The sequence below is a fragment of the Patella vulgata genome, chromosome 7, assembly GCF_932274485.2.
Source record: "Patella vulgata chromosome 7, xgPatVulg1.2, whole genome shotgun sequence".
NCBI classification, from domain to species: Eukaryota; Metazoa; Mollusca; class Gastropoda; family Patellidae; genus Patella; species Patella vulgata.
The window spans coordinates 7870023-8014201 of NC_065885.2; the positions used below are offsets into that span (position 1 = coordinate 7870023).

General features: G+C 37.0%; 1 long non-coding RNA gene and 1 other non-coding gene across 2 annotated transcripts; both read right to left on the reverse strand.

Moving 5' to 3' along the window:
* Positions 1-39246: 39246 nt before the first annotated feature.
* Positions 39247-41502, reverse strand: LOC126828882 (uncharacterized). Its single transcript, XR_008788831.1, has 3 exons — positions 41335-41502; positions 40505-40664; positions 39247-39343 (listed from the first exon to the last, which is right to left on the reverse strand). It is a non-coding gene; the product is annotated as an uncharacterized LOC126828882 (transcript).
* Positions 41503-72489: 30987 nt separating this feature from the next.
* Positions 72490-120612, reverse strand: LOC126828898 (uncharacterized). The gene is made up of 3 exons (XR_007683279.2): positions 120422-120612; positions 81524-81701; positions 72490-72709 (listed from the first exon to the last, which is right to left on the reverse strand). It is a non-coding gene; the product is annotated as an uncharacterized LOC126828898 (long non-coding RNA).
* Positions 120613-144179: the final 23567 nt, after the last annotated feature.

The window sequence follows — 144179 nt, forward strand, 5'->3', positions numbered from 1 at the left end:
GGAACATAATAGTAAATGTGATACATTCTTTTCTAAGTTTTGGAGTGCGAAATGTAGCGGAGTTGATGCATTCACGGTTTCGTGGAATGGTCTGAATGGGTGGATTGTATACCCCCTGTTTATTTAGTAGTAAGAGTAATTAAGCATATGATGTTGTGTAAGGCTTTTGGAACACTAATAATACCAATGTGGCACTCCGCTAGCTTTTGGCCGTGTTTATGCCCTACAGGGAATAGTTTTATTGATATAGTTAAAGAATGGTCGGAGTTACCATCACTGAAAGAATTTTATAGTAAATCCAGGCACAGTAATAGCATTTTTGGTTCTCAAGACCTATCTTTTAAAATGATAGCACTTCGAATTGATTGTAGATATTGAGTTTGTTTGTTTTTTTATATTACAGTGTACACTGGCATCAGTGTGTATACTTATGTGACCAGTATTGGTTGTAATATAACCTGAATAGGTGTTTAAAGGTTACTGGTATCGGTGTTGGTAGTGATTATGTTTGTTGCCGTTATGGTTTATGTTTAAACTAAGTAAATGGTAAGCATTAATATTTTATGTTTATAAATAATTTTAGGATTGCTTACTCTGAGGATAATACAAATTTACCGAATAAACTACTACCATTACTGACGTTTCTTCCTGGTATTGCTATTCAAGCTAAAGTATCATCTACTACAGCTAAATATTACAGAGGATACTTAGCTTGGAAAGACTGGGTACTTCTTAATGATTTAAACGAAAGTGATGTTATCCATGCTAAACCTCTACATGTCTCTTTGTATTTGACTCAATTAATTCAAGATAAAGACACGATAAGTCCTTTATATCAAGCCTTTTACAGCATTAAATGGATACATTCAATTGCCAATCTCCCCTCCCCTACGGATTCATCATTTGTGAGAAATGTGCTGGAAGCGGGGAAACGGTTGTTATCTAAACCAAAAGTTAAGAAAAGTCCAATTACTTCAGAACATTTAAGTTCTTTATATGATAAAGTATTTGTGTCTGGTTGTGCGTATCGACAGCGTACACTTTGTGCGGAACTTTTACATATCAAATCATCAGATATAACTTTTTATGCCACTCATATGACGGTTTTCCTGGAAACGTGTAAAACTGATATTTACAGAGATGGCTCACGTGTTATTATTTCAAAAACTAATTCCAAATTATGTCCTGTTAAGAATTTACTTTTATATTTAGAGTGGGCCAAAATTAATGTGAACAGTGACGTGTATATATTTCAGGCATTGAGTAAATATCATAATGGTTATAGAATCAGATCTGAAAATGGAAAATGTCTTAGCTACAGTCGTATTTTAGAATTGTTTAAAGAAGAATTTTCTGCAATTGTGGAATGTTCTCAGTATGGGCTTCATAGTTTGAGGTCTGGGGGTGCTACTGCTAGTGCAAATATGGGAATACCGGATAGATTATTTAAAAGGCATGGTCGCTGGACATCCGATAAGGCCAAAGATGGCTACATAAGAGACGATCTTAATAAACGTTTATCAGTATCTTTAAATTTAGGATTGTAACGTAAGTATATACGCCAATAACCTTTCTTTATCCGTCAATCGGTTAGGTGGCTTTGTTTTATTTATCTGGGGTTATATATCGAACTGTCGATCTTAGATAAGATTATGATCGGTAAGGGTCTCTTGGTTGCATGTATTTAGTGACAAAGGGGAGAAACCCATTTTTACCATGGTATGTTTTCCCTCTTTCAACACATACTTTGATCTTATCTCTTTACATTTTTAACAAAACAACACGAATAATCCGGAAACAGTTCAGGTATACCATTGCAGTGGCTACAAGCTATATTGCAAGGCACACTATTTCCTAAAATTGAAATCTGACGTAGTGGAAATAATTCAGGTTATAAAAACACTCTGTATCTCTAAAATACTATATCCACCATTGACTATTCCAGATTATATCATTTCAGATTTTAATAAGATTATATATAACTACCTGTGGTCAGGCCCAGATAAAATAAAACGAAATGACTTTTCCCAGAACTTTGAAATTGGCGATTTTAATATGGTAAATTTTAATGAAATGTTGAAGAGGCAACGTGTCTTTTGGATAAAGAAATTATACATAGAACGAGAAAAACCATGGAAAGGTATTTATGAATATATTCTGTAAAATCATAATGGATATTTAATACCGTTATCTAATTTCAATATTAAGGACATTGTCTCGACGCCTTTTTACACAAATTTGTTTCAACATCAAGATTTCGTCTAATGGTTTGGATGCAGCTATGGCGGGTGTGGCGCAAGGCAGGGTAAGCTTTATCTTCCGGACACCTGTTACCACTGTTTGTCGTGTATTTTGTACAAGGTGAACAGTCCATTTGCTGATTACACTATTTTGCCTATACCGTTTTATTAGGACTTCGAATTTTGTCTAATGGTTTGAATTGTTCGTACTTGGTTGTATTTTATTGGTAGATTTGTTCCCGTCAAAAATCATAATCATAATTAAAGCAATACCATTAAGCCTTATATTAATTACCGACAATATTTTATTTGTTGGGGATATTGCGACATTAGACATACATTAAAATGGTGTCATTTCATTTTAGATATATTTAACATATAATTTACCTAAACAATAGCTTATATAAAATGAAATTTTCTTACTCACTACTGTGTGATTTTTCTAATTCTACAATTGTACAATTATACTATTCATTCAATGCGAGTATTCTCAAATAATACGGCAGACACTGTATGAAATATTAGTATAATTATATATACTTAAATCTCACAACTATAATTAAACACTTAGGTATAATTGCATATAAGAATTGAAAAAATGAAAAAAATCAATATTATTAATTTACTTATATTGTTATCAAAATATTATATTTATTCATGTAGAATTAAAGAATATATTCCAAATACCAGAAGCTGTTTTGTTATAAATAGAAACAAAACTTAACTAAATGAGAGACGTTCAAATTATTTTAAATGCATATTTATTAACAACAAATTATATAATATTATATGAATGAAGACCGGACGTTTATATCTATATGGGGCCAAGGGTTTTATTGAGAATCAAATTGCCAAGTATAAGATCAATAATAATAAACATAACAGAATGAAACATTTCAGGCAAAGAACGAATAGTAATAATAATAACAAAAGTCAAACATATAGATGTTATACATATTTGAAATTAAAGATACATACTAGATATTTTGACCATACAATTAATTATAAATGAATTAGAAATATATACATCATTTACATAAATCATTCAGTATATGGACATGAATATTGTTATTTACCCTTATAAAATCGAAGGCGAAACGACTGTTTTTTGGTTGGTTCGTAGACCTTATCTACAACCAAGGCCAGGGCAGATAATTTGAAATCGTGGAAACCCTATGGATTAACCCAGGGTATAGTGGAATGGGACTACTGGGGATACCGAGGATGGAATAGTGCATCATTAATCTGAGCATTTGCGTCTAGCCAATTTAGATAACTGATGAGATTTCAAAGTTCAGGCAAGCTAATTATGTTGTTCCACCTGACTATTCTTCAGATGATGATATGGACCATGCAAATGTTCTTGAACCTAAACTCTATTTCATGTTCTTAATAAAGGTCTTATCAATTATGCTGATCTTCTGTTATCTGTAGAGTTACATCAGAATGGGGTAATTTGAATGAAATTGTCAACATGTTTATTTTACATTATCTAGTTTTCAGCTATTATAGCGAGGACGGTCAGCTCTTTATCTAAATCTATCATTTAACAAATTTGGATGAATGCTAAAATATGTCTCGCACCGTCAAAATGTCCTAACACTACCCCACACCATCCCGTATATCGTGGGGGGAGTGTAGATAGCGAAAATGCATGCTAGCTGATAGACAATCGATAATAATAATAATGTATATTTATAAAGCGCATATATCCATCCATAAATGCATGCGCAAAGCGCTAACATATGTACACTGTCAATAATTCACTATTTAACTGTCTTGGTCATTAATGGTCATATTCACGTCATAAATACGTTTTTAATCTAATTTTAAACGATTCCATTGAAGAAGCAGATTTAACACTCAGTGGCAGGGGATTCCAGAGATTAGGAACACTGAGTTTTAATGATTTGTATCCGATTGTTTGAAGGTTATATTTAGGAACTACAAGCATTTTTTGGTTTTGGGATCGTAGGTTTCGTTGAGGATTGTGCACCTGGATTAGTACGGATAAATATTTTGGACTGGAACCGTGTAGACATTTATATACACAACATAGAATCTTGTAGTTGATTTGTAAGTGAATAGGCAGCCAATGCAGGTCTTTCAGAAGGGGTACAGTGTGCTATGAGGGAAATTTTGCCCGGGCAGTGGCACTATCGCCTACTCTTATATCGAATTCCAACTGCCAAGGGATCTTTTACGTGCATTCCAATGTATACGCGGGACCTCGGTTTTTCGTCTCATCCGAAGGACTAGACAGCTGTCCTTGTCAGGCCCTGACAAGGGGGGACCACGCCGGAAAATTTAGATGAACTCTCTCGGCCAATGCAGGAATCGAACACCCGACCTCCAGACTAGCAAGCCAGCGTCTTACGCACTTAGACACTGTGACCTCCAAAATCTTAATGATACACTGTTTATATAATCGCTTTTCCAAGGGCAAATGTCGCCCCCCCCCCCCCCTCCTACACCCTTAAAACATAATTAATGTTCCCTATAAAATATAACATGAGTTATCAGGGGTGGATCCAGGAAATTTTGCAGGAGGGGGTTTGCCAGGCTCCTGTTAAGGAAATATGACAGTTGCCAATGCATAGATGCCATCATCGTCTCTTAATTACGTAGACATACATACACATTGAGCTTTTTGAGGTAAATCCAACACCGCGTTTGATGCCAATTTTTATAATGAATTAATATGATCACACTACGATTCAATTTCATTGATGCAAAGCATTAATTGTGATATCCACATGTCTATATTATTAGTGTACGCTCTGGATGCCAATTCCATCCCACCATCTGATAATGATGGATAAATCACACGACCGTTATCCTTTTCTCATAAAGTTTGGACCCCCAAACCCCCTCTCTGGATCCGCCTCTGGTTATGTCTTTTCCTTCCCGCCATTTATCGAGCGAGCGTAAAGGTTCGATTTTAACCAAATGACATTTAGCACCCAGGAACGGTGTTGCGGGTTGATTTATTTGTGTCATCTTTATATGTCTTGAAGGATAGGTTTTGGTGGATTAGGGCAAATCGTGTCACTTTAAAACCCCTCCACGAGATGTTTTAAAGCTAAAATCTTAAAAAATGAACAGTTTAACTTTACTACTGTGGATAACACGGACGTCTAACAAACACAGCAATAAGGAGTAAACAAAATTAACAACAAAGAAAGAACAAACTGTTTGTTTTTCCGTCTGGGTTACATTTTAATATCTTGTACTTGTTGGTTTATCTGGTTTTTATAAAGAGGTACAGATGAATATATTGGAGTTGTTGGTTTAGATGAATATATTGTCAGCTTAGAATTATAATTTATAAATAAAAATCTAAATAGCATTCAATTATTTTAAAGAAGTGCTTAAATATTACAATATAGTTTATTATATTAAACTTTTTTTCAATTTCACAATTGTTTTTTTTTTATTATTATTAAATCCAACAATAGTGGTTCACGGTACAATGATTATAGCATAACATAAACTAGTTTAAATTTGACAAATTGATTCTCCACATTTCAAATCTGAAAAATATAAAACATGGTGTTTAAATTATCGATAAACAAGCCGCCATAAGCCTTCAGGAAACTGGTTCCATCGCAAAACCGTTTCAGAAAATGAATTTACGGAGAAAAAAAAAGAATTCGCTAGTATGACAGTATAATGTTTAACAAGTAAATTTTTTTTGTAATGGCTTGACAAATGGCAGAATAATCCCTGTGTTGACCAGCGAGTATATGTATGAGTCGACGCACAAACAAACGTAAGTCTTTCTGATTTGAGTTTACTAGATGTAAAAAAAAGCTAACAAGATTCTTAGATATCTTATATTAGAATCCTTGTTTAAAAGCTCTTTTCCAATTTTCAATATTTTTGTTATTATTTTAGGCATGCTGCATCGTATCCGCCTCTCTCCACCCCCTACTCTCCTCCCTATGATTTGTACTAAGTACATTAAAGTAATAAATATGTGTAAATAGAGATTAAACCTATAGTACACCAAGGTAGACGATTAATAAGATTATTGGGTGAATATACTCAATATAACTCGTTGTTATACGTCGAGTCTTTGTATTATTCAAATAAAGACGTAAAACATAATATATACAAATTGGGTCATATGGACAGGTGGTTATAAATAGAATAGTGAATATTTACCTGCACAGTATCCTTTGGTACATGGGTAATTGTTACAATCCTTGTTACTGTTACATTGTGCTATAAAATAGGTAATTAATATATCAATACACAAGACAATACAAAACTATCTATACCGACAAACAGGTGAGGTCTAGATGTGGAAGTGGGGGGTATAACTCATCACACGCCAACAGAAATGAGTTAGATTTACAGATTTCTACAAATAGCAGATATAAAAGATATAAATACATCGGGTTTGTATAAATTACTCGCTTTAATTACTCGAAAATCATATTTACCCATACAAACACCACCCAAACAATTGCCAGAACCAATCAAGTCGCAAACAGTACCATTATCCTTCCTTTCACAGCTTTAATAAATATATTTTAAAATACAGAATTGTGTTTTAGATTATCTTACATAAAACAAAAGTAAAATCATTCGGTTGACAAAGCACAAAATCTGACAAATCATTCATCATTTAATTTTTCGTGCAGGGCAAAATGATGAAAAAAAAATTTTTAATAGTTATAAAAGGAAAAATATGAAAATTGTTCCATTCGGCAAAATGAAATGCCCGAAATCAACTGACCATTGGGTGTGGTGATGCAATTCTCAACCCGAGTTTAGTGGATATAAAAGTGTCGTGATTATTTCGTTTTTCGTGTGTCACAATTATTACGTGTTAAATTTTACTTTACCATACGTTCGTTTTACGTGTTATGATTTGTACAACATTTTGCATCCAAGCCACGATGTATTGTATTATCCTTTTTTACCTCTGTAATTAAACCTTTTGATACGATAATCCTTGATTTTCTGTTGGCTTCCAACTCAAAGGGGCAGCGAGTAAACTGAAAGGAATCTTCTTAAACCCTCTACGGTACAAACAAGGAAGAATCCGGAACAGTAAAAAAGGGTCATTTAAACGTCGTGGTTAGACACAGACCACAATAAAAATCAAATAAAAGTAAATAAATGTCGTCTACCGACACAGCCGTTACAAAAATGGATTCTACATCCAAAACTGACGGAATTCAAACCAGAAGCATGGCCAAACAAACTGACAATGTAGGTCAACAAGTTGTCCCACTAAACAATGAGGGTCAAATTCGTAATTTGCCAGCAAAATCTACCAATAATGCAACACTACAATCAAGTGAGGGTCCAGTTATAGTGTCACCAAAAATTAACCAAGGTGTTGAGAATAATTCTAATCAGTCAAATAAAGCACAGGCTGCAGCAGTTAATTTAGATAAACAGTCTATAAGCTCCAGAAAGTCGAAGAATTCGTCAACCAAAGGTTTAGAAGCACTATCAAATCTTGCCAAAATTAAAGCAAAATACGAATTTGACAAAAAGATCAAAGAGCTGGAATTGAAGCGAAAATTAGAGGAAGCTGAATATAACAAACAGAAAATAATATGTGAATCACAACTGGAACTTTTAAGAGGTGAACAAGAACTGGCAATTGCTGAAGCGAGTGCAAGTGTTTACAGTGAGCATAATTCCATAATTGATAATGAATCCTTGATTCAAGTTCATGATGACGATAATAGACACTCAAATACTCAAAATTGGGTAGACAATCTCCCTGAGACTAATAATGATGGAATTGCTCAACCTCAAGTTACATCTGATGAACCCCCACAGCTATCACAAAACCTCACAGGAATAGACCCTATGTCCAAACCCTTTGTTCCTGTATTCAATTCTGCCAACTTAGTTCCTGTACAGCAATTGTCACAACAAGATATCAATGAGAGACTGGTGGCTTCACTATGCAAACAAGCGCTTCCAAAATGTGAGCCAGATGTTTTTAACGGTGACTCAGCATTATTTGTCCCATGGAAACAGTCTTTTAAGACCTTGATATCTGAAGCCAGTTGTACACCTGAACAGGAAATCAACTACATGCTAAAATATACTTCTGGCAAACCGAAAGATCTTGTAAACACTTTCCGCAAACGAGTTCATAATGATCCTGCTGTCAAACTTGAATCACTGTGGGAGTGTATGAAAGAGAGATTTGGTCACAATTCAAAGGTTGTTGGTACACTATTGGAAGGCTTGGTGAAGGCGTCACACTTTAGAACTGATGATCGAGATGCCCTGCAGAGATTTTACGACAAATGTGAAGATATTGCCTCTCAAATACCCTTTCTAAAAGGCTTAGAGGTACTCAACTCATCATATTTCATGAAGTCTATGGTTTCAAATATGCCAAAGCCTATAAGAACCAAATGGGAACATAAACTTATAAAATATCTTAACTGTAATCCCTTTGAAGATTACCCCCCTTTCACAAAGTTTGTTGAGGTCATGAAGGAAATATCATTATTACAGAACCACCCAGCGTTGGTTCCTAATGACACTTTAGCCAATAAATCGACCTCATTATTCCAAAATAGACCAAGCTCAAAATCTTTGAGGACAGACATCAAACCTTCACCCCAGAAACCTACACAGACACTTTCTAAACCAGCCAATAAATGCATCCTACACCCTGATTCTGAGAAAGAGCCTCATACTTTATCAGAATGTAGATACTTCAGGTCAAAATCACACGATGAAAAGTCAAACATTGTGAAGAAAGCAGGTTTATGTTTTCAATGCTTATCTGAGGGACATCAAACAAGTCAATGTTCTGCAGTAATTAAGTGTAGCAAATGCGGTGGCAGACATCGTGCAGTCATGCACAATTACAGAGAAGGACGAAAGGATGTTTCGGAAACCATACCTCCGAAGCAAAGTGGGGAGTCGGTTGGTGATACAAAGGAAGGTGGGGAGACGACTGCTGCAGTAGACACTTCAGTTTCCACTTCATGCACCCAGATATGTGGTGGCGAATCCTTTGGCAGATCATGTGGTAAAATAGTGCTGGCGGATATCTACCACAAAGATGACCCTTCGTTAGTGTTACGCACATATGTCACGTTAGATGATCAATCGAATCACACCCTTGGGACATCTGAATTATTTGACAGGCTGCAAGTTAGTGGTGAAAGTTACCAGTATACTTTAGAAACATGTCATGGTAAAGACACATGTTTTGGTAGACGAGCAAACGGTCTAGTCATCAAATCGTTAAATGGTGGTGTTTTCAATCTACCAACTGTCATTGAGACGGATAACATACCAGGAGACAAGAACGAAATACCAAGTCCTGCACTTATTGAGAAATTTCCTCATCTCAAAGAAATTACCAACAATGTTCCAGAAATAGATCCGTCAGCACCTATTTCACTCCTCATTGGAAGAGATGGAAATGACTTGTTAAAAGTTCGCAAATCTATTAATGGTCCGGTTGGTGCTCCCTGGGCACAGCTTCTAGATCTAGGATGGACCGTCTCTGGCAATGTATGTTTGGAGCGACAAGGTGGTAACATACATATAAAGACCTGCAAGACTGCAGTCGGTGTTCAACACGTCATTGAGCCCTGCGCCAACGAGTTAGTATTAAAGGACCAAATCACTCCAATGAATATGAAACATTCCAGCCCTGAAATTACAAAACATCTTTCAAGAGACGAATTCTTTATGACTGCTACAGATAACGAATTTGGTCTATCCCAAGAAGACTTAAAATTTTGGGATATTATGGAAAATGGATTCCATAAAAATGCCCTTGGCAATTGGGAAGCTCCCCTCCCCTTTAAATATAGTGACGTCATACTGCCTAACAACAGACAGCAGGCTGAGAAAAGACTCAATAGTCTCACAAGAAGGTTTGAGAGAGACAGACAAATGAAAGACGATTATCTACAATTTATGGAGAAAATATTACACAGGGGACATGCCTCACCTGTCCCAGAAGCCGAACTTCAAACAACTCGTGGTAAAGTCTTTTACTTGTCACACTTCGGAGTCTATCATCCGCGCAAGAAGTCACAAATCAGAGTAGTCTTTGACTCTGCTGCTGAATACGCTGGAACTTCCTTGAACACCCAGTTATATCAAGGTCCTAACCTGATAAACAATTTGCATGGTCGTTTGATAAGATTCCGACAGTATGAAGTTGGAATAATGTGTGATGTTGAACAAATGTTCCACAGTTTTCACGTAAATCCTGAACATCGTGATTTCATGAGATTTTTATGGTTTAAAGAAAACAATCCTGCCTTACCTGTCATTGAGTACCGAATGAATGTCCATATCTTCGGTAATACATCAAGTCCAACTGTAGCCAGTTATGGTTTAAAACTCTCAGCTAAATTGGGCAAAGAAAAGTATGGAGTTGAAGCCTTTAAGTTTGTCAATGAAGACTTTTATGTTGACGATGGTATCTATTCATCTACAACCCCTGAAAAGGCTATACAGTTAATTTCATCAGCACAGTCCATGTTAGCCGAGCACAAGTTAAGACTACATAAAGTGGTATCTAATGTCCATGAAGTTATTAAAGCCTTTCCCCAGGAAGATAGAGCCAGTAATGTCAAGGACCTCAATTTTACCAAAGATAAACTTCCTGCTCAAACCTCCTTAGGAGTATATTGGGATTTGGAGGAAGACGTCTTTTCCTTCCAAGTATTAGATGCTGACAGACCATATACAAAACGTGGTGTACTGTCCACGATTCATTCTATCTTCGATCCTCTTGGGTTCCTCGCCCCATACATCATAGTGGGGAGAAACTTCCTGCATAAACTCATCCACTCACATAAGGATAATGGTGTACGCCTGGATTGGGATGATCCGTTAACAGATGATTACTACAAGCAATGGTCAACTTGGACTAGTGACTTTAAAAATATGAACAAAATAGCTGTTTCACGATGCTTTACCCCACCAGACTTTGGTATCCCTGTTGATATCGAGTTACATGGTTTCGCTGACGCAAGTTGTGATGCCATTGGATCCGTGGTCTACCTACGCCTGAAAAACGCCAATGGTGATGTCCACCTGTCATTAGTTAAAGGGGCTGCTAAAGTACGACCACATCGTCAAATAACCATTCCCAGAATGGAGCTGTGTGCCTCTGTTATGTTAGTCAATATGGTTAAAGATATCAAGAAGCATCTAGAACTCGAAGTTTCAAGAACGACCTACTACAGCGATTCGAAGGTAGTCCTTGGCTACATTTCTAATGATGCTCGTAGATTCTACCAGTTTGTTGCTAACCGAGTCGAGATAATTAGGTCCTTAACAAATACCTCTGACTGGAAGTATGTCGAATCTAATGAGAACCCTGCAGACATAGCTACACGTGGAAGTACCATCGCAAACCTCCTGAAGTGTCAGTGGTTTAGTGGACCTAAGTCTTTAATCGAACCAGACCAGGCAAGTCACGAATTCCCTTTAATAGAGGAGGATGTAGAAATTCGACCAGAGGCTCGAGTTAGGAAAACAGACATTCAACATGGAGTTACTACTAAATGTCACTGGTGCAACTACTTCGATCATTTTGAGAGTTGGTACAAACTTCTGAGAGCCATAACACTACTGAGGCTTTCTGCTACATGGTTTCAACAACATCACAAATTTGAAGTTACACCACAGCTGATGAGAGAATCTGAAGTCTTTATTTTAAAACATGTACAGATTCATGAATACAATAAAGAAATAGCAACACTGAAAGAGAAACAGATTACCGGCAAACGCCAACTCAGAGGACTTTTCTTGCACCAGTTGGACCCCTTCATCCACACAAATGGTCTCCTTCGAGTAGGTGGTCGACTAAGAAATGCACCATTCGAATTTTCTGAAAAACACCCAGTCATAGTTCCAAAGAGATACCATGTGACAACTTTGATCATCCGTCATTATCATGAAATGGTTCAACACCAGGGTCGACTGATAACACACGGCAAAGTTAGACAAATGGGATTTTGGATAATTGCCGGTTCCCAACTGGTTCGTAACTACATACACAACTGTCTGAGGTGCAACTTTCTTCGACGTCCCACTGAGACTCCTAAAATGGCTGATCTTCCAACTGATAGACTCAGCAGCTCACCACCATTCACCAATGTTGGTTTGGATGCCTTTGGACCCTGGGAGGTGGTTACCAGAAAAACCAGAGGAGGAGCTGCAAGTTCTAAGAGGTGGTTAATCATCTTTACATGTATGTCATCCCGGGCGGTCCATATAGAGGTGGTCGATTCCATGAGCACATCCGCCTTCATTTGTGCTCTTAGACGTTTCCTCGCCATACGGGGTCCTGTTGCTGTCCTGAGATCTGATCAAGGCACCAATTTTGTGGGTGCTAAAGCTGAGTTAGCTGAATGTCTTAAGGAAATAAAAGATGGTGAAGTCAAGAAATTCTTTTCTGAAAACCAGATAGAGTGGAAGATGAATCCTCCCCATGCCTCTCACTTTGGGGGCTCGTGGGAAAGGCAGATTGGTAGCATACGTAGGGTGTTTGAAGGAATGCTAGCATGTCTCGGAAGAGTCCAATTAACCCACGATCTACTGGTCACACTTATGACCGAAGCAGCTGCTATCATTAACAGCAGACCTATCACTGGTATACCTAATGACCCCAGTGAACCACTACCTCTTTCTCCTTCATCAATACTAACGATGAAAACTCGTCCCTATTTGCCAGCTCCTGGCGAATTTGTAAAGCCTGATCTTTACTGTCAACGTGAATGGAGAAGGACGCAATACCTTCTTGACCAATTCTGGACAAGATGGAGAAGAGAATTTGTTCAAGAACAACAGTACCGTAGAAAATGGACCAAGGATATCCCGAATCTACAAGTGGACGACATCGTTCTAATAGCCGATAAAGCATGTGTTCGAGGACAGTGGCCGAGAGGTCGAATCGTCAGTGTCAACACGAGTACAGATGGAGTAGTTCGCGAAGCTATCATTCAAGTGTACGAGGACAAAAACCCTGTAAAGCCAACGCTGAATGGTGTTCGTAAACTTTTTACAAGACCAACAAGTGAATTAGTGTTCTTGTTTCGACCATAGACAAACTTACCAGTTTAAAGTGACAGTAGTAAAAGACACAAGACACGTCTTTTAAGTGAGGAGTGTCGTGATTATTTCGTTTTTCGTGTGTCACAATTATTACGTGTTAAATTTTACTTTACCATACGTTCGTTTTACGTGTTATGATTTGTACAACATTTTGCATCCAAGCCACGATGTATTGTATTATCCTTTTTTACCTCTGTAATTAAACCTTTTGATACGATAATCCTTGATTTTCTGTTGGCTTCCAACTCAAAGGGGCAGCGAGTAAACTGAAAGGAATCTTCTTAAACCCTCTACGGTACAAACAAGGAAGAATCCGGAACAAAAAGGAAAAATATGAAGGAAATATTCCTTCCCGCAAAATGAATTGCCCGATATCCGTGACGTTTACTGACCATTGGACTCTGGATGATGCAATTCCCAAACGGAGTTCAGAGTTTCAGAAAATAATACATTTCTGATTTTGATTCTGGGTGTCTAATTCTCAAACTCAAACTGTAGTTCCAGGCGCCACTGGCCGTTATTTTTCGAGATTTAACTACGGTTATTTTGTAATTTTAATCTCGCCGCCGTGCCTGCGACTTTTACCATCAGCCGAGTCATAGTTTTAACCGATCCGAAATTTGTGAACTGCATGCAATTCACATTTTGCTCTTATCTGGTCAAGTGTGATCCCCTCAACAAAAATCCCTCGTCACAGCCAGATTACGATTTTGTACATATATGTAACGATTTAAATTCAGATTGTTGTGGTATTACATGCTTTAAGTCACTAGAATGGTATATATATATATATACGATAATTGTTAATTAGGTGTGATGAACAATTATACAATATGAGATCTGTCAATGTAAACATTTTAGTTATTAGCGAATTTCACCTACTGCGGATCGGAATCTATCTGGTAAAGTTATGCAGATTCATTTTTCATGCAAAAGTAATACAGGGCCCCCAAGTAAAAGCGGCCTGTACGCCTATGGGGTTATAAGGTGTTCCTCTTGTTAATACATTAGGTATATCCTGTTAAACACATACACATGATCACGTAGAACAGGATTAATAATACATAAAGACGTGTTGTGAATAACACATATATATAGAGAGATTTTACTTACACCGACAGACGTCATTTACACATTTATTTCCACCACCACAGAATTGACCATTCCCACATTCTACATCTGAAACAATTGAACTCTTAAAGTAACAATATATTTCCGATTTAGTACATAGATATTAAATAAGCAATGTACATTAGCATTCATTTGATCATATAATTCCTTACATGCCAACTTGAACTGGTTATATTATTATTGTAGCTCAACTAGATATCGTCAAATTAAATAATGTTGTAAGTTAGTGAAATAAACCACATACCCGTAGGGACACAAGTCGTAATGACGTTGTCTTCAGTAGCACCACAATTGCTACCTGAAATATAACAATATAGGTTTTTGAATATTAAGTGGATATTAACTGTATTAATTATAAATGTAGCTGATAGAAGACTAGGTACCTTACCATCGGTCGTACATTTTACTTCTATACACACTTAACACTCAGTCTTGTTACATACTAACCCTGTAAATTATTTATAATATTGGTAACATAGTAAATAAACACTAAGCATGTGATATATTCCCGATGCAAGAAATCATTGCGCCATGGGAAATCTGAGAAAATTTTCATTCGTGTTCATCTCCACATCTGATCATGCAGTACATGTACATGAATATGGTATTTTCTAGCGTACATGGCCACGAATTATTTTTATATCAACATTCAGATGCTGAAGTAAACACTTTGTAAAATCAAAGCTAAAAAGTGGCAACCCCGCAACATGTGGTGCCCGTGATGGATATTTTTTGGTAATTCCTTTGATAGCTGATATCATTCCTTTACATTGACATTTACTTTACAACTATTAAGTTTTGTCATTGTATTACAGCCTAAAGGCAAGCCCCAATTTTTGTCAATTTCTGAAAACTGAGACCAGCCTAGTCATGTGTGTTGGTAGGCAAAAACAGGAACCTCCATAAATTTTATATCTTGGTTTAGATCCTAAGATCTATCATTAACAAAGCCTCCCCACTTACAAACTGTTTGATTTGATGATCTATTTGGACTAAAACTATATACAAACCAATTTATCATCTATAAAACGTTTGCTTCGGTTTCCCCTCAAACACCCATAATGCCCCCGTCAGACCGGGGTGGCATCCTTACTGCACTGCTGCGATCGTATAGCGACCAGAAAATGCACAAGGTCGCCGGCAAACGTGAACACAACGCGAGAAAATGTTTCAAAAAATTACAAACTTGAAAAAAGTCGAGTTCTTACAGCTTTCTCGGCCTGATCGCATAACCTTGGCGTTTGCTTTGAACTAACGCCGTGACTCGACGATCATTGGCGCCCATGGAGACCATAGCACAATAGCTGGTGTTTACACCACGTTTTTACCACGCATATGACGACGTTTACGCGCTCTGAGACCATTTTCCGTCGCCGTAGCAGCACAATAAGGACGCCATCCTGGATTGACGGGGGTATAAGGTACTCATGTGTACTCTAATAGGTTAACGGGGCAAAGGCCAAAGGCACGAACTTCAACTAGGGGTGGGGGGGGGGGGCTCCCCCAGACAATTTTGAAATTGGCGCCTGGGATTACTTCAGACACTGATCGTTGAGGTAAATTGTCAAACTAACGGACTTGCAAACCTCGACAAAGCCCAATCGCGAGCGCCAAAGTAAGGAGTTCTTGTGGGGGGTATTGGGGACCTCCCCCAAGACAATTATGAAAAATAGACTGTCGGAAATGCTGTCTGACAGTATTCAGTCACCGATTGTAGAGATAAATAGAGCTGATCAGATGTCGTCTGTCGCCTGATCACTAGTCTATCCGACCCCAGAGAGGAAAGTATCAAATGAACGGACTTACGAACCTCAACGAAACCCCCAAAAATTTGAAAAGAGGACTGTCCGAAATGCAGTCTGGCAGTATTTCAGGCATTACCAGATACCTCCTGGCGCCAAATCACTAGTTTATCCGACCAGAGAGGAAAGTGTCAAACGGCCGGAGTGAGTGACTCAAAGTGAATGAATATTTTCGCCACGATATTTTGTGAAATAGACTGTCGGAAATGCAGCCTGGCAGCATTTCAGACACTGGCCGTTGAGATAAATATAGCTGACCAGATACTGTTCGTCGCCAAATCGCTTATCCGGACGGAGAGGGTGGCCAAACGAACGGAGTGAGTGTATCAAGTGAATGCATATTCTCGCCGCGTTGACCTATACCCAAAAACTTTGAGGATCGTAAAAAGTACCTCTCAAGTGATTCACGTTTATAGTAGGTTTAAAGCAGCGTAGGCTTGGTAAGAAATCACTCAGGCTACAACATGCAAGTCTATGACTGAGTGGAGAATATGGAATTTAATCACCGTAGAAGGTATTGATTACCGAAACGTATCACAAATACTTTTTTTGGATTTTCTAAAATTATTGGGGGGGGGGGGCAAACAGAGGGCATACCAGATTGATGTGTGGTTACAATAAACTGTTTTTATGTATAATCTCAATTCTTAGGCAAGAAAAGAAGCTAAACAGAAGAACGCAAGAAAAAAATCCGTGGGGCAACTTTCCAGCAGAGTTTCTGACTTACAGGATACATTCCAAATGTTAACCGTACATGTAGAAACATCAACTGCTTCATACATGTACGGAAACATGGCCGACATTGCTATGAACAGTTTTTAAATTTCAATAAAAGCAGATAATGCATATTAATATTTTATACCCAAATGATTGTAATCCATTTGACGTCACAATTTTGATTTATGACGATTATTAACACGGTCCTATAGAAATCAAAGACACTCAATCCATTTAGCTATGAAATGGTAATACTTGCTTGCAGTACAGCTTGGCAACATGGACGCAACCCCAACGGCAACAGAAATCAACAACAAAGTACACATCGTGATGAATATTTAACCTGAAGTCAAACGCAAGTATTCCGTATTGTGAATGCGATCTGTTTTAAACCAAGCAGATGGCAACAGGTTTTGTAGGAGGAATTTGGTTTATTTTAGCCGAAGTAAATAGCGTTATGAGGATAAACAAGTTATTAAATATTATTTTTATTGTATAAATTCGACTTGTTCAACTACGACAAAAAGAATTATTAATGATTCACCACAAATATATGGACTAAGACTAGTAATTATTTCCCCTTATTTCATGATGGACGAATGTAGTGCGAGTTATAAATAGACAATTTTTCCCTTAATTTTTTTCTCCCCTCTTCCTGCATTTTTGGGTTGACTTTTTGGTCTAGAATTAGAGAAAAGGGATCAAATTTGCAATTTCATAGCAGTTTTGGGTAATACTGATGATATTACAGCGGAGGGATAGGGGGTGTAAAGTGTCTTTCTGCAGAGCAATCATTGTGTCGGAAGTGAGATTTTCACCCCTGTCAACTTCAAATCCGTGTAGCAAAAAATCTAAATGGTCAACCCCCTACAAAATTATGACGAGGAGATTGCCAAATGTTGTCCCCATTGTGCCTATAAAGATTGGAACAAACGGAATGTTGAGCAAAAAGCTACAGCCTGTGATGTTACAGTCATTTAACATTGAAGTCAATGGGCAAATAATTGCTAGTCTGAGTCCATATGATATACATGTATTACAATAACACTGTGAATAACTATCAACCAAAACTGACTAAACGACACCAATTTGGTTAAAGATATACATGTATTAGTTAAGCGTTTAATAAGGAGTTGGCCATTCTTGCTATAATAATTCAAAACCAACAGCTGCCAGACAGGATACACCCACAATTTGGAAGAGAACAAGCTGATGAAACAAATGATTTTTTTAGCAATCAGGGGCCAAATTCCAGAAAGTTATGGTCTGAAATGCGCAATTATCAAAAGGGACTGAGATTTTTGGAATATAAAGATGTGTTTAATTGTCATCAAAATTGGATAATAATTGTGACCTCTAGAGGGTCCATAACCTTTGTATTACATACTTATACACAATTTGCGTACAAAGAGCGGCCATTTTGTCGGGCAGTTTCATTTCGATTTTCCCGAAATTACAGTTGAATCTTCATTATGGTAGAAAGGTGATATATCTAAACGGTTTTTAAAATCGGAAAAAAATGTGACCTCTAGAGAATCCACAAGCTAAAAATTCGATTTATCGACCAATCAGAGGCCATAATCCAGGAAGTTACGTTCGGATATGTGTGATTATTAACGGGAACCAAGATCTTTATGATAAAAACATATATTTAAAGTTTCATCCAAATCAGATAAAACCTGTGGCCGGTCCACAACCCTGATATACCATATTTTTACACTATTTGCTTACAATTTTTGTACGATTTTCACGAAATTCGAACTCAACCATCATTAGTGTATAACTGTGATATATTCACGCGTTTATTTTAAATCGGATAAAAATAGGGACCACAAGATGCGCGAATATCGAAATGAACCAAGATCTTTGGTTTATAAACATGCATTTCAAGTTTCATCAAAATCGAATCAAAATTGTGACCTCTAGGAGATCCACAACCTTGATATACCAGATGTTCACACTAATTGCCCAAAAGGGGCGGCCATTTTGTCCGACAGTTTCGGTCCGATTTTCAGGAAATTCGAACTCAACCATCATTAGGGTGTAACGGTGATACATGAAAACGTTTTTTGTTTTTTTTAAATCGGATAAAAATTGTGACCTCTATATCGAATATCGAACGGAACCAAGATCTTTGGGATATAAACATGCATTCCAAGTTTCATCAATATCGGATGGAAATTGTGACCTCTAGAGCAGTGATTCTCAACCGTGTGCCGCCAGATCTTCCTAAGTGTGCCGCGAAATTTTGAATGGCACACTAAGAAAATGTGAAAAACCACGTGATCAAAAATTGAATATTTGCTGGTGTCTACTGATAAGTTCATAGCTGTGTTTTTTTCTTTATTTAGTTTGAGTCATTCTATGTGTCTATGACTATAGTCTCCGTGTCCGGTTGTATTCCGTCTGACTTAAAATGTTTTTATTTTGTAAAATTCAGATATTTTTCATATATATTCAGGTGTGCGGCTATTTTTTCATGTGTTCCAAGGTTTGCCGTTGGCAAAAAAAAGGTTGAGAACCACTGCTCTAGAGGGTCCACAGCCTTGATATACCATAATTTACACTATTTGCGTATAAGGGGTGGCCATTTTGTCTGACAGTTTTGGTCTGATTTTCACGAAATTCGAACTCAAGCATCGTTACAGTGTAATTGTGACCACAAGCTAAAAACGCGATTTTACGTACAATCAAGGACCATAATTCAGGAAGTTACGATCCGATATGTGCAAATATCGAAGGGAACCAAGATCTTTGGGTTATAAACATGAATGTCAAGTTTCATCAAAATCAGATGACAATTGTGACCTCTAGAGTGTCCACAAGCTAAACAAAGTGATTTTTTCGTACAATATGGGGCCATAATCCATGAAGTTCTGGTCCGATATATACCAATATTGAAAGGAACTGACGACAATATACGTCCACATGAAAATGTGGGCGTTTAATAAGATGATAAAAAGAAAATATTGAAAATTTCAGTAAAATTACTTAATTTATTGTGGACGGAGTTGTCACGGTTGGAAGGTTGGACTAGAAATAGGCATCAACTGTGTCCGCATCGTCTAAGAGATAACTCCACCTACATATTCTCGGTTATTAAGTAACATTCTCAATGACTCGTACCCTCGCTTGGTAGGTCTTTCATCACCAGTGACTAACGGTAAACGTTAGCTTGGTCGGACATTTCTTGATTTAATTTTAAATGGACGACTGTTTAAATCCAAGCTGTATACAAGCCATCCGAGGGTCTACAGAGTTGATTTGGAGCTTGTCTTGTAAATAAAGGTCTAATTAATAATTCTTATAACATCTGAAGCTTAAATAAAGACTTGCAATAGGCAGATTTAGCTCTTGCATAATGCAAGTTTAAAGAGACAACCACCCCCTTGAACAAAGTTATTGGGTCTTTAATTCGAGTATGTTATTATGTCCCTATCAAATTTGAACTTTAACCAGTGTATTCACCGATGCTCATACATACATATGAAGATACATACATATAATAAAGTCATCACGTTATGTATATTATATAAATCAACATATTAATAAACATCAATAAAACACACCGGCGTTGATATGAACACTTAAATGTTGTCCTAATTAGTTGTTTACAAAATCATTTAATTCATTGATAATTTAAACTAGTAATGATTATAAATCATACATTTTGAAACAATAAGGAACTATAAATTATATATAGAAAAATATGATAACGTGGTATTATTAAATCTGTTAGAAATGATCGGACTAATCATGGGGGTGGGGTTATTATTTATATACACACTGACATTTTATGCGAACGGTTATACTCATTAGAGTTTTATTCTGATATTATTAAGTCTGTATATTAACTAATTTGGAGAGCAATGTTGTATCCGTCTACTGTGTTGTATATTAATTTAGTTTGTGTTTCTATTTATAACAAAACAGCTTCTGGTATTTGGAATATATTCTTTAATTCTACATGATTAAAACATAGATATGACGTCACGTATCTGAAAAATGAACATGTATTTTGGGATAATTTATTCTCTGAACAAATTAAATTACCGAACATGAAATTACGTTAAAACCTCATAGTTACCGAAATGTCACATGGCCGAATGTTGATTTCACGTGTTTGTCTACATAAAGAATTCCATTAAATCCGTCCGTTATATGTCACTTATCCGTTTAATAGTACATTCGGCACTAGATCGGTGATACGTTTCTATACGCCCACATTTTCACACCTTCTTTGTGGACACTCTACAGGTCATAACTTGAAATATAGGTTTATATCCCAAACATCTCGTTTCCTTTCGATATTGGCTTGTATGGGACCGTAACTTCATGGATTACGGCCTCTGACTGTACACACTAGAGGTCACAATTATTAGCCCATTTTGATGAAACTGAACATGTGTATATATAACCCAAAGATCTCGATTCCCTGCAATATTGGCGCATATCGGACCGTAACTTCCTGGATTATGGCCCCAGATTGAACAAAAAAAAAAACGTGTTTTGAGCCTGTGGAACTATGGAGGTAACAATTTTTATCCGATTATAAAAAAACGTTCAAATATATCACCGTTACACTATAATGACAGTTGATTATGAATTTCGTGAATTGGTTTGTGCCTTTGATCCTGTGTCCTGTCACTTATATCAGAGAATATATTAAATTTTAAATCAAAATTGGGACGGCTAGTACCCTCCATATTAACCACAGTATTGAGAAAATTATCAATATCTAAATCATTCTCGTGAGCAGCCTTTCCATCACAACTTTGACGGCTATTATCCCCCATATCAAGAACATCACAATTTTTACGTCTATTCTCTTCCATATCGAGTACATTACCAATGTAATCAGTATCCAAATGCTTATCACATATATTCTCATTATTAATATTTGTTTTCGACTGTGTTGTAAACATGTCGACTCCATGTAGAATATTTTGGACTGTCTGTGGATGCTTGCATTGTATGACTGGAGTGTTTTGTCACATGCATTCATGAGCATGTGCATGTTGTTTTAAGAATATGTCCATTATTTTATGGCTTGTTGTTTTAGAAAACTATCCATTATTTATATCTCTATGGTGCTATGTTTTAAGTTTGATAATAGCCTCAGACTGTCCATTATGTAAATACAAAGAAAAACGTCGGGGCTAACGCCCCTCAGTTGTTCTTTCTATTTACATAATGGACAGTTTTCGGCCATTATCACATAAATATAATATTTTGATAACAATATAAGTAAATTAATAATATTGATTTTTTTTCATTTGTTCAATTCTTATATGTAGTTATACCTAAGTGTTTAATTAGAATTGTGAGATTTAAGTATGTATAATTATACTAATATTTCATACAGTGTCTGCCGTATTATTTGAGGATACTCGCATTGAATGAATAGTATAATTGTACAATTGTAGAATTACAAAAATCACACAGTAATGAGTTAGAAAATTCCATAACTATTGTTTAGGTAAATTATATGTTAAATATATCTTAAATGAAATGACACCATTTTAATCTATGTCTAATGTCGCAATATCCCCAACAAATAAAATATTGTCGGTAATTAATATATTCTTTAAGGCTTAATGGTATTTCTTTAATTATGGTTATGATTTTTGAAATGGACTGTTCACCGTGTACAAAATACACGACAAACAGTGGTAACAGGTGTCCGGAGGAGTAAGCCTAACCTGCCTGGCGCCACACCCGCCATAGTTGCATCCAAACCATTAGACGAAATCTCGATGTTGAAACAAATTTGTGTAAAAAGGCGTCGAGACAATGTCCTTAATATTGAAATTAGATAACGGTATTAAATATCCATTATGATTTTATAGAATATATTCATAAATACCTTTCCATGGTTTTTCTCGTTCTATGTATAATTTCTTTATCCAAAAGACACGTTGCCTCTTCAACATTTCATTAAAATCCTCAATTTCAAAGTTCTGGGGAAAGACATTTCGTTTTATTTTATCTGGGCCTGACCACAGGTAGTTATATATAATCTTGAATAGTCAATAATGTTTCAATTCTACTATTTAAGTCTGCTATCTCATTTTTGATAGCATTTATTTCAAGGCCGGATTTCTTTGAAATTTCGAAAAGTTGTCGTGCTGATTTGAAATCTTTTAGTAAACAAGTTATGTCATCAACAAAAGCGACCAGTTTTAATGATTTTTGTCCAAATTCTATGCCTTCAATACATTTACAGTTTCTGACATAATGTTTCTAGAACGGAAAACAGTTAATTATGATCGATATTGTTGTGGGCTTTCTGGAAGTCTAACGTTAATAATTTTCCCGTGATATTTTTCTGGGATGCTACCAGACGCTGAGCCTGTTTGGTTTGGATAAATCAGGTCGGTTAGAGACGGTTTTAATCTTATGGTTATCATGGATTTCATTAGGTTTTCACGTCTACATTAATTAAGCTAATTGGTCTCCAATTAGTCGGTTGAGTTTGATTTTTTACGGATTTTGGAATTAGTTTTATTACAAAGTGTCTCTGAAAAGTAGATAAGGTTTCATTTTTGAAGGCACAACTGAACGAATTTGGTACATTGATCCTTACAATTGACCAGTGCTTTCTGTAAAATTCAACATTAAGCCCGTTATTACCTGGTGTGTTTGAATGATTTGAGAGCAGTTTGACACTCATAATCACTAACAAAAATGTCACTATATATTATAAAACTATTTTTTTGTTTGTATTGATTTACTGGTTTGTGACTACGATTGTTCATAAATTTATAAATTTCAAACTGTATTTTATTAGAGTCGGAAATATTTCATTAATTTTATTCGTTAGTCGTTGAATAACAGTGTTTATTTTCTTCCTTTTTTCTATTCTGAGGAAAAATGTTTTTATAAGTTTCTACTCCCTCGTACCATTGAATTTGAGCACGTAGGATAGTCCATTTAGTTTCAATCTCATTGATATTGTTCAATTTAGTTTTCACCTCGTCAATATAATTCAAGAACTGGCATCTCAGGGTATTAAGAGTGTTTTCGATAATTGGCAAAGTCGTTTTTACTGGAGGTCTACTTTTACGACTTTGAATGAAGATAGCTGAATTAATTTCAACCAGATTGGCGTGAACTTGCCGTAGAGTGGATATAGTAACCACTTCACGTATTGAAAAGTTTTTTCATCCATCTTATGTGTACTTTAAAGTTTAGAAAACCTTTGAATACGGACCCAGGACTATAAGCACGTAGCGAGGTCTTCGTTATGGGTTAAGTTGACTTTATTTCGCAGAATGAACTGGGATCGTTTTATCCGACGTTCATGGCACAGCTGCTACATGACTCAAGTTAGGATTTACACTTATATTATTTAATTCATTTCATATCCTGTATCTCAAATTAATTCATATCATTCTAAATTAATGTTCTTATCAATTTCAATATGATACGGCATTTCATCTCGTTGCATTTTAAATTATTTTGTATCATTCTAAATTAGTTTTCTTTCCACTTTCAATATGGTACGGCATTTCATATCACTGCATTTTAAATGAAATTAATTTGTATACTTCTAAATTAATTTTCTTATCACTTTCAATTGAGTATTAAAATTTCTTCATTTAATTAATTTTCATATAATTGCATTTCAAATTAATTTCACACGGATATTAGAATTTATGTGCAGAGTGAGTTATTTACCGCTTGGGATGAAAAACGAAATTTTCTGTACACCTTGTGTTAAGAAGAATGTGTGTGTATGTGTGTGGGGGTGTATTTGGGCGGGTGGGGGGGATAGGCCCGTGATAGATTCCAGTGTTGGCTGATAATTTTCTGGCGTAGTTGTCCCTGGTCAGCGGTGCAGTAATCCCGTGACTTAAAGATACATTCCCGGTAAAAACTGGGTGATTTAATGGTATATATGGAATAAAAACATATTCAAACTAATTAATTTGTCATAATTTTGCTTCAAATCCTTCTCATACATTGTAATTGCGAAGGAATGTCCTGCTATAAAAATTCGATCAAACCAGGTCATGTTTACGTCACGTGACTTACCTCTCTTGGAAGTCAGAGGGAAATTCATTGTATACATAAGACGATGTTGTCTTTAATCGCTTACTATGTATTACAAATATCGAATCCTAATTAAATTCTCGGATTATCCACTACCCGCGTCTTTTTCCGTCATTTTTATCTCAGAAAGTGCTGTACGTCTAACTCTTCATAAAGTTTATCAACTTGTACATCAAGCGCTCAATGTTCGCGTGTGACCTTTGACATAACGCGTGCAGAAGTTCCTAATCGTCGGGCTGTCGATTAGGGGAACCCTGGCATTTTTGTCCTGTATACGCTCCATGAGTGTTTTTCGGGGAATCCAGTATTTTTCTAGTAAGATTGAATATCTCTACTTTCCATATATACTAAAATTGCCATACTTTTATTGGAAATAACCACCCGAAAAATACTTGTCTGTGAACCCATCTTTAAACCAATCTATAGAAAATCCTGCTCCTAGAACCAAGCTGAAAACTAATTCTGCTGTCATGGCTATTGCGACGTAAAATTCTGCTGTCCTGGCTATTGTTGCGAAAAATTCTGCTATGATGGCTATTGTGATGAAAATATTCTGCTGTGATGGATAATCTACCGATAATTCCTGCTCTGCTGAATAATCTAACCACAATTTCTGCTTTTGCGACCAATCTATAAAAAATCTGCTGTGAATTAGATCTTGTAATATCAAATAATATTTTTTCTTCAATAGGCTATATTATACACAATTCAAAGGAGTCGCAGTGGATACTAAAGTTGGCGCTACCTACGCCACTCTAACTTTTAGGTTATCTGGAAGAAATATGGTATGAGAGGGTGACAACAATGTTTGGCAACGATTTCGGAGACCAAATTGCGAGATATTGGAAACGTTTTCTGATGATTGTTCAGAAACAATCACTAAACTCCAAGAAATGTTGAATAATTTAAACGAAAATATTCAGTTTACAATAGAACAAAGTCAAACCACATTAAACTTTCAGGATGTGACCGTAAAGCTCCACCAGAACGGCACTATTGAAACTCATCTGTATTACAAATCAACAGATACACACCAATATCTAAATTTCTATTCTTGTCACCCATCTCATACGAAACGTAATATTCCATATAAGCTAGCTAGAAGAATCTGTACAATTGTATCATTCAAGATACCACAATTCAGAGACGTGAAGAAATGTTGTTTTAGTGTAGTTAATAGCAATAATAATGACCTTTTAGAGGTCAAAGAAAGCTGTTTTATTGCAAAATACCACCCAAAACTTAATTCCCATAAGGAATGATAAATGGGAATAAAATGGTTGTATTAAATGTTTGTAGTCTATAAGCTACTAAACAAACTCCCTTGTAGAATAATCTTAATGTAACCATGACGTTATAGCGTCATAATAGTTATTGTTTATAATTAATTTTATAATAAATACCCGAAGAGCAATTTCGGTTGTGAAAACGTTAGCACAAATTATGTAGTTTCATTTCGCCAACATAAATTTTCCTGAGATGGATTAAATGTAGTAACTAAAGCAACATTCCGTTTAATTGAGATCGTATGAACTTTAGGCTGTCTTAATACACTTTGATCCAGTGTTAATGCTCTTTGGTTTGCATTATCTATTAATTTATCTGGATATTTTTGTTTTAAGAGGAAACTTATTAAGTTCTTTGAGTCTCTGAATTTTGGTATCTTGATTTGATACAATTGTACAAGACAATACAATATATATATATATATATATATATATATATATATATATATATATACGTAACTATAGCCAATTAAAACCACAGTGTTACTATGTAAATATGTATAAATATACTATACTGTCCATCTTATACAATGACATTATTTATGAATAGGCCCAAGACGGACGAAAAGTACTTTAAAATGTTAAAATGTTATTAAACCAGTGTTGAATTCAGTTTTTGTCGTCATACCTTTTATCTTTTCATCGTTTACCGTGAAACAAAGTAGTGCAGCTTTACGGTTGTGCTAATATTTCTGGATATATATATATATATATATATATATATATATATATATATATAAATTGTATTGTACAATATATATATTGTATTGTCTTTTTTATATATTGAGAGAGAGAGAGTGAGAGAGAGGGGTGGGGTATTCAAATACAGATGGTAAAGAACTGGGTAGCTAACTAGTAGGTCACGTGTTCGATTCCGATGATTGCCGGGGGTGGAGGGGGTAGGGGTGTGGATGGCCGATTGATTAGCACGAGTGTGCTGTGTGTCTGCCATTGAGTCAACTGGCGTCCAATAATGTCGTATTGTCTGAATAAAATGTCGTGATGTCGGGAAATGTCGTAGTGTCTGGTGAAAATGTCGTAGTGTCGGGTTAAAAATATCGTGATGTCGTGATGTCGGGTTGTCGTGGCGTCGTGATGTCGGGTTGTCGTGATGTCGGGTTATCGGAGGGCCTGACAAGGACACCTGTCTAGTCGTTCGGATGGTATGAAAAACCGGGGTCCCGGGTATACGTTGGTGTGCATGTAAAAGATCCCTTGGCAATTGGAATTCGATATAAGAGTAGGCCGTAGCGCCGCTGTCAGGGCAAAATGTCCCTTACAACACACTGATTGGCGTAAGCCCGTCTTCATTAGGCCAGTCGGGGCAGAACAGTAGGACGTTAAACTCAATTTCATTTTATTTATTTCTGCTCCGACTGGGCTAATGAAGACGGACATACCCTATACAGTTTACTATGAGGGAAACTTTACCTGGATAGCGGCGTTACGGCCTACTCTTATATTGAATTCCAACTGTCAGGAGTTCTTTTACGTGCTCGCTTATATGTACACGGAACCTCGGGCTATTCGGACAAAGCTGCCCTCACAGTACACTGTATAGCGTATGCCCGTCTTCATTAGCCCAATCAGAGCAAAACAGTAGGACGTTAAACCCCATTTCATTTCATTCAATTTTTCTAATCGGGCTATTGAAGATAAGCATACGCTATGCAATTTTCAATGGACCGTGATATTTCTTCATCGAAATTTAACCGTGAAGGATTCTTTTATGTGCAAGCCAATGTGTACACAGGAGCTTGTTTTTGTCCCATCGACACAACTAGATATTAGGATTGTGCTTGATAACGACAAGAGAATCATTGTTGAAACGTAGCTTTATAGAAATATAGTAATTGTTATCCATAGAACTGTTGTATTTATTTTAATGTGTCCAATTCATGGGCGTGGATTATAATAATAATAATAATAAAAACTTTATTTAATGAGGCAACGTATTTAGTTTGCAAAAAAACAAACTAATCTTCCATAGGTCCCTCCTAAACTACAAAGACATATATACATGTAATATCAGGATAAATTTAAAATCATTAGAAATGCAATACCATTTTAAAGTGGGAAGTTTGATAAGTCACTCCCAAACATATACATTATACAAGTAGAATATAGGAAGAACACTATAATTACACACAAAATAAAATAGAATGCAGTTGCAAGTTAAAAATAATACGTATGTCATCAGTTGAATATTATGGTTCCTTCAGTGTGCAAAATAAATGAGTTTTCAGTTTAATCTTAAAATTTTCAACATTTTTACACATCTTTATATCAAAAGGCAGATTGTTCCATAAAAGACATGCAGAATAATGAAAAGTACGTTTCATGGATTCCGTTTTGCATTTTTGAAGAAAAAGAGATTTACTGGTCTGTGAACGGAGCAAGATATCCGTTTTGGAAACAAGAGATTTTTCAATAAAATGGAAATTTAGATAAAGTGGAGTATTAAATGTAATAATTTTGAATGATAAGACAATTTTATTGTAAAGAATCCTCTGTGTAAGGGTAAGCCAACCGAGTTTAGTAAATAAAGAGGTGGACGGAGTTTCAATCGGTGCATCAAGAATAGCTCTTGCTGCCCTCTTTTGTAATTTTAAAAGAATGTCTAATCTACTTTTGGTAGCATTTCCCCAAATAATAGAGCAATAATCAAATATTGGTAGTATGTAACTGTTATAAAACAAAATTCTTGTCTCGTAAGGTAAATGATCTTTTATCTTATTTAGGAGAAATATTTTTGATGTAAGTTTTTTAGACATATCTGCTATCTGTGCTTCCCAATTAAGGTCTTGGTCAATTTGAATTCCAAGTAATTTTGCGGTAGTAACCGTCTCAATTTTCTCACCATGGAGTGATAAAGTTAGGTTTTTCTGATTTCTTTTGTGTTTTGTTGAAATCAGCATTGATTTTGTTTTCGAAGGATTAATTACCATCCCATTGTTTTCACACCATTCAGCAACCAAATAGAGATCATTTTGGAGATTTTTGGCGATGGATAAAATATCTTTGTGTGAACAATGCAGGGTACTGTCATCAGCAAACAAATCTATCTGACTTGATTCAATATTGAGTGGGAGATCATTTATAAAAATTAGGAATAGGAGAGGACCCAGGATCGAACCTTGTGGAACCCCGCATTTGACTGTAGTAATTGAGGAGGTAATTGATCCTAAACATACTTTTTGCTTCCGTGAGTCAAGATATGATTCAATCAAAATTTGTGAATTATTATCAAATCGATAAAGATGTAGTTTTTCAATAATAAGCTTATGATCAATGAGATCAAATGCTTTGCTAAAATCAAGATACACTATACCACTCATCGCACCATTATCGATAGCATCAAGCCAATTATCTGTCATTCGGATCAGTGCAGTAGCACATGAATGATTTGATCTAAATCCAGATTGGTAAGCATAAAGAACATTGAAGGTTTCCAAATAAGTTTGAATTTGAGTGCTCAAGTGCCTTTCGAATATTTTTGAAATTGTGGGGAGAATTGAGATTGGCCTATAATTGTTCGGATCATCCTTAGCTCCCTTCTTATGTATAGGAATAATTTTAGCCAGTTTAAGGGCACTGGGGAACATGTTTTGAGAAATACAAAGATTAATGATATATGTCAAACTGCTACAAATTGTATACGCAGACAATTTTAAAATTTTGGGTCCAATACCATCACCCCCAATGGCTTTGTTACTATTTAAACTCAATAAATGTTTTAATACCTCTGTGGTAGTAATACAATTAATAGAAAAGTTGTTATTTGGGGGAATCTTATCATTTACGTAATCTGATATCTTTCGTTTGCACTCTTGAGAAAGTGGTGTATAGGGGGGCTTAATGTCATCAGTTAAATTAGTGAAGTAATCATTCATCACATTAGCAATAGCATTTAGATCATTAACTGTTGTTTTTCCATATTTAATACTATTGGGATAAGGGCAATTATTGGGTTTATTTTGTATGTCACTAAAATATCTCCATATGTTTTTAGATTGCTCTTCATTTTCGATAGAGTCCTTGATAAAGTTTTTTTTGGCTTTATTAATGAGATTTTTGGTTTTATTTCTCCATATTCTATAGTCGTCACACCTCTTGGAGGCTTTAAAGAAGTCCCTGAACTTTCGGGCTTTATTTATTTCCTCATTAAACCACTTCGGTTGATAGTATCTTTTTACTCTTTTTCGCTTTTGCGGAGCATGGCAGTCTAAAACACCTATAAAAAGGTTATACCAAGTATCAAGGGCAGAATTTGGGTCATCAATTGACTCGACTAGTTCAAATGGAATTTTAGCAAGATCATTAATAAAATTAGAATCATCAAAGTTTTTGTAATTTCTGTATAGAATTTCCAAGTGGTTGTGTTTTGTGATTTTTCTCTTGCAGTTTCCAATGATAAAAATAATCGGAAAATGGTCACTAATACCATATTGAGGAACTTTAATTTCAACAATATTATCCGGTGTGTTTGTATATAGATGGTCAATGACAGTAGAAGAATTTTTAAAACAGCGTGTAGGGGCAGTAATTAATTGATGTAATCCCTGCATATTGATTATGTTTTCCCATCGTTTTGGAACAGTAGTTGAATAATCTATATTAAAATCTCCTATTACATAAATAGATTGACCAGTATTTATGGAATTTAAACTAGTTTCAAAATCATCAAACCAACCTGTACACGAAGAAGGTGGTCTATATACAAGACATAATAAAAATGATTTTTCATATTCTGGATGGAGTTCAATCCAAATGGATTCGATATTTTGATGTTCATAATCAAGTTTTCTTGAATATTTTAGATCTGAATTTACATATAAGATAAGGCCTCCGCCACTTTTGCTCAGTCGATCTTTTCTGATCAGATCATAACCAAAGATATTAATAAATTTATCGTCAATTTCAGAATGTAAAAACGTTTCAGAAAAGCCCATGACATTAAAATTTTCATTATCTTGCAAAATTAAATCCCTTACTTCATCAATTTTACCGAAAAGTCTATTTATATTTAAATGACCTATTTTAAAACCTTTACGTTTGGTCGAAAATAAAGTGGAAACAGAGGGATAATTGATGGATTGTAATGAATCGAGGGTTACATCAGAGTCAATAAACTGACTGCTGAGGTCGCCTTTATGCATCGTTGGATCATTACTTTTATGATCTTCAAAAATCAGACTATTATTATCAGTACCAACAGGATTATCGAAGGAAGTTTCAGTATCATTAGTTCTGCTATTACTTGAAAGAGTTACATTAGTGAAACAGTGGAAGTTATCAATCAATGGTTCAATAGAATAATCAAAAATATTTGTGGCATGGGGGGGGGGGGCGAATAGGCCTCTGTCACCCCCCTCCCCCCATGATTTTGATCGCCAGGACAGATTTTCAGGTTTGTATCCACATGAATGTCCCGTTCTGAAGGCTATCTAACCACTGCCTTGGGTCTCGCCACAGTAATTCATCTTCACGATATCTTCCTCCTTAATTGTAGGGCCAATTTTACCATATCGTCATCATATTACCCCTAGTTACAGCTTTCATCGAAATAACACTGGTAAACTGTTCGTAATTATTATTTTGGTTTGGTAACGAAAGATTTCTGGGTTCGTCCGTCCCCCGCAAAAATTATGACAAATCCACGCCCTTGGTCCAATTACTAAATGCCATTCAAACAGTATACACAACTAGACACTGTACTTTGCTAGACCCGATATAATCGGGGCCCTTATTCACGAAAACTTAAACTAAGATACAATCGAAATTTTAAGAAATACTGCAATTCGATTGGCTGACCAGTAAAATCAATTTGCATATATCCAATGAAGTTGCAGTATTTCTTAAAATTTCGGTTGTAACTTAGTTTAAGTTTTCGTGAATAAAGGCCCTGATGATTGTTATTTTAACGCCGTGTGTTCGTCTTAGTCTCTTTCTACAAGACACAAAAATACATACTTTTGTAAGCACTACTGTTGAATTACGTCATATCAGCAGCCCGGTACAATGAGATAATAGGAAAATCTTCATTAATTATTTGTTTTCTTAAAATAATGAAACATTTTGAGTTCAAGAGTGAATTATATTTGGTATTATTCAAGTAATCTAAAATTAAACTAGCAGGACAAAAGTTAGTTAGCTATGTTAATTTCACAATTAAGAAGTGGTACCAGGAATTCTCAAACCAGTTAGCATACCCAGGCACGTTTACGGTCTCTTGCCAATACTTATAGATAACTGGAGCGATATTTTAGACCGGACTTTCAAAAGATTTCACATTTGTTGGATTTAAGGCTCAAATCGGAAAACAGCTTTCAAATCAGTCTGCCGCTGTCTGGGTAAATTGTTCCTTATGGCACACTGTATTAGGCCAGTCGTAGCAGAATAGTGGGTCATCGAACTCCAATTCATGGCTATAAAATAAAGCTTTAGATTCTTTTTAAATTGGAAATCAAATCAGTCAAGGCATGCTGTTAACACATTTTATTGGAAATACCCAAGGACTTCTGTTATCTTCATCATTTTAACATTTAGGAGTCGGTGCAGGAGGTAGTTCATCAGTAATACACAAATGAGCCAAACCTGGAAACAAAAATCGATATAGTCAATTTTATTTTTGTCAAAGTCCAACCGACATTATGCACACCGCTTCGACATAGTTCCAAAGGTAGTTTCCAGCCCAATTCCCCCCCCCCTCATCAGTGGTGCTAGAGGAAGGGTCTGGAAAAGGACAGTGTCTAGTCGTTGGGAGGGACCAACACCGTGCACGTGAAAGACCCATTCAATTCCAGCTTGCGCAAAATTCGCTCATACCACACTGTATGCCCGTCTTAATCATCCCAGTTTTTGTAGAAAAGTAGGACGTTAAACCCTATTTCATTCATATTTAAACGACAAGATTTCACTGAATTAACATTAAGGTCAATGGGATGGGAAAATTAAAGGTGGTGTATATCCAAGTGAAGTAATAAGAGTTATCCCTCTTTGTATAGAAGCGTACACAAATATAATTTAATAATATTATAATGTTTGGTGAACTCGGCTATAACAGTAAGTGATACAGTTCCGGATTTACCTGTAGGCTTGGGTCTAAATATTGCACCTGTAGGCTTGGATCTCAACATTTACCTGCAGGCTTGGATCTCAACATTTACCTGTAGGACCTCGAGATCTAGGATTTACCTCATGTGTATAATTTTATTAAGAGTTCAACCAGTCCAGCCAAGGTGTATTATATTTGAAACACAATTTCACCTTCCTCAAGTAGTGAGGGTGTGGGATTGGGTGAGATAAGTGGAATATCCTCGGGTCACTCTTTATTTTAATCCGGCACTGGATAATAGTAACAAAAGATATTACAATCTTAAAATAGTCTGTCTTGCGACAAATAGACTTCCTGCTAGTCTACAGCTTCAATTGGAACTTATAGGAATTATTTTCATTTATGTTTTATTTAATCAGTATAGTCTTGTTCACAACAGTTGAACATTCTTTTCGACATTCGTTCTTTTAACTGCGTTGTGTTCATTACCCGTTTTGTGGCGGTTTATAGGCCGATTTTGTCCCAATCTTCTCCTGGATGTCTCTACTGTCAATTATTATTCAATGTCCTACCTGCACAAGCGGATTGTAGACCTGAATTATAATCAAGAGCTACTTCATTTCTAACATAATCACTCCGATCATCAATCCATTCATCCTTCAGATTTGGTCCACCAACCAAACCTCCTATTAATAGATGGGGATTGGGAGCCGTGCTGATGTTGTAGGCGTTCCAGCCACAGAAGATGTTCAAATCTGGACAAGAACTGAAAATCAAAAGATGAAGAGAAATAAAACAAAAGATCGTATATTTGTATATATGATGTGACGTCATGGTGCTACTTATTACAGAGGTTAACGTCGGATCCACCTCGGGTGATATAGCTAACACACATTTCCTAAGAAACTTTCCATAAGAGCCAAGTCATGCATGGTTGGGAGACATATGGCTCTATTCTTTTGAACCTTAAAATTGGGTCTAGCTCCTTTATAAAGGTAGATGTTTTAACGCCTTGCTTATTTTTCTGTCGTTTTTATCCGTAGCAATTTTACTTAAAGATACATTATGGGAGATAAGATAAAGAGATGGCAGTTCTCGCTATAATAGTTAAAAACTAGATAGTGTAAAGGTAATTTGCTGAAAATTTCAGTCAAATTGATCCACTATGAGCCGAGAAAGAAGCGGGTGATATTTTTGCATAGTTTCGGTCAATATTACTAAAATCATTAATATAAACAGCATAGTCTCGATTATTCACTTTTATTGATTTAATTATCAATAGCCGTTAGCGGCATATAGGAATCAAATCCAACCAACATCGAAGGCTAGCCTTGACATCGAGAGTTTATTATGGTCTGGATAAGTTAATTAATGTCTAATTGGTAATTTAGATAACATTTCAGGCCTAAAGAAAGACTTGTAATAAGCAGATTTTGCTCTTGCATAATGCATGTTTAACATCTAACATGTTTTTTTTATAAAGTTCTTACGTGTGAATAGTAGACAGCGCCTAAAATTGATGCAGTTTCATTCATCTTGCGGCATCTTTCATTGATCTAATTAAAACCCGACAAAATCTCGTGTATAACACAGCTGACTAAACGTTAACCGCTTTGTATATATGTTAGATCTTCTATAATGCAGAGACAACAAACCATAAGGACGAACATAAATTAAAGACATTCTCTTTACCTGGGTCTGTGATGAGGGTGAACGGGGTATTTGGAACCAAAACCAATGACGTAACTCATTTTATAATTATTATCTCCCAGGATATAGTTGATTTGACTCAAAGCCCATTGACGATTTTCTGTAGCATCAATACCCAGGTCTGCTGCCCATATGGCAGCATATGCTGCATTGGCTGTAAACAAACAGTTAATGGCTGAAGATAAAATCTGTAGTTGATAAAAACTTTTTACAAAATAAAAATTACTGAGTAACCGACAAGGGCCATGTTTCTCGAAATCTTAACTAAAGATAATATCCAAATTTTAGTTGATACTTCAATTTTGATTGGCTAAGCACTAAAATCAATCTAATATTATCCAATCAAATTACTAAAATCTGGATTTTATCTTAGTTAAAATTTCGTTAAACAGGCCCCAGGCCTATATTACCTCTCTCCTACTTGACAAATTTACCAGCGGCAGCCAGGCAAGATACGCCCACATTTTGCAAAAGATGGATAGAGAACACGCTAAACAAAACGCGATTTTTCGTACATTCAAGGGCTATAATTCAGGAAGCTACGATCCGATATGCGTGGGTTACAAACATGTATTTAAAGTTTCATTAAAATCGGATCAAAATTGTGACTTCCAGAGGGTCAACAACCTTGATATACCATATATTTACACTATTTGCGTACGAGGGGCGGCCATTTTGTCCGGCCGTTTTGGTCCAATTTTCACGAAATTCGAACTCAGCCGTCACTGGGGTGTAACAGTGATATTTAAACGTTGTTTTTTTTTCAATTGGATAATAATTGTGACCTCTAGAGGGACCACAAACTAAAAACGAGATTTTTTGAACAATCAATTAGGGTCATAATTCAGGAAGTTACGATCCTATATGCGCGAATATCGAAAGGAACTAAGATCGTTGGGTTAAAATTATCTATTTCAAGTTTCATCAAAATCGGATCAACATTATGACCTTAGGGGTTCCACAACATTGATATACCATATTTTTACACTATTTGCGTACGAGGGGCGGTCATTTTGTCCGGCAGTTTAGGCCCGATTTTCACGGAATTCGAACTCACGCGCCGTTACAGTGTAACGGTGATATTTAAACGTTGTTTTTTTTTTCAATTGGATAATAATTGTGACCTCTAGAGGGACCACAAACTAAAAACGAGATTTTTTGAACAATCAAGGGTCATAATTCAGGAAGTTACGATCCTATATGCGCGAATATCGAAAGGAACTAAGATCGTTGGGTTAAAAATATATATTTCAAGTTTCATCAAAATCGGATCAACATTATCACCTTAGGGGGTCCACAACCTTGATATACCATATTTTTACACTATTTGCGTACGAGGGACGGCCATTTTGTCCGGCAGTTTTGGCCCGATTTTCACGAAATTCGAACTCACGCGCCGTTACAGTGTAACGGTGATATATTCGAACGTTTTTTTTATAAATCGGATAATAATGGTGACCTCTAGAGGGACCACAAGCTAAAAACGCGACTTTACGTACAATCAAGGGCCATCATCTAGGAATTTACTTTCTGATGTGCGCGATTATCGAAAGGAACCGAGATCTTTGTGATGTAAACATAAATTTAAAGTTTCATCAAAACTGGATCAAAATTGTAACCTCTAGAGTGTAACCTCTAGAAGTTATGGTCCGATATATGCCGATATCGAAAGGAAATGAAATGAAATGGGGTTTAACGTTCTACTGTTCTTCTCCTAACTTGGGCCAATGAAGACGGATATCGAAAGGAACCGAGATCTGTGGGAAATAGACCTATATTGTAAGTTTTGTCAAAATAGAATAAAAATTGTGACTTTTAGGTGGACGGACAGTCAGACGGATGGGCGTATAAAAATGAACAGCGTTGAACAATATTGAGGGGTCTTTCAAATTGGGTTAAAATACCCGATAAAACAGTTTAAGGAACAAGCTCTTACCGGCAAGCCGGCAACTCCCCCATCTATCAAAATATGCCAAACCACATGGCGAGTACGGCGTGGAACTACCAGGCTTCCATTTCATTAGGAAATTCTGTATTTCAACTTTATAACTATCGTCACGGGTTAATTCATACAACATTAACTGGAATAAAACAATCGTCATGAGTTGTTAATTCATACATCAGCTAGCATATAACAATCGTCATGAGTTAATTCATACATTAACTAAAATATAACAATCATCATGAGTTAATTCATACATCAACTAGAATATAACAATCGTCATGAGTTAATTCATACATCAACTAGAATATAACAATCGTTGTGAGTTAATGCATACAACATCAACTAGAATATAATAATCGTCATGAGTTAATTCATAAAATTAACAGCATTTAACAATTGTCATGAGTTAATTCATAAAATTAACAGCATTTAACAATTGTCATGAGTTAATTCAAATAACACCAACTAGAACATGCAATCGCCATATTAGTTCCAAGATCATAAATAAGTTAGACGCCATTTAATCCAACGGAAATAAATGACCTATAGAGGAAAATAGAGATACTGGCTGGTCATCTATCTTTTTGGTTTTCATAAACACATCATATCTGTTCATGTTTCATATTGATTGTGATTGCACTTTAAATGGTAATTTAAACGTCATTATTCATATAGCATATTCATCTAAAGTTATTATTTATATAGTATATTCACCTAACGTTATTATTCATATAGCATATATTCACCTAACGTTATTATTCATATAGTACATTCACCTAACGTTATTATTCATATAGTATATTCACCTAACGTTATTATTCATATAGAATATTCACCCAACGTTATTATTCATATAGTATATTCACCTAACGTTATTATTCATATAGCATATATTCACCTAACGTTATTATTCATATAGTACATGGGGGGGGGGGGATGGCTGAATGGTTAGCGTGCGCGCGCTGTATCATAAAGTCTGCCATTGAGTCGACTGGCGTGGTTTCGAATCCTCGGTTTTCTATGGCAATGTGTAGGGTCGCCTGTCCAACCTCGTGGGTTTTCTCCGGGTCCTCCGGTTTCCTCCCACTGCTAAAGACCCCTAAGCGCAAGCGAATTATTGAAATAAAATTAAACCATATGTTAGTCCCGAAATGACCTAGTTTGTGTCGAGTGGACGTTAAACCCCATTTCTCTCTTTCTCTCTCTCTCTCATATCGTACATTCACCTAACGTTATTATTCACCTAACGTTATTATTCAAATATGACATATTCGCCTAAGGTTATTTTTCATATAGCATATTCACCTAACGTTATTATTCATATAGTATATTCACCTAACGTTATTATTCAAATAGCATAAAACAATTATATTACAGAAGAACAGATATTTGGCAAAAAGTAGTCCCGGCATCATGTTACCAGGAGAGTCACCGGTCAAGTTACTGATAATCTGAAGGTCAGTGCCGCCCAGTTCTTACCTGACATGCTGCCAAACCATTATTCCAGTCTAAACTGTGAGGAGCTTTGGTTTTATGATACAATTTGGCATCGTTCAAATACGTCTGATTACCAGTAGCCTTGAACATCCAGGCACCAGCTAAACATAGTTCATCAGTATAATCATCCGAACTAAAATTAAGATTTTTATTATCAAACAAAAAGACGATTTTATTGATAATAATAACATAAAGGGCTGGTAATGTTATTTTTCTTCACAAACATAACAAACTATATGTTTTTCTTATATAAACAAATACGATATAAAAATAAAGAAATAACAAAATATACGATTTTATTAATAAAAATAACATAAAACGATATGTAATAAAAAAAAATAAGAAATAAAATATATTTTTTATATGAAAAAATAACAAAAAATTTTTTTTGTATGAAAAAGGATCCCAATAAATCTTTACGTAGAGAAATAGCAATATTTTTTTTATATAAAAACAATAACAATAACTTTACTACACACAGAAACAACAATAAAGGTTTTATATAAAACAGAAACAAAAACAAAGGTTTATATAAAACAAATAAAAATAAGTTTTTGTATGTAATAAGATAACTATAAATACTATATTTAATAAAATACGACTTATATGGAGAAAAAGAAGAAAATGATAAAAAAAAAATAACATTTCTATTAACAAAAATAAAATTTGTTTAACAATATGTCCAACGGGTATTTTATGATTTTAAAAAAAGAAGTAAGTTTATTACTTATAAAATTTAGAAGAAGGCATAATTCCTTTATAGTTGACCGCAAATTTGTACAGTGATTTAGCAGCTTCAAGAAGTTGCGCAGAATAAGCTGGATCTGGAAAACAATGAAAATGGATAAATAGCGGAAGTGCGTATGAAAAGTCATTAGTGTCAAACAAATATGACGTCAAAAATATAGTAAGTATGTATGAAGGCCCATTAGTGCCAAACAAAATTCCTCTGGAATTAAGACTTTTAAAATCAAAGCAAACCTTCAAATCCCATCTCAAAATATTTATGATCCGATATCATATGTAAAAGAAATAATAAGTGATAACTCTGGAACTAGCAACGCATTAGAAACTTTGGAATTACTTTATTCCTTTTATCATTAAAAAAAATCTTAAACATGTTCTAACAATTAATTATCTCGCTTCATTCAACGGATTACTGCCATGTTTATTTTCAACGATTTGATTATAGATTTGTTGCTGTTTATTACACAATAAACGTCCAATAGATTATATATGATATTATTGACAGGTTGATTTGTTGTTTATAACATAATTAACGTCCATTACATTATATATGATATTATGGACAGGTTTATTAAATTAAGATTATATAAAACATAGGGTAAAACATGTTTTTTCTTTTGTATATAGAAATGTCATATGCTAAAATTCGCTGTCGTGAAAAGAGAGGGTGTGTCATCTTCTCCATTCGTCATAATAAAACGTTAAAACGGTAATGGGAAAACCTTGTGTTACCTCTATAGAAGATAGCTATATAACCGTTTACCTCTAAGATAGCTATATAACCGTTTACCTCTATAGAAGATAGCTATCATTTTACCTCTATAGAAGATAGCTATGTAACTGTTTACCGCTATAGAAGTGATGGTTGACCTTGTATCTCTATAGCAGATGGCTGCATTTTACCTCTATAGAATATGGCTGACCTTGTACCTCTGTAGAAGATGGCTGACCTTTATGTTCACGTGCATTAAAAGATCTACGAGCGGTGTCTTCATTTTCGTTATGATTTAAAACGTTGTTTTAGAATTTAATTTTCAGAAGACAAAAGGTTGATGTTGAGAGTTAATTAACTCGCCCCGACCGTTCCTGGAGTTTTACGTCCATTTCCAACGGGGGTCATATCGTAGACATGTCGCCCCGATGTCATCCATATTAGTAATTGTAGCAGCCATGCGAATATTTACTACTGGTCAGTTTGGAGGTACAGCTGATTGATGTGAATTTTAGAATTGTTTTACCTGTTTTCTTAAAGGCGATGGAACCCGCAGCAAAATCTGCCGCCGTTTGCCCAGCTACGTCACTTCCTGGATTAGATGAAGATAGAGAGAAAGCTGGTCGAGCCATCGTCATATCTTCAGGTCTACCCCAGAATTTATGATCTATATCACCATCGCCAACCTAATGTCAAAGTTTAATTTCATGAATTTATATTCGATCGGGCAACACTAACCTATTGTCAAAGTTTAATTTCATGAAATTATATTCGATCGGGGGTCACGGTGGCTCGGTGAGTAAGAAGTTGGCTCGATAACCTGATAAAGTTCATCAGGATTTTCCGGTGTGGTTCCACCTTGTCAGTGGTGCAATGGATAACGTATAGTCATTCGGATGGGACGAAAACCCGAGATACCGTGTACACATTGGCGTGCACGTCATAGATCCCTTGGCAGATGGAATTCGATTTAGGAGTCGGACGTAGAGCCACTGTCCGGGCAAAATGTCTCTCAGTGCTGAACACTAGGGCGTTAAACCCCATTTCATTTCACTTCATTATATATTAGATCGGTTTCAGGGCTGTTGGGTAGGCTGTTCACATTTAAACAAAACTTCGTCACTATAAATAGTATTATTCCCAATAAAAATGAAAAATCCGATGCTGAACAACAACTGGTTCCCATCCCCACTATACATACATGTATGTATAAAACAAATACTAGCTAACAGCATAGACACGGTCAACTAGACAGCCCTTACGTACGAATAGGAAATAGGGTTTTCTATATACCATAAAACGCGCCTGGTGTTCAGGTCTGCCTAGTGTTGTAACAATTGAATAAAGGTATTTTACCTGATAATAGTAAATTTGTTTTGACGGAATCCAACATTTAAGGAAATAATCTAATTCCCATTTAACCGAATCTAAGGCCATGTTGATTTGTCCTAGAGCTGTATAAGTATCGTACCATCTCACTATACCATTTAATAAAACACGCACAGCTGATGAACCGGGAAGATTAAACTTGACCAAATCACCAGCTACAATTAAAACATATCAATCTGTATTTAATAATCAAACAACAGAGACTCTCTCTCTCTCTATCCCCCTCCCTCTCTCTTTCCCTCCCTCTGTCTCTCTCTCTCTCTCTCTCATCTATATAATTACTTACCATCATACCAGCCACCAGATAAATCCTCTCCATGATCCCCCTGATCGTTGACGGCTGAATTCCCCCGCCAGGGTATGGGGTTATTAGCAGGTAGTTTACCAGATCGTTGAGCATCGTAAAATAAGATGGATTTAGTTACAACTTCACCATAATCATACTTGGCTTTAGAACAAACACTCGCTGTAATTATATCATTTTGTTTAAATGACATTGAATATTAAAGCTGGGAATACACAACTGTATGGAATATAAACACTGTTCATTAGTAGGGGTCTCTCGATTTTATCATCACTATTATAGGGTAACGTCGCGCATTAATAAATAGTAGTTGTATTCCGTATAGAATCGTGTCCTGAAAAAAATCCGCCACTAGGTAAACCAGCAGTTGTCAGGCACGATACGCCCACATTTTGCAAGACATGCATAGAGAACAGGTGATTTTTCATACAATCAGGGGTCATAATCTAGAAAGTTATGGTCTGAAGTTTCATCAAAATCGGATAAAAATTGTGACCTCTAGAGGGTCCCCAACCCTCGTATTACATACTTTAACACAATTTGCGTACAAATAGCGGCCATTTTTTCTGGCAGTTTTATTTGGATTTTCCCGAAATTCGAATTCAACCTTCATTATGATTTTTCGTACAATCAGGAGCCATAGTCCATGAAGTTATGATCCCATGCATGCCAATATCGAAAGGGACTAAAATTGTGGCCTGTAGAGTGTCCACATACAAATGTGAACGGACACACGAACGGACGGGCGGGGACGTCGAAAATATACGTCCACATGAAAATGTTGGCGTATAGAAATAAGAAACGGTAGTTGCCTTCCATATAGATTTATTTATATCCTGTTAAATTCCGTCACTTGGTAACAATTATATAATTAGATAATTGCTTTAAACTTATCAACACAATGATATCTTTTTCAAATGACATGAAATGAAATTGAGTTTAACCAGACTAATCCTGACCTCGATACACGCCAATCGGTGTGATATATCGAAACTTTTGCCCAGGCAGTGCCGTTTAGACAACTTCTTCATTGAATACAATGATCAGCTTTCATAAGGAGAATATGGTTATAGAGTTTTATGATTTTCAAATATTTTAAAAGGACGAAATATTATTTAAGATAATTGAATTCTTACCTGTAGCCACCATATAGAACATGGACGTTAAGGCCACCAGAACTTTCATCCTGCCTGAACTGTCCAAGAAAGTAAAATGTATGTCAATGGTCGCTGATTACTCAAATAAGCTCGGAACTTTTAGAATTTAATTTTGACCATTGATATTGTGGACACAATCAATAATTATTCCAGAAGAGCAATGATCCTGTTTTAAGTATACGTGTATGTTAAGAAACGTCTACAAATGGGCCTGTATTTGATATATGTAAATATAAATATACCTTCATTTGCAGGTAAAGACCCCCTAGATTATATATTAGACTTACCTGTGGGCGTGGATCTGTGTGTTTAAAAATTCACAACAATCTACAGATGGCGATCTACTGCCTTATCTGTTCTTGTCTTTATCTATGTCTGATATATATAGAGAGATTCATTTGACCTCGTATTATTTTAGAATGTCTATGATCGTCTCTACAGGCACTTCTTTATTCTTGCACCTGTTATCTCACGTCTCGTCCTGTTATCTATTGTCTTCTGTACATATATATAAAAACCTAATTATCCCTTTTTTGCCACTGTAAATATTTCATTATGTACATATGAGATGTAATTGTCTGCAATATCACCTCGGTGGAAGCGGACGTTAAATAAAGCTATTTCACACACACACACACACACACCCACACACATACATTGTTTTTAATTCATAGCGCCTTCGGTATAAAACTGTTCTACTTTTTATTCTTAACCGTCAACCACACCGTGTGAAAGAACACCCTCCTACAAGCCGCAACGTGACAACTTAAAGAACAGCCTGCTACAAGCCGTACCGTGTCAACTTAAAGAACAACCTCCTACAAGCCGCACCGTGTCAACTTAAAGAACAACCCAATACAAGCCTTGCCATGTCAACTTAAAGAACAACATCCTTCAAGCCGCATCGTGTCAACTTAAAGAACAACCCAATACAAGCCGCGCCATGTCAACTTAAAGAACAACCCAATACAAGCCGCGTCGTGCCAACTTAAAGAACAGCCTAATACAAACCGTACCGTGTAAACTTAAAGAACACCCTCCTGCAAGCCGCTCCGTGTCAACTTAAAGAACAACCGAATACAAGCCGCACCGTGTGAACTTAAAGAACAACCTCGTACAAGCCGCACCGTGTCAACTTAAAGAACAACCCCCGATAAGCCGCGCCGTTTCAACTTAAAGAACAACATCCTACAAGCCGCATCGTGTCAACTTAAAGACCAACCCAATACAAGCCGCTCCGTGTCAAATTAAAGAACAACCTCCTACAAGCCGCATGGTGTCAACTTAAAGAACACCCTCGTAGAAGCCGCATCGTGTCAACAAGCTAATACAAGCCAATACAAGCCGCGCCGTGTCAACTTAAAGAGCAATGTAATATATCAATCCATATAATACACCAATCGGGTGCGTGTTTAAGATTTTTAGCAGTCGGCTGGAGGGGGGATCTAGGTATTATCCGATATACTTGTATAAAATCGGAAGCTCTGGGACAATATATCTGTTCATTTAAGTGTATACACATATCAGGCTAGAGTGGTATTTCAATAAATGTAGGGGACAGATATAATCTGTGCGAGCAAGAGAGGGTCCGGGGACCCCAAAGCACCTCCGATCCCAATAGCGAGTAGTCCAATATATTGTTTAACTCTTGGGGTGAAAAACACCACAGACTCAAAACATTCTATATAGTGGAAAATCTTGTCGAAATTCTTGTGAACTGTGGTACCGCACAGGCATATAAGGGGAATCTTGTGGAACTCTTGTGGTAAAAACCACCACAGACCACCTTATGAAAATCATCCTAACTTGAAAATGTCGTAGAACTCTTGTGGTGAAAAATTCCACAAAAAGTCCTTAAACCTTGCCATAAATGTAAAATACAGCTATTTCAAACTCATAAAATTCCTCATAATATTGTAATCAAATATGGCCATGGTTAATTAGCTTTTGACGACGAGCCTGTCGCTTTTTATTTTATATATACCACCAACGATCTACGTAGAAATATAATATCAATTTATTTACATCATAATTCAAAGAATATCAAAAGTAATGATCACAAAAATACAATTTCCATTGAAACATCAAGCTTCTATTTACAAAATATCACAGATTAGCTGAAGTCGATAGAAATTATTATATTTCTTAATACACATATACAAACCTTATATACAAAATATTCTTAATGTCCTTAATTCAATAACTCAAAAACTATCAACAATTTTATCACAGAATTGCTTTGGATTTTGTATATAAATTTATATACACTCATAGATATTATATGCTATATACACTATAAAAGTAAAAACACGAAAGTTTGTCGAAATTTAAAGCCTATGGTAAAACCAAAGAGGCCTTTAATCCTTTCTAAACGCACCAAATATCAGTCCAAACGCCTCACAACATGGATCACAACAGCAGTGGACACATAGAGCCCAGAATTTCTGTAAACATCCGCAATTAATCTCCAGAACTTTGAATAAAGGAGTGACGAACCACACGTGGGTAAAGGCTATTCTAGCAAATTCACATCCCCATTCAGCAGCAATACACATACCACAACACAAGGTGGCGAGTTTATAGAAGAAATTTTTCCATATATTGAAACAGAAGAATGAAGCTCTCCAAACACAATCTATACTGTGAGCTCCTTCAGGTTCAGCTAAAACATCCTCAAATTGAACCTGAATAATAAAGAAAACATGGTCTTAAAGGCATTGCTTTCCACTAGTTTCAAAGATCTCTGTTTATATAGACAGTTTAGACTTATTGGTCTATTATCGAAAAGCCAGTCTCCATAGAATGTGCTATATTTGACACCAAAGATTGCGTTAAATTAGGAAATATTGAAACGGAAAGGCGGATAAGCGATAGGCACCGCGGAATAGTGGAAACATTGACAAATCCTAAATACAAAAAGAGTTACATGTTCAAGATTTAATGCATAAAAGTTGAAGACCGAATAGCTTATGAGCAACTGTACAATCAACCGGAATCGATATCTTGCCAGCATTTAGCGTGGGCCCCTTGCATATATTACTTTCCTTACTGGGTTCATCCAGCACTGGACTGGTCTACTCTTCCCAGAACATCTAATGTCACTTATCACATATAAAATAGTAAAAACTTACTCCAACAAAGTCGTTGATATTGTTAGGATCTCTGTTAACCATATCCAGATCAGCCATTTTGATGTCAAGTAGGTAGTCGTGGGGTTACAGGTAAAACTCAGGTAGAAATGAAAGGTAAATGATGATATGATTATTGGTATCACGAAATATATACCTTTTAACACACAACACGTGATACACACGTCTCCCTAACAACCACAACTCTACTTTCAATTTGTGTCCATAACACTATAACGTTGGATTAAAACTTTTGGTTTAGCTTTCGTAACGGTCTCCATAACGACCACGTGTTCGAGGTTAAATGAAGCATATTCAATGCGAATTATCAGATCTTTTGTGTACGTGTTAACGAAATGATCAAAATAATCTACAATCTAAAAGGGACATGTTGTTGAGGTATATTTCGGGCTCGACGTAGCTATAAATAATGGCGGATGTATGAAACTTGATTCCACTTAATAAATTTTATGTATGTGATATGTTGTTTCAATTGGTGGTGCGACCAGGGCCCTGTGTCTCGAAATCTTAACTAAAAATAAAATCCAATTTTAGTAGATACTTCAATTACTAAAATTTTGATTTTATCTTATTTAAAATTTCGTGAGACAGGCCCCAGAATTACACAATTAAATTTCGAGAGATTAACAGGAAGTCATTTTAGCGTCGTATACAATCAGTTACACGCGCTTTATCTTTAAACCGGGTCTTCGGGTTTCCACCCACAGTTAAAGATCCCTACTCCCAACCGAATTATTGAAATTAAATTGAACCATATTTTTTTCCCGAAAAGACCTAGTTTGTGTCGTGTGGACGTTAAACCCCATTGTTCTCTCCCTCTCCTAATAAAACAATTATATAAAATCGGATTGTCCCTTGAAAGAAATAATCCATATTTTCGCACATAAAGCTAACTACCCATTTCATCAACTATAGCAGGCTTTAATCTGTTCATTTGTCCAAACTTGAACCGGTAGATTGGATGTTAATGATACGATTGTCTATATCCCTTTCATTGTCGTTGGACAACAATTGTTCAGTTGGTCACATGGAGGTCATCATAATTAGCACGATTTAATTAGAAAGATTGACCACCAACAATTGATAACAGATTCCATGACAGATCGATCGATTAATTGCGATCACTGATTATCTATATCTAGAAATAAAACAATGGTATCATTTGATACCTGGATAATCTGTACAAATACCTGGAATTAATGTTTATTCCCATCAGTTGTAATTCATTGTCTACGATATCACCCTTGGACCCGTGGAAGTTGACGAACGAACGAATTCGTAATTCTTCTCAGAACTCAACCAAGAATTTGATATTTAAAAGAGAGAGAGAGGGAGATGGGGTTTAACGTCCACTCGACACAAACTAGGTCATTTCGGGACTAACACGTGGTTTAATTTTATTTCAATAATTCGCTTGCGCGTAGGGGTCTTTAGCAGTGGGGGGAAACCGGAGGACCCGGAGAAAACCCACGAGGTTGGACAGGCGACCCTACTCCTTGTCACGTACAACCGGGGAATCGAAACCACGCCAGTTGACTCAATGACAGACTTTATGGTACAACGCGCACGTGCTAACCATTCAGCCATCCAACCCGATCAACCCGAAAGCTAGGAATGCTTCATTGAATATATTTAGTTTTTGTTATAATGTGTATTACTAAACAAATTATCTACAATTATCATGAAAAAGGAAATAATTCATTTAATAATGCACTCAGGGGGATTATAAATAGTCACAGGGTCCCTGCACCACGAGGTAGAGAATACTTAGTCTCTGGAAATATCTCGAACACAAATCTCGCGCGTTTCAAAATCGCGCGGGGGTGGTAAGGTCAATTTTAACAGTGGGGGGAAAGCGGAGGACCCGGATACTCAAAAATGGATCAATATTGTTCAAAAATGGATCAATATCGTTCAAAAATGGATCAATATTGTTCAAAAATGGATCAATATTGTTCTCAGTTTGATTGCGCGTACAGGTCTTAAATAGTGGAAGGATAAGGGGGACCCGGAGTAAACCCACGAAGTTGGACAGGCGACCTTTCTACTTGTCACATAAAAATAGACTTCGTCATAGGTCGCGAGATGTAAATAGGGTTAGGACACGTGATTGTTGACGATTGTGGGTTAGGATTAGGGTTAAGGCTAGGTCTAGGGTTAGGATTTGTATTCATTAGCCTAACTTGTTCAGAACTCTAAGGCGTTAAACCCCATTTCATTTCATTTTTAAACGAGTACTACACTTAGACCAAATTGAGCGACATTAACTTCGCCGTCTTCGATAGCGCGGTTCGAGCACAGAAAAATTCAACACAAATTAAACATGGCTGCTACAGATTGATATACAGCCATCATCGTCCATCTGTTTAATTATCATAGCCACTGACAACAGGGTTAAATGGATATCTATGATCATTTTTAATACGTTTTGCTAGATTCCGCTATGTTAAAGACAATTCAACAAATACGATGTTCATCCTATTTAGATAGAAAATGGTTTGTTTATTTAATATTCTTTGTCTGTATTTTGATATCACTGACACAATCTGCATCAACTCGTAATCTGATTACGGTACGGATCTCTATTTCATTTCGTTTTTTTTTTTATACTTTCGATGGCCTCTACTACATGAACATCTGACCAGTTGTAATTGGAGGTCGTATCATTTGATTAGCCGACCAGCATTGATGTTTATAGTAGGATACCCACAGTTCCATGCATTGCACGCCAAAAAGTCGCTGCAACCGACCGCTTCATTGGCTAATCCCTCACAGTAACAGGAACGCGGGTTATATAACAACTCTTCCAAATGCTAGTGTAGTAAAGACAAGTAAAACGAAATTTTGAATTATAAAAAACGAAACAAAATAGGATCTGTTTTCTTAATCAGTTTGGTCAATCTGCAGCCATTAATTCAATGTATGTCAACAGTCTACAAATCCTAAACGCAAATAAATATTTTTTTTTTTTTGTCATAACATAAGTATTTATGAAATAATGTCCTTCTGCTACCGTGTTTATTAAAAGCGGTTGTAGCGCTTCGCGGATTCTTCCTTACGGTCACGCGCTGTCCGATTTATCATTGCTGAACGATAAACAAAAACAAATTCATATCAACCACCGAGTTATCACCCATTTTCATTTTTAATTCATGTCTTTACAGTTGTTAAGCTCTAACTAATAAACTCGACATTTGGCTAATCTTATTAATATATTATTATTGTACAGGTTTTGTGTGCGAGTGATTGGAACTAATTGGTACAGGTTGCTATGAATAAACCCTAATCAGGGTTATATAATTGCCCCTTAGAGCAATGAAATTACTGGACTGCATGTTGTTTACGTGTTTTTGTTGTAGCATAAACCATGACAACACAACAAATATGATATACATAATATATAAAGTCCAACTACTGGTCAATATCGGCAGTTAATTTGATAATACCTTAGCTCACCTACAGCTGGACACTTCTATCACAGGACTAACATCGCCGGATAATTTCTTTCTCTTTCAACAGATTCAATCAGAACTTTTTTTCAAAATGGCTGATCTAGATATGGTTAACAGAGATCCTAATAACATCAACGATTTTGTTGGAGTAAGTTTTGAATCATACTCTTCATTTTTTAGCTTTTTTTTTCATTTCATGATTAAAATTAAGACTCCGGCAATTTTAAATATGCGGAATAGATTTTTCCATAAAAAAAAATTCTTAATTAGAGTAATGCTTCAGTCATGTCAAAAGCATTTAAAAATATTTTTTTGCAACAAATGTTCAATTTTTTTGCAACAAATGTTCAATTTTTTTGCAACAAATGTTCAATTTTTTTGCAACAAATATTCAATTTTTTTGCAACACATGTTCAATTTATAAATTCGTTCTTATAATTGCTTCGCAAATTTTCTATTTCCTAATTCGTTTAAATAATTATTTTTGTAAATTTTTAATTCTTTCTATCAATTTCTTTGTAAATTTTTGTGTAAAATGATTTTCCTAATTTGATTTAAAATTGCGATTTTCCTAATTTGATTTAAAATTCGTTCTACCAATTTCTTTGTAAATTTTCAATTTTCAATTTTCAATTCGTTATTAAAATATTTGTGTAAAGTGATTTTTCTAATTTGATTTAAAATTGTGATTTTTCTAATTTGATTTAAAATTGTGACTTTACTGTAGAAAATGTCGCATTTGAAAGAAACATTAATGCCTTGCTTCTGTTATCTGTTATATTGCATTATACTTTTCAACGGGGGAGAAGGGGGTCGGTGCCGAATGGTTAACGCGCGCGCGTTGCATCATAATGTCTGTCATTGAGTTAGCTGGCGTGGTTTCGAATTCCCGGTTGTACGTGGCAAGGAGTAGGGTCGCCTGCTAAATCTCGTAGGTTTTGTCCGATTCCAAGGTTTCCTCTAACTGCTAAAATAATGAAATAAAATTGAACAATATGTTAGCATATGTTAGTCCCGAAATGACATAGTTTGTGTCAGGTGGAAGTTAAACCGCATCTCTCTCTCTCTCTCTCTCTCTCTCTCTCTCTCTCGGATTCTTTTTTTCATTTTCTCCTTAGAATTTATTTCATTTTAGTTTAAATTTCTATTTCTAGGTTCAATTTGAAGATGTTTTAGCTGAACCTGAAGGAGCTCACAGTATAGATTGTGTATGGAAAGCCTCCTTCTTCTGTTTCAATATATGGAAAAATTTCTTCTATAAACTCGCCACCTTGTGTTGTGGTATGTGTATTGCTGCTGAATGGGGATGTGAGTTTGCTAGAATAGCCTTTACCCATATTTGGTTCGTCACCCCATTATTCAAAGTTCTGGAGATTAATTGCGGATGTTTACAGAAATTCTGGGCCCTATGTGTCCATTGTTGTTGTGATCCATGCTGTGAGGCATTTGGACTGATATTTGGTGCGTTTGGGAAAAATTAATAAAAACGGACGCCTTTTGGTCAGTTCAATACGAAACGCAACCGTCCCAAAACCATAGTATTACAAATTGTTGATTATTATTTTTAAATCATTCACAAATTTTGTGTCTATATTTATTTTATTGTTTATATAGAAAAAACATATTTCAACTATTTTCATGTACATCGGATTGATTAAGAACTTTTTTTTGTTAAAATTTTCGACGATTCTAACAACCCTATGTACTTGTAAATGAATAAATTAAAGAATCTTGTTCATTTAAAATTAATTCTCTCTTTTATTACATCCTAGACAAAGGTTGGTGGGAATAGATTTGAAGTGCCTCAATGTAAATGGCTATTATTATCTCAGACAAAGGTTGGTCGGAATAGATTTGAAGTGCCTCAATGTAGATGTTTATTACATCTCAGACAAATGGTTGGTGGGAATAGATTTGAAGTGCCTCAATGTAAATGTTTATACATGGGGCATTTTCTAGGGCATTGAAAGGTTACACCTTTGTAACCACTAGCATATGATGTGTACATTTTAAATTGTTGTTATGGTTGCATGCCTAATTTATGGATGTCCGCTCTTTTAAAGAACACCTAGGGGTTCACCGATGGAGGTTGGTGGAGGGGAGCACGAAGGGTTATGCGGCCTGTAAATGCAAAAGAGCAGTGTTTCATAAAGTCTTTTGGTAGAAGAATTGGGGCCTTATAAAAAGGATATTGGACATACTTAACGGTTTGTTTTACAGGTTTCTGACTCAGTTGATGGGGTGCGGTTGTACTGAAATATAAACCCACGAGTATAGGCAGGTTGCACAACGGTTAGATCTATTTGAAAAGGCCAACTTCAAGTTTTGTTAAAGGTCACGAGATGTAAACAGGGCTAGCACAATTCACAACCCTAACACTAGCCCTAACGCTTACCCTAACCTACAATCTCGCCAACAATCACATGCCTTAACCTTATTGACTTCTCAGCGACTTTGGACGTAATTTGAGTTGGCCTTAACGAATAGATTTAGCCGTTGCACGACACAGAAAGTTTCAGCAACCTTAAAATTGAACTTTGCAACTCGATTATCACAGCTAGACATTTCAGTTGGAAAGCGCGCGACTTGGTATTCGCGATGCTATTTTCTATCGAGGATTCTTAGAGGTCCCCAGCACGGTTAGTAACCAATCGAAATTAGTGACGAACATGTAGCGGAGTGTGGAGTTAAAGCGAGATCAAGCCTTCTATTGAAGATGATGGCACTACCAATGTAAACACCAAGACGTAACTTGGGGCAATGTACACCAGAACAACCCCGCGCTTGTCCATAAACGGTGTAAGGCCGCCGGTTTCCTCGGTTTGTCACCACTGCAAAAGATCTCTGCATGCAAGCCAATATGATTAAAACAAAGATTCTATTTCGTTTCGGTTTTTAAAGTTCAAAATTTCGTTTTACTTGTCTTTACTACACTAGGATCTGGAAAAGTTGTTATATTACAGGCGTTATGGTTAAAGTGGGGAATTAGTCAATGAAACGGTTCTTGGCGTGTGATGCACAGAACTGTTGGAAAACAACTAGAAAAGTCAACGAAGATTGAATAATCAATATCATAGGGTCAAAACCCGCTTCCAGTAAAACTTATCAGATCTTCATGTCGTGTAGGCCATCGAAAGTATATAAAAATCGAAACGAAATATAGATCTGTATTTTAATCAGATTGCATGCGAGCGAACAATTATAGCTTGTGATATTTTCAAAAAGGACCTAGATTGTTTTTATAAGACGCTTACCCACGTACCGGATGTCTCTTCTCTGACTTTCATTAACTCCGTGGGTTTTCCCCGGGTCCGAATTAAGGAAATAAATTTAAACATGTGTTAGTCCCGATATGACCTAGTTTTGTCGAGTTCACGTTAAACTCCATCTCTCTCTCTCTCTCTCTCTCTCCCTCTCTGTGACTTTCATCCAACGATCAACCCACCGACACTTACTACGATATTTTAATTCGCCACCTTAACACTGAAAACAGAGAGAGAAAAATGGGGTTTAACGTCCACTCGACGCAAACTAGGTCATTTCGGGACTAACACATGGTTCAATTTTATTTCAATAATTCGCATGCGCGTAGGGGTCTTTAGCAGTAGGAGGAAACCGGAGGACCCGGAGAAAACCCACGAGGTTGGACAGGCGACCCTACTCCTTGTCACGTACAACCGGGGCACCGAAACCCCGCCAGTTGACTCAATGACAGACCGTATGATACAATGCGCGCGTGCCAACCATTCGGCCATCCACCCCCACCCCCTAACACTGAAAAACATCAGTTAAAGATACATTATGGGAGATTCGATAACGAGTTGGCAGTTCTCACTATAATAGTTAAAAACTAGATAATGTAAAGGCAATTTGCTGAACATTTCATTGAAATTGATCCACTATGAACCGAAGACTAAGCGATTGAAATTTTCGCCCAGCCTCGATCATCATTACTAAAGTCAGTACGATCAACAGCATAGTCTCGATTATCCATTTAATCGTTAAATCGCGAAGGAAAGTTATGCAGTAAATCGGCTCATAATCCACAAAAGATCGCAGGCTAGCAATGCCATCTAGAGTTGATTATGGTCTGGATAGGTTAATTTATGTCTCATTAATAATTTAGATAACATTTCAGGCCTAAAGAAAGACTTGCAATAGACGGATTTAGCTCTTGCATAACGTATGTTTAAATGTCGGCCTATCCACAACAGTATAGAATGTGGCAAAAACGAAATACCCAATCCATAAAAAGTTATCACCCATCTACATAATTATTTGGGGGATACTCAATTGAACGTTCCGTAATTAAATTCTCTCAATTCAAAAAATAGTGTCAATCGAGTGAAAAGGAAACTTTCGGGGTACAACGCATGTGCCGACGGCATAAAAACATCTCAACCAATCATGGCAGCTGTAACATATTTGTTACTTAAAATACGTCACGATTCTACTCACACCACCTCCATATAGTGAATGGGTACAAATATTTACAGGGAGATAACTCTGTAATATGGAGGGACATTGGATGACATGAAACATCGATATGTTCAATTCAACACAGGGGCCCGGTTGGCTCAGTGAGTAAAATATTAGATAGCTAACCCGGAGGTTCCCTTGAATGCAACCACTGTTCACAGAGAAAGTCCATCGGGATTTTCTAGCGCGCCCCCCCCTCTGTGAGTGGTGCATGACTGACGGAGAGAGAGAGGGGGGGGAGAGAGAGGGAGGGAGAGGGGGAGAGAGATGTGGTTTAACGACCACTCGACTCAAACTAGGTCCTTTTGGAACTAACATATGGTTCATTTTTTTTTTTTGCTTCATTAATTCACTTGCGTGTAGGGATCTTTAGCAGTGGGAGGAAACCGGAGGACCTGGAGCAGACCCACGAGGTAGCGAAGGCGACCCTACTCCTTGTCACGTACAAGCGTGAATTCGAAACAACCCAACTTGACTCAATGACAGATTTTAGGATACAATCCGCACGCGTTAACCACCCCCACCCCCACCACCACCACCAACGACGGGAGGCCTGACAAGGGGCAACGCATAATCGTACGGATGTACGAAACAACCGATGGCGTGCACTTGAAACCCCTGCCAGTTGGAATTCGCTATAAGAATAGTCTGTAGCCCTGCTGCCAGGGCAACATGTCCCTCCTAGCATATTGCATGGCGCTTGCCCTCTCAGTAACCCAGCCGGGGCATAACAATAGGATGCTACCCCCCATGTCATTTCATTTTATAAGAGAATACAAATTAAGAACAACGAATATTGTGAATTTCTGAATATTTTATTGTATTTAGAAGTTATTATATGAGAATAGAGCGGACGGTTCCCCAGATCTGGATATGGAGACAGAAAATTTATCTTAAAACTAATATTAAGTTCGGTGGATGTAAGAGAGTTTTGTTTTAAACAGTTGCAACGGCTATCGTGTGTACTATTCCTTCTTGAAGGCCCCAAATATCAACCCGAACGCCTCACAACATGGATCACAACAACAATGGACACACAAGGCCCAGAATTTCTGTAAACATCCACAATTAATCTCCAAAACTTTGAATAATGGAGTGACGAACCACACGTGGGTAAAGGATATTCTAGCAAATTCACATCCCCATTCAGCAGCAATACACATACCACAACACAAGGTGGCGAGTTTATAGAAAACATTTTTCCACAGGCCGAAACACATGTAGGATGCCCTCCAGACGAAATTCATGCTGTGCGCACCTTCCGGCTCCGCTAGGACATCTTCAAATTGAACCTGAAATGAATTTAATATTGTCAACCAAATGAAATGTAGTTTAATAAATTGTTTTAAAACTGAATGAGACCAATACAGAACACATTTATATGGAACACAAGTTACTTACACGTTTAATGAAATGAAATGGGGTTTAACGTCCTACTGTTCTGCTCCGAACTGGGCTAATGAAGAAGGGCATAGGCCATGCAGTGTGCTTTGAGGGACACGTTGACCGGACAACGGCTGCACGGCCTACTCTTATGTTGAATTCCTACCAACAAGGTTTTTTTTTCATACACAGTAAATCCAGAGAACAAAGGCCATAAACGTCTCTTTATTATTATTATCATTATTATTATTATTCTTATTATTTTTAAAGTAGCTATGTCTCTAACTCAATATCATTCAAAGTCTTCGGCATTGAAAACATGGATTATTTGTCAGTTCAAATCAGCATGGATGTTGTGATCTTACCGGGAAAAGATGGGATTCTGATATCCAATAATTAAAGATACATTATGGAAGATTAGATAACGAGTTGGCAGTTCTCACTATAAAAGTTAAAAACTACATAATGTAAAGGCAGTTTGCTGAAAATTTAAGTCAAATTGATTCACTATGAACCGAGAACCAAGCGGATGAAAGTTCCGCTTAGCCTCGATCATCATTACTGAAGACGATAAGACAAAACTAATAGTCTTGATTATCCATTTAATCGTTAATCACGAAGGAAAGTTTTGCAGCAAATCGGACTGTAATCCAACAAATATCGCAGGCAAGCCTTGACATCGAGAGCTGATTATGGTCTGGATAAGCTAATTAATGTCTAATTAATAGTTTTTATAACATTTCAGGCCTAAAGAGAGAGAGGGGGGGGGGGCTTAACGTCCACTCGACACAAATAAGGTAATTTCGTAATTTCGAGACTAATATATGGTTCAATTTTATTTCAATAACTCACTTTCGCGAAGAGGTCTTTAGCAGTCGGAGGAAACCGGACGACCCGGAGAAAAACCCACGAGATTGGACAGTCGACCCTATTCCTTGTCACGTACAACCGGGCAATCGAAACCACTATAGTTGACTCAAGGACAGACCTTATGATACAGCGCGCATGCGCTAACCATTCGACCATCCAAGGCCCTTCGCTCCAATGTCAGCCATTTTGTCGCTGTCTGGCTATACAAAGGAGGCAGAATAATGCTTATTCGTCCCGGACACCCGATTTCATTCCCAACCCAATATTTGATTAGTTATCTCTAAATAAACACAATACTTACTCCAACAAAGTCATTGATGTTATTAGGATCTCTGTTTACCATATCAAGATCAGCCATTTTGATTTCAGGTTATGGTTACGAGGTCAAAAATAAATAAATATTTTGAGTAAACTAGTGAATGTAGTAAAGTTTGACTGCTGGAATAAATCATGGTATGTGTTTATATAGGTGCTGGATAGGGTGTTGTTAGGGATTAAAACCAACAACAGAAACAACGCTAGAATCATGTAATGTTGTATATTAATATCATTAGCTCAACTAGAGTAGGTGTCGTGTATAATATGCTTAGATATAATCTTAATCCAAGTCATAAAACCAGGGCTTATATTTATTTGCGATTTAATATGTCATACATATACATCAGGACACGGAACACCGTTTACATAATTGTTATTATTTGATGGCTACAGAGATATCAACAGAGGGCAAATTTTAAACGCATAATTCTCAATACTTAAATATATCAGATTCGTCGGTTCGCGAGAAGCGTGACGAATATATTCACGTGTCTCATAACTAGACTTTAATTTCATTTGGGAGAGAGAGAGAGAGAGAGAGAGAGAGAGAGAGAGAGAAATGGGTTTAACGTCCACTCGACACAAACTAGGTCATTTCGGGTCTAACACATGGTTCAATTTTATTTCAATAATTCGCTTGCGAGTAGGGGTCTTTAGCAGTGGGAGGAAACTGGAGGCCCCGGAGAAAACCCACGAGGTTGGACAGGCGACAATACTCCTTGTCACGTACAATCGGGGAATCGAAACCCCGCCAGTTGACTCAATGATACAGCGCAGCGCGCACGTGCTAACCATTCGGGCATCCAACCCCCCGAGAGAGAGAGAGAGAGAGAGAGAGAGTAGGTCATCTCGGGAGTAAAATGTGGTTCAATTTTATTTCAATAATACACTTGCTCGTAGGGGTCTTTAGCAGTGGGAGGAAACCGGAGGATCCAGAGAAAACCCTACTCCTTGTCACGTACGACTGGGGAAAATCGAAACCACGCCAGTTGACTCAATGACAGACCTTATGATACAACGCGCACGCACTAACCATTCGGCCATCCAACCCCAGCCCCTATCCCGAGGTACTTTCGCTAACAATTGAATTCGAGGTTAGCGGGTCAGCGAGATGTGGGTTTAACGTTCAATCTCCTCGATTTAATAGACGGCTGACGAATTCCATCTACCAAGAGATTTTTTTACGTGCACATGGGATTTCGATTTTTTGTCCCATCCGAACGGTTATACGTTGTCCCTTGCCATGCCCTCTGTCTTGCACCACTGGCAAAGGAGAAACCACACCGGAAACCCCGATAAAAACTTTCTCGGCAATGCGGAGAAGGGTGGGTTTAACGTCCAATCGACACAAACTAGGTCATTTCGGGACCAACATATCGTTCAATTCTATTTCAGTAATTCGCTTGCGCGTAGTGATCTTTTAACAGTGGGAGCAAATCTGAGACCCGGAGAAAACCCACGCCAGTTGACTCAGTGACAGCCCTTATGACGCATGCGCTAACCATTCGGTTATCTACCACCCCCCCCCCCGCCTCCTTGTTTAGAATATACCGAATATATGTATCATTTCCCAATGACAAAGAGCCATTGTTGAAATATGTGGCGCTGATTTGAAATATGAAACATCAAATTATTTTCGTAAAATCAACAGATGATTGAGAAAAACAATTAATTAAGACTTTGAAACAGCGATAATAAATGTAAGCGATTATTTTTCGAACGAGTGCCATTTCTACGAGTTGTCTACAACCGTGGGAATCTGATAGTTTTCTGAACTAGAATATTTACCTAATATGACGTTATCTTCGTAAATTATATTGTTGATGGAAGTGAAATCTACAGGTACGTGGATTGGTTGGTAAATTTTTATTGCTGTTTGAATCGAAATTTAAAAGAGTCCGTGAGTCAACTGGTGTGGTTTCGAGTCCTCGGTTGTGCGTGACAAGGAGTAGGGTCGCCTGTCTAACCTCGAGGGTTTTCCCCGGGTTCTCCGGTTTCCTCCCACTGCTAAAGACCCCTACGCGCAAGCGAATTATTGAAATAAAATTAAACCATATGTTAGTCCCGAAATGACCTAGTTTGTGTCGAGTGGACGTTAAACCCCATCTCTCTCTCTCTCTCCCTCTCTCTCTCTCTCTCTCTCTCTAAAAGAGTGCGTCAAGATGATGGGAGCTGCTATCCAAGTTTGATTTAATGGTCGAGGGCGAGATATTGAGTAATATATTGATATTCTACGAGAACGATAGTCCGAGAACTATATCTTAATAATACGCAATGTCTAGCACGGGACCATTAAAGATACATTATGTAAGATTTATATAAAAGAGTTGAGAGTTCTTGTTATAATAGCTCAAAAATACATAATGTAAAATGAAATATTGAAAATTTCATTCAAATTACTTCATTCTGAGCCAAGTTATCACTGTTTGTAATTTTGACAAGATGTGTGCATTGAGGTAACCAGGGCACTGGTATATTCGAGACTTAGTCCCGCTTTCCCATTTTTAAATTAAATTTCTAAATGGCAAACCGTTCTAATCTAGTTCAAATCTTGAGTATCCGATGCCATCGAGAGTTGATTATGGTCTTGTTTTGTCTAATTAATAGTTTACGTAACATTTCAGACCTACAGAAATGCCTGCACTAGGCAAATTTAGCTCTTGCATAATGTATGTTTAAGCAATTTAAAATACAGACACTATCATGCACGTGCATTTCAATAAAATCGTCACGCGAGTCCAATATTTAATTTAGTATAAATAATGGTACGCCAACGTCAAAGAATGACGTCACATCCGTATTTTAAAAAGAGATGATATCATGCACGTGCATTTCAATAAAATCGTCACGCGAGTCCAATATTTCATTTAGTATAAATAATGGTACATCAACGTCAAGGGATGACGTCACATCCATATTTTAAAAAGAGATGATAAATGACAGACGATAGAGTATCAGGCCCCGAGTTCACAAAGCATTCTCAGACTTAAGTTGAGAATTTACTCAAACTTGTTCACCTTATTTTAACTAAAATATAGCCCTTTATAATAATTTTATTGTTTGAATGTATCAGATACATCAATAAGAAACTATGTGCAAAGTTTTGAGTTTCTGCATCAAAGATATTTGTCATAAACAGTGATTTAAAGTTGAGCAAATTCTTAACTTAAGTCTGAGAATGCTTTGTGAACTCGGGGCCAGGTGTTTCAGTTGAACTCGGCACTTTGAATTGATTACAATACAGTAAAAATAAAACATTTTATATGAACTACTTTTCTTTCTTTCCAACTTACTTGAACGTTGTATTTCTTGTGCTAATGAAAGCAATCTGGTCATTTTCCAGATTGTATAATTGTATTACTGGACTCTCAAAATGTAGATTTAGACACCACGAGTGAATTTCTAACGGTACAGAACCTGCGATATTGGAAGATAAATATTTATATATTGCGGACATCTATTGTATCCCAAATGAAAATGAAATGAAATGGGGTTTAACGTCCTACTGTTTTGCTCCGAACTGGGCTAAACCATTGTATCCCCTCGCCTGGTTAGTCAACAGTAACGTATATGCAACTAGCTTCAAATATTAACCCATTTGAAGTAGGATGTCGTTTTACCACTGGTTACCCATCGTGGTTAGGAACCCAACACATACCTCAACAGACACACGAATATGCAACTGGCCAAGGGACCAACTATTGGTTAGGACGAGAAAACATTAAAGCTATTTTTTCTATTTCTTATATGGTATATAGCCATCGATAAAAATGAATTGTGATACCTTATTCGGTTCAGCAAGTATCAGCATATAGCAGCTATTGCACACAATACGGTAGAGTTTTTGCTATAACTTTATACTGACAAAGATAACCTCTCCATTTCTTAATGCTGACAGAGATATCCCCCCCCCCCATCGCTTTATGCTGACAGAGATAACCTCTCAGTCGCTTTATACTGACAGAGATAACTCCTTCATCGCTTTTTACTGACACAGGCAACCTTTCCATAGCTTTATGGTAACAGAGATAACCTCTCCTTCTGATAGAGATGAAACTCCCCCGAACCCTTGACTGTTGGAATTCAATGACACTTCATGGTGTATGCCCATCTTTAGTTGTCTTGTTTGTGGAGTATAGTAGGACGTTAAATCCCATTTCATAATAGAAGTAGGTGTTACAAACGTGGTACCGAACCCTTGAATATGTTGCTTTGCTCCACATTTAGGAGATCGTTTTAAAGATAGATTTTCCATGGATCTGTTATTTCATTAGTGTATCGATGATGAACTCCGAATTCTTGTTATTGATCCGCATGCCAAGCTATTTTCAAAATAAATTGGCGAACATGTCTATGTTGACTTTTCACCATATCTGTACATAATATGATGACCCATGCACTGATGTCGACAGATGTATAATGTGATGATCCATGCAACGATGCCGGCAGTGTGATGACCCATGCAATGATGTCGACAGATATATAATGTGATGACCCATGCAGTGATGCGGGCAGGCACATAATGTGATGACCCATGCAACGATGCCGGCAGATATATAATGTGATGGCCCATGCAGTGATGTCGGCAGATATATAATGTAATGACCGATGCAACGATGTTGGCAGTGTGGTGACCCATACAGTGATGTCGGCAGATATATAATGGGATGACCCATACAGTGATGTCGGCAGATATATAATGTGATGACCCATGCAGTGATGCGGGCAGGCACATGATGTGATGACCCATGCAACGATGCCGGCAGATATATAATGTGATGGCCCATGCAGTGATGTCGGCAGATATATAATGTAATGACCGATGCAACGATGTTGGCAGTGTGGTGACCCATGCAATGATGCCGTCAGATATATAATGGGATGACCCATACAGTGATGTCGGCAGATATATGATGTGATGACCCATGCAACGATGCCGGCAGATATATAATGTGATGGCCCATGCAGTGATGTCGGCAGATATATAATGTGATGACCGATGCAACGATGTTGGCAGTGTGGTGACCCATGCAATGATGCCGTCAGATATATAATGGGATGACCCATACAGTGATGTCGGCAGATATATAATGCGATGACCCATGCAATGATGCTGACAGATATATATACTCTTCACCTGCTTATAACCGACAGTTAGCGTTGTTGCGTTTGCCTTCGTTCAGATGTGGCATCACTTGACTCGTTGAGTGTTTACATGTGCAACTGAATTTTAAACCGAGCACCCCTGGATTTTAAAGGCCTAAGATTTGGGTTTCATGTGTCTTGGTGCAATAAAGCGAAAACAAATTTCAGCAAAAGGTATGACTAGTCACAATTAGTGACCGTACAGTTAAAACTAATAATGAATTTCTTTATGCTTACATAATGACATTAAAAAGACGTACGATTTATGGAAACAACGATCCCGTTCGAATAAGAAAAAATGATGAAAAATGGACTGTGTGTTTCTTTTTTCTTTTTTTTGAGTATATAATGTGATGACCAATGCAATGATGCCGGCAGATATATATGAAATGAAATGACATGGGGTTTAACGTCCTACTGTTCTGCTCCGACTGGGCTAATGAAGACAGGCATACGCCATACATTGTGCTATGAGGGAAATTTTGACGGACAGCGGCACTACGGCCTACTCTTCTACCGAATTCCAACTGCCAAGGGATCTTTTACGTGCACGCCAATGTGTACACGGGACCTCGGTTTTTCGTCCCATCCGAACGACTAGACAGCTGTCCTTGCCAGGCCCTCAATCCTGCATCACTGACATGGGGGAACCACGCCGGAAAATCTGGATGAACTTTCTCGGCCAATGCAGGGATCGAACACCCGACCTCCAGGCTAGCGAGCCAGCGTCTTACCCACTTAGCCACGTGATCCCCCAGGCAGATATATAATGTAACGCAAGCAGATATCCTAGAACAATAATAACCAGGTGGTGATGCGGGTGACCGAGGTGGCTCAGTGAGAGAGAGAGAAGTTAGCTCGCTAACCTGGGGGTCCGTTGTTCGATCCCGGTTTTGGCCGAGAAAGTTCATAGAAGCAGAACACTAGGACGTTAAATTCCATTCGATTTCATTTATCACTCTCGACTGCATCTATAGAAAAAACGCTGCCCCAAAGTGTTAATGAATGGTTCCCGTGATTTTAAATCCACAGGTTTTCAGTAAATATGCCACGTTTATCATCAGAAGCCATGATGAAGTAATCGTGGGTGTAACCTATACCCCTCCCCACCCCACGTCCTCTTTGAAGTCAAGAGGGTGAAGATTAAACATTACAAAAATATACAACGTGTTATTTTAGACTAATTTTATTCGACATGTTAAAATAAAGCAAACTTAAAACAACAATAGTTTGAATTTTTCCTTAATCGAATTTTATATTTTAAAGATTCAAGTTTACACTTGTATAAACGGGTCATCTAAACTGGTCTTTAAAAACAGGTGTGCTCTAGAGCAGGTTTGACCATAGGCGCCTGTAACGTGGAAAATATTTCAAAAATAACATCAAGCTATGACTAAGAATGACTAAAGTCTGTTACGTCCATGTTCGGAAGCGAGATTATTAAATAACTGGTCTGATTCCGATTTCTAACCCAGGGCCAAATAACTCGTCTGAAACCGGTTTTCTTTCAGTAGATTTAGAAAGGTGAGAAACAAGTTGGAATAAAATAACTGGGATCAAAGTCCACAACTCTAGATTCCGTCAACCAGTGGCAATACTCACTAATTTGCGCTAGGTAGGCAATCGAGTCTTCGATGACGTTTAAATTTATCCACTTGACCCTCTGGTTGACGGAATCTAGAGTAGCGAACTTTGATCCCAATTATTTTATTCCAACTTGTTTCTCACCTTTCCATATTACAGGCGCCCGTGGTTTGACTTCTACAGTTTTTGTTTATCTCTAAAGGCGTTTAAAATCAAGGCAGACGCTTCAAATATTGGATCACAACAACAATGAACACACAATCCATATAGTCTCTTAAAAAGAACACAATTCATTTCAGTAGCTTTTAACCAAGGCGTGACACACCATACATGAACAACCGCGATCCATGCAAATTCAAATCCCCATTGAGCAGCTAAACATACACCAAAACAGAATGTGAATATTTTATAACACACATCTCTCCAACAGCTGAAGCATCGGAATGACGTATCCCATACACAATTTATACTGTGCGCACCTTCCGGTTCCGCTATAGCATCTTCAAATCGAACCTGAAAGACAACCAGAGTTTTTATTGTCAATTATGAAACAACAAACGATGTAAATAATTACACATGTGGAGATGACTCATTCATTTGTCAGTCTTCATTAGCCCAGTTGGAGCAGCACAGTAGGACGTTAAACCCCATTTCATTTCATTTCACCCATTTGCATGACAGTTTTCAGTTGTTCTCGAACACACGTAGCTAAAAGTGAAAAGGGCAGACTGTTCTTGTTTCATTTAAAGGCTCAATACCACTCTTGTTGTAACTGAATAATATGTCCCAATCTTTATTCTAGTCAACAAATTGTACTATTTTACAATATTCCAATTAATTGGTGATATAAATTTCATCTTAACACGCCTAATTTAAAAAATTGGAAAAATTCAACTAAATGATTTGAAAAGCCTGACGTAAAGCTTTTCAAATGTGACTTGGATTTAAAAATATTTTTGAACCCTCTGGACAAGTAAAATAGGATTTAATGGATAATTTACACAACAGGTAGGACACTTACACATCTAGTACTTAGAATAAGGCTATTTTTTTATTTTCTGGAACTGTCAAGCCCACAAGAGTGTTATTGTCCCTTTAAGGAACGATTTATGAAGGTGCTGAGCTCAAAATAGTATGTATCCTATGTTGTTTTGTTTTGGGTTTTAATTATGACTTTTAAATGCTATTTTCAGCCCTGAATATTGTTAAATTTAAAATCAAAATAACGTAAATGCTCATTGTCACATCGCATTTATCATACGAAGCATGGCATTTGTTTCAATATTCTGTCTGTGGTCTTTGTTGCCTAGGTTACCGACTACACAGTAACTTAATATAATTACTCTTTCGAATTTATAAAACACTTGCATCGCCTCTCATTTTAAGGAATTCACGGAACTGATACATTTACCCCCGCCCCCTTTTTTTAAAACAATTAAACATACATTATGTGAAAGCTAAATCTGCCTATTGCAGGTCTTTCTTTAGGCCTGAAATGTTATCTAAATTATTAGATGTTTATTGGATTAGGTTCCGATTTGCTGTTCGACTTCGATTCATGATTTAATCATGAAATAGATAATCGAGACTATATTTTTATCGTACCGACTTTAGTAATGATGATCGAGGCTATACCGAAAATTCAATCGCTAAAATCTCGGTTCAGAGTGGATCAATTTGACTGAAATTTTTTTAGCAAATTCCCTTTACATTATCTAGTTTTTAACTAAAAGTGAGAACTGCCAGCTCTTTATCTAATCTCCCATAATGTATCTTTAAGACTGATTTTAAAATAACAAGCAAGCTGCCTTACCATTATATAAGTATTCAGATCGTTTGGATCTCGGTTGACCAGGTCGGTCTCCATTTTATTGTAGATTGTCCTTCAAAATATCACAAATATACACCCAATCACTGTCACGACGTGTCGATATTCCATTCAGTATAACTCGGGTGTTTTATTTATTGTCGGGATAAAGTTAGGAAGTCATATTGGTGGTGAATAATATTTGTTGACTTCCTTCTCTTTCAAGTTAACATTCATAAACAACTATTATCCTTCAGTTTATTACATTAATATTCCGAAATTTATTTCTCGGTCCCTTCATTCAATATTCCACAAAATGAGTCACTATCAGTTTTCAGAATACCTGTCTGTATCGGTAGATTTATTGTATTGCTAGAATACCTGTAGAGTTCAGGTATTATAGGTACAAGTGTGCGTTGTTATTGGTTATTACAGGTAGATTTACAGGTAAATTAGATCGTAGGATTAAGATTATTGGCTCTAGTAGAGATTATCGTTATTACATTAATCATAGTAAGTAACAAATATATAATCTAATACACAGCCTGGTGGGTAACATCTTATATCATAAACAAAGCCCATTACAGCTGCCGGAAATGTATCAGGACGGTTGGAGTCGGTGTTCTGAAGCCAGAAGAGGCAACGAATCGGTGTTGATATTTGACCTTGCGTTAATACAGTGGTTCCCAGCCTTTTATTACCAACGGCATACATTGGAACACATGAAAACAATAGCGGCACACCTGGCTAAATATATATGAAAATATTTGAACACCAGGGAATACCCCAACACTAAACAGGCCCCCAAATTAGTTCTAGAAAATTTTGGTACCATAAATACGTTTTTCATCTATTATGTTGTGCATGTTTGTGCAAAACAAATTTGTCTACCAAACTGACCGAGTTCGACCGATTGGTATGCACATAAAAGAACCCTTCTGGCAAATTGTAGACAGACTTAGTTTAATATCACAGCATCACAGCAAGCTTGATTTTATAAAGACCTTAAAGGGGGATAACTCCAATTGTCTTATTCGGGAAATACACCACAATTTATTCTTTGGTGCGTGCTACTTTTCATGTATATATTAGAGTGGTTCAGCGTGTTGAGCCTGGCAGGAGAAAGTGCCTCGTCGGTTCGGTGGTGTATAAAGGAGAGGTATGCGAGTAACAGCACGTCAAACTCTGTGTGTGCGTGTTAAGGGGTAAGAGATCTGGGGGTCACGGTGGCTAAGTGGGTAAGACGTTGGCTCGCTAGCCTGGATGTCGCGTGTTCGATCCCTGCATTGGCCGAGAAAGTTCATCCAGATTTTCCGGCGTGGTTCCCCCCTTGTCAGTGATGCAGGACGGAAGGTACGACAAGGACAGCTGTTTAGTCGTTCGGATGGAACGAAAAATAACCGAGGCCCCGTGTACACATTGGTGTAAAAGATCCCCTGGCAGCTGGAATTCGATATAAGAGTAGGCCGTAGTGCCGCTGTCCGGGCAAAATTTCCTTCATAGCAGACGGCATGGCGTATGCCCGTCTTCATTAGCCCAGTTCGGAGCAGAACAGTAGGACGTTAAACCCCATTTCATTTCATATTTATTTCATTTTGTAGAGTGATCTAATGCATGTGGTTAACTGGGAAAAATACGGGGACGTGGCGTTTGCCTACTCTTGTTTCAGTTCTAACTGCCAACAGTTATTTTTATATGCACGACAATGTGTCAACGGGCAGACCTCGATTTATCGTACCACCCGATCGACTAGACACAATTCCCCTGATAATTGAGAGTAAGGCTCAATAAACATCCGGGTTCGTCTCGGCCACACCGGGACATTGTCAGTGAGAGGTCAGTGCGCTATTGTTCGAAACGAAAAGCCTGACAAGCACACTGATCAGCAGTGAATATTCGCTAGGCCGCTACAATCACTGATAAGGATGACATCGATGCGACTTAATGAGCCACAAATATTAACTTTTCCCCCCCGATAAATTAAATTCTAAAACATTTTTTTTGTTCATGTATTAGAAAAATAAATAAAGACTTTTAAAGTATTTGTAGGTAAAATGTATTTCCTATTTAGTGTAAATCGGTATTAAAACGTCTTATGTAAAAAATGTACGCGCCATTGAGCTAATGGTTGGCTTCGCGTGATGTGACGTCACGTGTTGAAGGCAATCATATTTTAGAAGACTTTCGTAATCATCTGTGAAACAGATTGCCTGACAAGGACAACGTCTAGTCGCTCAAACTGGACGAAAAAGGTCAAATACGTAAACGAGCCATTGACAGATGGAATTCCAAATAAGGGTAGGTCGTAGCGGTGCTGTCTGGGGAAAATGTTGATCATAGCACACTGTATGACGTATGTCCGTCTTCATTAGCCCAGTGCGTGCCGAAAACCCCCTTTTATTACTATTTCATTTCCGTATTTGACTAGGGCCCCGAGTTCACAAAGCATTCTCAGACTTAATTTAAGAATTTACTCAACTTTTAATCACTGTTTATGGGAAATATCTTTGATCCAGAAATTTAAAACTTTGCACATAGTTTCTTATTGATGTATTTGATACATTTAAACAACAAAAGTTTTATAAAGGGCTATATTTAAGTTAGAATAAGGCGAACAATGTTGAGTAAATTCTTAACTTAAAGTAGCTGAGTCTCTAACTCAATATCATCCAAAGTCTTCGACAATGAAAACACGAATTATTTGTCAATTTAAATCAACGTTGATGTTGTGATCTTACCCAGACAAAATGGGCTTCTGATATCCAATATTTAAGCCAAAATAAACATTTTACTAATGCGTTTCAGCGCCATTTGTAACAAGGGACGTGAAGAACGAGGCTAGACATATTCCACGAGTCATATCAAACGGTGACACTATTTTCTTATCAGGAGAGCATGCCCAATAAATACTAGCGGTGTAGACTGGGATAACCAGACGCTAAAGATTGTCATACGATTGAGACTTCTGGCGTATTTCGCCGAACATAACTGATTTAAAATTAGAGTAAAAACGGAAACGATTCAATGTAAATCAGTTTATAGACATTCACACTACATTTTTATATGCGCTTCGACCCATTCGTGTCATTTTCTAGGTCCAAAATATTAGCGATTTAGCTCCTTAAGTCTGAGAAAGCTTCATGAACTCTCTGGACCAGTATGTTAAAGGGGCGTGTATAAAACAAGCCAGGTGTTGATGGTTAATTATATATTTATATGATGATTAATGTAAACAATAAAAAGGTACAACAATCAATAAAAACACTTAAACCTACTCATGACGTCACGAACACATCTACTGATAAATGGTACTAGGTGTTCTAATATATAAATCATACATTTGTAGATTTAACGATCAAATATAAAAAATATACAACACAATTGTAAGGGGCTATACTATATACCGGAAAACACCGGAAACTACCGGAAAACACCATGTTATAAAACACCATGTTATACTGGTGTTTTCCGGTTGTTTTCCAGTTGTTTTCAGGTTGTTTTCCGGTATATAGTATTGTCGATTGTAAGCATATGAACTAGTGCCGGATAAATATATTTGATAAGGCAAACTTCAGGTTTGGTCGAAGGTTACGAGATGTAAACAGGGCTAGCGCTAATCTCCATCCTAACCCTAACCCTGGGCCTAGCCCCAATGCTTACCCTAACCCTAACCTACAATCTCGACAACATTCGCGTGCACTAACCTTATTTACATCTCAGTGACCTTGACGAAAATTGAGCTGGTCTTAACATATAGATTATAGCTAATTGATCCATATAATAGATAATCATATAACAATGTTTATGCCGCCAGAAAAACTAACACGGGCACAGAGTCGAACCTGGACCACTTGGGCCCACAGATACAATGAAGCACAACGCTCAAAGAACTGGGGCTACAAAAATAGAACAGAAAGCACGAAATATGTCTTTAATTTTATTTGGGCCCACGGACACAATGAGGCATAGTGCTCAAGGAACTCGGGCTACAAAAACAGAACAGAAAGCACGTAATATTTTTTAAATTTTGAACACAGATAATATCACAATATAAGCCAATATGAATACAGTTTATGTTATGTTGGTAATACACCCCAGTACAATGTTCCTTATACTGACTGTAAAGTCAAGAAGGCTCCACCAAAATGGTACAAACTGGTCAGAATGGTAAGCGTCGATGAGTTTTACCATAACAGAGAGAGAGAGAGAGAGAGAGAGAGAGAGAGAGAGGGGGGGAGGGTTTAACGTCCACTCGACACAAACTATGTCATTTCGGGACTAACACATGGTTCAATTTTATTTCAATAATTCGCTCGGCGTAGGGGTCTTTAGCAGTGGCGGGAAACCGGAGGACCCAGAGAAAACCCACGAGGTTGGATAGGCGATTTACCATAATAGACAAAGGGTGAAAACTATTAGAACATGTGGAAAGTCGTAGGTAATGTAGTTGATACGCCACAGCCCCATCGTTTCCAGTAATCCGATTCGTGTTCTTGGACCATTGAACCACCGTGGTGATTTGTGTTTAAATTTTCATGAGATTATTTACCAAAAAAAAAACTAATCATAATATACAAACTTCAAAAACAAATTTAAATGTAAGCGTATGCTCTAAAATGTCTGACAAAATACAAAATATTTTTACACAATTGTATCAGATTTTTGTCCCATGCGGTATGCCATACAAGTAAATGTAAAGCGATGCTTTGTACGACACATCTCTAATAAAAATCTTAAAGATGCATTATGTAAGATTTAAACAAAGAGTTGGTGATTTTTGCTACAATAGATCAAAAATAGATATTGGGAAATGTATATTCAAATTACATTATTCTGATTCTGCAAGGAGTTATGGGTCTTGGAAGAAGCAGCGTTTATTGTTTATTACCATAGCAAAAGTACTTGACACTCGAGTCTCGATTATCCATTTTATCATTCAAATTACTTTATTCCGAGTGAAGTTGGGTGTTGTAAAATGTAGCGTAATTCGTTTATTTTCGTAGCAACATTACTTGACAATCAAGTCTCGATTATCCATTTTATTGTTACATTTTTAAATCTCGAAGGTGTTTTAATTCGTTTAAATGCATCTTTAATAACAGGACAAAACAAAGTAGGTTAAATAACGAGATAAATCTATAAATTATTTCACGACACATTTAAACTAAAGTTTTAAAACATTGTATATTAATCTACAAGTCAAGCTGATTAAAATACAGATCAATATTTCGTTTCGTTTTTTTTTATACTTTCGATGGCCTACACTACATGAAGATCTGACCGGGTGTAATAAAAGGTCGCGTCAGAGGTCGTACGAACTGTTTTTGACCTATGACGTCAGACATTAGTTAATCAATCAGTTCCGTGTATCGCACGCCAATAAGTCGCCGTAACAGATGGTTTCATTGGCTAATCCCTCACGCCATCCAGAACGCAGGTTATATAACAACTCTTCCAGATCCTAGTGTAGTACAGACGAATAAAACGAAATTTTGAACTATAAAAAAACGAAACGAAATAGGATCTGTGTTTTAACCAGATTGATCTACAAGTACAACACCTATTAATATCTACAATATATCGTTTACAGCGGTTCTTGTTTAATGACCCCTTCCAGTCATCTGGACTATTAAAACAGGAATTTCATTGGTCAACAGAATTGACACTGTGAGTGAACTAGAGGTCAGAGGTCAGAGGTCATTTTACCCGAATCCTTGTTTATCTTATTTACAAATAATTCAACTCTTTATACAGCAAACAGAATAAAATGATCGGCTTTCATGATATTGGGACTTTAAAATTAAAGTTATGAATCTTTGAAAATCAATGATTTTATGACAGTGGTATTAAACATGAATGATTCTCGACCCTTACGATTAGTTAATTCATTGAGCCTTGCTAGAAAACAGTCAATCCTATATTTCGTATTGTACACGATTTTTGGTTTGATATCAAGTATAATGAAGCCACTCACAACATCTTGTTCCAGGACAATATGTTGTAATATATCATTATTATTTTAATTTTACCGCCTTTTCTTCAAATTTTCAGTTGCTAATTGTCAATAGAGAGAAATGTCCTGTTCTAGGGGCAGTTCTCGTTACGAATAATCTATTATATTTTCCCCAGAATTTTAAATAATAAACTTTACTCAAAAAATAGACATAAGCATAATTAAAGTGAAATAAACATCTCTCATATTTTATAAATTTTGTTGATTGTCGTAAACAATGTTTTTTTCCCAAAAAATTACTGAAATATCAGATTACAGTATTCTCGATATGACCAGCACCATTCCTAAAGTATGTTCAAGTCATTGTATTACAGACATCTGGGGAATTCTAACTTTGGTCTCGTTTTGTCTCTCAATAATGTGTTTAACAGATATTCGTGTATTGTGACCTTTTAATCTTTTATATTAGATTGTTTTGTAAGTTCTGTTTCAATGACGGAATTGATGACCTTGAGGGCTTTCTCCCATGCTGCTACTGTTTCTGGGGTACATTTACTGCCAAGTGCATCCTTTAAAAGCTTTATAAACACAATCCATAATTCCTGAAAAAAATATAAATTTTAAAATATATTTCATGAAAAAATATAAATTTTAAAATATATTTCATGAAAAAATATAAATCTTCAACTAGCAATGCCAAAATAGTAGGTGAAAATCCCAAATACTTTAGGTATGAATCTATCTGTGTTTACGTATGATTGCTTTGTAATTATCGGAAATCGTTGAAAATCAACAGGCGTCTTCATCCCATGACATAAAACACCGTGTATACATTTCAAGTCAATCGGATATTAACTCCAGCTTCTAGAGCGTCCACAAGATATTTCAAGGTGATCAAGGGCCATAACTCTGACAGTAATTACCGGAAATCGTTGAAAATCAATAGACTTCTTCGTCTCATGATTTTAAACACTGTGTATAAATGAAAAGTCAATCGGATATTAATTTGAATCCGTAGAGTGTCCACAAGCAATTGTGGACGCCGGACAGACGGGGCGACGACAATATACGACCACTTTTCAATGTGGGCGTATAAATACTGAAGAAAGTGGGACAACTCCTTATTAACGAGTCGTACATAAGTTAACAGAGCTTTTGAACAACTGGCCCTCGGACGTTATCGCGACCATCTTGAAATTGTGACGTGTAGTACCATTGGAATCTATGAATCCTGACTACAAATCTAAAAAGAACTTTTAGTCAAGGCCATAATATTATTACAGACGCCATATCAATAATGCCAACCACGTCACGTTTCTTGTCAATCTTCCTCTCATTGGCAAAGCCTTGGACTTTTTTGAACAGCGTCGACCCACGAACAATAAGGTTACCAAGGAACCAGTTCCTGATAAAACAAGCAACTGGTTGGAAGTTTTACAATAAATCTGATATTGTTGAATTCGGATAATAAAAAATGATGGTAACTGAAATTTTTACCAAGCAATGACAACAAACCTGATAATGTTGAATTCTGATACCACGTGGATAATGACTCAAGGCGTTTCTCTCCAACAGACCAATCAAACATTCTGGATCATCTAGGTTCTCCACCATACTATTTAATGCGTGTATCACGGTCGTACCGTGTACACGTAACATAGTTTTCTTCCTCAAACTTTCTGGGTCCTTGCCTTTAAAATGTTCGAAATAATCTTGTGATTTAGGATAGGCTTTAAACAATCTAGAAGAGAAAATAAATAAAATAGATTATATAAAAGGGAATAATGGTTGCCGCATTCTTTTGAAAAATATAAAGCAGAACCAAGGACAATAACTCTAGAAGTCTAAAAATCTAAAATATGATGGACAATTGTTGTTGCAGAATTCACAAAAAGTTACAAATGGAGCAAGAGCAATAAGTCTAGAATTAAATAAGGAATACGCTTCTTCGTTTGACCCAATCTGTGCAATGCATATGATAACATAGATCGTTCACATGATTCGACAAAACGGCGTTTATCATTCTCCACGCTTTTTTTAATAACGATCGAGTAATAACTGCAGTGTGTAGAGTATTTGTAAGAAATTGTGGGCGACGGACGGACGGGCGAACATGTACGACGACAAGATATACGCCCACTTTTGAATGTGAGTGTATAAAAAAACACATTAAACAGATTATTTTTAATGAAACGTGGGAGGACAGGCATTTCCAGAAATATATCTACAGATTTGTTGATGCATCGGCAACTGAAAAAATACTTTTTTTCCTCAAAAATAAAACGCAAAGAAAATTGATATTGAACATATGTGTTATCAACGTATTAAATTCAACTCAATTTTGTCTTCTAAATGCAGAAAATAAATTACTATCTTGTGGGTGGACATCTTTATTGAAATAATTCACAAATTTGAAAAACAGCAACCAGAAAAAAAATGCTATTAATAAACGATTCATTAGTTTTGAGTTCCGATAATGTCGACATGTGACAGGCGCTAGATTAATTTGCAGAGAGTGAATGACATTATAAACTTTTTGATGGCGTCATTCAACTGTTATTTAAAGGTTCCAACTTTATTTCCTAGACAAGAATAGCATCTTTAGTTGGGGGGTAATGTTTTCTGTATTTTCTATGTTAATAAAAACTGTTATTAATTTAGATTGGACACGCAAAGTGTCGATTTATAAAGCTACATGTCTCAAGAGTACAGGTATCGGCAGGGAATGGAGAGCGGGAAAGAGAGAGAAAAAAATGAAATGAAATGAAATGGGGTTTAAATAACGTCCTACTGTTCTGCTCTGACTGGGCTAATGAAGACGGGCATACGCCATACCGTGTGCTACGGTCTACTCTTATATCGAATTCCAATTGTCAAAGGATCTTTTACGAGCACGCCAATGTGCACGCTGCATCATAAGGTTTGCCATTCACTGAGTCAACTGGCGTGGTTTCGATTCGCCGGTTGTACGTGACAAGAAGTAAGGTCGCCTGTCCATACCACGTGGGTTTTCCCCTGGTCCTCCGGTTTTCTCCCACTGCTAAAGAATATGTTAGTCCCGAGTGGACGTTAACCCCTCTCTCTCTCTCTCTCTCTCTTAGCCGCTGAGATGGAGAGAGAAAGAGAGACTACGTTTTAGAATATACTCCCATCTTGCCTTGTCTTGTAGGTGACAAGAAGTAGGGTCCCGAGTGGACGTTAATCTCTCCCTCTCTCTTCTCTCTCTCTCTCTCTCTCTCTCTCTGTCTCTCAGAATATACTCCCAGGGTAACGACCCACCAACAATCATGTTTTATATTTGATGAATTATAATACGACATGATGTGAAGTTGACCTTTAAACTGATGGGAGACAATTCAATAAATCATTTCACGTGTCAGGTATAATAATATATAGAACGCAGGAAATAGCCTTCATATTTTTATATCATAATATTATATTACTATATTACATTTAAAATTATTGGTAATATTTTATTAATGTATGTGGCAAGGTATTTTAACTTCGTGAAATGTGGTTTAACGTCCTGCTACTCTGCACCGACTTGGCTAATGAAGACGGGCATACGTCATACAGTGTGCTATGAGGGACTTCCTGTCCGGATAACGGCACTACGGCCTACCCTTTTACATGCATGTCAAATAGTGCACGAAGTTTCGGGCTAATGAAGACGGGCATACTTTAAATTCTAACTGTCAAGACCATTTTACCCCCACGCCAACATTACACGGATCCACGGTTTTCCGTGCCATCCGAGCGACTAAACGATGTTCCTTGAATTTAGATATTTTACATCTCTTCTACTTCCAATAATGTGCCGGGTTCTGTTTTGAACATATTCGCACATGGCTAAAAGGTTAAAATCGTGTTGTGGCGAGTTCACATTTCTAAAAACAGGCTAAAAACAGGCATGGTTGCCTAGGGCTGGAACGTTCCGATCCTGGACTTAAAGATATCCAGGGTATCGGCATCCACAGTATTGGTTGGCAGTTTGTTCCACAGACTGATTCCGGCAGGGAAGAAGGAGTCTTGGTAAGCCTTGAGACTGCATGACGGTTGGTGTGACCTCTGGTCATCGAGCCAGCTGGTTGGAGAAGTGTTGGTGGTATATCTATCAGGTTGTGAACTACCCGGTACATCATGGTAGCTCTAGCCTGGGCCCTTCTCGTCTGGAGGGACTCGAGCTCAAGATCCTTGAGCATAGCTATAACGCATCTCCTCGAATTAGAAATGGTATAGGGTGTTTTATTAATTGTAGAGTTTCATCATGAAATGAAATAGGGTTTAACATCCTACTGTTCTGCTCCGAACTGGGCTAATGAAGACGGGCATACGCCATACAGTGTGCTACGAGGGAAATTTTGCCCGGACGGCGGCACTACGGCTACTTTTATATCGAATTCCAACTGTCAAGGGATCTTTTAAGCGGACGCCAATGTGTACACCGGACGTCGGTTTTCGTCCCATCCGAACGACTAGACAGCTGTCCTTGTCAGGCCCGTCGCCCTGCATCACCACGCCGGAAAATCTGGATAAACTTTCTCGGCCAATGCAGGGATCGAACACCCGAATTCCAGGCTAGCGAGCCAGCGTCTTACCCACTTAGCCACCGTGACCCCCCCCCCCTCTCCCACCTACAGATGGCATAAAGGGTATAGTTAACACAAGCCAACGCCTACTAGCTTTCTTCCTGAAGTCTTTTAATGGGATTCTTTTTAAACCGATTGAATTCAAACCGGGAGAGCATATTCCGTTGTTATTTTGATTTTGATTTCTTAAAAATAACTGTTAAAAAATCAAGTTTAGCGTGGATTAAGCCAGATAAGAAACATACGCCCACAGCAGCTCAATCGTCCGGGCAATGAAAACATTTACAACACACTAACACCTGATTACGAGTAACAGAGAGAGAGAAATGGGGTTTAATGTCCACTCGATACAAACTAGGTCATTTCGGGACTAGCATAATGGTTCAATTTTATTTCAATAATTCGCTTGCGCGTAGGGATATTTAGCAATGGGAGGAAACCGGAGGACCCGGAGAAAACCCACTTGGTTGGACAGGCGACCTTGTCACGTACAACTGGGAGGAAACCGGAGGACCCGGAGAAAACCCACGAGGTCACGTTACAAGAACAACCCATTGTGCATCTAGTTCTGTTAGTATACACAACAATTAATATCATGGATAATAATTATTGAAAAACAAATTAAACCATATGTTAGTCCCGAAATGACCTAGTTTGTGTCGAGTGGACATTAAACCCCATCTCTTTCTAGGGTGTCCACGGGCAGGCGGACGAATGGGGGCGATGACAATATACGACGACATTTCAATGTGGGATTATAATGACGCACAAAGACTTAAACAACTGAAGGGTAGAATATTATTCTGATTTGACCTGGACCCGAGTATTTTCATCTTGATAAACAAGATGATAACTCGGTTAGAATTTTTGTTATTTAGTATTCATGAATTCGTTGGCATGGAATTGTGATATTTGATCCATCACTGAAATGTTGACTGGCTTCCTGGATTATGACATGAAATGTTAGAAGAAGCATTGGTTTGGTTTAATGCCATCATATCGGTCTACGATATCATTATTGTGAAAGTGGACGTGAAAAGATCAGGGGCCTGTTTCACGAAATTTTAACAAAGATAAAATCCATATTTTAGTAATTTAATTGGATAATATTAGATTGATTTTAGTGCTTAGCCAATCAAAATTGAAGTATCTACTAACATTTGGATTTTATCTTTAGTTAAGATTTCCAGAAACAGGGCCCTGGCCAGTCATCTTAATCTTACAAATTAAGCATCCCGAACATTTTTGCTATCCATTAAGCTGTCAACGAAGAATGTACAAAACGGTGAAAGACAGTTTAGTTTTATTTTATATTTTGGTCTATTTATAAGAGAAGTTATTGTCGTGTATCAAATTCTGTTTTGTTTATGATATAGACCTGTCAGACATGTAGATAATTATCTTGTCATTGTAATAGAAACTGACAACCATGACATGTCATGCATATTTACCATGGTAGGTAATAATAATAATAATAATAATTAATTCATTTATATAGCACCGACAATTCAACCCAGCGAGGTGCTCACGGGCGCTTTGTTAAAGTACGACTCACAAAAATCACAACAATCACACCATTAATCCATAAAAAAGACATCAACAAAAAAACAGAGAACATTTAGTACTCGTGGTAAAAGTGATCTTCAATATATAGAAAGCTTGATCTGACTTTAACTACGTACATCTTATCAAGGCCTTCACGTAATACCCTGCATATTTCGGCAATAATTTCAATTGGGTACAAGCCCAGATTGTGCGTCTATCAGATTCCTCGATCGTCGCGGATACCAAGTCTCGCGCTTTCAAGCTAAAATGTCTACCTGTGATAATCGAGTTGCAAAGTTCAAGGTTCATTCAATGTCAAGGTTTCCATGGAGGACGCGATGTCACAACCTATGATTGGACGCTACTGCTCACGTGTCTGTAGATAACATAGCTGTAAGTTTGGGAATTGTGAAGATAACATAGCTGTAGGTTCGGGAATTGTGAAGATAACATAGCTGTAGGTTCGGGAATTGTGAAGTAATCCAGCAACGTCCAGAAGTTGTAAACTCGCAGTCGTTGCTTCATGAACATGGGTAAAAGTCTGACACAAACAGAAATAGAACCGTATTCAATCAGTTGTATATTTGATTAAAAGGATACTTTTTAAAACCTTTAATATAATTTACGCTTTGGTTTCGTTTGATATTAAATTCCATAACTTCGGAGCACCGACTGGGAAAGATTTATCCCCGGAGTTGGTTTTTGAAAAAGGCTTAATTAAGAGGTTGTCTGATTGTGATCGAAGGGTTCTGTAAGGTTTATTGGTGTTGAGGAGGTCTCTAAGGTATTGAGCTGAAGAATCGTCATTTAGAGCAGAATACGTAATAGACAGTATTTCAAAATTAATACGTTGACGGAATGGAAGCTGTCTTGGTTATGATCCGCGCTGCTTTATTTTGAAGTTTCTGGAATCGTAAAGGGGCGGATAACCCAATAAATGAACAAGATTCCCCATGTCTGGTTGCAAACCACCACAAGTTTTTCAACTGACCTAAATATGCATTCAGCTCTATTGATGTGATTCTACCCCCCTCCCCCACGGTCGTCACGAACACCGTATACCACATCTTGAATAACACATGTAGGCCTATCGTGTTTACAACGAGGCTTCCTCTTGTCAGTGGTGCAAGGTCTTAGGGCGTGGCAAGGATCAGTGTCTAGTAGATGGGATGGGGACAAAAACAATGTTTCGTGTACGCGTCAGCTTGAAATAATCATTGACAGTTGGAATTCCATGAAGAGTAGGCAGAAAAGTCGCTGTCCGGGCAAAATTCTCCCCATAGCACACTGCATGGCGTATGCCCGTCTTCATTAGCCAGGTTGACAAGGAGTAGGGTCGCCTGTCCAACCTCGTTGGTTTTCTCCGGGTCCTCCGGTTTCCTCCCACTGCTAAAGACCCCTACGCGCAAGCGAATTATAGAAATAGAATTGAACCATGTGTTAGTCCCGAAATGACCTAGTTTGTGTCGAGTGGACGTTAAACCCCATCTATCTCTCTCTCTCTCTCTCTCTCTCTCTCTCTCTCTCTCTCATTAGCCAGGTCCGTGCTAAAAAGTATTTCATTTATGTATTCTAATCTAAATATCTACAAGGTCATCTGAGTAAAAGATTTCATTATTTGAAACACGAACGTTCACACAATCTTAAACAGATGTGTTGTGCATTATCCCGGAATTAAACATCATTCTTCACCCAAGCTGTAATTAATCAACATTTTAACCATTTTTTTTTCTTGTTCTCCTGTTGTCAAGTTAATTTTTTTAGGGTTACCACTAGTGGTATAATGATTTCGTTGTAGAGAAAATGTAAACAAATATAGAGGTTGATCGGGATATAAAAAAAATAAAACCGCGGATTGTTTTACAATTAATACGTTCTAATCACCAGGTGTAGCTTTCATTGTTCTTTGGGCGGAACAGAGTATCTACATTATAATTATAATTTACATCAACGTCAGAGAGAGAGAGAGAGAGAGAGAGAGAGAGAGGGATGGGGTTTAACGTCCACTCGACACAAACTAGGTTATTTCGGGACTAACATATGGTTTAATTTTTTTCAATAATTCGCTGGCGCGTATGGGTCTTTAGCAGTGGGAGGAAATCGGAATGTCTACGACTTGGTCATATGTCTACAGATTGGCGTTATGTGTACGACTTGCCGTTATGTATTTACGTTATGTTAACGTATTATGTTTATGTCGTGTCTACATGTTAACGTGTCTATGTCGTGTCTACATGTTTACGTATTATGTCTATGTCGTGTCTACATATTATGTCTATGTCGTGTCTATGATTTGTAGACGTATTATGTTTAAGACATGATAACTTATTATGTCTACGATATGTTAACGTATTATGTCTATGTCGTGTCTACATGTTAACGTATTATGTATATGTCTTGTCTACCTGTTAACGTGTTATGTCTATGTCGTGTCTACCTGTTAACGTGTTATGTCTATGTCGTGTCTACCTGTTAACGTGTTATGTCTATGTCGTGTCTACCTGTTAACGTGTTATGTCTCTGTCGCGTCTACTTGTTAACGTGTTATGTCTATGTAGTGTCTACATGTTAACGTATTATGTTTGTGTCGTGTCTACATGTTAACGTGTTATGTCTCTGTCGTGTCTACATGTTAACGTATTATGTCTATGTCGTGTCTGCATGTTTATGTATTATGTCTACATGTTAACGCGTTACGTCTGTGTCGTGTCTATGATTTGTCGACTTATTATGTGTAAGATATGTTAACTTATTATGTCTACGATCTGATTAAATATACGTCCTGTTAACCGATGGTATCTATCCCATGTTTCCATAGCACCTATACAATTGTCCCGTAATACATTTAAATACGAATTGTACATCATTTTAACTTAGAGAATGTGTCAATTTAACCAACCTGTTTAAATTAATTTAACCAACTTTTGTAGATGTGTCAAATTAACCATTTTTAGTGTGTTAAATTAACCAACTTTAGTGTGTTAAATTAACCAACTTTATTAAATGTGTTAATTTAACCAACTTTACTCAAATTTGTAATTGTGTTAATTTAATCAACTTTAGTGGACTAATTTAACCAATTTAAGGGTGCTAATTTAACCAACTTTGGTGTGCTAATTTAACCAACTATCATAAATCTGTTAATTTAACAAACTTTACTAACATTTCGTCGCGTTTCTGGCGAACCGACAAATCTTAAATATTTAAGTATTGCGTTCGGTGTCCTGATGTATATGTATCAAATATTAAATCACAAATGAATGTTATTATTTGATGTCCACAGATATAACAACAGAATGCAAATTTTAAACACATAATTCTCAATAAAAATATATCAGATTCGTCCGTTCACCAGAAGAGCGACGATTTGTATTGTGTTACTTTAACCAACATTAATAAAAATTTGTAAATGCGTTAATGTAACCAATTGTCTACCTTGTTAAAGATAATTTATTTGATATAAAAGTAGAAGAATATATTATTGTCTGTTGTTTCTATCACAACACTCCTCATTCTTTTTTAACTCGTGTTTTTACTAGATTTAATCAGGGTTTTATTTTCTTATTTTTGTGTGCTTTTTTTGTTTTTTTGTGGGTTTTTTTTTGTAGATCTTACAATGTTTGTGGTTTTAAGTGTGATGAAGATTGTTTTCACCATTAGGCCGTCTGCTCATGCAATACACAAACATGTTTTATACATTACCTAGTTTTTATTCAACAAAATGTCGGCTACATATCAACAAAATCAACGTTCAAATTCCGAGACGAAAAAACCCAATAGCTGTGTGAAATGAGATGCAACCATTTTCATCGTTGATTTATGATAAATACATTTAACTTGAATACAAATACAAAAATTCGTTAGCTCTGCGAACAATTTGAATAAATGATCAGTGATATAAACATAAAAATGAAATGGGGTTTAACGTCCACTGTTCTGAAATTACTGGGCTAATGATGACTATGCGTTGCCCCTTGCCACTGACAAGGGGTATCACCCCACGCCGGAAAATCCCGATCAATTATTCGATCAACACAGGTATGTAACACGTGACCAATGTCTTACTCACTCAGCCTGTCCAACCTCGTGGGTTTCCTCCGGGTCCCCCAGTTTCCTCCCACTGCTAAAGACCCGTACGCGCAAGCGAATTATTCAAAATATTGAACAATATGTTAGTCCAGAATTGGCCTGGTTTGTGTCAAGTGCTCTCTCTCTCTCTCTCTCTCTCTCTCTCTCTCTCTCTCTCGTTTGTGTCGAGTGGACGCTAAACCCCATTTCTCTCTCTCTCTCTCTCACTGCCACCACGGTTCCCGAGAAGTGGTATCAGGTGTTCCAGAAAGGTGAATGACCTATGCCACGTTTCTGATTGTAACGATCCCTCCGTGGTCTTCGGTCATATAGAAATATGACAAAATTCTTACCTAATAAATAGTTCAACGCCATTATCTTTTGCATTAACCTTGATTAGATCCCAGCTAGATGTAATGGCGAGTTGCTCTCTCTTGGATAAACCAGTAACTTTATCAGGTATGTCCATTTCTGGTCCCCCTCCTCCTCCACCAAATATATAGTTGACGGTACTCATTATTAACCCCATGTCTGAAATATAACAAACATAGAATTAAACTCCATGTATAACTCAAATCTACTCCATGTATAACTAAAATATAAAAGATATTTGTTAAACTCCGTGTATAACTCAAATATAACAGATGTTAAACTCCATGTATAACTCAAATATAACAAATATATGTTAAACTCTATGTATAACTCAAATATAACAAATATATGTTAAACTCCATGTATAACTCAAATATAACAGATATATGTTCAACTCCATGTATAACTCAGATATAAAGTTTAACTCCGTGTATAACTCAAATATAACAAATAAATGTTAAACTCCATGTATAACTCAAATATAACAGATCTAGGTTAAATTCCGTGTATAACTCAAATATTACAGATCTAGGTTAAACTCCGTGTATAACTCAAATATAACAGATATATGTTCAACTCCATGTATAACTCAGATATAATGTTTAACTCCGTGTATAACTCAAATATAACAGATATATGTTCAACTCCATGTATAACTCAGATATAATGTTTAACTCCGTGTAGAACTCAAATATAACAGATATATGTTCAACTCCATGTATAACTCAAATATAACAGATTTAAACCCCATGTATAACTCAAATATAACAGATATATGTTAAACTCCAGATATAACTCAAAGATAACAGATGTTAAACCGCATGTATAACTTAAATATAGAATTTCACACATTATCAATCCCATCCCTGCATAAAATAAATATTCTTATGAAATATAATAAATATATGTTTAACTGAACTCAGTTCCATCCCCAGGACTACATTACAAAAATATTCTTATCAAATATATAATATACATAGATATGAGCGATATGGGCTACGAGATCTATATTTCAATATTTCACAACCGCACATAGGCTTCTAGAAGTGGAAGGACAAGGAAGCCGGTAGTTACCGAGAGAAAATCAAGGAGATAAGGCGTTGAACCTACTCCGGGTCTTATACAAGCCTGGCACTCATTGGCACGATCCGGATTATCAGTGAGGTGATTAATTTATAGTATGCCGCCCCCCCCGTGATTGTGATTGACACTCAATATAATTGTCAATCCAGGATATGTATATATATATATATATATATATAGCTGTAGTGAGTTGTTGTTCTAATGTACAGTATCATATATCATAGTATAAAATATAAAAATAACACCGATTTGCTTCTACATGTTTCAATATATTTTCATCAGGAAGCCATTGATACTAATAACGTTGCAAGGTTACCCTCGTGACGTCACAATAGAGGTACATTACATTGCATGAATGAATGAATAAATGAATGAATAGTGATGAATGAATAAACAAATATAATATGTACATAACACACTATTCAGTTAGCTACTTATCAATAGGAGATCAATTAAGCTAATTTATTTGTTTAGCAGAGGTCTAAATTTTTTAATGAAATATTCCTCTTTAACTGTTCTCTGTTTTGTGCAATCATTTAGGAGCTGGTAAAACGGGAATATTTGGAATTTTGTATTAAAGTTGTGTGCACATATGTCCAGATGTTCGCTCAGGGATATCATGCGATATTCTGGATTTTTTATCTGTGATTTGTGTACAGCAACTCGCGATCTCAAATATTCAGTTTGACCGATATATTGCTCCGTACAACCCGGGCAAGTTATGGCATAGATCACATATATATATACGACTAGAATATTAACGATTCAAAAAGAATCGCAAGTACCCTAAAACTTTTTCGCCAAAATTATCGCCATAATCAAATTTTAATCGCCATTTTCATGTTTTTATCGCAAATTGCGACTTTGGCGACTGACAGCGTGAGCCCTGGGTAGAAACCACGACATTTGTGATGGATGACAGACGTTATGATCTCTAGAGCGCCATGTATGTTGTAAAATATGTTCTAGGATAATAAAAAAGAGGTAGCTGATTTTTGTTTCTGTATTTTGTAGATATTTTAGTTATTAGCCATTCCTTCTTAAATTAAAACTAGCAATTTACTCTAAAAACAGAATTACACATATTCATTACCCTTTGATGTTCCTTACTCTAAGAGAAATGAAATGAAATGGGGTTTAACGTCCTACTTTTCTCCTCCAACAGGGTTAATGAAGTCAGGCTGTGAAAAGGACCCCATGGTTTAAATTCACCAATAGAGCGCAACAGGTTTATGGAGTTTAGTTAATGGTAATTATAGACGGAGGGGTGGGTGTGCTCGGGAATGGCTCACTTTACTTATTTTTAACCCGAACCGCTTAAACAATAAATACATTCGTGTTTCTAGTATATTTAATATGATGTATTCGCTTTCCCTTAAGTAAAGGTTTACTTCTAGTCTCAGTTTGTAACATAATCTAAAACTTTAAAATATTTCCTATTTTGCAAATAGCCTGTTATTAAGCAGTTCAGTTAGCTTGAAGTATTCGTGACTTAAAAGAGAATATATTTTAAAAAAAACTTGACATGGAATGCTAAACTAGAGATTAAAATCTTGAGATAAACAAATTATAGGTCTAAGCTAGGTTTAAACTGGTATAATTGTATGTATTCACTGATGTATAGAAATAATCCAAGAGCTTAACGTTTTGCTCTACTTCGTTTTGTAATTAGCTACGCGACAACCTACTTATATTAAGTTACCTTCAAATAACTTTATCGTCATATACAAAATAGTCATGCCATTCTTATACCATGTCAAAGGGGCATTGGGTAAGATTTGGTTAAAGAGTTGGCAGTTCTCGCTATAATAGTTAAAAGAATAGATAATGAAAACGGAATATGCTGAAAATTTCAGTCAAACTGCTGCACTCTGAACCGAGATATTAGAGATTCAATTTTAGGCTAGCCTCGATCGTCATTACTACAGTTGGTTCGATAATAAACAAAGTCTCGATTATCCACTTTTACGTGAAATCATCCATCACAAAACCACGACAAAACGTGTTTAAATCCACTAAATATCGCAGGCTAATGATGGCATCGAGAGTTGATTATAGTCTTGATAAGTTAATTAATGTCTAATTAATAATTTTAAGGCCTAAAGAAAGAACTGCAATAGGCAGATTAGCTCTTGCATAATGCATGTGTAAATATGGCGCCGTATGGTTTCAACGTAATATTCAATATTCAATATAGTCATGATTTTTACGTCTTTTGGCATCATGTGATTTTTACGTTATATTGAATATAAAGTTGTATAATTTTAACGTCATATTGATATAAAGTCGTGTGATTTTAACGTCATATTGATATAAAGTCGTGTGTCATATTGATATAAAGTCGTGTGGTTTTAACGTCATATTGATATAAAGTCGTGTGATTTTAACGTAATATAAATTAACGTCGTGTGATATTGTAACATCATATTGATACAACGTCATGTGATTTTTATACGCCATATTGATATAACGTCGTGTGATTTTTACGTCATACTGATATAGCTTCGTCAAATTTGAGCATCATGTTGATATAACGTCGTGTGATTTTTACGTCATACTGATATAGCGTCGTCAAATTTTAGCATCATGTTGATATAACGTCGTGTGATTTTTACGCCATATTGAATAGCGCGTAATATGGTTTTAACGTCATAATGTTATGACTTAATGGAGAATCTAGCGTCACACGGTTGTAACTAATATGGAATCTGAAAATCGTCAGAATGTAGCGTTCTATGATTTTACAGTCATTTTCACTTTAAAGTGTCTCATTTATGCCAAAATCTTTATTTAATGAAAAAATCTTTTAATAAAGTAAATAGGTTTTTAAGAATCAGTAGAGAAGAACGGGGGTTGGGGTCATCTTTTCAATCTGTATTTTCTGACATGTGTATTTTACAATAGTAGATGTTGATTTACTGTGACTAGATGGTAAATAATATGAGACGACACTTGTTGTATTATAACTCGTACTGACGGCCACATATATTCGGATAAAAGATGACATTTTTGGATATACTATACCCACGTGAGAAACAAGTCTATACACCAAAAAATTGTGACAAAGTTACAAAGTATTTTTTTAAAGTGGTCGCACCTTTAACCATTTTCTAATAAAAGCCCCTTAGTTTAGTATTGACTAAATCTACGGAAAAACAAATATCACTTAAATCGTCGGTTAATTATGGAAGGGGTCAGGGTATATACAGAGACCGAAAGGGAAAGGTATAGAATACGCCTATGTATAAAAAGATTCCCCGAAAGGTGGGGTTATACAAACTGAATAAAACACACGACTTTGGTCGTCGTGAGGACAGAACACATATTTGATGATGTTAGAGAGAGAGAGAGAGAGAGAGAGAGAGAGAGATGGGGTTGAGCGTCCACTCGACACAAACTAGGTCATTTCGGGACTAACATATGGTTTAATTTTATCTCTATAATTCGCTTGCGCGTAGGGGTCTTTAGCAGTGGGAGGAAACCGGAGGACCCGGAGAAAACCGACGAGGTTGAACAGGCGACCCTACTCCTTGTCACGTACAACCGGGGGTTCGAAACCAAGCCAGTTGGCTCAATGGCAGGCCTTATAATACAGCGCGCACGTGCTAACCATTCGGCCGTCCACCCCCCCCCCCCCCCCTGATGATGTTTGAGCAGCCGGGTGATGAGGGCGGGGTGTGGTTGAAATAAGTAAAGCGTTTGAAAGATAGCATTTGATTTGATATATGGCCAGATTTAATGTGTTGATGTTTAACAAGCATATTCTTTACACACTTAATCGTAATCCAGCTATATATCACAGTGTTATTATTGTATAGAATCAACCAACCATTATACTTGAATGTTACTAGATACTGTTTCTAAAACGATGATAATAAGACTAAGACAATACTATATTCAACATAGTTTAGTGTTTCTAGTAACGATGATAATAACACCAGGACAATATTATCAATGTATTAAAGCGGCATTGTCACTAACCACGAAAATAAATATATTCAATTTTAGGAATTGTTTTTACGATTCGTAAAGCGGGGATTAAAACGTTTATATCGCGACAGTGGTTCGACAGATGTTCCTCTAACTTTACCAGCAATTTAATTTGAACACTCTAGGTGGAACATCAAATCACGCCAATCACAAATTATTTATTTAACCAACTCGTAAAGACTGCGAAAGTGTGAACGCCTCTTTAAACAAAACCTCCTAAACAATAATTAGATTTGTTTTCGGGTTTTTAACAGAGTACATACATTAACATTGAATAAACACCCGGTGATGATGGTGTTTTATTATAATGAAGTAATACTGGACAATATAAACGTGTTTTAGTGATTTATTGATATTTACTGACAGTTCCATCGTTTTAATGTTTATAGTGCATTGAAGTTGTAATGTCGATATGTCAAATATTAACCTTGTCGGTCCATTAGTATCATCTCTGACTAAACATTGTATTTGATAATGTTATCGTTTTTTATCTCAATGTTGGAGTTGTAAGCAGAAGAAAAATAAAATGTATGGCTACTGAAATGAAATGAAATGGGGTTTAACGTCCTACTGTTCTGCTCCGAACTGGGCTAAAGAAGACGGGCATACGCCATACAGTATGCTATGAGGGAAATTTTGACCGGACAGCGACACTACGGCCTACTCTTATATCGAATTTCAACTGTCAATGTGTACACGGTACCTCGGTTTTTCGTACCATCCGAATGACTAGACAGCTGTCCTTGTCAGACCCTCCGTCCTGCATCACTGACAAGGGGGAACCACGCCAGAAAATCTGGATGAACTTTCTCGGCCAATGCAGGGACCGAACACCCGAACTCCAGGCTAGCGAACAGTCGTCTTACCCACTTAGCCACCGTGGACCCCCACCCCCTTCCGTTTGGCTACTGCTATAATAATAAACTGAACGGAATGAAATGAAATGAAATGGGGTTTAACGTCCTTCTGTTCTGCTCCTACTCGGCTAATGAAGACGGGCGGGACGAAATGAAAGCGTCGGCTGAGTAGAATCACGGTATTTTCAATCTCGATTATCACTAGCCATGGGTAGAGTCGTAGATATTGCCAAATACGGGGTTGTGTTTGAAAATGTTGGAAATTGATGAAAAGTAAATCGAAACGGGCAATACTTTCCACCATCGCTGTAGAAATACAAATACGGCAGTTACAATATGACAGAAATATGCTGTATGTAAAGATTTAGATAAAGGGCTGACAGTTCTCGCTATAAAAGTAAACAAGTAAATAATGAAAAGGGAATAAGTTGAAAATTTCAGTCAAATTACATCATTCTGAGCTAAGTTAGGGGCTGTTTGGAGGATAGCGGAGTCTCGGTTGTCATTGCTACCGTTGTAACGATAGTAAACAAAGTCTCATTAAATGGCATTCGTTTTTAAATTCGTTGAACATCAAGAGCATACGATGACATAGAAAGTTGATTCTGGTCTTGTGTTAATAAATGTCTAATTAAACATACATTATTATGCAAGAGCTAAATCTGCCTATTGCAGATATTTTGATTTAATTGAAAAATGGAGGAGCGAGACTTAGCTTCGAACAACCAGTACGGTGGTTGAAATTATTGCACACGTCTTGACAAACCTTCAAAGGCAATATCTTCGCTCGCAATAGAGTAATTTGAATGAAATTTTCAAATTATTCATTTTACATTATCTATTTTCGAACTATTTTAGCAAGAATGGCTAGCTCTTACATACTGTATCTGTGTAACATTTAAGCCCCGAGAAAGACCTGCAATAGACAGATTTAGTTCTTGAATAGATAATTTAAGCCATTTCAAAAACATGAGCCCGAACACTTCTTCGTTGCATTCCAACTGTTAAATGATATTTTAAGTACACTTCTAATATGCAACCTATATCTCTGTTTTTTATCCAAGACGAAGGACTAGCGACAAGGGATATCGCCACTATTACTAGGATCATATTATAGGCTTATTACACAGTGAGTGAACAAATTATTTCAACTATTTGAGTAAGCTGTGAAATTCTGTGAAATCCTATCTGATAAAAGAGATACTATGTATATACACAGTAGGGTTTTATTACTTAGATATCAGGTTATAAAGAAAGGGTGTTATATGTTACAAGTTAGGGTTACCATAGTTATGTGGTCAAAACATAACAATATAAAACGAATTTCAGAGTGTCTAACCCTTTCCATTGGTAAGATTGCCGAACTGTTAGAGTTTCCACTCAAATCATTGCCGAATCGTCGGTTAGCTTTTCCACTGGTGATATTGCGGAACCGTTGGCGTTTCCGGGGGTAGGATTGCCGAACCGTGAGAGATTCTACTGGTAAGATTGTCGAACCGTTAGCGATTCTACTGGTAAGCTTGCCAGATAGCCAGACATTCCATTAGTACGACGGCGGACCCGTTAGCCTTTTCACTAGGAAGATTGTTGAATTTGGGTGGCGATTTTTTTGTGGGGTTTGACCAAGATTTTTTAATAGAAAGGCATTTGTGTGAATGTATTGCGAGACACTAGGAGGCTAATATAAACAGTGATAAATAAATTTAATTCTCTGAAATGTAGTGTCAAATTATCTCCTACTGGTTTTATCCACCACAGAGTTTGTTATTGTTGTCTTTCACTGAGATAAAATATCAGCCAGTTTAAGGTGTATGTAATTTTGTTTATCTTTCATGTCAAGGACAGTTGTCTAGTCGTTTGGGTGGAACGGAAACCTAGGTCCCTTATATGCATTGGCGTGCACGTAAAGATCCCTTATCAGTTGGAATTCGATATAAAGTAGGCGATAGTGGGGCTGCCCGGGCAAAATTTCCTTCATAGCACATTGTATGGCGTATGCCCGTCTTCATGAGCCCAGTATCGGAGCAGAACAGTAGGACGTTAAACCCCATTACATTTCATTTATCTGTCTGTCTAATAAAGGTCGCAAGAGGGTGAATGGCCAAATGGTTAGCGCGTGCGCGGTGTATCATAAGGTCTGTCATTGAGTCAACTGGTGTGGTTTCGATTTACCGGTTGTAGGTGACAAGGAGTAGAGTCACCCGTCCAACTTCGTGGATTTTCTCCGGGTCCTCCCCCCCCCCCCCAAAGACCCCTACAATTGAACCATGTGTTAGTCCCTAAATGATCTAGTTGGTTTCGATTGGACGTTAAACCACATTTATCTCTCACTCTTTCTCTCTCTCTCTCTCTTTCTCTCTATCCCATGCTAACGTTTAGTATACAAAATATTTAATATTTAACTGTTCAAGTTATCAAAAATCACTGAAAATCAATATACTTGTTCATCTCAAGGCCTTGTATCAATCTAAAGTCAATTGAATTATCACGTTGGCCTGTAGAGCATCCACAAGATATTTCAAAGTCATCAAGGGCCATAACTCGGGCAGTAATTATCAGTAATCGTTGAAAATCAGTAGGCTTCTTTGTCGAATGACCTTAAGCACTGTGTGTAAATTTCAAGCCAATCGGATATTAACCTTAGCCTTTGGTGCGTCCACAAGCAATTGTGGACGCCGGACCGATAGACGGGCGGACCGACGGACGGGGGCGACGACAATATACGACGACATTTCAATGTGGACGTAAAAAAAGGACGCGCGACATCTAATTTACTAGTAAATTGTACCTTTCCTATAATGTAGGCTAATTTACAAGGGGTCCATTGTATGATATATTATTTATAATTATCGGTTCCCACGACAACCTAGCGTGAGAAGTTCATTTTATCGTCGCGGTGGTCATGCTATAATACAAACATTCTAATACCCATGTAGAGGGGTTGGTTTGCTGGCCGAAAGGTTTAACGCGTGTAATGCTATTCCTACTGTCGTGCGATGCGATTTCCACGATCTGGTACGTGCAGAAACGTTCGGGTACGTTTCGATACGATCAACACGATTGCTGCGTATGACCACAATATAATTACGATAAGGCCTGATAGGATCACCACGATTACTCCACGGTTAAAACGACGATTTCAATCGTAGACCGAATCGTAATAGTTGGAACCTAGCATTAAGGATTGACATTGGGCCAAGTGGGGTGGTTCGGATTCCTCGCTGACACGTGATAAGGAAGTGCGATCGCCTATTCAACCTCGTGGGTTTTCAACGGGTCCTCCGGTTTTATTCCACTGCTAAAGACTCTACCCGCAAGCGAATTATTGATGTTAGTCGCGAAATGGCGTAGCTTATGTCGAGTGGATGTTAAACCCCATTTCTCTATCTTTTTACAGTGAGGGACAATGTATAGTCGTTCGAATGGTACAAAAAAACGAGGCCTCGTGTACAAATGGTACAAAAAATACATACGCCCCATATACAGATTAACATGCACGTAACAGAACCTTGAAAGATGGCATTCGACTTAAGAGTAGACCATAGAGCCGCTGTCCTGGTGAAATGTTCCTCATAGCACACTACATGGCGCAGAACAGTAGGGCGTTCAGTCAGATTTCATCTCATGTACAACGTGTATATTAAAGGCGCTAAATCTCTAATATTTGGGACCTAGAAATTGACACAGATAGATCGCAACACATATAATAATGTAATATGAATGTATATAAACTGATTTACATTCAATCGCTTCTGTTTTTACTCTAATTTCAAATCAGTTGTGTTCGGCGAAATACGTCAGAATTCTCAATCGAATGGCAATCTCTAGCGTCTGGTTACTCCAGTCTACACCGATAGTATTTATTGCGCATGGGGTCACCGTTTGACATGACTTGTTCTTCGAGTCCCTTGTTACAAATGGCGCTGTACAAGATTCGTAAACCAATGGTAAAATGTTTATTTTGTCTTAAATATTGCATGGATATCAGAAGCCCATCTTTTCCCGGTAAGATCACAACATCAATGTTGATTTCAATTGACATATAATTCGTGCTTTCAATGTGGAAGCCTGTGAATGATACGGAATTAAATACTTCGCTACTTTAACTCCATTTAAACATACATTATGCAAGAGCTAAATCTGTCTATTGCAGGTCTTTCTTTAGCCCTGAAATTCTATCTAAATTATTAATTAGACATTAATTAACCTATCCAGACCATAATCAACTCTAGATGACATCGCTAGCTTGTGATCTTTAGTGGATTATGAGCCGATTTACTGCATAACTTTCCTTCACGATTTAACGATTAACTGGATAATCGAGACTATGCTGTTTATCGTATTGACTTTAGCAATGATGATCGCGGCTAGGCGAAAATTTCAATCGCTTAGTTCTCGGTTCATAGTGGATCAATTTGAATGAAATTTTCCGCAAAATGCCTTTACATTATCTAGTTTTTAACTATTATAGTGAGAACTGTCAACTCGTTATCGAATATCCCATAATGTATCTTTAATGTTCATGCTAGATATTAGACGATTTAACCTCAGGCTAACAACTAGAAGTACACGAGAACTTCAGAGAGAAATCTACTCCTCGAGGTAAAACTCATTGAAACCATTTAGTACAAATCGTCTTAATTTCATAGATCACTTATTATTAAACCCGTTCTAATCAATATACCCTCGTGGCTGAAACATTGATTTCAGATCGGATGAGGAAGTATATCATCAGAGTTGTATTTGTAACCTATATGTTTGTTAGTGCACGAGAGAGAGAGAGAGAGAGAGAGAGAGAGAGAGAGAAATGAAATGAAATGGGGTTTAATGTCCTACTGTGCTGCCCCGAACTGAGCTAATGAAGACGGGCATACGCCATACAGTGTACTACATGTATGAGGGGAATTTTGCCCGGACAGCGGCACTACGGCCTACTCCTATATAGAATTCCAACTGTCAAGGGATCTTTTACGTGTACACGGGACCTCGGTTTTTCGTCCCATCCGAACGACTAGACAGTTGTCCTTGTCAGGCTCTCCGTCCTGCATCACTGATAAATGGAGGCGGGGGGAACCACGGCGGACAATCTGGATGAACTTTCTCGGCCAATGCAGGGTGTTCAATCCCTGAATTGGCCGAGAAAGTCCATTCAGATTTTCCGGCGTGGTTCCCCCTTGTCAGTGATGCAGACTGTATGGCGTATGCCCGTCTTCATTAGCCCAGTTCGGAGCAGCACAGTAGGACATTAAACCCCATTTCATTTCATTTCAAATATATTAGAGTAGTACTGCCTTACATCGAGATCAAGAGGTTAATTACCCTACATATTCTGCACCATCTAAATGGTTTTTAGCCCTTATCGATGCTAAATTTATACAACAACAATTTATATTTCCTCTTCTGTCACATTCTCTCTGATCTTCGTGATAAGTCGGATTTAAATAATGTAGCTATTCACTAATAAAAATTGTATGTTTTCGTCTGCACGTCAATTTCTGTACATTTTTATCAAAAAATGATAAAAAGATTTATTTTAGAAATAAACGTTAAATAATTATCGTATAATACCTGTCAGTTGGATATACCATGACGTCACTCCATTTAACCAGAAGGACAAAGACTTTATTGTAAAGTTACATTAAGCATATCAGCAAAATGGAATTTTACAAAGATGTCTGACAGGCAATATTTTGGTTTTAAATCTAGAAAGGAAATGTGGATCGAAATCTGACGTCAAAGGATATTAAATATTTAAAATAGATAAACAAGTCAATGGCCGGTTAACATCGATAACGCTAGGTTCTCACTGTCGTGCGATGCGTTACCACAGGATTGTCCACGATCTGGTACGTGCAGTTACGTTCGGATACGTTTTGATACTATCAACACGATTGCCACGACTGACCTCAATATTATGTTACGATTAGGTAGGATCACCACGATTACTCCACGATTAAAACCACGATTTCAATCGTAGCACGAATCGTGATAGTGGGAACCTAGCATTATAATTCATAAATGAAGATATCGTTACACGGTATCGACCAATATGGAAATTAAAGTGGAAATTGCAAATTTTTAAGTTATATTTTTAAAATTTATTTAAATAAAGCCTAAAAATAGATGGTATCCATAAACAGTCCTACCTTGTTAAAGAATAATCCTATTAATCCTATAATACACTATTGCCAGCTGAGAAATTGGCAAAAATAACCTTTTTACCTTCATTTTCAAACGTTTGAAAAAGGCTACTCCATGGTGGAGAATAGAAAACAAGGGAGGTAATTGGGAGGTAATTGTGTTATTATTTTCTGTGTAAATGAATTTTAAGTGTGAGAATGACACTTATGATCGTATAATTGTGAGTTGAAAACCTATTGAGCAAAAGACCTAGAAATAATTACGTTTTCACTTTCTTAGAAAATTTGCTATTTTCGCTTTAAATGAAATTGGGATTAACGTTACATTTTTCTCCACAACCATTTCAGATACCTACTTCTAGAGTTATTGCCCTTGGTTACATAATAGAATACTGCAATGGTATTGTACTATATAGAGACGTCTAACGGGCTGGCGAGGGTATCCTAATGAATAAAAATGCCATAACTTTGTAGGCTGTCGTAAGATTTGGCTACTCATTAACTGGCAATCCGCGATGTATCGTATTTCAGAGATTTTTATTGTATAATTTAGAGGCGAAAATGAGATAAAGTACGCCCATGTATTCTTAAAAAAAACCAAAAAACAGGATTTTTTTTTATTGAAACGTGGCCCAGATTGCATCATCATTAGACATTCATTATAACTATTCCGTGATCGTGTGACCTTTTAAATTGCCATGCCTCTCATTACTTTGAAGTTTAATTACTGTGTAAAACTGCGATGTTTGGTATTTATGATACAGTTGCTGATAAAGTTTATTTTGTGGCAAAGAATAATTTATGTAAACTGTCAAGATTAATATTACAAGATAAAATCTTGGTAGAGACGGTTGATCGGAATTTTCCGGCGTGTTTTCCCCTTGTCAGTGGTGCAGGATAGGGTCTCTGAAAAGGACATTAGCGTGCACGTGAAAGATCCTTTGGCAGTTGGAATTCGATATAAGAGTAGGCCGTAGTGCCGCTGTCCGGGCACAATTTTAATCATAGCACAATGTATGACGTATGCCCGTTTTCATTAGCCCAGTCGGAGCAGATCAGTAGGACGTTGAACACCCATTTTATTTCGTTTTTTCGTTTCGTTAAACCCTGTTTAAATTCGTTTCATTTATATTTTTGTGGGCAACATAAAAACATGTTTTACATGTTGGTGTTATTGGCCTGTAAAGAAGTGGGTGGCAAACGGGGTTGAACGTAGGTCATGTCGGGACTAACAGGGTATATCTTTATTTCAATAACAATACATATTTCTTTAGCGCCAAAACTCCATAAAAATTGTGCTCGTAGCGCTTGACAAAAAATCTACATAAACGCTTTATCTCTCAGTTATTACTGGCGGGGGGGGGGGGGGGGTATAGGGTGGGCATTAGATCATAAGGTTTATCATTGAGTCAATTTGTGTGGTTTCGGTCACCCGATTGTACGTGACGAGGCGTAGGGTCGCCTGACCAAACTCATGGGTTTGCTCCCATAACTAAAGACCCTTACGCGTAAGCGAATTATTGAAAATAAATTTAAACCATATTTTAGTCCCAAAATGGCTTTCTCTCTTTCTGAATTTTAAATTGGGAAGTAAATATTCGTAAATTTCGACGTGTTTGCTTGCTAGGGTTATTTGGGGTTGATACCTAATGTCGCCTAATGTGAAATTAAATGGGGTTTAACGAAATAAATTCTTTGCTGCATCCGGAGTTGCCACAATCTGGTTAAAATACAGTTCTATATTTTGTTTCGTTTTTTATACTTTTGATGGCCTACATTGCATGAAGATCTAGCTGGTTGTAGAGGTCGGTCGCGTCAGGTGTCATACGAGCGGCTTTTGACCCTATCACGTCAGATATTGATTAATCAATCAGCGTTGACGTTTCTAGCTAGTGGTTTACCAACAGTTCTGTGCACCTCACGCCAAAAATCTCGTCGTAACAGACCGTTTCATTAGCTAATCCCTTACATCATCCTGAGCGCCGGTTATTTAAAAACTCTTCCAGATTCCAGTGTAGTAAAGACAAGAAAAAAGAAATTTTGAACTATAAAAAAACGAAACGAAATAGGATCTGTTTTTTAATCAGATTGGAGTTGTTAAATACTGCGCGTGTGTAACATCAGTGAAACAAACAGCCATTTCTGTCAACAATATTTATTTTATTTCATTTCGTTTTCAACAATTTGAGAAATTTACTTTCTTATCGTTTTTAGATAGAAGTAGATAAAAGATGATTTATCTACAGATGTTATTATCACATATTATATCGGGATTTATGTCGACATTTATCAATAAATCTTTTAAATAATTTCAACTTTTCTGACAATAAAAATAAGATTAGGTTACAGGGAGAGACAACTAGGAAATACGTTTATCACTAAATTTATAACAATTGTCAAAATATATGACAAGAAGTATTTTTAAATGATATGAAACAACTTTTATCGTTTAAAATCTGAAAATGGGTGTACTGTACTCGAATAATGTTTTAGTTAAAAATAAATATATGGGGGGCCAGAGCATCCATGGATCGACTAATTCTCAGTTACGATAGACTGTTGTAAAATCTATAATATATAAGCAAAACAATTCAATGTTAATTTGTACTGAATTATCTATTAGCCGAATCTGATTAAAACATAGATCCTATTTCGTTTCGCTTTTTTATAGTTCAAAATTTCGTTTTACTTGTCTTTACAACACTAGGATCTGGAAGAGTTGTTATATAACCCGTGTTCTGAATGATGTGAGGGATTAACCAATAAAAAGGTCTGTTACGGCGAGTTGTTGGCGTGAGGTACACGGAACTGTGGTAACCCACTAGAAACATCAGCGCTGATTGGTTATCAAATATCTGATGTCATAGGGTTAAAAGCCGCTAGTGTGACTTTTAAAGCGATCTTTCGCTATAACCGGTCAAATCTTCATGTAGTGTAGGCCATCGAAAGTATAAAACAACGAAACGAATTATAGAGCTGTATTTTAACCAGATTGCTACTAGCCTACCAGAATAGAGAAAATTTGGTTCGTGTGCGTTTTATCTTCAGCTCCACGTTTCTAGTTTCCGGTTTTTGTCTTCATGCTGGAAATTCTAAACATCTTAAAATAATTGAAATCTTTCAAAGTGGAAGATTTCTGTCTCAATCTGATGTCGAAAGTCAGGAAATTACCACCGCCTCCGTAAACCTAACGGGTTATTTTTAGTCAAAATCGGAATAATTCGACTATAACTAAATGTCAAAATGAATTTGTGAAACCACGCATTAAACTACAAATCGGGTTCTTTCATGATTCGTAAATTAATTATCGGAAAATAAACTTCGGTGGATAATGGTGGGCTGTAGAGATAATTGAAAGACTCCCCTTTTTTAACTTTTAACAGAAATTGATAAATTGTGGTATTTTCAATCATCTTTGATGTCCAAGATACAAAGATTACTGACGGGTTGATAGCCATGAGAACCGCCAGTACAAACCGGAAATGGCATCGAGTGTTTAATTCCTTCACAACTGCGATCATACCTTGTAATACACATTGAAAGAGTCGTCAGTTTTTTATTATCCGATTTTGATGAGAAAATGTCAAAAGGGTACCCTGAGATCTAAGTGGTGCATGGTTAGGGTTAGGGTTAGGGTTAGGGTTCGGCCTAACCCAATGTTTGTTGAGAACGTTTTCAGCGTTGTGTCCGCCTAGAATAGCGTCCAATCTGATTAAAATACAGATCTATATTTCGTTTCGGTTTTTTTATACTTTCGATGGCTTACACTACATGAAGATCTGACCGGTTGTAGCGATAGGTCGCGTCAGAGGTAATACGAGCGGCTTTTGACCCTATGACATCAGACATTTGATTAACCAATTAATTGATGTTACTAGTGGATTACCCACAGTTCCGTGCAAAACACGGCTAAAACTCGCCGTAATAGACCGTTTCATTGGCTAATCCCTCACATCATCCAGAAGAACACGTCAATGATAACAACTCCTCCAGATCCTAGTGTAGTAAAGACAAGTAAAACGAAATTTTGAACTATAAAAACGAAACGAAATAGGATCTGTGTTTTAATCAGATCGAAAAGCGTCTAGTTATTCGGGTGATGTGATAAAAATCACGTCTCATGTACACTTTGTGACACTGGCGTGCATGTAAAAGAACAGTTAAGAGATCGAATTCGGCTAGGTTGTTGTGTCGCTATCCAGGCAAAATGTCCCATTATCGCAAATAGTACACCGCATGGCGTACGCCTCACTTCATTATCCCGGTTGATACAAATAAATATCAATGTACTTCTGTAATGAAAATAATTAAAGAACAAAACGAAATCGATCTAGTCAAGTCTAGAAGTAAAGATCATTGAGTGTCTGATCGGGTACAATTCAACACCGTTTATATTCATATCGAGACAATTAACTAGTTTGTTGAATATATATAACTGGCTATGTCTATATAACAAGAACACAAGCCAATAATCACTATATATATATAATACGGATATGAGGTAACAATGGGAAAATGGCGTAAACATAACATTGGGCTTTAACATAACACTGGGAAAATAGCTTTAACATAACACTTGGAAAATGACTTTAACATAACATTGGAAAATTGGCTTTAGCATAACACTGGGTAATTGGCTTTAGCATAACACTGGGTAATTGGCTTTAATTTTAACATAACATTGGGAAGATGGCTTTAACATAACATTGGAAAATGGCTTTAACATAACATTGGAAAATGGCTTTAACATAACACTGGGAAATTGGCTTTAACGTATTTATTTGGAAAAATGGCTATAACGTAACACTGGGAAAATGTCTTTAGCATAACACTGGGAAAATGACTATAACGTAACACTGGGAAAATAATGGAAGATGTTAAACGTCTTTTTGTAGGTCATTTCAAAAAAGGTAAAAGAACAGGGACAGGGGTCAATAAAACTAGCCCAAACCTGTTCAAATACTGGACAATTATTACATATAGCACTTTTAATTAAGGCCCTATCTATTATTGTCCAATACACCTGATTTTTCTACATGTATTATAAACTGAACAAAGCAAAAATAAATGTATCAATAAAATATATATCACAACGGTCAATGGTTGATCTATTTCTTTAATATTTGTTTCTAGGTTGTTGGGTTGTTTTTTTTTGGTTTTTTTTTTTCGTTTGATATTTTATAAAGGTTAAATCATACGGATATCAAAGTCATGGCCAGATAAGTATCAAAATTATTATCTAAACGTTTCCTAATTTTCTCGACGTGAAATATATATCATTACACTTCAACCCTTCAGGGCATGCATGATATTACGTTTTTATTTGCCCTGGTTTACTTTAAAAGGTCACATTATCAAAATCAAAATTGTTGAAATTTTAAAATACATTTTTTTTTTAAATGTTCCCAAAATTTATCGACATGCTACGTTATCTTTTAGCCCTCAAAATATTCTAGTTTAAGATATGTAATGTATTGGATTGAATTGCGCGGATGGATTATAGATTGTGGGGGGGGGGGTAGGTGGGTTCCTGGATGGGGAGAGAAATAGATCTTGTGCGCGAAGGCCACTTGTGAGCGGAGTGGACCGCGCGAGCTAATGTCTGCGGTCCACAGGCCGAAACGTTGTGACCAGAGCGGAATTCCCACAGCGCGGGTGTTCTGGGAATTTGCAGAGTAAGGCTTGGGATGGGAGTGTATTTAATCCCTTAAGGTGCTAGAAAGAATGATATAATAATATCGTAGACATTTTCTATTACCGGTTTTTTTCATGTTAATCCTGTTAGTGTCAAATCATGATAACATTTTGACACGGTACAAAGGCGTCTTGGTTGGCGTCGAGTCGGGTAGCGGAAATTATCTCAAGCGGTAGCTAATTATCTATGAAATATAATTGTCTGCTGGGTGACATAAGAAGATGATATACGACTATAAGGTACATAGTTCACGCTCAGGCGATAATAAAATTATTGTCCTAATAGAAAGAGTCGTGGTGGCTGAGATAGAGAGAGAGAGAGAGAGAGAGAGATAGAGACACACACACACACACCCAAACTAGGTCATTTCGGGACTAACATATGGTTCAATTTTATTTCAATAACTCGCTTGCATGTAAGGGTCTTTAGCAGTGGGGGAAACCGGTTGTACTAATAAAGCAATTCAATCTTTCACACAAGACAAATAACAACTCTGTCGGTTAGGCGTCAACAACTCAACATCAAAATGTAAAACTTTGTGGTTTTAACCTGTATGACCGAAGATGGGAAAAAAGTAATTGCATATTTTATTTATACTTAAATAAAAATTTATTTAAAAATTGAAATTGTGCATCAATCGGTCCCATTCAGTGCAAAAATATAAATCGCTAAAACGCTAAAAACAAGCAACTTCAACAACGGAAGTCAATCTGATCAAAATTCAGATCTATATTTCGTTTCTTTCTTTTATACTTTCGATGGTCTACACTACATGAAGATCTGACCGCTTGTCGCGATAGGTCGCGTCAGAGGTCATACGAGCGGCCTTTGACCCTATGACGTCAGACATTTGATTAACCAATCAGCATTGATGTTACGAGTGGATTACCCACAGTTCCGTGCAAAACACGCCTAAAGCTCGCCGTAACAGACCGTTTCATTGGCTAATAGCTCACATCATTCAGCACACGTCAATGATAACAACTCTTCCAGGTCCTGGTGTAGTAAAGACAAGTAAAACGAAATTTTGAACTATAAAAACGAAACGAAATAGGATCTGTGTTTTAATCAGATTGCAACGGAAATGATCGTTGAGAAAAAATCCTTGGTGGAACGTGGTATCGTGGTATCGGGTGATTATGAAATGGTTACTTACACCCTGACGCGCGTCGAATTTGTAAAATGTGTTTTAGAATGAGTAAGCATATCCATGTTTTTATATTGAAATACAGGGTTAACTTTATAAAAAAAAGCTTACTAGACTTGGAATTCAGAAGTTGTAAGTACTCGGTAGACCATCGCAAGCTTATATAGTTAAACACAAGCCATCCTGAAGGGTGATGTAAAAACATTCTTTACACCTTGAAGATAAAACGGAGAACTCGAACAAGTATTTCTGATATGAACAAACCGTTAAAGATACATTATGTAAGATTTAGACAAAGAGTTAGCCATTCTTGCTATAATAGTTTGAAAATAGATAATGTAAAATAAATAATTTGAAAATTTCATTCAAATTACACTATTGCGAGCGAAGATATTAGCCTTTGAAGGTTTGACAAGACGTGTGGAATAATTTCAACCACCGTACTGGTTGTTCGAGGCTAAGTCTCGCTCCTCCATTTTTAGCTTAAATCAAAATATGGTTGAAATGTTCTAATCTATTTAATATCGGAGAAATCCGATGCAATCGAGAATTGATTATGATCTGAATAAGTTAATTAATGTCTAATTACTAATTTAGAAAACACTTCAGGCCTAAAGAAAGACCTACAATAGGCAGATTAATTAGCTCTTGCATAATGTATGTTTAATTATTTACGGTATCTACATGTTCTGTCTGTTAGATCTCTACTATCTACAGGGTCTGTGGATGTGTGGCGAAACACTGATTAATGACAACTGATTAAATACTTGACGATAAAGCTGGATCAGTTTGTACCGGCCCTGAATATTTGACGATAAAGCAGTGTGTAAGGGCCCTGAATATTTGACGATAAAGCAGCCAGGAAAAGTGTGGTACGGCCTTGAACATAAACCAGAAGTCAAAATATAAATTATGTTAAAGGTGAGAGAGTTGACCAGACGTGTTGATGTTATGTCTGTGTCATGATTGATATCAGGTCAAGGTGAGGTGTGTGTGTGTGTGTGCGTGAAATAACTTTATTTAATGTCCGGTTCCACAGAAGTGATATCACAGACAATTACATGTTATATGTACAAAGTGGGTTATTTATTTACAAGGTGATTAGCGAAAATAATTGAAAGGATTAAGAAATATTTATCATCACTATATTTATATCAATTCAACTTGAAACCATGTTTAAATCACAGTAAATTGAGTGGCTGTATCACCTCGGTTCCTAATAATCGACTGGTGGTATCACCCCGGTCTCTAATAATCGACTAATTGTATCACCTCGGTCCCTAATAATTGTATCACCTCGGTCCCTAATAATTGTATCACCTCGGTCCCTAATAATTGTATCACCTCGGTCCCAAGTAATCGACTGGTTGTATCACCTCGGTCCCTAATAATCGACTGGTTGTATCACCCCGGTCCCTAATAACGTCTGGCTGTATCACCTCGGTCCCTAATAATCGACTGGCTGTATCACCTCGGTCCCTAATAATCAACTGGCTGTATCACCTCGGTCCCTAATAATCGACTGGTTGTATCACCTCGGTCCCTAATAATCGACTGGTTGTATCACCTCGGTCCCTAATAATCGACTGGTTGTATCACCTCGGTCCCTAATAATCGACTAGTTGTATCACCTCGGTCCCTAATAATCGACTGGTCCCTAATAATCGACTAGTCCCTAATAATCGACTAATTGTATCACCTCGGTCCCTAATAATCGACTAATTGTACCACCTCGGTCCCTAATAATCGACTAATTGTATCACCTCGGTCCCTTATAATCGACTGGTTGTATCATTTAAGACTAATATATGACATAGATGCAGCACATGTTCTTTAGAAATGAGAGAAATCGTAGAATCCGAGGAGAAAACCCACGAGGTTAGGCACAACAAAACAAGAATTAATACATTTTACATCTAAATAAGAAGCTACTGAACCCTGGAATACCTGGGTCCTGTTTCACGAAATTTTAACTAAAGATAAAATCCAAATTGTATTAGATACTTCAATTCTGATTGGCTAAGCACTAAAATCAATCTAATATTATCCAATCAAATTACTAAAATTTGGATTATATCTTAGTTAGAATTTCGTGAAACAGGCCCCTGATTATACCCTATCTGACTAGACGTCTAACGAATCGTGGACAAAGATTATTTATAAGTTCTAATGATTTAACCTAAAGCTTGCGGCTACGTGAAAATATTGGCCAATCAATTTTCTTTTACTTCACGTAATACTCACTTCATTTCCTAAATAATCCCCTCAAGATATATGGTTTTAACATGGGTAAAAATATCCTGAAGATACACAGCTATAACACGGGCAATAATACCCTGAAGATACACGACTATAACATGGGAAGGGGGGTTGGATCGCCGAATGGTTAGCACGTGCGCGCTGTATCATAAGGCCTGTCATTGAGTCAACTGGCGTAGTTTCGAATCCCCGGTTGTACGTGACAAGGAGTAGGGTCGCCTGTCCAACCTCGAGGGTTTCTCTGGGTCCTCCGGTTTCCTCCCACTGCTAAAGACCCCTACGCGCAAGCGAATTATTGAAATAAAATTAAACCATATATTAGTCCCGAAATGACCTAGTTTGTGTCGAGTGGACGTTAAACCCCATTTCCCTCCCTCCCTTATGACATGGGCAATAACTAACATACATCGTCTGCTGTCTTTAGTATATATCTCTTAGACTTACAATAGCAAGGCACTAAACGGCTGAACGGGACATACAATAACCAATATGTCAGGAAACGAAACATAGGCACACATCAGTCACGGCGCCCTGAAAACGCCATCAAGATATTTGTTTTTGCAAAAGTGAGTATGAACAATAACTAATGTATCTATTGGTGTGTGAAATAGCTTTATTTAACGTCCGCTTCCACCGAAGTGATATCGCAGACATGTATCTAATTGTTGGAAGTCTTCCAGAGCAGAGAAGGGTGGGGTGACAACAATATAAGAACACATTTAAATGTGGAAGAGTAATAAATGAAATGGGTTATGTCGCTGACAGTGTGCGTGGATCGGATTATCGAACTTTGGTTGTAACCAGTATAAAATGAATTTGAGTGCCATTTATCAAAATATAATAATGGAACAGTGTTTTTTGTTCGGTCTTGTCCCAACCAGGTATCCATATGTTGGTGTATAATCGAAGAAGTATAATATTTAATTTGGATCAAGTCGGACTGTTACACGACATGTTACAGATCGAGCTATCGATATCCACATATTATTAAGATATTTGTCCGATCAATATATAACAGATATTAATATAGATTTGTCGCTCTACTTGAAAAAAAACCACACTTCTAACAGAATTTACTTTATAATCAGCAACATGTGCTGTATTGAATTATCGGTTTATAATTCTTCTAAATACCGTGACATACTGAGTATTGCGCAGGCACACTGACTCAGGAGTTAGGTTCGATCCCGATGTTGGCTCAGAACGTTGGTCGGGATTTTCCAGCCTGGTCTTTCCTCTGTTATTGGTGTATGATGAACGGTGTCCTCTTGTCAGTGATGTATGATAGAGTGGCGTCCCCCTGTCAGTGGTGTATGATAGTGACGCACCTTGTCAGTGGTGTATGATAGAGTAACGTCCACTTGTCAATGGTGTATGATAGAGAGATGTCACCTTGTCAGTGGTGTATGCTGGAGGGACGTCTTGTCAGGGCCAAGGTGTCTAACTAGCTGACGGCCCCTTGATAGTGGTGTTTGATGGGCTGACGTCCAGTAGCTAGTGGTGTTTGATGGGATGACGTATCCATTCCTGTGGTGTATGGTTGAGTGACGTCCCCTTTCCGGTGGTGTATAATGAAGTGACGTCTCCTTTCGAGTGTGCATGGTGGAGTAACGTCCCCTTGTCAGTGGTGTTTAGTGCAGTGACGTCACCTTATTTGTGGTGAATGATGGGCTGATGCCCCCTTTGTCAGTGGTGTGTGATAGAGTGGGTGACCTTTGTCCGTGGTGTATGATAGAGTGAGCGACGTTCCAGTTGTAAGTTGTGTATGATGGAGTGACGCCCCTTTGTGAGTGGTGTATGATGGAGTGACATTCCCTTTGTAAGTGGCGAATGATGGAGTGACGTCCACATGTGAGTGGTGTATGATGGAGTCACATCCCCTTTGTAAGTGGTGAATGATGGAGTCTTGTCGGCGCCACGGTGTCTCAGTCTCATTAGCCGTCGGTCGGATGGGGCGCAGAACCACAGTCCACCTATGTACGCGTTAATGTGTACTAAAAGAAGCCACTGGCAGGATGAAACCGTTCAGGTTATCTTTCGTCAAAATAATATTATGTAGAACTACACAGAGCTACAAAGAGAGAGAGAGAGAGAGGCGGGGTTGTCATTTCGGGACTAACACATGGTTCGATTTTATTTCAAAAATTCGCTTGAGCGTAGGAGTCAATGACCGACCTTATGATACAGCGCGCGCGTGCTAACCTTCCGGCCATCCAACTCCATCTACAAAGAAGGAAATTGTTCACGGCTTAAACAAAATAAATCAATATGCTTGATTTGTTTCTAATGTGATGCACCATATATATATATATATATATATATATATATATTGCCTACTGTTTAAATTAACCCGATATCCAATTTTCATCTCTATTTTTAGATTATTTAAACAAGGAAATAATTCTACACATGTAGGCCTATCTTTATTTTATTGCTGGTGGAGGATTGAACTTGTGGTTTTAAATATAAATATTTACATTATAAAGTTTGAAGAGGAAAAAAATAACTATTAAGTAAATAGATATATACAGAAGTTGATGGACCTCACAGGCCGAGAACAACGAGAGAGAGAGAGAGAGAGAGAGAGAGAGAGAGAGAGATGGGCGTCATTTCGGGACTAACATATGGTTCAATTTTGTTTCAATAACTCGCTAGCGCGTAGGGGTCTTTAGCAGATGAAACAACGCGCACGCGCTAACCATTCGGCCACCCAACCCCCCTAGAGAACAATGAACCCCGTATAACCTAGAAACAGATAATGCAACAAACCTTGTCACCAAAAACAAAGAACAAACAGTACATAAATACACCATGTGATAACCCAAATTAACACAAATTATATCCAACTATGATATTCACGCACCACACGTATTTAACTGCAAATGAAATTAGGGTTTAATGTCCTGGTGTACTACTCCATCCTGTCTGCATTGCTATGAGAGAAACTGACAAGGGGACACCGAAATGAAATGAAATGAAATTGGGTTTAACGTCATTACTGTTCTGCTCCGAACTGGGCTAAAGAAGACGGGCATACGACACACAGTGTGCTATGGGGGAAATTTTGCCCGGACAGCTGCACTACGGCCTACTCTTATATCGAATTCCAACTGTTAATGGATCTTTAAGTGTATGCCAATGTGTACTTGGGACCTCGGTTTTTGTCCCATCCGAACGACTAGACAGCTTTCCTTGTCAAGCCCTCCGTCCTGTATCACTGACAAGGGGGAACCACGGCGGAAAATCTGGATGAACTTTCTCGGCCAATGCAGGGATCGAACACCCGACCTCCAGGCTAGCGAGACAAGCGTCTTACCCACCTAGCCACCATGACCCCCGACAAGGGGATACCAAGGGGAACTTATTCATTTCACCCCTTTAATAGCAATAACGGTGCCTATTTTTCCTGTGGGGAACTCAATCATTTTAGAAGAGACTGTTCCAACTCAGAGACGTCAACTACTTGGCGGCCCAACTGACAAGGAGAAACCAAGGGGAACTTTATCGGCCACGACTGGGATCGAACCCAGGCCCTCCTAGTTAGCGAACAAGGAACCGACTCATTGAGCCGGCGCGGCTCCGCTCAACTAAAAGAGTACAACACAAGTTTGTTAGTCATGAGATCACTTCATGAAAAGTGGTAACAGGTGTTCTAGATGGAGCAAACATACCCTCTCTCTTACACGACACTCAGTATTCATAGTCAGGTGGGATAGAGTCAATAGGCGTTTTAACTTAAACGTCAAAAGGTGTGTTTCTTTAGTCAATGAATGAAAGGGTAAAATTTCTTAACATATTTTCGTTCAATGAATAATTGTAGTCTAAAATAGCTCTGATTTACTGTTGACGACTTTATTTATAACTTTTACACTCAAATATATATTGATATCTTTATGTTTCCTGTAAATAAACATTCAAAACGAAATATATTATATTTGTTCTGTAGTAAAGTTAGTCGACCGTCCAAGGACAAGTTTTATAATATATTTACTACCGTGGGATATAGTGTAAAGTTATTCGAACGTCAATGGAGAGGTTCTATATAATATATCTACTAGCGTGAGATGCGATTTAAAGTTATTCACCAGTCTATGCACAGGTTCTATATAAGTATATCTCTGGCCATAGCTGGATTGACTTCTGATACTTGAGCTTTTGAGGGAGTGTGTCTATTCCTCCCGTTCAATCAAATCTATCCCAAGTACAGCAACGTGACAGCCATTCGTTTAATCTGGGGTGTTCCCTAAAACTTTGGACAGTGATATAAGGTATTAAAAAAGGTGTAAGGATTGTTTACATTGTATTCGTTTTGATAGCCTCGTTTGTCACGCAATTAGTTTTTCTGCAATATTCTGGTATGCACTGATTAATTGTGCGTAAAAAAATCGTGAGTCATGACGTAACGTTATGTAAACATATTTGGTCCAATTTGGAGCTCTGTTTAAAGCCTAATAATATTGCTACGCAGTTAGTTATTGGTTGTTAATCGGGTTATTGACCAGTCATAGTTTGGAACAGAAATTTGCTCCCATTACAGCAGTGTTAAGTGTGATCAGGTCTAATCAAACGAAACACTGCGAGGTGTATGATGGACAGGTTCTATATAATATATATACTACTGTGAGAGGCAGTGTAAAGTTATTGGCCCGCTCGTGAAGATGTTCTATATAATATATCTGCTACCGTGAGTTACAAAGCAAAGTTGCTGCATTGTTCGATGTATTTATTTAGAGATCAACCATCTCCTCACAATCAAATTGTATCTTAAAGATACATTAGTTAGAGCTAAATCTGCCTATTGCAAGTCTTTATTTAGGTTTCATATGTTATAGAAATTATTAATTAGACCTTTATTTACAGGACAAGCTCAAAATCAAGTCTGTAGACCTTCGGTTCGCTTGTATACAGCTTGAATTTAAACAGTCGTCTATTTAATAATTAAACCATTAAATGGCTGACCAACCTAACATTTACCGTTAATCATTGACGTCACTCCTGGAGACTGACGATGAAAATACTGACAATCGAGGAAACCGTAGCCATTGAGAATGTTACTTGATAATGTTACTGATATCGTCTGTCAGTCAAACGATCGGCAATTCTCGGAGAGGATCGGCAATTCTCGGAGACGGTGCGGAGACAGTTGATGCCTATTTCTAGTCCAAACTTTCAACAGTGATAACGTCGTTCAGAATAAAGTAATTTGACTGAAATTTTCAATATTTTCTTTTTTCATCGTCTATCTTTGAATTGTTATATCAAGAATGGCCAACTCTTGATTAAAATCTTAACTAGTGTATCTTTAATTCGTTCTACTTCTTGAACCCATAGGTGTATTGACTAACAGGGTGGAGACGATACACAAACTAACATCTTTCCTACATAGTCAAATATACTTATATACATACATGATCTAGAGAAAGTTAGAAGACAGCTATTATCTTTAAACATACATTATGCAAGAGCTAAATCTGTCTATTGCAGGTATTTATTTAGACCTGAAATGTTATCTAAATTATTAATTAGACATTAATTAACCTATCCAGACCATAATCAACTCTAGATGGCATCGCTAGCCTGCGATCTTTAGTGGATTATGAGCCGATTTACTGCATAACTTTCGTTTACGATTTAACGATTAACTGGATAATCGAGACTATGCTGTTTATCGTACTGACTTTAGTAATGATGACCGAGGCTAGGCGGAAATTTCAATCGCTTAGTTCTCGGCTTATAGTGGATTAGTTTGAAAGGAATTTTCAGCAAATTGCCTTTACATTATTCAGTTTTTAACTATTATAGTGAGAACTGTCAACTCGCTATCGAATCTCCCATAATGTATCGTTAAGGTTTCACCAAAACACTATTCATATTATCTGGGGACTAACAAGGTATTTTGTTATGGAATATTGTAGCCCAAAAATATGACCCCTGTCAAACTGAGAATTGATAGGGTTGTTAATCTTCATTTGATTCTTTACAGCTAGACTAGATTTAAGCGGTATCAAATGAGCATTAACGATCCTCTAAATTCTAAACAGCTGGTGTTTATCTCCTAATTAAAGGCGATCACATCTAGAGCTCAACCAATATTGATCGACGACAATAAACACGGACATCGTTCAAACAATGCATACAGATTTCACAGCTATCAGATATTTACTTTTAGAGCATCAACAGGGAATTGCCAATGTAATCAGGGGCATTAACTCTAGAAATAATTGTCAGAAATCGCTTGTCAGTTTATTCGCTTGACGATTTGGTTCAGAATTGATATGATAACAAACGAACGGGTAGGGGTGACGACGACGGCAAACAAAGTGTATTTAAATGTTGATCTATGTCAAAATGGTTCAGTTGTATATTCAACAGCATGATAATTTTCATCCATTATCTTAAAGGAGCTAAATCGCTATTCTTTGGCAGCTAGAAATTGACACAAATGGGTCGCAATGCATATAATAATGTAATATGAATGTATATAAACTGATTTATATTCAATCGTTTCTGTTTTTACTGTAATTTCTGATCAGTTACGTTCGGCGGAAAACGCCAGATGTCTCAATCAAATGGCGATCTCTATAGCGTCTGGTTATTCCAGTCTACACCGATAGTATTTATTGTGCATGCTCTCCAGATAAGAATATGACATCAACGTTTGACATGACGTGTGGAATATGTCTAGCCTCTTCTTCGAGCTCCTTGTTACTAATGGCACTGAAACGCATTATGGTACACGATTCGTGTACCAATGGTAAAATGTTTAATTTGTCTTAAATAGTGGATATCAGAAGCCTATCTTTTCCCGGTAAGATCACAACATCAATGTAGATTTAAATTCACAAATAATTCGTGTTTAATTTGTCTTAAATAGTGGATATCAGAAGCCTATCTTTTCCCGGTAAGATCACAACATCAATGTAGATTTAAATTCACAAATAATTCGTGTTTAATTTGTCTTAAATAGTGGATATCAGAAGCCTATCTTTTCCCGGTAAGATCACAACATCAATGTAGATTTAAATTCACAAATAATTCGTGTTTTCAATGTCAAAGACTTTGGATGATATTAAGTTAGAGACTCAACTACTTTAATCTTACAAAACTATCGCAGGGTGGGTATAACGTCTGTTTCCATAGTAGTGATATCGGAGACTAGATATCGTATGGTCTGTTAAAAGCATTAATATAGTCTAACATACTAACAAACCCCTGTTACAATTTTATCTACATCTTAAAACTTACAAAACTTTCACCCAATTGTTTTATCTCTGCCTTAGATCTGATGGTTTATCAAATCTAGATATTACAAATATCTTATTAATGCTGGCTCCAATATAATTCAAAATATGATTACATCTTTAAACTTTTTGAACAGGTAAACGTACAGCTAAAGAGAGAGAGAGAGAGAGGGGGGGGGAGAGAGAGAGGGAGGGAGAGAGAGAGAGGGGGGTTTAACGTCCACTCGACACAAACCAGCTCATTTCGGGACTAACATATGGTTCAATTTTATTTCAATAATTCTCTTGCGCGTAGGGGTCTTTAGCGTTGGGGGGAAACCGGGGGACCCGGAGAAATCCCACAAAATTGGACAGGCGATCCTACTCCTTTCCACGTACAAGCGGAGAATCGAAACCAGACCTCATGATGCAACGGGTACGCGTTTACTATTTGGTCACTCAACTCCCCACGTAAAACTTGAATAACAGTATCACTTGCATATTTAAAGGCTCTATGCGTTGTAAAATCCCTTGCAAACTATTATATTATGAAAATTGCGTTTAATTCCCGTTGGAGTTTTGATTTTGTTGTTTAAATTAAATGTTAAATAATCAATCCTGGATGAAGCCGGGGGACAATTGACATTTTCTGAAGAAAAAAAAACATATCACGCATAGGTAATTTAATAACGATTTTTATCACGTTTATCACGAATATACCTCGACGACTGTATTAACCAGCATCACTGACCGACCATACTTCACTTGTCGATGTGAAGATAGTCACTTAGCTAATGTCCGCCGACCGGACATATTACAGTGAGAGAGAGAGAGAGAGAGAGAGAGAGAGAGAGAGAGATGGGTTTAACGTCCACTCGACACAAACTAGGTCATTTCGGGACTAACATATGGTTCAATTCTATTTCCATAATTCGCTTGCGCCTAGGGGTCTTTAGCGGTGGGAGGAAACCGGAGGACCCGGAGAAAACCAACGAGATTGGACAGGCGACCCTACTTCTTGTCACGTACAACCGGGGAATCGAAACCACGCCAGTTGACTCAATGACAGACTTTATGATACAGCGCGCACGTGCCCCCCCCCCCCCCAAAAAAATATTAGGAGACTATTTAATTACACATAAGGAGCCATGTATATTTTATTCATTTTATCTTCAGCATTTATATTATAGCGGATTTATATTAGTGCGCACACTAACCCCAGGTACGACTATATCTATTTGTTAAGGCCAGCTCAATTTGTGTCAAGGTCACGGAGATGTAAATAAGGTTAGGGCACGTGATTGTTTCTGAGATTGTATTGTAGACGGTAAGCATTGGGGCTATGTCCAGGGTTCGGGTTAGGGTTAGGATTAGCACTAGCCCTGTTTATATCCCGTGACCTACGACGAAAAATTGAGCTGGCCTTATCATTTAGTACCAACCCCGCAGGTACACTATTTACTGTATTACTACGGTACGCAATATATCCAATGTTTTTTTAAAACGAAGTTGTTAGAAAGGTCAAGGACTGACAACTGTTTGACAGCCTGACCTTTACAGTAGAACTAATATAAGTCGGGTTATATATATAAAAACAACCTAATAATTTGGTTTTATGTTAAAGGTTAAATAATACCTGATATTGATCTCATTACGTTTATTACAGGATATAATCCTATATTCCTGAGCCCACCAACGCGTAGCCTACTTGTAAGGGACCTCGGTTTTTCGTCCCATCTCAACGACCGTTGCCACTGTGCCTTATAAGACCCTCCGTCCTGCACCATTGAAACAATGCTGAAAATCCTAGTGAAGTGTGATTTACTTTATAGAATCATATGAGGAATTATACCGTTCGCTCTTCACTCTTCATACACAAAATTCTTGAAATCAAATTTCGAAAACGCAAAAGGTATATAAGCTGCAAAATCAAAATAAACCGCCATTTCTTTTACCTAGAACATCTGATACCACGTCTAATTTATCAACTAAAGATAGTTCATGTACTTTGATAATTATGCCCATTCGCATTCATGGCCAGAAATTTGATAACAATCTATTTTAAAGAGTTTAGGATTGCATTAAGCAAGAGCCAAATCTGCCTATTGCAGGTCTTTCTTTAGTCCTGAAATGTTATCTAAATTATTAATTAGACATTAATTAACGTATCCAGACCATATTCAACTCTCGATGCCATCGCTAGCCTGTGATATTTAGCGGATTGGAATACAGTTTTTGAAAAATAATTAAATCGATAAATGGATAATCGAGACTTATTTTTCTTTTTTTTTATCGTACCGACTTTAGTAATGATGGTCGGGGCTAGTATAAAATTCAGAAGCTAATAACTCGGTTCAGAATGGAGGAATTTGACTGAAATTTTTAGCATATTATATTTTTTAACTCTTTATCTAATCTCCCATATAATGATCCTTTAAGATTGCATATGTTAACAATTCAAATCTAGTTTTAAGAGAAAAATGATAAGAACTACCTACATTAAAACAGAAAAATCCTGATCAAATCTTACCATCCTCAAAACTAAAACAAACCAGATCTAGTTTTGAGAGAGAGAGAGAGAGAGAGAGAGAGAGGGAGATGATAAGAACTACCTACATTAAAACAGAAATCCTGATAAAATCCTACCATCCTCAAAACGGTTGTTGACTAAACACGTAATATATAGACCCACGGAAACCCACCACTCCCTGAATCTCAACACACGAAACTTCAGATTTATACATAATATCAGTTTAAAAATTCATACATAATATCGACTTAAAAATAACAAATATAACCGAGATTCGTCAAGCCTTCACTATTCGCTGTTCTTGTTGACGTCATGGAATACTGGGAGGGAAAAGGGAGATCTGTAAAATTCAGATGACCTTATGACCTTTGTAACAAGCCAATCTTTCTTTTGGTTACAAACATTAGCACGTGTTTATATATTAATGTTTAGTTAATCAATCATCGTGTAAAATATCTTATAAAATGTCCTTTCACTCGCTGATAAACAAACACAGAATTTAACATCAAATAAATAAACAAACTTTCATTTAAGATAGATGGAGAATGTCACAATGTTTCCAACAACCACCAGAATGATAAAATTTAATAAACTTGTCTGTCAGTGTGCGAGATAAAACGACAAATATCTATCAGTTATCTTATCAACCTACAGTTAATTTACTAACCAGAAGTGTTATCAGATGGTAAGTCTGCATTTTGTGAATGAAATGGGGTTTAACATCCTACTGTTCTGCACCGGCTGGGCTCATGAATACGATATGTTATAAAGGGAAATTTTGACAAGCCGATTTTCCAAAAGCGCTCCACTTTAAATCAGGACTGAATTAAGGCATGGGCTTTAGGGGCTGGATACTACAGTAAACAAAACAGGACTAGTGCTAATCCCAACCCTAAGCCTGGACCTAGCCCTACACGCTTACCCTAACCCTAACCTACAATCTCGCCAAAATCACGTGTCCTAACCGTATTTACATCTCAGTGACCTTGACGAAGTATTGAGTTGGCCTAAATAATTACATCTAGTCGTGGTCGGAGTGTAAAAATGTCCTGGAGTAAGGCCTAAAAAAAATCTTAACCCGGCTCTGCTTTAAAAATGAAATGAAATGAGATGGGGTTTAAGGTCCTACTGTTCTGCTCCTAACCTGGGCTAATGAAGACGGGCATACACCATACAGTGTGCTATGGGGGAAATTTTGCCCAGGCAGCGGCGCTACGGCCTACTCTTATATCGAATTCCAACTGCCAAGGGATCTTTTACGTGCACGCCAATGTGTATACGGGACCTTGGTTTTTCGTCTCATCCGAACGACTAGACAGCTGTCCTGCATCACTGACAAGGGGAAACCACGCCGGAAGGCTCTGCTTTAAATATTATAATGACTCTACAAGTCTGACATCTTGTTGTGTAGTACGAGGAGTAGTGAAAGATTGAAGATTGTTAAATATTTAACTTATATCCTGGTAAAACTTGTTTAAATGGTGAGAAATAAATTAAACTAGTTTTAAGTCGAGAAGTGGGTCTACAAAAAACCTTTCAACAATCCTTTTCTGAATATCTTTAAGTAAACAGAAAGTGTCGTGACTGCCCAGTTCACCACTTCTTAAACACGAAGAACTTGATTTGAAAATGTTGAAATTGTTTAAATTTCTAAGGATAAAACCTGCTGCGCTTGCTCGTCGCCATCTAAAATTATAACATCTCAATCAACAACTAACTGTATTATATAATTTAAATATGCACGAACGTCTTATAATAGTTTGCTCGTTGACTCTGTATGAAATAAATGAAATGAAATGAAATGGGGTTTAAAGTCCTTCTGTTCTGCTCCTATACTGGGCTAATGAAGACGGACATACGCCATACAGTGTGCTATGAGGGAAATTATGCCCGGGCAGCGGCGCTACGGCCTAATCTTATATCGAATTCCAACTGCCAAGGGATCTTTTACGTGCACGCCAATTTGTACACGAGACCTTGGTTTTTCGTTCCATCCGAACGACTAGACACCGGTCCTTGTCAGGTCCTCCGCCCTGCATCACTGACAAGGGGAAACCACGCCAGAAAATCTGGATGAACTTTCTCGGCCAATGCAGGGATCGAACACCCGACCTCCAGGCTAGCGAGCAAGCGTCTTACCCACTTAGCCACGTGATTCCCGACTCTGTATGATAGCTAGCAGCATTAAACCTACAATCCGTTAGATAGGGTCGGTTTTTCGTTTTCGTCCCATCCGAACGACTAAGAACAGCCGTCTAGTCGTTCGGATGGGACGAAAACGAAAAACCGAGGTACCGTGTACACATAGGCGTGCACGTAAAAGATCCTGGCAGTTGGAATTGGATATAAAAGTAGGCCGTAGCGCCGCTGCCCGGGCACAATTTCCTTCATAGCACACTTTATGGCGTATGCCCGTCTTCATTAGCCCAGTTTAGGAGCAGAACAGTAGGACGTTAAACCCCATTTCATTTCATTTCTATAAGACTATACAAAGTCGTATGGGGAATCTTGGAGAGGGTCAGCCCACAGATTCTCGAAGGAAATAAACGACCACCATTTGGCAGTATATTGAAAGCTGTATCTGTAAGATAAACTTCTGGGGTGTTTTTTTATTCCAATGAAATAAACTCTTAAATAAAAATCTTTTTTTGTCAAGTAAAACCGCTCCTATTAAAAGGTAACCAGATATACAAATGAAGATCCTGTTTCTATTCTGGCAACATTAGCTCCATTGTGCTCGGTAGACAACCCTACATTAAAAGTATTTTCAAGTCATCGTAAAAAATAACTTTTCACAAAAGATGTATTTCTAATTAATACAGTGTCGCGTATTATTTTCAAAACCTCGAAAAGCACAACAACTACTGGCATATACAATGATATGAAATGGAGTTTAACGTCCTACTGTTCTGCTCCTAACCTGGGCTAATGAAGACGGGCTGGCATATACAATCTAAACCAGCTAAATGGTAAATACAGTCGAAAACAGCTACTAGTTAATACAGTTTAAAACAGCTCCTAGTATATACAGTCTAAAACCGCTACTGGTAGACACAGTCTAAAACAGCTATTTGGGTTTAGTGTTACCAGTCGTCGTATTAAGCAAACCTTGTATCGTTTATTGGACAGTGGACTAAAAACGTTGACAATCCAGAAATACCCAAATTAGTGTACAGACAGTTCAAAAAGACATATAAAATCCAGTGAACGAGAACCACAATAAACTGGATATTAAAAGCAATACAAGACTATCGGCTAAGTGGATATTACATATGACGTCATCGGGTATTCTGGAAAGAGTAAGCATACCTGACTTCCGTGTACGACATCACAGCACTGTGATTGGCTAGTTTTATATAGAGATGTCTTGATAAGAAATGAAGGTTTATTTGATAAGAATATAATCAACTCTACATACAGCTGAAGACATATTTTCTAGTAATGTGTCAAACTACATCCTGGCCAGAGAGAGAGAGAGAGAGAGAGAGATGAGGTTTAACGTCCACTCAACACAAACTAGGTCATTTTGAGACTAACACATGGTTCAATTTTTATTTCAATAATTCACTTGCGCGCAGGGGTCTTTAGCAGAGGACCCGGAGAAAACCCACTAGGTTGGACAGGCGACCCTACCCCTTGTCACGTACAAACGGAGAATCGAAACCACGCCAGTTGACTCAATGACAGACTTTATGATATAGCGCGCACGTGCTAACCATTCGCCCCCCCCCCCTCTACAGACAGCTGATGATATATTTTCTAGTAATGTGTCAAACTATAGATATTGTTATGAATAATAGCACCATGTATATAATACAGTCGGACACCTGATCCCACATGTCTCTCATTAACCTACATCTCCAATCACCGGTTTAACTTTTCTGCACTGACTGGGCTAATGAAATGAAATGGGGTTTAACGTCCTACTTTTCTGCACTGACTAGGCTAATGAAGACGGGCATACGCCATACAGTGTGCTATCAGGGATATTTTGCCCAGGCAGCGGCACTACGGCCTACTCTTATATTGAATTCCAACCGTCAAGGGATCTTTTACGTGCACGTCAATGTATACACGGGACCTCGGTTTTTCGTGCCATCCGAACGACTAGACAGCTATCCTTGTCAGGCCCTCCTTCCGGCAGCACTGACAAGGGGAAGCCAAGTCGGAAAATCACAATGAACTTTCTCGGCCAATGCAGGGATCGAACACGCGACCTCCAGGCTAGCGAGCCAGCGTCTTACTCACTTAGCGTCTTACCCACATACATGGCATAACTGCAGAGAGAGAGAGAGAGAGAGAAATGGGGTTTAACGTCCACTCGACACAAACTAGGTCATTTCGGGACTAACATATGGTTTAATTTTATTTCAATAATTCGCTTTCGCGTAGGGGTCTTTAGCAGTGGGAGGAAACCGGAGGACCCGGAGAAAATCCACGAGGTTGGACAGGCGACCCTACTCCTTGTCACGTACAACCGGGGATTCGAAACCACGCCAGTTGACTCAATGACAGGTCTTATGATACAGCCCGCACGTGCTTACCATCCAACCCCCCGGCATAACTGCAGCGCAAGGTCTTTAGAAATGAAAGAAATATTAGAATCCGAAGAGAAAACCCACGAGGTTGGGCACATCAAAACAAAAATTAAGACGTGCTACATCTGAATAACAAACTACTGAACCCTGGAATAGATTAATACATACTATATCTGGCTATAGTACATACTATATCTGACTATAATACATACTATATCTGACTATAGTACATACTATATCTGACTATAATACATACTATATCTGACTATAATACATACTATATCTGACTATAATACATACTATATCTGACTATAGTACATATTATATCTGACTATAATACATACTATATCTGACTATAATACATACTATATCTGACTATAGTACATATTATATCTGACTATAATACATACTATATCTGACTATAATACATACTATATCTGACTATAGTACATATTATATCTGACTATAATACATACTATATCTGACTATAATACATACTATATCTGACTATAGTACATATTATATCTGACTATAATACATACTATATCTGACTATAATACATACTATATCTGACTATAGTACATATTATATCTGACTATAATACATACTATATCTGACTATAATACATACTATATCTGACTATAGTACATATTATATCTGACTATAATACATACTATATCTGACTATAATACATACTATATCTGACTATAGTACATATTATATCTGACTATAATACATACTATATCTGACTATAATACATACTATATCTGACTATAATACATACTATATCTGACTAAACCTATAATGAATCGTGGACGGGGATTATTGAGAGAGAGGTTTGACTTACCTAACTTCCCAATGTCAGTAGAACAGTTCTTCGTTCAATCAATAAAATATCCAGACTGATGATTACAATCTAATGTTTAACCACCTCTAAACTAGTTGTCCTTTAATCGTTTTATAACTAACTAGAGATTACGTTATTTTAATCTAATGACTTGCGTCATTTGATTGACACCTGTCAGATTAATAACGTATTGTTTTAATATATTGTAATAAACAATTCAATCAAACCTCTATGATCAATATAATAACAATATGACGACCAGAATCCAGGTGTTAACGACGTCAACTTTAAACTTGATAATTCAAGAAAGAAATACAGTTTAATAATTAGACTGCATATAGTCCCGTCTTCATTAGCCCAGTCGGTGCGAAAAAATAGGACGTTAAACCCCATTGAATTGTGTAGAAAGCAAGCATATGCTGTCTCGTACACGGCCACACTTGTAGTTGTGTACAGTCAAACCATGTCGCAGTGTTTAAGGTACGAGGCTAACAATTCCCAAACCTTGCCACGGTGTTTGACGTATGAGGCTAACAATTCCCAAACCATGTCGCTGTGTTTAACGTACGAGGCTAACAATTCCCAAACCTTGATCCAGTGTTTAACGTACGAGGCTAACAATTCCCAAGCCTTGTCCCAGTGTTTAACGTACGAGGCTAACAATTCCCAAACCTTGTCGCAGTGTTTAACGTATGAGGCTAACAATTCCCAAACCTTGCCATGGTGTTTCACGTACGAGGCTAACAATTCCCAAACCTTGCCATGGTGTTTGACGTACGAGGCTAACAATTCCCAAACCTTGTTCCAGTGTTTGACGTATGAGGCTAACAATTCCCAAACCTTGTCACGGTGTTTGACGTATGAGGCTAACAATTCCCAAACCTTGTCACGGTGTTTGACGTATGGGGCTAACAGGATGTATAATGCACACTAACAGATGTGTATAACAACAGTAGTAAAGGCTAGTGAGAGAGAGAGAGGGAGAGAGAGGGAGAGAGAGAGAGAGAGAGAGATCTAATTATATCTATATAGAATTATACATGTTTTATATATAACACTATCAGGATGAATAAACACCTAATTATATCTATATATTCACAGTAGGTATATAGTTCATTGTATAATTATCATTAGAGATATCTATTGTTTAACATGTATCTACTGGTTATAACTTATCATCTACTCTGTACTTATCCTAATATTTATACACCGTAGCCTATGACCTGTATAACATATGACCTTACATCCAAGGAATCTAGGGGAGGGGGTAGCATGTGCGCGCTGTATCATAGGGTCTGCCATTGAGTCAACTGGCGTGGTTTCGAATTTCCGGTTGTACGTGACAAGGAGGGAGTAGGGTCGCCTGTCCAACCTCTTGGGTTTTCTCCGGGTCCTCCGGTTTCCTCTCAATGCTAAAGACCCCACGCGTAAGCGAATTATTAAAATAAAATTAAACCATATGTTAGTCCCGGTTTCCTCCCAATGCTAAAGACCCCTACGCGTAAGCGAATTAATAAAATAAAATTAAACCATATGTTAGTCCCGAAATGACCTAGTCTGTGTCGAGTGGACATTAAACCCATCTCTCTCTCCCTCTCCCTCTCCCTCTCTCTCTCTCTCTCTCTCTCTCTCCCAATCCAGGGAATCTATTTTTCAAAGCAATTAACGTTTATCTTACAGTAGAATGTATTACTGCACCTGGATAAAAAATCTGAATATATAACTTTCCTAACCACACACGGGTTGAAAGACATTTTATCGCGTTGTATGATAAATGAATATAAAGAAAATCTTTGATAAATACTGATCGTGTTATTTCTACTTTTAAAACATGGTCAACATTTCGCTTGTAATCCATCTGACGCAGACAGTATACTTGCGAAGGGATAATACTGAATATTGTAGATGTTTATTAAATTGTAAATATTGTAGACTGAACAACCGCTACGGTATAACAGCCTAGACAGTGCCATTAGAAACACATTCGATGCGAAAATCAAACAGAAAATACGTAGAATTCTAACCGTCAAGGGTTCTTTTACGAAAAGAGCAACGTGTAAACCGGGACCCAGTTGTTCGTCCAATCCGAACGACTAGAACCAGTCCCTTGCCAGGTCCTCTGATCTGCAAAGGGAAACAACGCTGCAAAATTCTGAAGAAATGCGCTGGCAACAACGGGATCGACCCCGGGCCCTATAGGTTTATGAGGCAATACCTTGCAGTCACACACACACACACACCATCACCCCAACGATTTTGTCGATTATACACATATTTTATTTTGATATTTATCAAATAAACCGATAAATTACCCCATCATTGTCTATATATAAAGCAATGATAACATTTAATCTGATTATAACAACTAACATAATTATTTTCTTAATTACATTAATTCTGATTTTAACGATATGCGTACAACTAGAAACTTAGAAACACAGATGAAATAACTGAACGTACAGGTGAAAAACACGATACATACACTGGTTAGCTTAATCCGTTAATCTATATAGAAAGAAAAATGCAGCAAAATACATCAGAAAAAAATAAACAAATTAAAAAATTCATCTTACCTGTAGGTTGAAATGTGGGTTAATTAAAGGTAAAATATAAATCTCATGTAAAACAGGTAAATCTGATAATCCGTGTTACATGCAGGTCTAGAGGTGAGAGAGGTTCTAACACAGTAAGTTTGACGACCGTCTTATAACTGGCGTTGTTCACACACTAACTGCTGGACCACAGATTATCGGTAGTAACATTTCTCACACACGGCACATAATAACAAAACATTAAGTATGGAGCACCATACAGGACACGATAATTATACCAGCAACTTGTAACCAGTATTATATCAGTTTTCTACTTCAGTGACATCATTACAGGATAAATACAATACGCTTGATCCTAAACAGGTTATTAAAATACATAATTATAGACCGACAAAACGGTTACTTATTCTTTAAAACACGAATCATGTTCGTGAAGTATCTCAATATATGGCCGAGAAAGTTCATCCTGATTTTCCGGCGTGGTTCTCCCTTGTCAGTGATGCAGGACGGAGGGGCTGACAAGGACAGCTGTCTAGTCGTTCGGATGGGACGAAAAACCGAGGTCCCGTGTACACATTGGCGTGCACGTTAAAGATCCCTTGACAGTTGGAATTCGATATAAGAGTAGGCCGTAGTGTCGCTGTCCGGGCAAAATTTCCCTCATAGCACACTGTATGGCGTATGCCCGTCTTCATTAGCCCAGTTCGGAGCAAAACAGTAGGACGTTAAACCCCATTTCATTTCATTTCATATCTCAATATAAGCGTGGAGAGAGAGAGAGAGAGAGAGAGGGAGAGAGAGAGAGAGGGAGGACTTAACGTCCACTCGACACAAAGTTTAACTAGGTCATTTCGGGACTAATAGATGGTTCAATTTTATTTCAATAATTCGCTTGCGCGTAGGGATCTTTAGCAGTGGGCGGAAACCGGAAGACCCGGAGAAAACCCACGAGGTTTGACAGTTGACCCTACCCCTTGTCACGTACAACCGGGGAATCGAAACCACGCCAGTTTACTCACTGGCTGAAATTCACATAACTTTCTATAGATGTTATGGCGCAATCATTCGTTCTATCTCTTAGATCATTAGCCGACGATTGAAGGATAATTCATTTCTTTACATGAACATTATGGCCTACATTTTTATTTTTAATAGTCAAGATTACTATCTAGAGACTAGTTCTCAGTCCTTAATTTTTGTTTCTTTAAAAGGCATTTAGTGAAAGCGATATATAATAACAGAACACAGTTGTTATGGGATAGAATCACTGGTTTTATTCTAAAAGCACGACGTTTCGACAAGTATCCTCTTATCGTTATCAAGCACAATGATAACGATAACGATAATAGGATACTTGTAGAAACGTCGTGCTTTTAGAATAAAACCAATGATTGTATCCCATAAAAACTGTGTTCTGTTAATGTGTTTTGCGATCGTTAAATGCCACTTAAAGATTACGATATATAATAACAGACAGCTTTATGGATAATAACACCAGGTTTTTGATAACGGTGAAAGTATCCTCATTGAAACATTAGTTAATAAATCTAGTGAATGTTATCCATAAAGCTGTTTATTATTAGTCCTTATCTAAAATTAAATTTACTTTTATAAAAAAAAAAAGAAAATGGTTCCCGAGCTTTTGACGTACCTAGACTTTAATCCGTAAAGTAACCCACTCTTTGTGCATCAAGTCAAGTCATTTCGCTGTATTTATAAATGTAATACTAAGGAAATAAAGATTTTTAAAGGAGCTAAATCTCTAATATTTTGGACCTAGAAATTGACACAAATGAATCGCAACGCATGTACTAATGCAATATGAATGTATATAAACTGATTTACATTCAATCGTTTCCTTTTTTACTCTAATTTCAGATCAATTGTGTTCGGCGACATACGCCAGAAGTCACAAACGAATGGCAACCTCTTGGGTCTTGTTATTCCAGTCTACACCGATAGCATTTATTGCGCATGCTCCCCAGATAAGAATATGACGTCACCGTTTGACATGACTTGTAGAATATGTCTAGCCTCGTTCTTCGAGTCCCTCGTTCCATATGGCGTTGAAACGAATTATGGTACACGATTCGTGTACCAATTGGAAAATGTTTACTTTGGATATCAGAAGCCCATCTTTTCCCGGTAAGATTACAACATCAGTGTTGATTTAAATTGACAAATAATTCGTGTTTTCAATGTCGAAGACTTTGAATGATATTGAGTTAGAGACTTAGCCACTTTAAACAAAATAAACCTACATAACACATTTTTTTATAGAGCTTACAGTTTTCTTGTAAAATGTTTGCATCTTTTGAAAGATAAAATCTCTTTCAGATAAAATCAATAGTTACTGCAGCGAAACAATGTCAATATATATTTTATATAGGTTTACAGATTTATCACAAATATTTAAAAAAAAGCCTTTTATCGACGATGTTTTAAGTAACAGAAGGGCAAAAAAATTAATTTGCTTTACTATTTAATTTGAATAAATTCGTTGTACATCGAATCCCCGTGGGAGCCACGGTGGCTGTGTGAGTAAGGCGTAGGTTCACTAACGAGGGAGTAAGGGTTCGATTCTGGTGCTGTTCCCCGGGTATTTTTCAGCGTGGTTTCCCCAACGCCTATTGTGACTACACGTTTTAAAATCAATAGTCAGCGAGTTTGCATCCCTACCATTGTAGGGAAAATGCTGCACATATTTGTGTTAACGTAGGGAGAGATAGAGGGGGAGAGGGAGAGAGAGAGAGAGAAACGGGGTTTAACTTCCTACTGTTCTGCTCCTAAATTGGGCTAATGAAGACGGACAGACGCTACACAGTGTGATATGGTTGAAATTTTGCTCGGGCAGCGGCAATATGGTCTACTCTTATATCGAATTCCAACTGTCAAGGGATCTTTTACGTGCACGCCAATGTATACACGGGACCTGTTTTTTTTTATCCTCTCCGAACGACTAGACAGATATCCTTGTCAGGCCTTCCGTCTTGCACCACTGACTAGCGAGCCAGCGTCGTACTCCCTTAGCCACAATGGCTACCAGGTACTTTATAAGGTACTAGAAGAATGCCCGGCTTCGCTCGGGGGTCATAACCCCGAAACCGGAAATGGTAGACTAACGCCACTTGGCCTATGTTACGCCCCGGTCCGAGCTACCCCTATACCCCAAATTTCAGACTCGGGGCAGACCTAGTGTAGCCGCCAACCCCGAACAGACAGACAGACAAACAGACAGACAAACGACAGTCACAAATATTAGTATAATATAGAAGATAGATAGATGTAATAAAGAGTCCCCTTGTCAAACGTGTGTAGATGCTCGAATGGGACGAAAAACTGAGGCCCCGTATACACATTATCGTGGACGCAAAACAATCCTTGACAGTTAAATGGAAATCGAAATAAGATTAGCCCGCAGTGCCGCTGCCTGGACAAAATCCCCCTCATACCACAATGTATGGCGCACATGCCCGTCTGCACTAATCTGGTTGGAGCTGGAAAGTAGGACGATAAACCACATTTCATTTCGTTGGGAAAAAAAGAAAAATACCATGTATCGTTTATAATGATAAATAGGTGTAAGAAAGATTAGACGATAATTTAACACACCTGTATATAGGTAGATATACCACACTTGTACAGGTAGATAGATTTATATATTTACTGTGACAAACTAGAGGTGTGAGATTTCAATGTAACCAGTTAAAACTGTCGACTGTATCTTATAGGTTGTTATATGTCTCTATAATCACTTTATCTACTCTACCGTATGTAATACGAGCTTAACCTCAAGGACTACCTGTAAACATAAGTTTAGCCTAGGGGTGGTTTAGTAATAACGGGTGTGGTTTAGTAATAACAGGTGGGGGTTTAGTATTGACGTGTGTGGTGTGGGGTTAGGGTTGGGGTAGTTAGTATAAATATATATCATGCTAGTTTAGATAATTTTCGTTTTAGCTCTATACTGATTCTCATTATAACGACCATCTTTTAGTGCTTATAGACTTGTTATATCACATTGTACATCCATAAAGGATCACCCCAGATGTTATGTTATAATTGTATGATCAATTTTTGTTTAAACTGTGTATACTGTCCTTGGTGGATGCAATGATACAATAAAATCTTATCTTATCTTATCTTATCTTATCTTTACTTCACAATTATCACAATTTTCATCTGACCCTAAATCGAGTTATTGCTAACATTTTGCTGGATTTGTGTTCCTGGTGTTATAAGCTTTCCAAAAATGTATAGTTTGTTTATTAGGGAGGATCTTGTAGCGGAACCTCACGCTTGAAATTTTTGCTGCAGGCCTACAGGTGGTGTTTAGTAGTGATGTGTGTGGTGTGGGGTTAGGGTTGGGGTTAGGGTGTAGCGTACTGGACATCAAAAATTAAACGAAATGGGCTCTTACGTTTTACCTTTCTGCACCAACGAGGTTACTGAGGACAGGTATGGGGGGGGGGGATTTCGCCCGGGCAGTGGTGTTTAAACCGCCTACTTTTCATCGAATTCCAGCTGTCAAAAGTTCTTTTGCTTCTATGTCAACGAATACACGGGACATCGGTATTTCCGTCTCATAAAAACACACAGACAGAAGAAAATTGTTTGGACTAATGTTTTATAATCTGATTTAAACGCAGATCTTATTTCGTTTCGCGGGGTTAGATGTCCGAATGGTGAGCATGTGCCCGCTGTATCATAAGGTCTGCCATTGAGTCAACTGGCCTGGTTTCGAATCCCCGGTTGTACATGGCAAGGAGTAGGGTCGCCTTCCAACATCGTGGGTTTTCTCCGGGTACCCCGGTTTTCTCCCACTGCTAAAAGACCCCTACACGCAAGCGAATTATTGAAATAAAATTGAATCATATGTTAGTCCCGAAATGACCTAGTTTGTGTCGAGTGGACGTTAAATCCCATTTCTCTCAGTGGGAGGAAACCGGAGAAAACCCACGAGGTTGGACAGGCGACCCTACTCCTTGTCACGTACAACCGGGGATTCGAAACCACGCCAGTTGACTCAATGACAGGCTTTATAATACAGCGCGCACGTGCTAACCATTCGGTAAGTTGTGTACTTGTGCAATCTGATAAAAATACAGATCTATATTTCGTTTCGTTTTAAATACTTTCGATGGCCCACACTACATGATAGGTCGCGTCAGAGGTCATACGGGCGTTTTTTTACCCTTTGACGTCAGACATTTGATTAATCAATCAGCATTGATGTTACTAGTGGATTACCCACAGTTCCGTGCAAAACATGCTTAAATCTAGCCGTAACAGACCGTTTCATTGGCTATTCCCTCACATCATTCAGAACACGTCAATGATAATAACAGATCCTAGTGTAGTAAAGACAAGTAAAACGAAATTTTGAACTATAAAAACGAAACGAAATACTCAAATAGGATCTGTGTTTTAATCAGATTGGTATTTGTGGATAGTTACAATGTCCTTCTGCTTTTTGTATTATTAATATTACCACGTATGTAGCAAGGTTTTTTTTTCTTTATTTAATATTCACAGATGAGTGAATTCTTTATCCAAATCAAAAAACAGCAATATTATACAGTGTTTAACCATGGGATAAATTTAATTATCTACTATTCACGGTCCCTTGTTACACTTGTTATTTATGACACCGAGATATTTATAATATCTTTATAAACACCTGAATCTAATCAAACGTCACATCTTTCCTCTAAATTACTAAATATCTGGCCCCGAGTTCACAAAGCATTCTCAGACTTAAACATACATTATGCAAGAGCTAAATCTGCCCATTGCTAGTCTTTCTATAGGCCTGAAATGTTATATAAACTATTAATTAGACATAAATTAACTTATCCAGACCATAATCAACTCTCGGTGACATCGGATACTCGATATTTTAACTAGATTAGAACGGTTCGCCATTTAAAAACTTAATTTATAAGTGGGAAAACGAGGCTAATGCCCTGGTTACCACATTGCACACATCTTGTCAAAACTACAAACAATGATAACTTGGCTGAGAATGAAGTAATTTGAATGAAATTTTCAATATTTGTAATTTTACATTATCTATTTTTGAGCTACTATAGCAAGAATGGTTAGCTCTTTAAATCTTACATAATGTATATTTAAGTTAAGAATTTACTCAAAATTGTTCACCTTATTTTAACTAAACTATAGCCCTTTATAAAACTTTTGTTGTTTTTTTATGTATGAAATACATCAATAAGAAACTATGTGCAAAGTCTTGTGTTTCTGGATCAAAGATATTTCTCATAACAGTGATTGAAAGTTGAGTAAATTCTTATCTTAAACATACATTATGCAAGAGCTAAATCTGCCAATTGCCGGTCTTTCTTTATGTCTGAAATGTTATCTAAATTATTAATTAAACATTAACTAACTTATGCAGGCCATAATCAACTCTTGATGGCATCGGATTTCTCCGATATTAAATAGATTAGACTTAGCTTCGAACAACCAGTATGGTGGTTGAAAGTATTGCACACGTCTTGTCAAACCTTCAAAGGCTAATTTCTTCGGTCGCAATAGAGTAATTTGAATGAAATTTTCAAATTATTCATTTTACGTTATCTATTTTCGAACTATTATAGCAAGAATGGCTAGCTTTTTATCTAAATCTTACATAATGTATGCTTAAGTCTGAGAATGCTTTGTGAACTAGGGCCTGGTGTTTTGTTATAATTATTAATTTATATAAGCCCCATTGAATTAACTATTTAGGGCGTATACATGATCCATACGCTTCTTCGTGAAAACACTGCTGGGGAGTTCAGGACAGAAAACGTCAATGCGCTGCCTTGGCAAAAAGCCCTCGAGATAAAGATAAGACTTCCAATTAAACATACCGGGCGTACACACAACCCAAATACCCCTTCTCGAAAATACCACTGCCCTGGCTAAACCATCATTAGAGTGAGCCGATAATACCATATGCTACTCGGGATACAGATAAGACATTTCGAGCGTAAATACTAATGAAAAGTTAAAGCTAGAAGACGCTAATGCCACTGCTCTGGCAAAACCAGCTCTAGAGTTAAAGTGAAAAGATAATACCATATGTTGTTGTAGATAACGATAAGACATCTAATGCCTTTCGGTTTTAGTTTTAATTTGATTCATGTATCCTGGTTATCTCAAAACCCTCGACAGGGAATCTGAAATGTTTACTCTGACCCCAGGGTCAAAATATATCACGGTTAAGTGAGATACACACGGAAACCAGAATCCTGGTATTCTAGATTTAATCAGCTCAACAATTCCAGCAATGTCTTCTACCACCCTCACAACACTACTATGTTATTTTTGTTAATGTCAGGCCTGATATTTTTAGCTATTATAATCTAAATTTGTACATTTACTCTTTATAAATCATAGGCTATAAACAGTAAAAAATAAAACATTTCACGTATTCTACAGTTCACGATAAGGCAGGAATTATTTATTGGCCTACTACTGTTATATCCCAGTCTAATTAAAATACAGATCTATATTTCGTTTCGTTTTTTTATACTTTCGGTGGCCTACGTAATAAAGACAAGTAAAACGAAATTTTGAACTATAAAAAACGAAACGAAATAGACAAGTAAAACGAAATTTTGAACTATAAAAAACGAAACGAAATAGACAAGTAAAACGAAATTTTGAACTATAATAAACGAAACGAAATAGACAAGTAAAACGAAATTTTGAACTATAAAAAACGAAACGAAATAGGATCTGTATTTTAATCAGATTAGTTATATCCGTATAAATATTTATTTTCAAACGTACCAAGTGGGGGGGGGGGCAAATGGTTAGCACGTGCGCGTTGTATTATAATGTCTGTCATTTTTGATGCATTTTTCTTTCTATTGAGATTAACAGTTTAAAGGGACAATAACACTCTTGATGCCCTGACATCTCCAGTAAATAAATATTAGCCTGATTCTAAGTATTAGATGTTTAAGTGTCCTACCTGTTGTGTAAATTATCCATTACATCCTATTTTACTTGTCCAGAGAGTTCGAAAATATTTTTAAATCCAAGTCACATTTGAAAAGGTTTACGTTAGGCTTTTCAAATCAGTTAGTTGAATTTTTCCAATTTTTTAAATTGGGTGTGTTAAGATGAAATTTGTATCATCAATTACTTGGAATACTGTAAAATAGTACAATTTGTTGACCAGAATAAAGATTGGGACATATTATTCTATTACAACAAGAGTGGTATTGAGCCTTTAAAGATACATTAGTTAAGAGTTTAATAAAGAGTTGGTCATTCTTGCTATAATAATTCAGAAATAGATGATAAAAAAAGAAATTATTGAAAATTTCATTCAAATTACTTCATTCTCAGCCAAGTTATCATTGTTTGTAGTTTTGACAAGATGTGTGTACAGTGGTAACCAGGGCACTGGTATGATCGGGGATTAGCCTCGCTTTCCAATTTTTAAATTACATTTTTAAATGGCGAACCGTTTTAATCTAGATAAAATCTCGAGTATCCGATGCTATCGAGAGTCGATTATGGTCTTGTTTTGTTTAAGCTAGTCTGTGAATTTATAGTGGCTATTTTCACCTGTGCGTTTCAGTTATTTAATTTGTGTTTCTAAGTTTCTAGTTGTACGCATATAAGATAAAACAAAACATAGGTGTAATTATGAAAATAATTGTCACTTTTAGCATGTTTTAGAAATTGGGTGACTACTAAATAAACCGTTTACAGGAGCTAAATCGCTAATATTTAGTGAGTTTAACGATGTTAAAGTTGCTTTACAGAAGTTAAATCGCTAATATTTGGCACCTAGAAATTGACACAAATGGGTCGCAACGCATATAATAATGTAATATGAATGTATATGAACTGATTTACATTCAATCGTTTCTGTTTTTATGTTCGGTTATGTTCGGCGAAATACGCCAGAAGTCTCAATCGAATGATAATTTTTAGCGTCTGGTTATTCCAGTCTACACCGATAGTATTTATTGTGTATGTTCTCCAGATAAGAAAACGGCGTCACTGTTTGACTTGACTTGTAGAATAAGTCCAGCCTCGTTGTATCATAAGGTATGTCATTGAGTCATCTGTCGTGGTTTCGATTCCCCGGTTGTACGTGACAAGGAGTTGGGTCGCCTGTCCGAACTCGTGGGCCTCTCCGGGCCCTTGGTTACCTCCCACTGCTAAAAACCCTACGTGAAAGCGAATTATTGAAAAAAAATTGAACCATAGTCCCGAAATGACCTAGTTTGTGTCGAGTACAGTTTAAACCCCCGGGTAATAAATGGAAGCCAAATTTACAAATCATTTTGTTAATTTCATATTTAATCACCAGGGGCCTGTTTCACGAAATTTTAACTAAGATAAAATCCAAATTTTAGTAATTTGATTGGATAATATTAGACTGATTGTTGTGCTTAGCCAATCAAAATTGAAGTATCTACTAAAATTTGGATTTTATCTTTAGTTAAAATTTCGTGAAACAGGGCATAGCTCCATAAACACCTTTTAGAATTTAAAACATTTGGTAGAAAATGATTCCAGCATGCCACATGAATGTCAAATATCGCATCAGAAATGATTATGCAATGGCAGGTGAAAATGGTTTCTGTAGGAGTTTAAAATCCTGCGTCTTATACTTTTATTTTGACAGCTGTGCACCGCCTACTCGACAATCCGTTAATATAACTTTACGTTGGCCTCAGACCTATATCTACATAAAAAACCAAACTATTTCGTCGTATGAGATTCTAATGCAAGGACAAAATTAAAACTTTTCTTCTATCGGAAAGTCAAAGTCAAACCTTTAAATAGATTTGATTCATGTTATTGCACAATTGTATGATCTTCTTTACACCTTGAATAAAAATCGAGAATTTTGTCACGTATCTGTACAATTATAAGGACAAATAACTAGTGACCAAAAAAAAAATACCATAAAGGACGACCAAGCCTATAACTGCATGACATTGAGAGGCGAACAGTCTATACTGCGCAGACTACGTGATATTATGCATAAAATAAAAAGATTTTGTTCGACTTTTAAGATAGGAAAGTTTGGCGATATAATAGTGCATTTTTAACTAGATCGATCACTTATATCCTATCAAGCCCTTAGAAAAGTTTTGAGATATAATAGTGGATTTTTAACTAGATCGAGCACGTATATTCTATTAAGGGCGATAACTCAAGCAAATATTGTGGGGAATGGTTGTAATTCAATTTAACTAGATCTTATACATGTGACTCAGGAGAGAGAGAGAGAGAAAATAATAGGGTTTAACGTCCACTCGAAACAAACTAGGTCATTTTATTTCAATAATTCGCTTGCGCGTGGGGGTCTTTAATAGTGGGAGGAAACCGGAGGACCCTAAGAAAACCCCCGGGGTTGGACAGACGACCCTACTCCTGGTTACGTACAACCGGAGAATCGAAACCACGCCAGTTGACTCAGTGACAGACTTTATGACACAGCGCGCACGCGCTTACCATTCGGCCACCCAACCCCGGTGGCCCAGAAAAATCCACAAGTAATAAATTGAGACTCTCTCTCTCTCTCTCTCTCTCTCTCTCTCTCGTCACAGGAAGGGCAAGGTCTAGGGGAAATACACAATACAGTATAGAATCATTCGTCTATAATTCGAGGTTTCGGGTTCAATGACGGTTCAATTGGGACCCCACCCAGCGGATTAATTCAACGATCTACAAAGAGCACCCCACAGGGGTCTAAAACAGTGTATAAGAATGTGATAAGTATGATAACAAGCTGGTTATCACAGGGTCAAACCTATAATAGATAATCGACATATTGTTTGTTGATTTAGGTATTTTCTCAGGCCGACAGGTAGACAACTTAGTTAATTGCGGTATTTCCTCAGGTACAGTATATGAATATAGTTAGTTATCGCTTCAAGTGAACGATTAATTAGGGATCATTTCTCTGAATCTACAAGGGTTGGGGGTCTATTATCATATGCCAAGTGAATGTTTAAAGACGGGGTTTTAATTTGCACGGAGCGCTAGCAAGACCATAATAAAAAGCAAGTCAGCCGTTTTGACACCCAAAGACTGATAGGCGGACGGAATGAAAAACAGTGTGGAAACTCTTACTTAAAAAATACCAAATTGTAATATTAAAGTTATACCATATATATATGTAATATTAAAGTTATACCATATATATTTGTAATATTAAAGTTATAACAAATTTATTTGTAATATTAAAGTTATAACATATATTTGAAATATTGAATTAAACCATATATATTTGTAATATTAAAGTTATACCATATATATTTGTAATATTAAAGTCATACCATATGTATTTGAAATATTAAAGTTATACCATATATATTTGTAGTATTAAAGTTATACCATATATATTTGTAATATACCACATATATTTGAAATATTAAAGTTATACCATATATATTTGTAATATAAAAGTTATACCATATATATTTATATATAATATAAAGTTATACCATATATATTTGTAATATTAAAGTTATACCATATATATTTATATATAATATAAAGTCATACCATATATATTTATATATAATATAAAGTCATACCATATAAATTTATATATAATATAAAGTCATACTATGTATATTTATATATAATATAAAGTCATACCATATATATTTATATATAATATAAAGTTATACCCTACCTTATTTATCTAATCTCTTAATTTAATCTGACAAACTCGACTGTGAGTCCAAATCAGATAATTCAATGTCTGAATGACAGACATATTTCTATTACTAAGAGTTTTACTTATATACCCCTTCAGATTCGTTTTTGTATTTGTTTAATGTCTAAAATCAATATTGGTTTAAAAACCGTCAAAATGCACTTTGGTTAACTATAAAAAAATATGACCCAGATAACTTGATGGATGTAAGGATTTCCTAGTTGAATGAAATACGGGGTCTAGCTTAGTTTAAGGGTTTAAAGAAACATGGGAGCCACGCTTGCTCAGTGGATAGGGCGTTTGATCACTAAGTTCCAGGGTTCCATCCTGGTGTTCGCCGAGATTTTCCCCGTGTCGGTGGTGCAGTGTCTAGTCGTTCGGATGGGATAAAACTTGAGGTGTACACGTAAAATAGAGAGAGAGAGAGAGAGAGAGAGAGAGAGAGAGAGGTGGGGTTTAACGTCCACTCGACACATGCTACATATAGGTCATTTCGGGACAAACATATGGTTCAATTTTATTTCAATAATTCGATTGCGCGTAGGGGTCTTTAGCAGTTTGAGGAAAACGGGAGACCCGGTGAAAGCCCACGAGATTGGGCAGGCGACACTACTCCTTGTCACGTACAACCGGGCAATCGAAACCACGCCGGTTGACACAATGGCAGACCTTAGTATTCAACGCGCACGCGCTAACCATTCGACCATCCAAATCAATATAAGCGTAGGTCGTAGCGCCGCTGTCCAGGCAAATACCCCACATAGTACACTGTATGGCGTATGCCCGTCTTTATTAGCCCAATCTAGCAAAACAGTAGGACACTAAACCCCATTTCATTTTAATTTCCATTACAGATTCCATATGTTTAATGTTATGGGATTTGACTACTAGGTTGATAGTCCTTGACTTTGTGAAGATGTTTGACCGCCAACACTCTGTTAGATGGCGCAATCCTAGAATAATAACTGAATTACACTACAGTCCCATAATACAACCAAACTGATCTATCACTGTTAAAGGAGCTAAATCGCTAACATTTGGGACCCAGATATTGACACAAATGTGTCGCAACGCATATTACCTGCCCTTGAATAAGAATAACATCTGACATAATTATATGGAAAACAAGCCACTTAAAGGAGCTAATATTTGGCACCTAGAAAATGACACAAATATAATAATGCAATATGAATGTATATAAACTGATTTACATTCAATCGTTTCTGTTTTGATTGAAATTTCTAATCAGTTATTTTCAGCGAAATACGCCAGAAGTCTCAATGTAATGGCAATCTCTAGCGTCTGGTTATTCAAGTCTACAACGAGAGTATTTATTGCGCATGCTCCCCGAATAAGAATATGACGTCACCGTCTGGCATGACTTGTGGAATATGTCTAGCCTCGTTCTTCGAGTTCCTTGTTACAAATGGCGCTGAAACGCATTATGGTACACGATTCGTTTTGTTTTAAATATTGGATATAAAAAGCCCATCCTTTCCCGGTAAGATCACAACATCAATGTTGATTTAAATTGACAAACAGTTCGTGTTTTCAATGTCGAAGACTTTGGATGATATTGAGTTATACCCCCGTCAGACCGGGGTGGCGTCCTTACTGCGCTGCTACGGCGATGGAAATTGGTTTTAGAGCGCGTCAAGATCGCCATAAGCGTGGTAGAAAAGCCAGCTATCGTGCTGTGGTCTCCATGGTCGCCAATGATCACCGAGTCACGGCGTTTGTTTTGAGCATGTTCAAAACAAATGCCAAGGCTCTGCGATCTGAACTGGACAGCTATGAGAATGCGACTTTTTTTCAAGTTTGTAATTTTTTGGGACATTTTCTTGTGCTGTGTTCACGTTTGCCGGCGACCTTGTGCATTTTCTGGTCGCCGTATGGTCGCAGCAGCGCAGTAAGGGCGTCACCCCGGTCTGACGGGAGCATTAGAGACTTGGCTACTTTAAAGATTATAATAGAGCACATTCATCCTTCTCTATGTACTATTTCTCTGACAGTTTAATCTGACGTCAGCCGATCCTATTTAGACGATAATCTCGTACAAAAACCTTTTTTTTATTCTGACAAATATTTTTTAAAATTCGTTTCCTTTTATTATGCAATGTCAAATATTCTCGTTGTGGGTTCAGGTCACGTGATGTTATGTAGAAATATCGATTAAAATGTTTATCCGTGTGAATAATTTTCAAATTAAAATTCAACTCATGAAAATCACAACCTGTATTGTTCAATCTGTTTCACAGAGAATTGCGAGTCCTCTAATATCTCTGTAAAAGATGACTGCCTTTAACACGTGCCGTCACAGCACGCGGCGTCAATCATTGGCTGAATGGCGCGTGCATTGTTTACATAAGACATTTCTGCTTCGGGCACAATGCTGCCTTTTAGTCATTTTAATACCCATTTACACTAAATAGGAAATAATTTTTACCTACAAATACGTCAAACGTCTTTATTTATTTTTTTAATACATCTTTAGAATTTAATTTGTCGGTGGAAAAAAGTTAATATTTGAGACTCATTAAGTCGCATTGATGTCATCTTTATCAGTGATTGTAGCGGCCTAGCGAATATTCACTGCTGATCAGTGTGTTTATTGTTGTGAAGGTCAATGAGGATTTGAAAAACATTCTGTGATTCATCCACTCTACTTATGATGGGAGTCGCGGTGGCTCAGTGATTAAGAAGTTGGCTCGCTCATCTGGATGTCACGTGTTCGATTTAGGTGTTGACCGAGAAAGTCTTATGGAAGATTAGATAAAGAGCTTGCAGTTCTCACTACAATAGTTAAAAACTAGATAATGTAAAGGGAATATGCTGAAAATTAAAGTCTAGATCATCATTACTAAAGTCGGTACGATAAAAAAAAACATAGTCTCGATTACCCATTTTTGGATTAAATCATTAATGAGCGTTGAACAGCAAATCGGGTTCAAATCCAGTCAAAATCCTACACATGACATTGATAGTTGATTAAGGTCTTTTTATGATAATAAATGTCTAATCAATAGATTATATAACATTTCAGGACCAAAGAAAGATCTGTAATAGGCAGAATTACCTCTTGTATAATTCATGTTTAATATAAACGTATAGTAGCCTATAGTTAGGTAGATGGTATCGGGTATTCTAAGCATATATAGCAGGCCCAAAAAGAGAGGTTGTACACAGGTACATCGCTCCTGGGACCATGAAGCTTCATAGTACCAATAAATATCAAGTTTAATTTTTTTTTTTACATAGGCATGGCCAGTATTCGTGCCACAGAACCCCGGATTGGATCCTCCGAATCCCCACTCTGGCTGGCTATGTAGGGGTAACGCTTTTTCATAATCCTTACACACGTGTAAGACTGGGGAAAATTTATCTTGCTTCAGCACATATAAATTACCTCGAGACTCTAGGCCTGCGTATAACCTGCCTCGTGCACGGTACATACCACGAGTCTCTCTAGTTATTTGACAGTGGGGTCGGGAAAATGCCTACTAGTAGTAGAAGGGTTATCTCCTAGTCAATAAATGGCGTTTAACTTCTTAGTATTCAGTACCACCCGGGCATACGCCATCGAATATGCTCGTGGAAATTTAGTTCGGACAGCGGCGCTACGGCCTACTCTTATATCGAATTCCATCCACTCTTATATCGAATTCCAATTGCCAAGGGATTGTTTACGTGCATACCAATGTGCTATGGGGTAATTTTCCCAGATAGCGGCGTTTCCTCTTAATCTACATCCAATTCCGACTGTCCAGAAATCTAGGGGGATACTAGACACTATTCCTTGTCGGAAACTCCACCCTGCATTATGAACAAAGGGAAATCACGCTGAAATATTTCGACCAACACCAGAAAGACCCGGATTCAAACTTGGTGTTGGCAGGAGACAAACATGAACACCAACGATTACACACATCACGTGAATTTATCTGAAAATGAAATGTATCTCTGAGAGAGAGAGAGAGAGAGAGAGAGAGGGAGAGAGGGAGACAGGGAGTTTAACGTCCACTCGACACAAACTAGGTCATTTCGGGACTAACACATGGTTCAATTTTATTTAAATAATTCGCTTGAGCGTAGGGGTCTTTAGTAGTGGGACGAAACCGAAGGACCCGAAGAAAACCCACGAGGTTGGACAAGCGATCGGACTACTCCTTGTCACGTACAACCTGGGAATCGACCCCGCCTGTTGACTCAGTGGCAGACCGTATGACACAGCGCGCGCGTGCTAACCATTCGGCCATCCAACCACCCAACTGGGTAATGAGTACAGTTTTAAAGAAACTTGTTGACGTGAAAATAAAGAAGCCAGACTGATATTAATTGGATGTAGACAAATTTCTCAGTCATTCTCCATTACTTGAGTCAGTGATTAGACGACCTATTGTTATGTTAAAAGTAGAAGATGAGTTGCTAGATGATATTGGAGTAGTTTATAGTAGATCCTTAAGTAGTCGACAACTAGTAGTAACTAATAGTAACCACGTTTCCATAGCAACTGTTGCTAACATATTTCATATATGTCATGTCATTTCCTTCACACGACACTTCACAAAACCACAAAAATCCTGCCTTCATTTTCAAGTATTATGAACTTTAGCCTACTAATAAATAAATGTGTTCAGGAAACTGCTTTTATACAAAATGGACAACAGTAAACATTTCCTGCGCCGCTACTATCACTTAGGGATGACGTCTGGACGAGTTAATTAACTTAAATATTTACTTTTTTTAAAATCAGCAAATTTCCTACGCCGCTACTATCACTGAGGGATGACGTCGGGGCGAGTTAATTAGTTTTCAATATTAACTTTTTTTTTTAAAATCAGCAAATTAAATTCTAATACAGTTGTTAGAATTATTAACAAAAAAACAAATATAAATGTATTTTAATCAGATTGTGATTCGATTTTCTGTTATTTAGTGAATCTAATGTGGCCTTACGCATTGACCCATTGCGGCTCATAAGTCGATATAAACCGTCGGGAATCATGTTGTGATCATTAAATTAAAGAAAAACAATTGTTGTTCATTATTAGAGTTTTGTCCCCGTAGCCTTCACTGAATAAAAATAGCCTTGAAATAAATAAAAGATAAAATGAAAGGTGATCAACAGAGAGAATAAACAACTCACCTGGATGCAGTACCAGACCAGGTAGATAACAACTGGTCCCTGTTTATATCTGATCTTAAGATCCTACAATTACAGATTACAGACAACTGTCCAGATCTGTAAAATATATGGCCGTATATCACCGTATATTGTCTTTAACTAACAGGCCGTATGTAGCTAATAAGTAAAGCCTTGTATATGTAATATAAACAGTATTGTATCGTGTCCGAGTTTAGACGAGTTGTAAAACCACCTGTAGTTTTACCCACCACACTTTACAATGTAAACACAGATCAGACTTATAAACAATACTTCATCGTAGTCTGAAATTAGGTCAACTTAAAGCACCATATATAACAACTTATAAACACTGTTTCTTTATGTATAGGCCTTTAATTCAATGAATGTAAAGTATAGTATACGTACAAATCAATTTAAAGCACCATACCCTGAACATTTTTATTAAACCTGTAGTTTCCATAGCAGTAATTGGTAATGTTCGTAATTAGCCATAGCATTAATTGATAATGGTGGTAATTGGTGATGTCACTAATTGGTAATAGTGGTAATTGGCCATTGCATTAATTAGTAATGGTGGTAATTATTCGTACTTCTAATTGGTAATGATGGTAATTGTTTATAGCACTAATTAGTAAATGGCTATAGCACTAAATGCTATCTGGCCATAGCATTAATTAGTAATGTTGGTTATTGTTCATAGCACTAATTCGCACTGTTGGTAATTGGCCAGTATTGGAAAATGATGACAATTGGTCATGATATTAATTGATAATAATGGTAATTGGTTATGATGCTAACTTGTAATGGTGGTAATTGGTCATAGCACTAACTAGTACTTGTGGTAATTGACCATAACACTATTTGGTAATGGTGGTAATTTGTCATAACACTATTTGGTAATGGTGGTAATTGGTCATGATACTAATTTGGTAAAGCTGGTAATTGGTCACAGCCCTAATCGGTAATGAAGGTATATTGTCATGGCATTAATTCCTAATTGGTAATAGCACAATTAGGCCATGTTGGTAATTGGCCATGACACTTATTGGCTATTACTGTAATAACTCACCAGGACAAACATGACCATGTTGTTAATAAATATGATGTTTTAAAATTGATCTGCGGATATCATTTTACCTCACAATCTCCGATTCATGTCCCGCTATTCAACATTGTGACACAAACTAGGTCATTTCGGGACTAACATATGGTTTAATTTTATTTCAATAATTCGCTTGCGCATAGGGGTCTTTAGCAGTGGCAGGAAACCGGAGGACCCGGAGAAAACCCACGAGGTTGGACAGGCGCCCCTACTCCTTGTCACGTACAACCGGGGATTCGAAACCACGCCAGTCGACTCAATGACAGACTTTATGATACAGCGCGCGCACGCTAACCATTCAGCCATCCACCCCCCTTCAGCATTGTGAACTGCATGGATCGGAAACGCTAACACATGAAAAACGTGTGTAACTATTTAAACATGTACATAATGTTATTGAAAAAAAACGAAAGATTTAAATTTTTAAAACTTAGCGGTTTTTACTTATGTAAAATTTATGTTTACATATTATTATGAGTTATGCGTACATATATAATTTTATTTTTATCTATTTCTTTTTCTTTTTTTGTTTTTCAATGTATTGAAATATTGTGTAATTTATTTGTTATAACCGGGAGAGGGGTTTATATAGGTTTTGCCTGTTCCCCAGTCCCTTCAGTTTCTGAATAAATATTGTTTATAAAATTGTGAACTGCAAAGGAAGACAACTTGAGACATTGTATAGCTAAAAGAAACTCTATTTTTCTATTTAAAAATCCTGACATTCAAAGATGCTGTAAATAGATGTTTTGAAATTGATCAGCATTGTAAAATGAAATGGGGTTTAACGTCTTACTGTTCTGCTCCCAACTGGGCTCCGTCCTGCATCACTGACAAGGGAGAACCACGCCGGAAAATCTGGATGAACTTTCTCGGCCAATGCAGGGATCGAACACCTGACCTCCAGACTAGCGAGCCAGCGTCTTACCCACCTAGCCACCGTGATCCCCGATCAGCATTGTGAACTGCAAGGGAAGAGAATTTTGTTTGAGATATTGTATACCTAAAAGAAACTCTATTTTTCTATAAAAACCTGATGTAAAACGATGATGTAAATAGACGTTTTGAAATTAATCAGCATTGTGAACTGCAATGGAAGAGAATTTTGTTTGAGATATTGTATAGCTAAAAGAAACTCTATTTTTTCTATAAAAACCTGATGTAAAACGATGATGTAAATAGATGTAAAATGTAATCATCCTGTGATATATAAACTGGGTGGTATAATATTTGACGTAAAACACGTGTTTCTCCAATATACTAGATTTATAACTCACTATTATCTTATCTAATAAATACTTACACATTTCATTTATTTTTATAAAACGATCCGTTTACAGTAGATAACATTTCTACTTGTTTGTTTTTTTTTATCAATATTAGAAGCAGGTGGAGCTTTAATTAACGTTAAAAATTTAGAAAAAATCCAGATGATAAGTCGTGTTGTGGTCGCAAATGGCCCAGTCTTCTAAAATCTACTGATGTTCAGGCCTTGACGGTTTGATTCATTACCCTGATGGCGTCCACCTAATATCTATTTTCTATTCAATCAATTAATGAATGTATATTTACTATCGTGTTCCCTTCGTGGCGAGTTTACTTCAGGTTTTACTAGCGTGTTCCCGTCTTGTTTAGTTAATTTTTACTAGCGTGTTCTCTCCTTGTCGAGTTAATGTTTTTACTAGTATGCCCCATTCTTGCTGAGTTAAGGTTTTACTAGTGCGTTCTCTTCTTGTCGTTCGGAGCAAAACAGTAGGACGTTAAACCCCATTTCATTTCATTTCTCTTCTTGTCGAGTTATAGCATTTACCAGCGCGCCCCCTTCTTTTTTCTTATTAGAACCTCCCAAAATATCCACCAACAAGGTAACAAATGTTTTCAACTGAAAAGATAAATTCTAAAATCATTTTCAGAAGCTGCTGAAAGAGAAATATGGTACTAACGATTAATAAATGTAAAATATGTGATATGTATTAGTATAGTGTATTATATACAGCCACTAAGTTTATCTACAACTATGATTTATTGAGTGTGAAATCTGGTGAAGATATTGCAAACTTTTTAAACCTTTATCAATGATTTATGATCGGGATATAAAAATAAAATACATTCAATATTTCAAACATTTTAAACTCTGTAACTTATATCAATGATTTATTACACTACCTGGTTCGAGCGGGATAAGAAAAAAACAAAAAGCGCCTACATAAGCTGTTTCAGAGTAGGATTTGTATTGTTTTTATTCAACTAAAGCAGGTATATTCTAGTAAAGTGTATTAAATTATATAAAGATTATTTTGTTAAAGATACATTATGGGAGATTAGATAAAGGGTTGGCAGTTATCACTATAATAGTTAAAAACTAGATATTGTAAAGGGAATTTGCTGAAAATTTCAGTCAAATTGGTCCACTCTGAACCGAGAATTTAGCGATTGAATTTTGGGCCTAGCCTTAAAGATACATTATGGGAGATTAGATAGAGAGCTGGCAGTTCTCACCATAATAGTTAAATATTAGATAATGTAACGGGAATTTGCTGAAAAGTTCAGTCAAATTGATCCACTCTGAACCGAGAATTTAGCGATTGAATTTTGGGCCTAGCCTTGATCATCATTACTAAAGTTGGTACGATAAAAAACGTAGTCTCGATTATCCACTTTTTTGATTTAATCATGAATAAGCGTTGGGCTGCAGATCGGATTATGATCCAGTAAATATCGCAGGCTAGCGATGACATCGAGAGTTGATTATGGTCTGGATATGTTAATTAATGTCTAATTAATAACTAAGATAACATTTCAGGCCTAAAGAAAGACCTGCAATTGGCAGATTTAGCTCTTGCATAATGCATGTTTAAAGGAACTAAATCGCTAACATTTGGGACCTAGAAATTGACAAAAGTGGGTCGCAACGCATAAAATACTGTAATATGAATGTATATAAACTGATTTACATTCAATGATTTCCGTTTTTACTCCAATTTCAAATCAGTTATGTTCGGCGAAATAAACCAGCAGTCTCAAGCGAGTGCAAATTTCTAGCGTCTGGTTCTTCCAGTCTACATACGCCGTTTGAATTGGTGCAATGTGTCTAGCCTCGTCCCTCGAGTCTCTTGATACAACTGGGGCTGAAGCGCATTATGGTACACGATTCGTGTTTATTTTGTCTTAAATATTGGATATCAAAAGCCCATCTTTTTCCGGTAAGATCACAACATAAATGTTGATTTAATTTGACAATGTTGAAGATTTTGGATGATATTGAGTTAGAGACTTTGCTACTTTAAATTATATAAACGTTATTTTTTTAATCTTTGAATTTTATATCAGTAATATGTCTTACTACATGTTTATTTGCAAATAATCCCAGAATTGCATTTGGCTCGCTACATATATATTTCATCAAGGATTGTCATTACTAGGTAAACTTTAGAAGAACCGACCGCACTGACAATGTCTTGTTAAAGTCTAAAAGTCGTATCGTTCCGGTTTAGAATATCAGACGCTATATTTGGTAAAACCGATAGCACTAGCTGTTCGCATTGCCCTAATGTATTAGACGCTATATTTGGTAAAACTAATAGCACAATGTCTTGAAGTTGTTCGCATTATCCTAATGTATTAGACAATCAGACGCTATATTTGGCAGTGTTGGTGTTCCGTAGAAATTGATTTATATTACGTGATAAGTATAATTCTGGTTAGTTAAAGTATCTATAAATCACATCTAGCATGTCGTGTATTATATAGAAATATCTAATACAATCACAGCCTATATGTGTATAAATCATACCAAACTATTACACTATATAAATTATAGACAATTTATTTATATAGGCCTATATAATACTGTAAACTGGGCTCTCAGATGCAGTCTCTGCTGAGGTTACGAGGTAAGGAGCAAGCGGCAAGTGGGTAGGCACACAGGGTGTTGCGTATGTCGAGGGGGGGGGGGGAGTAGGCATCGTCAAGGGGTCTCACATACCCTGGATCAAAGATACTAGGACTTTCCAAGGGTCGCCGAGAGCGTTTAATATGGATTGTAAAGGGGGAAAAACAAGTGTTAAAGCAAACTGCTCTCAAAACTGCAAACCATAATCGGGGTCTTCGCTTTGAATGAACCCTGTAGAATTTGGGCGCCTACGGTCTCCTACCGAAAGCACTGTTGTTCTCCGTCGGCCACCGCTCCAACTAGACAAAGATTTAAAACAATTTGATGACGAAAAAATTTAAGGTGTGTAATACGACCCCCAATCGGGGTTGAGACTCGGGTATATGGCATGGGGGAGCCAACGCATTCAAGATATTGGTATTTTATTAAATGATCAGACTGCCCTCTTAGTTGATCAAAATCAGTTGATTTTTAACACTGTCCATAACTCTTTAAAATTGTCAAAACGATTCTAACGTCCAAATCATCCCCGTCTGTTATTGATTTATTTATCCAATAATTCATATATATATACATAAAATACCTGATAACATTTAACGTTTAGGTAGGTCTTATATGAAGGGGTGGGGGTTTGCGGCACTACTACATTGCTACCAAATAAAAAAAGGTAAAACAAATATAAAGTAACGGAACGGACAACTGTTTATTTTCAAATAATTTTTATATTTTGTATTTTTATAAGTTCTTGATGTATATATGTTCTATATTACATAAATTAAATAAGATAGGTTGCCAGGCAACGAAACATACGCCCACAGCAGCTAAATCGTCCGGGCAGTCAACAAGGGTTGTCGCATATTTTTACTTTTTTCGGTAATGAAACATTTATAATACACTAAAATCTGATTAAGAGCAACAACTCACAGAAAACTATTAGAATTTGTTTGGTTTTTATAAAGTTCTGCCCCATGCTAACGTTTTGTATGCAAAGCTTTTAATATCATGGAATTAACTGTTTAAGTCATAAAAATTCATTGAAAATCAATATACTTGATCTTAAACTCTGTGTATCAATCTGAAGTCAATCAGATGATAACTTTAGCCTCTAGAGCGTCACAAGATTTTCGTCTCATGACCTCAAACACTGTGTATAAATTTAAACTCAATCGGATATTAACTTTAGACTCAAGAGCATCCACAAGATTTTTTGAAGTGATCAAGGGCCATAACTCTGGCAGTAATTATCGGAAATCGCTGAAAATCAATAGGCTTCATCGTCTCATGACCTTAAACACTGTGTATTAATTTAAGGTCAATTGGATATTAACTTTGGCCTCTAGAGCGTCCACAAGATTTTTCAAAGTGATCAAGGGCCATAACTCTGGCAGTAATTATCGGAGGTCGCTGAAAATCATAGGCTTCTTCGTCTCAAGACCTTAAACACTGTGTATAAATTTAAAGTCAATCAGATATTAACTTTAGCCTCTAGAGCGTCCACAAGCAATTGTGGATGCCGGACCGCCGGACGGGGGCGACGACAATATACAACCACATTTCAATGTGGGCGTATAAAAATATAACATTGTTTACAAATCAAAAAAATAAACACTGGGACCTGGTTGTGAGATGTAAATCGTTGTGAAAAAGGAAGATATGATTTCTGCTTCCTGGGTCCAACCTATGAAGTATATCTATATACTGGAGACTGGAAGTGTTATGATGCAAATTTTGACCTTTTTTGTGGGCGTAGCAGATCGGGCAGATTTTAAGTGGTCAGATTAGGGATGTGCCCCACTGAATCCAGTCAGATTTGATATTTTTAGAATCGGCTCGTACATAGCTAACATTTGGCACCAATCTCAACTATATTACTTATGAGGCAAATTTTGGCCCCCGTCCACACTTTTTAAGGCAGTCAGAAAAGGGCATGGCCCC